The following is a 144,179-nucleotide window of genomic DNA, read 5'->3' on the forward strand; positions in this document are numbered from 1 at the left end:
TGTAACAAATGACTGCTCTGGTGGAGGACATAGATAACGGGGGAGGTTGCGGAGGGAGCAAGGAACATATGAAAAACTCCTGTACCTTCCTCTCAGTTTTACTGTGAACCTAAAACTACTAAAAAAAATAAAATCTCTTTTAAAAAAATACCTGTATCAATAAAAACGTCGTACAATGAAATACTCTGGAAATGACTGATTCTTAAACGCATGTACTACAAGCCAGACAAATGTAAAACAGTGAAGCAAGATGAGCTATTTTGCTGGTCATAAAATATTTATTAAGGTATACTTTAGGGAGCAGTGAATATAAAATTTAGGATCACAATATGAAGCAATTTCAGCCCTCTCAAAAGTCAGCCCAGTTCTCAATGCTCTGCAGATGTAAAACCACTGGTGAGACTCAATAAAAGCAGTTTGACTAGTACAGAAGACACTTTTCATAAACAGTTACAATCAGAGCATCCAAATATTTCTTTTAAGTGCAAAACCACACATTACAATGCAGCAACAATGCATTCATATTGTTCTCATTAGTCATTAGTAGTCAACTTGCATAAAACACCAGAGAAAAGCACAATGGAGCTCACAAAATGGGCTAAAAAATAAACCTGTTCTTGTAAAACACACATTGTAATGGAAGATATTAAAAATGTATTTCGCACACTACAGAAGCTGCGTTCATTCCAACGATCTTAAGTGTCATTTCCTTTTCTGTAAAATCAAATTACATGAACCAGGCACAACTAATATCTGGGAGGCAGTGTGTAGCTAAAATTTCATTTAACTAATTATTTAATGATTTAAAAATCCCCATAAATCTTTTCTGTCCTGAGGTAGTTGCAAAATAAATCATAACTTGGATATCAACTAGAGCTGAGGCTTCAACTTCTACTCATTACAACTAGTTGTTACTGACAGGAACTACCTTTTGATATTTAAAAGACAGTTGAGAAATGGACCTCTTACTACACACACAATATGATGGCTATGTAGGAAAAGAGGATTAGCTGCTTCAGAACATGAGAGATATGGTCCAACATTGCTTCCACCCCTACCCACCCCCAACCACTTTAGATTCTTTATTGTCCAAAAAAATCACCAGGAGCAACACAGTGGAAGTAGACAGATCATCGTCCTTTGCTGTAGCCAGGGAAGAAAAGGTCAAGTAGAGTCTGCAGAATCTCATTGGGAATCATGATGTAATTCTGGCCAAGATCATGCCGGCAAGCAGGGCAGGAGAAAACTTGAGCCTTAAAGGAACGCTGTAAACAATCCTAAGGTAAAACACAACAAAATAAAACCCCCCAAAATACATCCAATTTCATCTGGTAAGGCACGCAGAAAAGGACTCAACAATTTATGCTTTTAAATAAAAACTAGAAACTTACTGTTTAGCAACAAGAAAAACATAAAAGATGAAAAACGATTGAAGGCCTGAATCTATACTATGAACACTATTCTATAGATATGGCTTTAGTTCTACCTCTAGCACAGCAATTTTCAACTTCCTTTTTTATCTCATGGCACACATACCAAGAAATCTACTTTTTGCTGATATGACAAAAAAAAAAATAGGCATATTTTTTATTGATTTGTGGGGGTGGGGGAGGTAAGAGTTAAGTACCTACCCTTATTGCTCCAAAGAGACTTTTTAAAAAATCAGGTACCTATACTTGTCTATAAGGAATTCTGGTACCAAGAATTAACCAATCAGACACAACCTTATTATGCATGTGACCAATAAGATGCAAACTCTATTATAAGACCTATATATTATTTATGATTTGAGACAGGGAATTCACACTGGATGGCTATTGTTGTGTTGGCTGCTGTCATTTTTTTTATTTTGGCTATTGTCATTTTTTTTTTTTGACAATCTAAGAAAAAAAGAGGTCAGTGCCCCTGACCAAACAGTCAGGTATTGCACGTTTTAAAAATTCTTGCAGCACACCAATTGAAATCACTGTTCTAGAACATACTGTGAGAGTTCAGGTAAATGATTCAACTTTTGTATGCTTTAATTTCCTCATCCAGTAAAATGAGGGCGTTAAAGATTATGGTTCTCACTAGCCTCATCTTCTAGGTTGAATTTTAACCCTGTTCTTTTCTGATAGAGCACTAAAGAAAAAACCCCTCAAGATTCCCCTGCTTAGAACTAATCACTTAACTTATAATGTAATGTGTCTTCCACAAAGATTTTAAAAAGAAGTAAATCTATTACACAGTAAACCAGTTCAAGGTCAGGGACAAACTTATATGTGGGAGGTTTATTTCCATTTTACAAAAGAAATTCAAGTTTGGAACTTAGGTCAGGGCACACAACCACCAAGCAGTAGAGCAAGATTCCAACCTTGTTTTTACTATAGCTCAAATTTTCCTTTCACAACACAATATTCAACTCCTCTGGGCATGCTGCCAAATAGAATCTGTTTTAGATTTCCTTACGTACTTGCAACTATTTAAGTTTGCACTAAACTATACGAAACATATAAAAGGTGTAAGAAAAAAACGCAATGACACCTATTTCTCTTCTCCATTTCAACCCCTTCCTAACAATGCCAAACATGATAGAATAGCTCAACTACATATATTTGATTTACTATTACTATCTAATTAAAACGTGCACTTACCACTAAGATATAATTAAGTGCTTCTGAATTGGCAAGGTTCTATGACTGTTTTGTTTTATGGAAAAATGCTTCTTCACATGGTAAAAACAGTTTTGGAGGTCAGTGTGCCTTCTGGCCTAATAAGGGAAAATGGGAAAGAAATTCTACTTACTTTACAGACATTGTGGAGGCAATCTGTTGTTACAGGCTGGTAAACTAGCTCCTGGCAGCAGACACACATAAAGGATTGTTCCAATTTTTTCAGAAAATTCTAGATGGTATCCAAAAGGAAGAATAGGTTAGCATTTCATAACATATTAATAAAATTCAAAATGATTTTTTAAAGTGTCTTGGTTACATTTAATGGATTTAATTAAGAAAAAAATCAAGTAGTGATTGCAAAGCAATCATGTCATAGAAACGGGAAAAAACCCACTTCATAAGATACACACATTCGTTTTAAATCTCAGGATTGGGTTGGAAAGATTGCAAAGTTAAACATGTAACATTAAAATATAAATGCTGCCCACCCAAACCTCACGTTTCAGAGATTATTATTTTTCACTGTTAAAAAGTATTATGGCTCATGGACACAGACAACAGGGTGGTGATTGCGTGGATGGGAGGTTGGGGGTGGTGGAGGTAGAAGAGGGTATATGGGGGCTAAATGGCAATGTAAAAAAACAACAACACAACAAAATGAAATAAAGAAAAAAAATCATGAACAGCTTTTCTCAAGATCATTATATACATTTTCCAAAAAGCTATATGGTATTCCAGTATATAAAAATGCATTATTTATTCAATCTTTTGCTACAAAGCTTGAATATGTATTTAAGCTTAAAAAAAAAAAAAAGAGCATTGAGTAGTTATAATATCTAAGACCCCAAAGAATCAACATATTTTCCTAGGACTATTTTCTGTAATATTTTGCCTCAACCCTAAAATCCCATATTTCCCTCATGCTAATGTTTACTCAAATTGGGACTAAATTAATAAAAGTTAGAGCAAGAGAAAGCAAATGCAATCCAATGGGTGTTCTATACTCTTCAAATCATTACTTGTTCCATTCTGCTCAAACTTTTTGTTTCTTTTAAACTAGGATAAGCACTTTTTTGAATAGTCACAAGATAATTCTCCAGTTATTTTTAGTAGAAAGGGAGCATATTTTATGTTATTGTAATAGAAAAATAATAGTTATAAGAATTTTAAGTAAAAATAAAAAATCAAATATCCCAAAGTGTAAGAAAAATACAATATGATCTCACTTATAATTGGAATCTAAACAAACAAACAAACAAACCTAACCTCATAAATGTAGAGGACAAATTAGTGGCTGCCAGGGGTGAGGTTGGGGGTAAGTTAAGTGGGTGAAGAGAGTCAAAAGGTACAAACTTGGAGGAGAACCAAGATGGCGGCATAGGTAAACACCTAAACTGCTGCCTCGCACAACTATTTCAAAACTACAACCAAAAGACAAAACGTCTATCACCCAGAACCACGGGAAAGCTGGCGGAGTCGAAATTCTACAACTATAAGGAAAGAGAAAAGAGCATTGAGACGTGCATAAGGGCTGAAAAGCTGAGGTACAGAGGCGCGCGAATTGGGCTGGTGGTAGGCGACTGGGTGCGCTGCTTTTTTCAACCCGAAGCGTTGAGACAAGCTCCCGATTATTCTGAACTCCAGTTTCTGGGGAGATGCTGGGGACCCAAACTCCTATGGGGAGAAGCTGAACTGTCTGCCATTGGGTTGGAAAGTGAGGGTGGCTTTCTTGCAGAGGTGTGTGCAGCAATCATTGTTTACTGCGCTGGGGCACAGGACGTGGGGACTTGGAAATGCGGAGACGCAGAGACAGCTGACTGGCAGCCATCGCTCTTTGCCACGCCCTAGCCTAGTGACTCCCTGAGACCCTGCCCCGCACAATCTACAAACCCACCCGAGCTCCACGCAGCGGCTTTTGCATATAAATGGTATGCCCTATCGCAGCTTAACCTAACAAACTGCAGCTCTGGTCAGACAGCTCCAAAACCTCCAAACCCCAAGCAAAGAGGAGAAAACTGTAGTTCTCGCTGTACCTCCTGCTGGGTGGCCTCAGACAGTAGCTGACCTGCACCCCATTGGAGATCCAGAAGCTAGTGTATCTAGTGGTCAGTGTGAGACGACACCAGATTTCAACTAATCACATCCCTAAGTGACACATTTAAGAGGCAGAGTCAGTGAGCACCAAAGCCCCACTGAAGCAAGTCCTGCTCCATAAGCATGTCTCCAGCACAGCAGTTCTTCCATTACAGACAGAGCAGGTCCTCACAACCAATTGGCCTGGAGGTCAATTCCTCCCAGTGTACCAACAGCAATCAAGGTTTAACTACACCAAGACTTTGCACTCAGCCCACAAAGGGGTGAACCAAGAGTGTTCACCTCAGGTGATAGGCTGAACCACTGGTCACCTACCACAGAAAATCACTCCATCAACACAGGGAAGCAGCAAAATGCAGAGACAAAGAAACATGTCATGAATGAAAAAAATGGAGGAAAGCAAACTACTGGACATAGAGTTCAAAATCACATTTATAAGGTTACTCAAGAATCTTCTAAAAACCGCCGAGAAAGTCGATGAGACCTCCGAGGAGCTTAGTGAGACGTTCAAGGACCTTAATGAGAATGCCAAAAAAAAAAAATGGAAAAGGACCAGTCAGAAATTAAGCATACACTGTCTGAAATAAAGAATATACAGAAATTCAACTGTAGATCAAACGACCCCAAGAATCAAACCAAAGATCAGAAATATGAGGAAACAAAAAACACCCAACCAGAAAAACAAAAAGAAAAAAGAATCCAAAAATATGAAGATAGTGTAAGGAGCCTCTGGGACAACTTTAAGCGTACCAACATCCGAATTTATGGGGTGCCAGAAGAAGAGAGAGCAAAATATTGAAAACCTATTAGAAGAAATAATGACTGAAAACTTTCCCTACCTGGTGAAAGAAATAGACTTACAAGTCCAGGAAGCGCACAGAACCCCAAACAAGAGAAATCCAAAGAGGACCACACCAAGACACATCATAATTAAAATGCCAAGGGCGAAAGACAGAGAGAGAATCTTGAAAGCAGCAAGAGAAAAACAGTTACCTACAAGAGAGTACCCATACGACTGTCAGCCGATTTCTCAACAGAAACTATACAGGCCAGAAGGGAGTGGCAAGAAATATTCAAAGTGATGAACAGCAAGAACCTACAACCAAGATTACTCTACCCAGCAAAGCTATCATTCAGAATTGAAGGTAAGATAAAGAACTTCATAGACAAGAAAAAGCTAAAGGAGTTCAGCATCACCAAACTAGGATTATATGAAATGCTGAAGGGTATTCTTTAAGAAGAGGAAGAAGAAGAAAAAGGTAAAGAAAAATTATGAACAACAAAATGGCATCACATACATACCTACCAACAAGTGAATCTAAAAATCAAGTGAATAAAAAATCTGAAGAACAGAATGGACTGATGAATATAATAGAATCAGGGACATAGAAAGGGAGTGGACTGACAATTCTCAGGGATAAGGGGATGTGAGGGGTGTGGGAAGAGATTGGACAAAATCTTACACCTATGGATGAAGACAGTGGCGGGGGGTAAGGGCATGGGGTGGAGAATCAGGTGGAGGGGAGCTATGGGAGAAAAAAAGAGGAACACCTGTAATAATCTGAATAAAGATTTATTTTTTTTAAAAAAGGTACAAACTTCTAGTTATAAAACAAATAACTCTGGTGATATAATATGCAGCATAGTGACTATCTACACTAATAAAAGTGAAATATGCAAATTGACCATACCTCTGCGACACCCATAAGCCAATCAGGAGTACACAAATGTACCCAACAAAGATGGCAGGTTAATTTGCACACACAGGCATGGAGCTGCCGGGCGGGATAGGACACCTGCTATGAGGGGGAGGGTGGGCGGGTGGAGGGAGCTACAGGAGTGGCGCTCCGGGAGTGAAGACTTGCAGGCTCCCAGGCGGCCGGGAGCGAGGGATTATGGGCTCCCGGCTATAAATTAAGTACCAGGTACCCTCTCTCTCCCTCACAAATGCCTTTTTTTAAAGACTGATATTTCCCTGGTACCTCCAGGGTGCCTATAATATGTACTGGAGGTATTTTGAATTGACACAATGTTGCCCTAACCGGTTTGGCTCAGTGGATAGAGCGTCGGCCTGGGAACTGAAAGGTCCCAGGTTCGATTCTGGTCAAGGGCATGTACCTTGGTTGCAGGCACATCCCCAGTAGGAGGTGTGCAGGAGGCAGCTGATCAATGTTTCTCTCTCATTGATGTTCCTAACTCTCTATCCCTCTCCCTTCCTCTCTGTAAAAAATCAATAAAATATATTTTTAAAAAAATGAATTGACAATGTGCTAGGCACTCATTTACATAGCAGTGATAAAAAGGTCAATTCTCTATGCTCACAAAATTTTATATTCTTTTAGGAGAGCAAAATAAAATAAATAAATAAATAAATGAAATTTCAGATAGTAATATCTGAGAAAACAAAGCAAATTAAAGCAACAGAGTAAAGGGTGGCTACTTTAGAAAGGGTAGTCAGCGAAGGCCTCTCTGAGGAGTGTAATACTATTACAGAGAAAGGATATGAAGGAGTGAACCACAGGAAGATGTAGAGGAGAGAATTTCAGCATGTAAAGGTCTAGTAGCCCGAATGGGCTGAGTGTGTTAAATAACAGACATCAGTGTAGCCAAAGCAAGATGGGCCTGAGAGAGCAGCAAGAGGAGACTGCAGAGGTTGGTAGGGATGAAAGATCATGTAGGCCTCGGGAAGGTGTTTGGATATAAATGTATATATTATATGTATGTACATTTATTTAAAAGCCACCACGGCCAACACCTGATTTTTCCGGCTTAATAAATGTATTTTTGGATTATCAGAAGAAAATGGGCATGCAACCCACCCAGGGCAATCAATAACAGTACATAGATGTCCAAAGTAAGCACTAGAAGCTACATCGCAATCATCTGACCCACACAAGTAAGATCCTACCACAAGAAGGCAGAATTTTTTTTAGCGGGGGAAGGAGGTGGGGGAATCTTTTTATTGCTGTTTAAGAACTATCGATTGATGACTTGATTTCATATGAAAGTTACATTGAAAGATGGTCCAAGAGGTAGGATGGTCCCATTTAACTTAGTAATTAAATATATGGTAGCCATATATTTAATGGGACCCTGATGGTCCCATTTAACTTAGTAATTAAATATATGGTAGCCATACTCACTCTCTTCACCCATTTAACTTGGTAATTAAATATACAGGGCCTTTTCAACAGGTTTCTTGAGCTTGCCCCTATTTTGAATCAGAATGGAGCAGTTTAGAACATGGAAACAAGGGCTTGCAGCGAGGAGCCATGGTGGACTGTGCCTAAACATTTTTACCTTTCATTGGTATTTTACATGGAAGAGGAGCAGGAGGACCGCATCTTCGGCTGCCCTTGAGATGTACAGCCACAGGCCAGACACATGTCACTATAGTCAGACCACCCCAGGCCAGGCAGTGGCTGTTCCTTATGATCTGGAGCATGGAGACTGGGGACTCTGACCAATACGAGATGCTGCGGGGCGTCCAAAGACAACCGCTGATGGAGGATGACCTGACAGCAGCCCCCAACATTCAGCTGCACCCCATGGCCTTGACTTTGCTAGTCAGGATGGGCAGGCCTGACCATCCTATGCTTTCTCAGTTTTGCTTAGCTATTGGTGAGGAAGATGTTGACTAAAAAGTTTGAATTTGTAGCGTAATCCTGTCCCAGGCCTTCTAAGCATATATTTGAGACATGTCTCCTAAATGTAAGAAAGTGTTCTTTGGGCAAAGATATCCAATAAAATAAGAGACTCAATTTGCACAAGAGAGAAAAAAAAAAGAGGATGAAAAGTATATTTGATTTGTGCATCCTTGCCAAGTCTCATAGGATTCAACCACTTTGATAACTGTTGTTGGTAACAGGATATACACAGAGCTCAATCACTTTACTTCTGTTTTCCAAATACGTAAGCTGCATTCTACCAAGGATAACCCAACATACTGCATTTTTAGGGGCAAAGGAAATGATGACTCCAAAGGATATTGACTAAACCTTTCCCATTTCTAAAAGTTTAAAAATTATATTGGGAAGAGTCTTTCTTAGTATAATAATGATGACTATCTCTGAAACAAAAGCAACACAAAAACTCTTATGAGCGTTCCCTTTAAATATAGGTAGAAAGCACATACAGCCTGGCCGTGGTGGTTCAGTGGTTGAGTGTCGACTTGATGTCAGGAAATTCTTGGTCAGCGCACATGCCCGGATTGGGTCTCAATCCCCAATCATGCAGGAGGCAGCTGATCAATGATTCTCTCTCATCACTGATGTTGCTATCTCTCTCTCCCTCTCCCTTCCTCTCTGAAACCACCATATGTGTGTGTGTGTGTGTGTATGTGTGTGTGTGTGTGTGTGTGTGTACACTAAAAATGATACTTCATAGGGAAATATTCCATCATTTGTTAATGTTAGGACATTATTATTTTAAAAATCTTATAATGACTATGTATGGTGACAGATGATTATTAGACTTAATGTAGTGACCATTTCCATAAATATATATAAAAAGGCAGTGACTGTGATGACAGAAATGACGGTTTGACTGGTCACCATGCAGTGCTAGCATAAACGCATAGACACAGGTAAAGTCTATGAGTGAACTAAGAATGAACAAGACAAATGCTTGCCTTCACGGAGCTCGCACTGTAAGAAGGTTAGGTCAGGGATGAGAATTCAAAATTGCCACCAGTACAGACCTGAGGTGCCGCTTCTCAGATCAGCCAGAGACACACCCGGTAGCGGACTGGGGGCATGACTGAAGAGCTGGCGCTGACATGAAGGCGGGCCGTTCTGGATTTCCAAGAGGAGCGAATGTCTGCCTAGGAGGCGGAGCTTTTGATGCTGACTGGCACAGAAACTGACCAATCAGAACCAAATCTGGGTGAACTGTGAGGAGCCAATGGCTGCCTAGGAGGTGGAGCTTTTGATGCTGACTGGCACAGAAACTGACCAATCAGAACCAAATCTGGGTGAACAGTGAAGGCAGAACCTAAGGTGGGGGCTGAGGAAGGGTTTTAAGGGCAACAGCTGTTTGGTATAAGGTGTAAGAAAGCAGTTCAATTTTTTAATAACTGGTTTGGCAGTATAGTGCATATGGCTGGCTATCAGTCCAGATATAGGGGTTATGTATTTTTGTCTGCCAAGAGCATCTCCTCCTGCTGAAAAAGGCTCCCCCTCCCCCATTTAAGCAATCCTATCCTATATAATCTATCTATACTAATAAAAGGGTAATATGCTAATTAGACCAGGTCGACTGGCCATCTTCCAGACATCCAACTTCCTTCTGGACAAAGCCATGGTGGTGGCGCCGGGGCAGAGGCAGTTAGGGACAGGGGAGGGCAGTTGGGGGCATTAGGCAGGCAGGTGAATGGTTAGGAGCCAGTGGTCCTGGATTGCAAGAGGGATGTACGACTGCTGGTTTAGGCCCAATCCCACAGGGGTCCCGGACTGGAGAGGGTGCAGGCTGGACTGAGGGACACCCACCCACCCCCCACCGCCATGCACGAATTTTGTGCACCTGGCCTCTAGTAAAGTATATAAATGTCTAATCACTATGTCGTACACCTGACACTAATATAATATTGTATGTCAACTATACTTAAAAATAAAGTTGAAAAATAAATTAAAAGCATGTAATTATAATTTTTAAGGAATCTTTACATACTGGTCCTTCCACAAGATGTGCAAGCACTTCATCCCATAGCTTCTGGTTTTGATGATCTTCTCTGATTAGATGCTGTTGTTCAGGGGTTAGTTGGAAAGCCTCAACTGCTTCTGCTGAATCTGCTTTGAACACCTTGGAGGCACTTTCACAAGCATCTAGATTAATTTAAAAATATATCAGTAGGCTTACAAGTGGTTCTAAGCAGAACTATGAAACATTAGTTAACTGGCACCAGTAAAGTTTAGCCCGAAGATAACCTGCATAAAGCAGCATCTAACTTCCTCTGGAATGTAAAATACTGTATTTGCTGCTGTTTTGGTTGTGACACTACCAGAATACAATAAGTACAACCCCACCCCCACTGCCCTGCCACCACCCCTCTTCACTTTGCTTTTAATTTCTTACAAGTTTCTCAATTTAGTTTCTTAATGTTTCTCTTTATTAGAAATTATATTATTAGGATCTATTTTCTGTAATCATTACCTACCATCATCTGGAACTGGCCTTTTTGAGGTTTCCCCTGCCTTCTTTGACTGTCCTTTAGTCTTCTTCCCTTCCTTATCCGAAGGGTAACCTACTGGATACTGATGGGGGGGAAAAAGTACAATGTAGACTTAAGCTTTACAGAGAAGGGGAATTCTAGGTCCTGGTGAGAAATTTAAAAAGGGAGAGAGGAGTCTATACTTTCCCTAACTGAATGACTTTATATAAAGGAAACAGACATTTAAAAGAAACAAAATTAAAGAATAGAAGAATATTAAAATCCCATTCAGTGTAAAACCATGTAGTTTTGATTGTTAAGAAATTCCATTTGATAATACAGTGGTCTTAGTTTCAGATCCAAAACAGGAGAGAGTTTACAGGAGGTGTGACTAGGTGGCCTGAAAATTTTAAGGAAGAAAGGAAAGTGGAATCTTGATATGAAGATATGTGAAGATCAACCGCAGAGCACAATAGATGGTACTCACATAGATGGGATTACACTAAATTGTGGGGCCAATCTAAAAAACAAAACAAAACAAAAACCCACCAAAACATTAAGGGCCAAAATTCTTCTCTCTCAAAATTAGGGGAAGGGGGAATAAAAGCTTTTAGAAGAATTCATACCACTAAATCATTGAATTCTTTATCAGCCAAAGATCAAACTTTAAGCAATAAATTCTACCTATTATGCTTGTATTTTACTGGCTATGTTTTTTGTTTGTTTATGACATGCTTTGTGATAACACTCATTTTTAAAGCTCAATATGTTTCAAGTCTCATCAATGATACATTAACTCATCACAGTAGATAGGCTTATATGCTTCCACTCAGTTTCATGTCTAAAATATTTAGAACATTCTTTGATGAACAATGGATCTGAGAAAATCTTTTAAAAAATACACAAGATTTTAAAAAATATCAGTTACAAAAAGAATTAGAGTTGACCCTTGAACAGCCCAGGTTTGGTTTGTGTGGGGGCCCACTTATATGTAAATTCTTTTCAATAAATGTATTGGAAAATTTTTTGGAGATTTTATTACACGAATTGTTATATCTCTAAATAGATATAAATTTCTTTTTCACATTATCTTTTTATGTTTCATCTCTACTGTCAGTAACACATATTGTGTTGTATCATGTAAGACAATACTGATGTAGGTACTGACAGATAATTCATCTTATAAACAGATGATGTAAACTCATAGTATCATTAAATATAGTATTGTAAATGTGTTTTCTCTTCTTTAGATTTTTCTTAATAACGTTTTCTTTTTTCTAGTTTACTCTCTTGTATGAATATAGTATACTAGAGGCCCGATGCATGAAAGTCATGCAAGGGGCTCGGCCCTCGCAGCCCTGGCTTCATCCGGGCGGTCATTCGGCTGTTTGGCTGTCCGGTCTAATTAGCATGTTATGCTTTTATTATTATAGACAATACATATAACAAACAAAATATGTGCTAACAGTCTATGTTATCAGCAAGGCTTCCGGTCAGTAGTAGGTTATTAGTGCTAAGATTCTGTGGGATCAAATGTTATACCTGGCTTTCTGACTGCGCAGCGTTTGATGCCCCTAACCCTTATGTTGTTCGAGGGTCAACTGTATTTTGGCAATTATTTTAGCAGCTGATGAGTCTCATTTAAACTATCAATTCTATGATTTTAAAAAGAAAACAAAAACAGATACAGACTTGCACTAAAAGACACACACTCACCTGCCTGGGTGGTCAGACACTTGCCCCATAGTTCAGCCCCTACACATGCAGTGTGGGCAGAGCCAGGGAAAATGATAAAGCTGGTAGTCTTTACGGAAAGCACAACAATGGGGAATGATGGTGGATGAACTCAAACCATGCTCTGAAGTCAGTGTCAGGGACAAAGTCTAGGCAGTGCAGGGGGAATGTAGCCATATTATCCACTATGCACACAAAACCAACGAAGTCTTATATGAGTTAACAGCTGACATGGGCAAAGGGGAAAAAAAAGGCATAACACTAAAGGTGGTGACAGGGCAGGGAAGCAGCTTTGAGGGGGAAGAGAGAAAAGGGGTGAGGAAAAGTGAGAAGGGTAGGAAGCAGACCACTCTAACAAGCCACCTCCCCGTTTCCCTTACCAGACACACCCCCTGTGCCATCTAGGATACACATCCCTTCTCAAGGCTTCCTATACCTAAAGTTTATGTATCCCTTTCCCTCATACTTCAAAAGTCAATTCCATATTGAATTGGAAATACTTTACTTTTCAGTAACCAGCCCAACTTTTCCCCAGCACAGTTCTTGGTCTGAGGGCAGTTTGAATCTAGGATGCTACCTTTTACTGCTTTTCCTTCTGTATACTTGCATGATCTCATTCTTACACCTTACCATCCACTGATCAACTGCTGTGGGTTATATCCAGTGTTAAAGTATGTCGATAGTAGGGTTACATTTTTATGACTATACAAGTGGCCTAGACAAATGTAACCTAACCTGTAAACGTAGGCATAATCTCCTTGACCGTTCTATTCCTTCTGAGGTCCAAGGAGCAGGTTCATCATCATCTCTTCTTAAAAGATAACGCCAAACCAAGAATCCATGGCTTGTTGATTTCTCTGGCCAGTATTTCACCACCTAAATCATAATATTTCAGTACTAGTTTGAGATTTAAAGTGTAAACTTATTCATAATGTCATCCTATTAGTGGTTTAAATTAGCCAAAACTAAACGCAACTTCAAAAGGTACTTCTTTTGCTGTAGTAGCAAATAAATTAAGAATATTCAAATTATTATTTTGACCTTATTTCTTATTAAGATATTTCCTATATAAGTATAGATTGCTATAAATTTGAAATACTAACAAGATTATGCTCATTAATAGAGTTTTGCATAACAGTAAATAGAAATGGTGACAGTAAATGCCTCTATTTTTTAAACAAAGAATACAACCTATTTAGAAATTTTAATGTGCTGCTTGAAAATCGATTACAATTAAACTCATTCCAAAGGCTACATAAGAATCAAGATCTACAATGGCCAAGTTATTTAAATGGTTTTATCATAGAGAATATACTTATAAAAAGCTTAACCCCAAATATATCTTTGCCCTTATGGTCTTGAAATTAGTCTTAAAAGAAAAGTATCAAAATTGTGTATCTGCTATATATCCAGAAAAAGTAGAAGTATCAACTAAGATAGTCTACTGTTTCCTCCAGCCCACCCACAGTAGAGTAGTTCCCTGTGGTAACCCTGTCCTAAAAGCCCAGGAAGAATGACTAACAAGAGGTCATGCCAGATAGAGCACCTTATAAATGCCATCATATCTGTTGCCTTCTTCAGGAGCATATTTGCTGATCTTCCTCCCTTTAAAACTGCGTATCACTCTGACTGGCTTACCAGCTCTCCAATTCCGAGATTCTGCTCCAACTTTATCATCCAATGGAGCATCACAGTTTAGGGCCAATGCCCTAAAAAATAAAGCAAAGTCTTTATACCAAGTAATCTTTCTCCAAGTATATAATCACATCAGTAGCTCAATTAAAAGGTGAATTATGCCTTACCTGATGGTTAAGATTCTATGATTCTTTCCATATTATTCCAGATAATAGGATTATGCTTTCCCCCACCAGCAGAGAAGACAAATCAGTTTTCTGATGTCATCCCCAAGCCAGGGGATTGGTTCTCAGATAGCCTGTAGGGTTCTTCTGAAAGTAATAACATCTGTGCCACGTATAATAGAAAACAACTAGAAATACATGGAATTTTCTTTAAATAACGTTTGTTGAGGGAAGGGAAAAGTTGGAAAACTAAAGCAAGTGATTGTTGTAATAGTTATTTTTGATATGGGAGTGAAGTAAATCGCTGGAATAATGTAGAAAGAAACCCAGAAAAATACATTTGTCAGCAATGTACAAATGACCTCTCTAGGTCCACTTTCCAGATAACAAAGATTCCTTAAAGTTTAGAAAATATTAAGAACAAGTTCAATACGAGAATATCCTTTAAAAACCTCCAGTAAGAAGATAAGTTTAAATAAAACTGAAGCATTCAAATGTCTGTGGTAAGTCACGATAATAAAGACTTCTGGCGGCTCAAGATCAGTACATTTTACTGATGACAAATGAACAAGCAGGAACACTAAGCTGGAAGCAGCACCTGATTTAGCTTAAGCTTCCTAAGTATGCGTAGTACTCAGTAATAATTAATCAGTAAGGTTACTAGATGTTAGATCTTTCTTGGGAGAACTTAGTCCTGCCAAAAAAAGACGAAACTAGAATCTATGTAAAATTAGTATTTTTTTCTCTAAGACACCTACTTCCTAACTTAGGTGAAAAGAAACCAATGAGAACACATCAGGTCAAAAATACATACACATAGCCTGACTGACGTGGCTCAGTGGTTGAGCATCAATCTATAAACCAGGAAGTCACGCATGGTTCAATTCCCAGGCGAGGCACACGCCCAGGCTGTGGGTTCTCTCCCATTATTAATGTTTCTATATCTCTCTCCTTCCCCTTTCCTCTCTGAAATCAATATATTAAGTAAATAAATATATAAATATTTTTTAAAAAAACCATACACATACAGTCTGGTGATACAAAATACTTGTTCAGGGTATAATTCTCTTTACGCAGGCTCAAAAAATAGTAGACAATCTACTAAAATATCTTTTTTAAAAAAATGTATCTTTATTGTTGAAAGTATTACAGATGTCCCCTTTGTTTTTTTTCTACTAAAACATATCTTGATTTTTAAAAAAAACTAAAACAATATCTTCATCATAGTTATATTGTTAAAGTAAATGACCTTAAGAAAGTGTTTCTTAAACAAACAAAAACCACGTTTATAGATATGGCCAGAGTTAAAGCTTATTATCTTTTTTATCTCAAAGGGAGATACATTTCCTCTGGGAGGTAGAGGAAAACACAGCCAATGACTCTAGGGCTAGTATTACATCTTTATGGGCTATCCATCTCAATACATACTTCATCTTCTTAAAGAGCTAACATAAAAATAACTACTATCTTCATGTTAATGAGTGCAATGCTTTGGTCCTCACAGGTTCCTTCAGTCATAGTGACTGCCACCACTAGCTGGCATTAACTCACTTCTAGCTTCACATAAGTACCAGGCTGTACAAGTATGTGAAAAGAGTCCAAGACGATGAAACTAGCTAAAACAAGGCTCTTCCATTACTCTATCCACAGCTCAATTGGTTGTCTCTAACTGACCTGACAAAGGATGGCCTGGTTACCTTGCTATCCCTATCCTTTCAGTTTCATAAAGATCAGAAGTTTAGAATAGGAACAAACTTCTGAAAAGCAAAAAACAGGTATCAAACTACCTCTTAGCAGAGAAACAAAAATGAATTGGACTATATACTAGTCAGGAAAGAGTATACTGTAGGTCAGAGCTAAGGGCCTTTCACCTAGTTTTCATGCTCACAAATCATACAGATACCTTTGCCTAAGAGGTCTTTACAATGAATCAATCACAAGGCATACACAGAGCTTAATGTATAAATTAACTGAATGGATATTTGAGTCTCTATGATATATCAATCCTAAAGTGTTTTGAGTTAATATTTCATTTTCACTACCTTCCTTTTAAAACATTTTTACTACCTGTCAATAATTTTGTAACAAGATTATAAACATGGTAAAACAGGGTATATTTATTAGATTCTTCAAAAGCTTAAAAGAATCTACTGTGTACATTTCAAGTGCAGCTAGATATGAAAGAAGTCTCATTCAAACAAAATAATCTATTATTACAGGGAAAAATATAATTTTCAGATCTGACAACCTGGAATAGCCTTTTTCAAATTTGAGATACATTTTAATTGACAAAAACACATCAAAACTAACTACTTGTAAGATCACTCCCCCTAAAGAGCTGCTGTATTGCTAGAAGATGACTAGCTAGGGACTGGACTCCTGCCTCAGGAATGTTTCACCAGCAAATCTGGTCTGTCTCCTCTGCTGGTTCAGTAAAATAATCCTACTGCCAGAAATAATATAGAAGGAAGACATGAAAACAGAATCTATATAACTTGGTATGCAACAAAATCTTGAAATCATACTGGTATATTCTTTACTTCACACGGTAATCAAATTATGGGTACACTATATAAAACCGAGTGATTTAGACTCAAGAAAGCGAAAAATACTCACTTTTACTCAACAACCCACAAAATACCTTTATTAATATAAAAAATTTAAACTTTATGAAATGATGACAAATTATCAGCATGACAAGTTACAATGTAGCTGTTGCTGTATCATGGTTTGGGTTACTGAATTTATTATTACTGATATTAGCATGCACTAATGAAAGAAAACATTTTGAAGTTACTAAATTTTCTGTTCCCATGGAAGCTAGAATGTCATTAATATTTCTATAAAATCAAGGACAACACAAGGTGGCTTTTTTTGTAATGCCTTACAAGCATTTAGTTTAAAAAGATCGCTTTTGTCACTAAATAAACATTTTTCTAACATTTAAAGAATCTTATTATAAATCCTAAATAAACATTTTTCTAACATTTAAAGAATCTTATTATAAATCCTAAGGCCCAATTCAAATGCAATCATACCCTGAGTATGATTCTGATTAAACTATATGATGTGTTACTTAAGTGCATAAGTGTGGTTCCCTGTCCCACATTAGTGTCTCTTCTAAAAAGAACTTTGTCACTTCAAAAAAAAGCGTGTGTGGGAAAAAACGCACAAGATAAATCTGTGGCTCTGGCCAGTGTGGCTCAGTTGGTTGGGTGTTGTCTCTTGCACCAAAGGGTTGCGGGCTCGATCCCAGGTAGGGGCATGCAGAAGGCATCGATGTTTCTGTCTCTCCCTTTCCCCTCCTCTCTCTCTAAAAATCAACTTAAAAAGCTTAAAAAAAAAAAAAAAAGAAAAAGAAAAAAGAAAGATAAATCTGTGTTCAGTAGAACATAACTCTGACCTGTGGGGTAGTAGATAAGCCACCTTCTCCTCGATTTTACTTAAGTTATATAGGCTTCTTTCTTTCAAAGGATTCAACATGTTTTCAAATGCAAAGTACAGCTATTAAGATTGGGAAATATCTCATTTTAAAAATAATAATTTGAAGAAATAAGTTAGGATTTGAGAACAATTATATAATCAAGTAATGGGATTTTAATTTTAGATCTTTAACTTTCAATGTAAGATTCTCCTCTACAGTCTAAGTTACAAATTATAGTCCTATAATCAAACATTTATACAAAGCCCATATTCTAAATAGTCTTTACAAACTCTAACAATAAAGAGTACCTGTTCATGTTTGTTAATGTCTGATCAGCTGATGGTGAACCAATTCTTTTATTACCAGCCAGGTTTTTACCACCACTCCCAGTGTATGTGAATTCATCACCTCGGTCCTGTAGGAGAAGATTTCTTCATCATTAAGACACCTAAACCCAAGTATAATTTCATCAATTCTCGTTTCAAAGTCAGAACACTGGTTGGGATGTTGTAAACTGACATGGTCTCCCAAGGTATCTACCAAAATAAGGCCCAATTCAAATGCAATCTTATGTATAGTATACTTTTAAGTATATACTTAATCTAAAATTCTCTTTTTAAAGTTACACACCACCAAACAGGGCAATTCTCATAATACATATATAATCAAATAATCTATCGAAATATTACAAAATTAGCTCTTATGGGTTGGGAATATTATTTCATTTAACTTAGTGTTGTTAAAAAAAAACTTATCAATATTAGCTTGGAGTACCATTTAAAAAATTCTCCATAACGCATTTATTATGTATTTATTAGTTATTATACCAGAGGCCCAGTGCAGGAAACTTGTGCACTGGGTGTGTGTGTGTGTGTGTGTGTTTCTCAGCCTGGCCTGTGCCCCCTCGCAGTCCAGGAGCCCTGTGGGCCTAAGCCAGCCGTGGGCAAACTACGGCCCGCGGGCCGGATCCGGCTGTTCTATCCAGTTCTCTTGCTCTCCCCTCCGCTCCTTTACTTTGAATTTGTATTAGTTCACACAAACACTCCATCCATGCTTTTGTTCCGGCCCTCCGGTCCAGTTTAAGAACCCATTGTGGCCCTCAAGTCAAAAAGTTTGCCCACCCCTAGCCTGCCTGTCAGTTGGACATCCTTACGAGGTGGGAGAAGCTCCCACCAGTGGTGAGCCAGGCTTCTAGCTGAGCGGTGCTTTCCCTGTGGGAGCGCACTGACCACCAGGGGGCAGCTCCTGCATTGAGTGTCTACCACCTGGTGGTCAGGGCACATCATTGTGACAGGCAGTTTGGTCAATTTGCATATTAGCCTTCTATTATATAGGATATTTATGTATATATTATTTCTGTAGATATGATTTGCCTACAATAAAAGATCAAAAGATTGAAAATGCTTACAAAATATAACATCTCCAGATATATCTTAGTTGGCAATCTCTAAGCCTAAATAAATCATTCTTTGCATTATTTAATAAACTTAGAATCAATGGCATAGACACTTCATTAGCACTTTTTCTCCACAAATGTTTAATGTTTAACTAGTAAATATATTCAAAAGATGGGAAAAAAGGAAGTGATAACATCCATCTAATTTTAACTTGGTACTCATTTTTAGTTTTATAATTACAGGTTTATATGTTTCATATATTTAAGATAAGCTTATGATCCAGACCACAGAACTGCATGCATTCTTATTATATGCCCAGGACTACATAAATTACTTCATTTAAAAATCAATAACTTGGGGGGAGGGAGAAAAAAAAAATAAATAAATAACTCTCTGACATAAAATTATATTATTTTTTCTATTTTACACCTGGGGAAACTGAAGTTTAGTGGAGTTAAATAATTTGGCCAATGTCTCACACACAAAGGTCAGAGACCAGATCAAATCAACTTACTAATTGCTAAAAACATATGTTGAAGAGATTCCACTTTAGTTGGTTTTCTTAGAGTCTTTAAAAAAAAGAAAATCTAAGTGCTGACTTTAATAAGCTATATAACATTCTTTATATTTCTAAAAACTACAACTTCAAAATATGCATGTCAACTACCATACAACTCAGCAACTGTACTTCTGAGCATTTATCCCAGAGAATTGAAGACTAATATCAGCAAAACAACAACAAAAACCTGTACACAAATGTTAAGAGTTTTATTCATAATAAATAACCCAGATATTCTTCTAGAGGTGAATGGTTAAACTGTGGTACACCTACATCATGGACTACTACTCAGCAATAAAAAGGAATAAACTATTGATACATGCCATAGTTTGAGAATTATGCTGAGCAAAAAAAAAAGCCATTTCCAAAGGTTACATACTATATGATTCCACTTATAAAGATTTTTGAAGTGAAAAAATTTAGAAATGAAGAACAGATTGAGTGGATATCATGGGTTATGAAGGGGTTGGGGGAGCAGATATAGTATGTGTGGCTATAAAAGGGCAACAAGAGGGATACCTGTGGTAAGGAAAATAATGTTGCATTCTGAATATATCATGCCACTATCCTGGCTATGATACTGTTCTATAATTTTGTAAAATGTGCCATTGAGGGAAAGTGGGTAAAGAGCACAAATATATTTATACTATTTCTAATGCTACATATGTCAATCTATAGTTATCCCCAAATTACAAGTTTAATTTAAAAAATGAGATCTACAGGGAATGTATTTTCACTGCAACAACCAGTTAACTATATATGGTAACTGATTACACATACATATATATATGTATATATATATATGTATATATATATGTGTGTGTGTGTGTGTGTGTATATATATATATATCAAAATACAAAGATCAAATACTGTCAAATGATTTACCCTGTAACCTGTATAGAACCACTTCAACATAAATATTGCACTAAAGAGAAGTAGGATTTGATATACTCTAGATACCACTTCTGTATTTTACTGAATGATCAAAACATATTCTAAATAAAGTAAAAGGTTGTATCATGACTTACTACTTCATCTGCAAATCCACCAGCCAGGACAAGAGAATAAGCTCCATCATTACTTCGACCATGAATTCCACCAACATGGGGCCTATGTACACCTGCTTCACTCACCTAAAAAATAAACAAAGTCTCAAAATACCTTTGAACATTTAGTTAACTGTTACATTTACAAAATACTTTCACATATACCCTTTGACCCTAAAAGCCTCCAATTAAGACTGCACTGTCACCCAGAGTTCTACTTTTTGCTCAATGACTTTACATCTCCCAAATATATATCCCTTAGGTACCAAACTGATGATTCCTAAAAGTGCTCAAGCTTGGAATTCTGAGTTTCAAAATAATCATTAAGTAATCATTTTTTTGGTCTATTGCTAATAATAGCTCAATTCGGGTAAACAAGAACTTTCTATCAGTGCTACAGATCTCTTCCCTTCTTATTTTTCATTTTTGATTATGCCACTGTTCCCTATTCATGTCAGAAAGGCAAAGGTCATTTTAGCCTCAATCTTCTCCTTTATTGTTCAAAACCATTTACTTGGTCACAAATACTGCTGATTCGATCTCCCAAATCTATCTTTTTCTCCTTTCATGGTTATAATATTAGTTTGAGTCGTTAATACTTAAACTAGAGAGAAACCAAGATGGCGGCATAGGTAAGCACCTAAACTGCTACCTCGCACAACAATTTCAAAACTACAACTAAAAGACAGAACAGACACCATCCAGAACCACAGGAAAGCTCGCTGAGTGAAAATTCTACAACTAGAAGGAAAGAGAAAAGCTCACAGAGATTTGGAGGTACGGCAAATGGGCTTTGTACGCGCAGAGAGGAAGGGCGGCTGAGAGCCTGGCTGACTTTCTCTGGCGGAAGCGGGAAGGAAGCCCCCGACCGCACTGAACCCCAGTTCTGACTGCACTGAACCCCAGTCCTGGGCGAAACCCCGTGGACCCAGGCTCATACAGGGGGAGTCTGGACTGTCAGGTAGAGAGAAAGGCACCTGGAGACTCGGAGGAGACCCGGGGGAGCCCCTGCGGGCAGGGGTTTGGAGGCGCGCGCCAGTGTGCACAAAGGCTGTGGAGGTTGCCACAGGCTTTCCCTAGCAGAAGGGAGTCGGAAGCACCTGACTGCACTGAACCCTAGTTCTGACTGCACTGAACCCCAGTTCCAGGCGAGCCCCTGGGGACCCATGCTCTTACGGGAGGAATCTGGACTCTCGGGCGGAGACTCGGGAGCCGGGGAAGGCAGAGGTCTGGAGGCACGCGTGTGCCAGTGTGCACAAAGGCTGCGGAGGTTGCCACAGGCTTTCCCTAGTGGAAGGGAGTCAGAAGCTCCTGACTGCACTGAGCCCCAGTTCTGACTGCACTGAACCCCAGTTCCAGGCGAGCCCCTGGGGACCCATGCTCTTGTGGGGGGAAATCTGGACTCTCGGGCGGAGACTCGGGAGCTGGGGAAGGCAGAGATCTGGAGGTGCGCGCGTGCGCAAGGGCAAGGCTGACTGGAAGCCAAGACTGTCTGCTCCACCCTGAGACTCCACCCCATCCAAGCTGAGCACAGAGGCTATTGCAATTTGGCAAGTCTAATCCTATAAGGCTGTCTCCAGCACCGAACTTCTCCCAGCCCAGCGTAGACACAGCTGATCCTTACAGCCAACTAGCCTGGAGGTCAATTCCTCCCAGTGATACCAACAAGAATCAAGACTTAACTACAACCAGGCTGTACACACAGTCCACAAAGGGGTGCACCAAGAGTGTCCACCTCAGGTTAACTGGGGAGGCCGACCCACTGGGCCATACAGGAAACCTAGCACACAAATCTACCCTACCAACTCAGGGAAGCAGTGAAAATGTGGCGTCAAAGAAACAGATCACAAACAAAAGAAATGGAGGAAAACAAACGACTGGATATAGAATTCAAAACCACGGTTATAAGGCTTTTCAAGAATATCCTAGAAAAGACCGATAAATATAATGAGACCCTCGAAGATATGAAAAAGGACCAATTAGAAATTAAACATACACTGACTGAAATAAAAAATATTATACAGAGACCCAACAGACTAGAGGAACACAAGAATCAAGTCAAAGAATTGAAATACAAAGAAGCAAAAAACACTCAACCGAAAAAGCAAAAAAAAAAAAAAAATCCAAAAAGTTGAAGACAGAGTAAGAAGCCTCCGGGACAACTTTAAGTGTACCAACATCAGAATTATGGGGGTGCCAGAAGAAGAGAGAGAGCAAGATACTGAAAACCTATTTGAAGAAATAATGACTGAAAACTTCCCCCACCTGGTGAAAGAAATAGACTTACAAGTCCAGGAAGCGCACAGAACCCAAAACAAAAGGAATCCAAAGAGGACCACACCAAGACACATCATAATGAAAATGCCAAGAGCAAAAGACAAAGAGAGAATATTAAAAGCAGCAAGAGAAAAACAGTTAATTACCTACAAGGGAGCACCCATATGATTGTCAGCTGATTTCTCAACAGAAACTATGCAGGCCAGAAGGGAGTGGCAAGAAATATTCAAAGTGATGAATAGCAAGAACCTACAACCAAGATTACTCTACCCAGCAAAGCTATCATTCAGAATTGAAGGGCAGATAAAGAGCTTCACAGATAAGAAAAAGCTAAAGGAGTTCATCACCACCAAACCAGTATTATATGAAATGCTGAAAGGTATTCTTAAAGAAGAGGAAGAAGAAAAAAGTAAAGAAAAAAATTATGAATAACAAATACATATCTATCAACAAGTGAACCTAAAAATCAAGTGAATTAAAAACCTGAGGAACAGAATAATCTGGTGAATATACTAGAATCAGGGGCATAGAAAGGGAGTGGACTGATAATTCTCAGGGGGAAAGGGGTATGGGGGTGTTCAGGAAGAGACTGGACAAAAATCATACACCTATGGATGAGGACAGTGTGGGGGGAGGTAAGGGCAGAAGGTGGGGTGGGAACTGGGTGGAGGGGAGCTATGGGGGGAAAAAGGAGAAACAATTGTAATAATCTGAATAAAGATTTATTTAAAAAAAAATACTTAAAATAGACCGTTTCACGGCTTCCAGTTTTGTTCCTTCAAACTCAATCTACCCACCAGAAACAGAATGATCCTTTTAAGAAGCAATCTGCTTTTAATTTTCAACTGCTTAAAATATATTAAATGGTCTGATAGTCTATGGAGCCCAAGTTAAGTATTACACATTATCCTCTCTGAATCTGACTCCTCTCTCCTTATCTCCAGCTTTTCCTTTATGGAGCCTCTATGTTTGAACCAAAACTACTCAATGTTACTCAAACATGCTTTCCATTTTCTTAGTTTACTCATGCTATTCTACTTCTTCAATGCCCTATTTTTTTCCATTTACATTCACAACTGTCTCACTAAACCATGTCACATCTTTGTGTACTTCAACTTCCTCAGAGAAGCGCTGTAATTCATCTGCTTAACATACAATTGTTCTTAGCAGAGGAAAAGGAGCTAAAATCCATGCCTGAATAGTGGGCTGGGGAAAGAGGCACATGCCAGCCATGAGAAGCTGGTATGGGCAACAGAACCTGGAATTAGTCCTTGGAAACACCAGGTACTTCAGAAGACAGGACCACCTGCTTCCCAACCGCACCAACCCTGAAGAAAGTACATCTGTTCTGCGTCTTCCCCCAATTTCCTAAATGGCAAATTCACCCTTTTAGTTACTTTGACCAACAACCTCAAAATCATCTTAGACCTTATTAATGGGGCTTTTAGAATTCAGAAATGCATTAATGACCGGTATATACATATGTACGTACACACACACACACACACACACACACACACACACACACACACACACAAATCAAAGCAAAATAAAAGACAATTAAAAAGAGAGTGTTTTTATTGTATTTATATTTTATGATATTGTATTTATTTATAATATTTTTACTGTATTTACATATCCAAAGTCATAATAATATAAACCTTGAATACTGATTTAGCCAAAATTATTTTAACCATTGTAAGGATGGGAGGATAAAGTGTATTTTTCGTTTTCTATAGAAGTTAATAAAACTAGTAATATATGAAGACAAACACAGTTTAAACACATTATTTAGAAATAAGGTGGTAAATCCAGAAGAAAACAACTAAAATGTTAAAGTGGTTGCCTCTGACGAATAGAAAATAGGGACAAAGGGTGGGTTTTTAAAATATGCCATGTACTAGTATTTAACTTGTCAAGCTATGTATATCTATTACACTATTTTAATTTTAAAATGTTACCACTGTAGACCCTGGCCGGGTAGCTCAGTTGGCTAGAGCATCTTCTCAATATGCCAAAGTTGTGGGTTCAATCCCCAGTCAGGGTACAAACAAAAATCAACAAATGAATGTATAACAACAAATCTCAAATCTCTCTCAAATCAATCAATACATACATATATGTGTGTGTGTGTGTGTGTGTGTGTGTATAAAAGTTAAAAATCCTCTAATTGGAAACTTAAGTTTTCCGTAATGATAAAATTACATTTCTAAACAATAAATAAGAAATAAATACAACAGAGCCTTCTTCAAGGGGAAAAGGTAAGTAATTTTATCCTGAAATTATCTGGCAGTTCCTCTGACCAATACCTTAACAATCATTCAGGAGGATAAGCCCCAAAGAAAACACCTAAAGTGGGCCTTCTTGAAGTTCAATGACATTAGATGAGCACTTACCACATACATGACTTAAAGAAAATTTCTTTAGAAAGCTTACCAATAATGCTAACTAACTAACATCACATAACAGAGAGTAAAATTAAATGATGAAAACCCTGAAATTAGGCTGAAATGATGAAATTAGGCTAATTTCATGATGCATGTTTCTCTGTCAAACTTTGGGGAAGAGGCTACCCGTTATAACAGAAAATCTTGCATTGTAACAACTGAATGCCATGTGTTACTATGTAGGTTAGTTTAGTCTATTTATAATCAACAGGCAATGATAGTTTTTACAATTTGAACTATACACAATTTTACCCTTTCCATTAAGCCAATTTTAAAAATACCTGAACTCTAAATCTCCAAGTCGATCCAACTGGAACCCCAGGAATAGGTCCATAATGATTAGAAGGAACAATGGTACATTCTTTAGTTCGACCAACACAGGCCATTCCCTACAAGTCACATAACAGCAATTTGAGAAATCAGTTATGTTAAATCTTAAAGTCCTTAAATCCCATACTTGTGAATATAAACCCAACTATATGAGTAACAATATAAAACAATTCATATTAAGTTCAATAAACAATTATCCTATATAATAAAAGCCTAATATGCTAAGTGTCCGACTGTTCATTCGACCAGTCGCTATGACACTACTGACCACCAGGGGGCAGACACTCCAACCAGTAGGTTAGCTTGCTGCTGGGGTCCAGGCGAGATGGACCAGACACACCCTTCCTCGGTCCCTCCCCGGCCCCGATTGTGCACGGGGCCTCTAGTAATAATTATAAATTAACAATTAATATCATTCAACAACATAATTATTTGTTAACATTTCTGATACTGAGAGTACCATTTATACCATTACTACTATTGTTATTAAAACATTATAACTTGCATTATAATTATTATAAATATTATAATTAGGAAAAAAAGGGAGACTTTTTTCTTTACCCTGCCCCAGTCTCTCCGGCTTTCGGTACTAGCTGATGGCATCTTTGCTTTCTTTTTACTCATCTTAAGTTTTTCACCAGCCTTTACAACTTCACTGGAATCAGTTTTACAGGAAGGACAATACCTTAAAAAAAAAAGAAAGAATTCTGATAATACTGTATTAAAGCCAATCTATATATATAAAAGCCTAAGCGACCGTTACGACTGAATGACTGGTCGCTATGACGCACAATGACCACCAGGGGGCAGACGCTCAATTCAGGAGCTGCCCCCTGGTGGTCAGTGTGCTCCCACAGCAGGAGCACTGCTCAGCCAGAAGCCTCTTCCGTCTCCGTGGCAGCACTACCAGGTGGTGGTGGCAGTGAGGTCGGGATGAGCATCAGTGGAGCTGTGCCCGGCCCTGGCTGGGGCTCCTCCCCGGCCACCTGCCACTTCAGCACTGCTACATCCCTTGGGAGGATGTCGAACTGCTGGGTTTCAGCTCGATTCCCAGATTGCAAGAGGGTGCAGGCCAGGCTAAGGGACCCCACCCGTGCACAAATCCATGCACGAGGCCTCTAGTAACAAAATAATGGCTTTTGTGGGGTAGAATGAGTTTTAAGATGTTATAATCAGTGTATACTATAGAGCTTCAGCTGGCACTTAAGTATTAAAGTTTTCAAAATATTTCCATGGTTTAGGCTGGTCAAAACAGCAACAACACAACAAAACAAAAAAATTGTCACTCTCTTAGAGAACATAAAATATTTTAATATCATAAATTCTCAAATTTAGTTCAAAAGCCAACACAGCTGTCCAATTCAAATGGAATCATCTTATCACTAACCCTGAGAATGGAAATTATTCACATAATAGATGATTCTAGACTGAACATTGACCTATGTATGCAACTCATACATCTCCCATCTAAATTGTTTATTAGAATTCGCAAGAGAAAAATGTATAGTCTATTATAACAAGTATTTAAGGATGTTTATATTAGCCTTATCCCTCATTCAATTTTAATTCTTTGTACTTGTTTGTCCTTTAGCTTATTTGTAGTTGGTCATGCTGTTGTAACCTGTATAGGCATACCTTGGAGATATTGTGGGTCTGGTTCCAGACCACTGCAATAAAGTGAGTATTGCAATAAATCAAGTTATAATCTGTTTTCTGGCAGAGTGTCTTGCCTTCGATGTGTAAAAGACATCTGTGAAGCACAACAAAATAAAGTACAGGCAGTTCTCGGGTTACGTCAGATTCGACAGTCGTTTTGTGGTTATGTCGCCATCTCCCATTTATTTATAAAAAAAAAAGTTCAGTCATTTCAATGTATATACATATGTGCTTTATGTTTTTTATTATTTATTTACCACAAGTAAATGTCAGGAATTGTTATCTTTAATTTTTTTTTTTTACTGTTTTACTTCATTACTGCTGTGTATGTGCTCCATGAGTGACGTAGGTGCTTATGTAGGTGCGTTACGACTTACAGCGAAAATAGTGTTATGTCACACCATAGGAACCCGAGGACCTACTGTATGCCTATATATCATTATAAGCCGTCTTAAATCATTTCTAAAAAGCAAAGTATGTCTATAGCATGAAATGGGCTATTCTGTGTCACCAAGGAACGGAATCTTATATAATAAAAGGCTAATATGCAAATCGACTGAACGACAGAATGACTCATTGCTATGATGCGCACTGACCACCAGGGGGCAGACGCTCAACGCAGGAGCTGCCCCTGGTGGTCAGTGCGCTCCCACAGGGGGAGCACCGGCTGAGCAAGTGCATCTGTGGTGGTGGGACCCTCTCCCACCTCTGCTGCAGGTGGGTGGTAAGGAGCAAGGGGTCCCGGACTATGAGAGGGCCCAAGCTGGGCTGAGGGACCCCCCCCCCCCCGCGGCCTGCCCAGTGCACAAATATCATGCACTGCGCCTCTAATATCTTAATAAAGATCGTCTGACCACTCTCATTAATTTTAAATTTGTCTATACTTTCCATTTCATAATTATCTATAGAGCAAAGTTAGGCTGTGAGATACAGACACAAATTCAAGGTAAAATTATGTATAAGAAGGCAATAAATACTACCAAGTGAAATCCCTCCTAATTATGAAATCAAGAAAGCTTCCAAAAATCAGTTTGTTAAGAATGTATATTACCTGTTGTGCTAACCTTTATAATGATAATTTTATCAAAGATCTTATGGTTAAAGCAGGTATTATCTGTCTGATGAGATAGTAAGTTCAGAGATTAAATATCCAAACATGATTTAGAGAAGTAGGAAAGAAGTAAGGTTAAGGAGGTCCAGGTGAAGTGAAGGATCTCAATATGAATGTGGACATATTCCATAGTGTAATCTAAGACAGTTTTCTAATTATATGATCCTAAAGTCACCCCTGGAATCCATTCCTTCATCAGGTTTGTTCAGAACCTAATGCCAGGCACTATTTTGATGCTTAAGATCAATGTTTGTGATCAAAGTGTCTATACATAGTAGTTAAGGAAAACTAGTCCATACAATGAATCAATTTCAGAAAAGTGCTAAGTGCTATAAAGGAAATACATCAGTGTTGTATGTGTGCTAAGAGGATTAGAAATGCCACGTGTCTTTAGAACATAGACACTGTATTGGAGCAGAGACTGGAGGGATTAAATATGAAGCTAGAGACCAGTTCAGAAGCTGTTGTAATAACTGAATAAAAGTATTAAGACCCTAATACATTAAGTACTTAAATATACATTATATATCTTTGGAAATCTATGTTTGGCGGTTCAAATACCTATTTCACATTCAATTTTAAATACAGTAACAAAAAAAAACAACCCTGATAATCATACCATTCCTCTTCAGGGACCTTATCCAAAGGTGGGTTCAGGCAGTAAATATGATAGGCCAGGTTACATTCATCACAAAGAAGCTGCATGCTTGGGTCTCGTTTTTCACCACATTCACGACAGGAGCAATCACGGCAGTTTTTATCTGGGTCTCCGCGACAAAAGTTACATTCAGGTTCATTTCTCCCTAGTAAGAACACAATAAATACAGCAAGCCTAGTCTTAAAATCATTTTTATATCTATGAATCTTCTAAAGAAAAACCCATAAAAATACCACACAGCTTTTTTAATGACGAGAAAGGAACCATACGGAATAATCAGAGTATGGGACTTTAATAATAAGTGCCTGAGTCTCATTTTAGATTTATGAATCAAATTTTCAGGGACGGGGCCCAGGCATGTGTCAGTAATAAATCTAACTACACTCAATCATGAGGATAATGCCCTTTTGTCTTAAAAATTTATATTGACTAGACTCATGGTTTCCCAAATGTGCACAAATCCAGTGAACTCAATAGGGCACCATAAGATAACTTACAATTTCAAGGGAAATACAATACTTTGTTGAATAAGTGGCATTTCTAACTCATTTGATTTTTTTATACAACTTATCAATTGGTTCAAAACTCTGGCAAGTTAAGAAGTACCATTTATTGCCTGCCCCTCCTTATCTAAATCCAAACACCTTTTGACTAAGTATTCCCTTAGAATTTTAAAATATACATCGGTACACCCAAAAAGTCTTACAGTAATGTTCATAATACCAAAAGTTAATATTAAATGTCAATCAAAAGAGCAACAGTTGGATAGATTTTATGTCAACTTACAAGAACTACTAATATAGGGGAAGCCACATTTCAAAAAGGAAATAATTTTTAAAAAACACAAAATTATTTAAATATACAAAGATAAATTATATAGAGGAAAATGTCTAAAATGACATACGCTGTTAGCGTGATTACCTCCTGGGAGTTCTATATTACTTGAATTTATATAGTATGTACATTTGTAAGGAAATTTACCATATCAGATCTAGCAATATAAGGGAAATGGAGAAAAGTACCTGACAATGGGATGGAAGAAGGAAAAGAGAAAAGGCTACTGATTTTAGGGCTAACTTTTTGACTGACAGCTGCCTGTTCTTGTCAATAAAGATACTTTTGTTTCACTTCCACTAAGGTAGCTTAACACATAAGTAATGGAAATACAACAAACCCAAAAGGCATGTTTAGATTTTTGGTTGGGAGTGAGTGATATGATCAATGGAAATCTGGATGTGGCTCTGAAATGGTTTCTTTACACACAAGTGCAAAGTTGTAGCTATAAAGTGATTAGTATTAGAGAATAAAAAAATATATATACACAGACATACTGAGTGGGAGAAAACAGAAAGACATGAGAAAAACCTAGACAATCTTGGTTTTCCATTGTGTTTTAATGAGAAAGACTAAGTCACATTAAGTAGGTTTACTGATCAAGTTACCTTTTTTCTTAAGATATAACCATACAAATAGTCATACAGAGTATGCTTTAAGGTAGTGGTCGCCAACGGGTGGTATGCAGACCACTGGTGGTCCGTGAGGTCCGAAAGGTTGGCGACTGCTGCTTTAAGGTTCTTTGCATTGCAGCCTTAAAAAATTAGAAGGGCCACCCTAGTTGGTTTTGCTCAATGGATAGAGCACTGGCCCACAGACTGAGAAGGGTCCCGGTTTTGATTCCAGTCAAGGGCACGTACATTGGTTGCAAGCTCAATCCCCGGCCCTGCTCGGGACACATGCAGGGGGCAACCAACTGATGTTTCTCTGTCACATCGATGTTTCTCTCTCCCTCCTTTCCAGTATCTCTAAAACTCAATGGAAAAAAAATATCCTTGGGTGAGGATTAACAACAAAAAAATTAGAAAGGTCTAGATAGGTAACATGAAGGTCTGTTTATTGATCTGTTAAAGTTCTTATCTTATAATCTTGCACAATTGGGGTAAGAAGAGGTTAGACAGGATCTCTTTCATCTTGAACAGTCCTTTTCCAGAATATATTAGACACTGACAAGTGGCATAAAATCAATGGATTGCTCTTTACAAAAAATCCAGAATTAGAGTGTGAGACACTGTAATCTATTTGGAAAGACAGCAATTGAATCATAAATGAAAAGACCTAGAATCTAGTCATACCTCTGTTACCAACTAGATGCATGATATTAAGTAAAATATGTACAATGAAGAGGTAGGGATACATTTTAATGATTATATAAATCTCATTTATTACCTCCCAGAAATTCAAGGATCGGTCAGCACTATTATTCTTAGGCTCTACTGGTATAAAAATAGGTCTCATTAGTAAAAATTAATCTTGGGTGGCCATAAAATTACTGAAATAGAATTTTTATTTGAACAGAACCTATAGTAGAGAAAATGGCAATAAAATGCCAAGAAGAGAATATATTTCTCTGAAAACAAATTTTATCATGTGAGAAATCCATTAGACCAAAATGGATCTTAAAACTGCTATCTTGAAAATAAAATTGTATGGGCTAAGTTTTATACTTCCTTGAAAGTTATTCCCTGGCCAATTAAAATGCCAATCATGTACAATACATGTAGTCTAAGCCCAGAAAAAAATTCATACTTAAAAACTTTCCATCTGCCAATGATAGAGGATGGGCTCCAGGTTTCTCGATCTTGTAGATTTCATTTACAAATTTTATCTGGCAGTCATTTAATTTTCCTTCGGAACCCCTGTTTGAAAAAGGAAGAAAGGTTAACTTCTGCCAGCAAAATCTACTCATATGCAAACGATAATTAAAAGTCAGGTGTGAAAATTCACTGAACTTTGTCTATTTACTAATTGGGATTATAGTTATTCTAATTACTGAGTTATTGTTTCCAATAGAAAAAAAGTCCAATAGTAATCAGTTAATATTCAAAGTTAAGTGTAACTTTAATGTAATATTAGGAAAAAATTTAGAGACTTCCCTTAGATTATGTGGTAAGAAGATAGCTATCTCACAAATTTAATTTAAAGACTAGATAAATGATACTCTCAATTAAAAGATTGAAACGTATTTCCAATAAATACAGTGAGTTTCTAGGTAAAAAGATGACATAATTAAAAAGAAGTCTTTCAACCCTTGCCAATGTGGCTCAGTTGGTTGGAACATCGTCCTGTACACCATAAGGTTGTGGCTTTCATTCCTGGTCAGGGCACATACCTAGGTTATAGGTTTGATCCCTGGTAGGGACACGTACAGAAGGCAACCAATTGATGTTTCTCTTTCTTTCTCTCTCTCCCTTACCCTCTAAAAATCAATCATGCCTAAGCATGTCCGGTGAAGATTTTAAAAAGTCTTTCAAATACTAAGACATATTTTTCATAGAAAAAGTCTATGCCTGTTTGCATATATTTCTTCAAAGTTTCCTGCTATGACTTTGGATATATTTCTCCTTTTAATCTGTCAAGTTTTGCTTTATATTTTTGAAGCTATGTTACTGGGTATATACAGATTTAGAATTCTTAAAGCTTCTTATGAAATATCATGTCTCTACTAATACTTTTGGTACCAAAAGTGTACGTGTGTGTGTTTGGTTAGCATTTGCTAAATGGTATTTTCCATCCTTTCACCGTTTTAAAACTGTTAATATCAAATATACACAAATGCAGGAAAATTGCACAGACAAATGTATAGTTTTTGCTAGAGTTTTAAAGACTAAATTCCCACACCATCTCTTTCTTCCCTGCAATCTGCTAAAGAACTCCCATCATTTGTCCTATAGTTTCCCACAGTCTTGATTTTGATATTTGCATTCCCAGAGTGTAGTTTAGTTTTTTCTGTTGTTTATATTTCCAGTAAATTGATAGTTAGATCCAGAGCAGTGGACAAAAAACTTGGCCCATTGCCTGTTTTTGTAAGTAAAGTTTTACTGAAACAGAGCTGTGCCTACTCATTTAGTATTCCCAATGGCTGGTTTCCTGATACAATGGCAGAGTTGAGTAGTTTTGACAGAGACCATCTGGCCACCAAAGGTTAAACTATTTACTATCTGGACCTTTACAAAATATTTAATCAAATCCATGTTCATTTTTTTGGTAAAACTATTTATTAGGTCTATTTCCACCAGAAAGCACCTAATTATTTAGTTGTATGACAGTAATGACAGATGCTCAATGCCTAGATTAATTCACTGGGGGTTAGAAAATGTTGATATTCCAGTTCTATCATTCCCTGCTCATTTTTTGTTGGAATCCTATATAATAAAAGCCTAATAAGCAAATTGTCCCTTTGGGCAGTCGTTTGACCAGGAGACCGACTGCTCACTATGATGTGTGCACTGACCACCAGGGGGCAGTGCGGAACATGGTGGGTGCCAGTGACGCCGGCTACCTGGGGGTGGGGTGATGGGGATGGAGGTGTGGGGAGAATGTGGAGTGTCTGCCAAGCTTGATCTCACTCCCCCTGCTACCCTCTCTGGGACGCCAGGGCAGCCCCAACGCTCAGGTGCCAGGTGCCCACAAGGAACCTGCCCCGCAGCCACCAGGATTGCAGGGGCTGGTTGGGCTCCCCATGGGTTCGCGCAGGAGCTGGTCTGCAAAGCCAGCTGGGAGAGAGTGCGCTGTTCACCCAGCTTCCATGCAGTGCCGCTGGGTGGCCCAGAGGCCCACACTGTGCCCCAGCCTGCAGCGTCCGGCCCTGCTCACTGCCCAGCTCTGCTCACCGCATCTCCGCGAGGGGACTCGGGTGCCGTGACTCAGAGAGAGGGAGGAGCAGGGGCCTGGGGCCCCAAAGGTCAGCTGGGACCTGTCCTTCCATGCCAGACGCTCGTGCTTCAATTGCCGGCCAGGCCCAGGGACTGCACCCATACACAAATTTTGTGCACCAGTCCTCTAGTAATTCCATAAAGAGAAACTTCAAGAGAATTCAAAATGGTGGCGGAGGAAGTGGAAGCTACACTGACACACTCCCAGGACCAAACTGGAATTAATTACAACTAAAATACAGAAAAACCACCCTGAATAATCAACTGAAGACTAGTGGGAGAGAACCCTGATAACCAAGCATGGAAAATAGAGACCACATAGAGACTGGTAGGAAGTGAGGAGGCACAAGAGGGCTGGCTGGGCTCCCACAGACAACAGCTTGAGTTCCTGAGGGATATTTCAGCTGAGGGAAGTTCCCACTGAGAACTCTGAGGTCTAAACCTCAAGCTGTGTTCCCTAGCCCAGAGCACCAAAACTGAGAGCTGCCCGCAGAATATCTGGCTATGAAAAGCAGCAGGGTTGCTGTCTGCCAGGGAGCGACGGCTGGAAATGCAGGCATCCTCTTAAATTTTGTGTGCAGCCACTCACCTGGTACTCTGGTAGAGGAAGGGCAGAGTAGACTGGAGCTGTGTGGGTAGAGGCCAGGGTTGGGGCTCTGGGATTAGACCTTGGAAGGCAAACACCCCCATTTCCTGTGCTGAATCATTCCCTTGTACTATGGAATGACATCTTTCTCTTGTGGACTATCCAGGCAGGTTTTGCCTATGGGGTGGAGCAATTGCCCTACCCTACTGAAAAACCTCTCACTCCACCCTGTGGAGTTTCTGAGACCCATTAAAAGAATGAGAATAACAATCAGCCTACAGGCAGAAGCAACTACCCTTCCCTACTAGAAAACCTCACTTTACCATGGGGTTTATAGCCTGAGGCTAATCAAGACTGAATACAATCAGACTGCAGGCAGAGGTGGGTCTCTGGAGACTTTAAGTCTTTGCCTGATCTAAGTCAGGGGCCCTGGCTAGGAAAAGCAGAACTTGGTACACAACTAGGTCCTTTCCAAAGGTATCCAGCCCCAGCAGGAGACACAAGCTATGGATTGCTGATAGCTCCAAGCAAGGTACTCAGGATCAGTCAGATACAGTATCTGACATTGTCCTGCACCAGAGATTGGGAGTCATAGCAAATCTACCAAATAGACACAAACCCAAACAGGCAGCCAAAATGGGGAGACAAAAACATAAGCCCCAAATGAAAGAACAAAAGAATACTCCAGAATAAGAACTCAATGAAATGGAGATAAGAAATTTATCAGACATAGAGTGCAGAGTAATGATGAACAGGATGCTCAACAGGATGAGAAAAAATATAACTATGAAGATGACATAGCACTAATTAAAAAAAAAAAACAAAAACAACCCACAGTGGAAGGAATACACAGCAGATCAGGAGAAGCTGAGGATCAGATCAGTGGAAAAAAACCCCCATTCAGTCAGAACCAAAAAGAAAAAAATCAATGAAAAAACATGAGGACAGCTTAAGGGAGCTGTATGATAACATGAAAAGTAACAATATTTGAATATAGGTGTGCCAGAAGAGGCAGAAAGGGAGGAAGGGATGGAGAACATATTTGAAGAAATAATGGCAGAAAACTTCCCTAACCTGGTGAAGGAAAAGTCACTCAAGTTCAGGAAGCACAGAGAGCCCCAAGCAAGAAGATCCCAAACAGGCCCATGCCCAGGCAATCATAATTAAAATACCAAAAATTAAAGACAAAGAGAGAATCTTAAAGGCAGCAAGAGAAAAGCAATTTGTTGCCTAAAAAGAAATTCCCATAAGGCTGTCAGCTGACTTCTCATCAGAAACTATAGGCCAGAGGGAATGGCATGAAGTATTTAAGGTAATAAAAAGCAAGGCTATTATATCCAGCAAGGCTATCATTCAAAATAGATAATGAAGTAAAGAGCTTACAAGACGCCCCCCAAAAAGTAAAAGAGTTTATCACCACCAAACCAGCACTGCAAGAAATGCTAAAGGGATAGCTGTAATAAGAAGAAATTGAGCCAAAACCGGTTTGGCTCAGTGGCTAGAGCATCAGCCTGGGGACTGAAAGGTCCCAGGTTCGATTCCGGCCAAGGGCACGTAACTTGGTTGCCGGCACATCCCCAGTGGGGGGTGTGCAGGAGGCAGCTGATCGATGTTTCTCTCTCATCGATGTTTCTAACTCTCTATCCCTCTTCCTTCCTCTCTGTAAAAAAATCAATAAAATATATTTAAAAAAAAAAAAAGAAAGAAATTGAAAGAAACATAGGCATAAAGAATTAAATTGGCCATAAATAAGTACCTATCAATAATAACAACCTTAAATGTAAATTAATTAAATGCTCTATTCAAAACACATAGGGTAGCCCTAACCAGTTGGCTCAGTGGATAGAGCGTTGGCCTGTGGACTGAAGGGCCCCAGGTTCAATTCCAGTCAAGGGCATGTATCTTGGTTGCAGGCACATCCCCAGTAGAGGAAGTACAGGAGGCAGCTGATTGATGTTTCTAACTATCCCTCTCCCTTCCTCTTTGTAAAAAAAAAAATCAATAATATATATATATATATATATATATATATATATATATATATATATATATATATATATATATATATAAAGGCATAGGGTAGCTGAATGGATATGAAAACATGACCCAAATATATGCTGTCTACAAGACACCCACCTCAGAACAAAAGACACATAAGATGAGAGTGAATGGAAAAAATTTCCATGCAAATGGAAAAGAAAAAAATCTAGGGAGCAATACTCATAATATCTGACAAAATAGACTTCAAAATGAAGGCCATCACAAGAGACAACAAAGGTCACTACATAATACTAAGGAGATTAATCCAACAAGAGGATTTAACCATGGTAAATATAGTATATGCACCCAGTATAGGAGCACCTAAATATATAAAAAACTATTGGAGGACTTCAAGGGAGAGACTGACAGCAATACAGTCATAGTAGGTGACTTTTACACCCACTTGACTATACTTGATAGATCTTACAGACAAAAAATTAACAAGAAAACAGTGACTCTAAAAAACACACTGAATCAGATGGATTAACTGACATTTATAGAACATTTCACCCCAAAGCTGCAGAATATACATTTTCTCAAGTGCACATAGGTCATTCTCAAAGACAGACCACATGTTAGAATACAAAACAAGTCTCTACAAATCTAAAAAGATTAAAATCTTATCAAGCATTTTCTCAGATCACAATGGAATGGAATTAGAAATCAACTACAGTAAAAGCACTCAAAAACATTCAAACATGTGGAGGCTAAGCTAAATAGCATGTTATTAAATAATGAATGGGTTAACAATGAGATCAAGAAAGAAATAAAAAAATTCCCAGAAACAAATGAAAATGAACACATAACAACCCCAAATCTCTGGGACACAGCAAAAGCAGTCCTGAGAGGGAAGTTCAGAGTATAAGAAAATACTATGAGCAAATATATGCAAACAAGCTAGAAAATGTGGATGAAATGGACAAATTCCTAAAAAAATACAGTCTTCCAAAACTGAATCACGAAGAATCAGAAAAACCTTAATAGGCCAATAGTAACTGATGAAATAGAAGCAGGAATAAATAAAAAAAACAAAACCCAAAATTCCAAGCAATCAAAAGTCCTAGTCTGGATGGTTTCACAGAGGAATTTCACCAAACATTCAACGAACAAACAGCTATACTCAAAATATTCCAAAATACCCAAATGAAAGGAATAATTCCAACCCCTTTCTATAAGGCCAGCATTATCCTAATTCCAAAACTAGATAAAGACACTACAAAGAAAGATAATCACAGGCCTACATCCCTGATGAACATAGATGCTAAAACCCTCAACAAAACATTAGCAAATCAAATCCAGCAATATATTAAAAAGATCATACACCATGACCCAGTGGGATTTACTCCAGGGATGCAAGTTTGGTACAATATTTGCAAATCAATAAACGTGATACATCACATAAACAAACTGAAAGACAAAAATCAAATGATCATATCAACAGATACAGAAAAAGCACTAGACAAAATCCAACACCCAGTTTTGACAAAAACTCCTAGCAAAGTGGCAATAGAGGGATCATATCTCAACATAACAAAGGCCACATATGACAAGCCTAGAGCCAACATCATACCCAATGGGCAGAAACTAAAATCATTTCCCCTAAGAACAGGAACAAGACAGGAATGCCCACTTTCATCACTCTTATTCAACATAGTACTGTAAGTGCTAGCCACAGCAATCAGACAAGAAAACATAAAAGGCATCCAAATTGGAAAGGAAGAAATAAAACTGTCATTATTTGCAGATTACATGATATTGTAAATAGAAAACCCTAAAGACTCCACCAAAAAACTACAAGATTTAGTAAATGAATTCAGCAATGTAGCAGGATATAAAAATCAACACTCAGAAATCAATGGCATTTTTATACACCAATAATAAATTCTCAGAAAGAGAAACTAAACAAACAATCCCATTTACCATTGCAACAAAAACATTAAGATATCTAGAAATAAACTTAACCAAGGGGGTAAAAGACTTGTACTCGGAAAACTACAAGACATTGAAAAAAGAGATAGAGGAAGATATAAACAAGTGGGAGACTATACTGTGTTCATGGATTGGTAGAATTAACGTCATTAAAATGTCCCTACTATCCAAAGCAATCTATAGATTCAATACAATCCCTAGTAAATTACTAATGGCATATTTCACAGATCTAGAATAAATACTCCAAAACTTATATGGAACCAAAAAAGACCCTGAATAGCCACAGCAACCTTGAGAAAGAATAACAAATTTGGAGGGATCACAATACCAGATATCAAGTTATACTACAAAGCCCCTGTACTCAAAACAGGGCACTGGCACAAGAACATTCAGATCAATGAAACAGAACAGAGACTCCAGAAATCGGCCCAAGCCATTATGCTCAATTAATATTTGACAAAGGAGGTAAGCACATACAATGGTGTCAAGAGTCTCTTCAATAAGTGGCGGTGGGAAAATTGGACAGATACATGCAAAGATAAAAAAAAAAAAAAACTAGACCACCAACTTACACCATAGACAAGAATAAGCTCAAAAGGAATAAAAGACTTAAATTTGTCAGGAAACCATAAAAATCTTAGAAGAATCATAGGTAACAAAATCTTAGACATCTCTTTGAGCAGTATGTATACTGATACATCTCCTAAGGCAGTGGTCAGCAAACTGCGGCTCCCAAGCCGCGGTTTGCCGCTCTGTTGACTAATGAGTTTGCCAACCACTGTCCTAAGGCAAAGGAAACTAAGGAGAAAATAAACAAATGGGACTGCATCAAAATAAAAAGCTTCTGCACAGCAAAAGAAACAATCAACAAAATGAAAAGGGAGCCCACTTTATGGGAGAACATATTTGACAATGATACATCTGATAAAGGGTTAATATCCAAAATATGTAAGGAACTCATACAACCTAACAAAAGGAAGACAAACAATCCCAATTAAAAAATTGGTAAATGACCTAAACAGACACTTGTCTAAAGTGGACACACAGATGGCTAAGAGATATGAAAAAATGCTCAAAGTCACTGATCATCAGAGAGATGCAAATTAATATGAAAATGAGGTATCAGAATGGCTACCATCAACAAATCAACAAATGACAAGTGCTGGTGAGGATGTGGAGAAAAGAGAATCCTAGTACATTGCTGGTGGGAATGCAGATTGGTGCAGCCATTATGGAAAACAGTATGGTGTTTCCTGAAAAAAAAAAAAGAATTAAATATGAAACTGCATTTGACCCAGTGATCCCAATTCTAGGAATATATGTCCTAAGAAACCCAAAAGAACAACCAGAAAGAATGTATACAACACCCCTATGTTCATAGCAGCACCATTTACAATAGCTAAGATCTGGAAACAGCCCAAGTGCTCATCAGTAAGTAAGTGGGTAAAAAAGCTGTGGTACATTTACACCATGGAATACTATGCAGCAGTAAAAAAGGATCTCTTACCCTTTGAGACAGCATGGAGGAACATGGAGAGTATTATGCTAAGTGAAATAAGCCAGTCAGAGAAAGACACATACCATATGATCTCACTCATATGTGGAATCTCATGAACAAAATAAACTGAACAAAATAGGTCCAGATACATAGAAGCATGGAAGACAATGAAGTCTTGTGGAATCTCAGAGGGAAGGCGGAGGTAGATGGATGGATGGGAAGAGATTAACCAAAGAACATATATGCATAATCCACGGACACAGACAACAAGGTTATGAAGGCCTGGGGTGGGGCAGGCTATAAGTGGTCAATGGGAGAAAAAAGGGGACATGTGTAATACTTTCATCAATAAAGTTTAAAATAAATAAATAAAGTGGAAAAAAAAGAAGCTTGACCTCATAAACTATTTGTTGACTCAGTGGTATAGTTTATACAACAAATGTAGATTAAGTGCTTTCTTTAGCCATTTTTAAAAGAAACTAGGGGCCCAGTGCACGGATTAGGGCACCTTAAAAGGAACTGTGGGCTGAGAGGCTGTGGTGGGCACATGGATGGGTCTCGCCTATCATCCACACCCCCGTCCGGCCCCTACTGCTATGGCCCCAGTCTCCTGTCTGCCAGCAGCCCTGTTCCCGCTACAAACACTCCCATGCACTGACCACTCAGGCTGTGCTTGTACCTGGCTGATGGCACCAGCCCCAATTGCTCCACGCTGTCAGTGGGTGCAAGCAGCAGCTGTCAGCCCCGATTGCCCCTGAGGGCTTCTCTATTTCCCCCTACCCTGAGGGGTGATCGGGCCGGCAGCGGGTGCAAGTGGCGGCTCTGGCGCCGACAGCAGGTGCAAGCGCCGGGCAGGACCGTGGTGTGCGGGAACAAAGAATTTTCAGTAACCACCAGAGGCTCGCCCTGGTGACAGTGACCAGCACCCTGCCTTGATCTGGTGCCCCCGCTCATCTTCTCCACCATCCCGCCATGGCCGACGCCCGCCATGTTCCATGCTCTGCCGCTGATGCCCACAATGTTCCATGCACGCTCCCTGGTGGTCAGCGCAAATCACAGTGACTGGTTGTTCCGCCATTCAGTCTATTTGCATATTAGCCTTTTATTATACAGGATAGTTCCTCTAACATCCTATATAAGTGACCAATGAGTTTCTATATTACCGGGATTTCACATATTTAAAGTGCTTCAATACAGTATAGCTATTTTCCTTATTGTCTCATCTTTGTTCAATGGAATCTTCCAGTCAACCCCAAATTTTTCTGGCAAGAACTTTGTGGGCTTCCTTGTTATCTATAGCAGCGGTCACCAACCTTTCGGACCTCACGGACAACCAGTTGGCGACTGCTGATCCATAGGACAACATGTTTTCTGATCATTTATTTTAAATATATTTTATTGATTTTTTTTTACAGAAAGGAAGGGAGAGGGATACTGAGTTAGAAACATCGATCAGCTGCCTCCTGCACACCCCCTATTGGGGATGTGTCCGCAACTAAGGTACATGCCCTTGACCGGAATCGAACCTGGGACCCTTCAATCGGCAGGACAACACTCTATCCACTGAGCCAAACCGGTTAGGGCTTAAGCTGATCATTTTTTTTTCTCTAATAAATATAATTCAAGGCTGGTATTTAGTATCCTAACCATACAGTAGGACAATATGTTTTAAGTTCATCTTGTACATTTTCTCCCTGTAGCCTGCAGTCTTATCTCCAAGGAAGCTTGATTTCTTTTAGGTAGACATGATATTTCAAGACCATAATTTAGGCACTAGAAAAACTTACTCCAACTGAATTGATCACTGTTTCTAGGCTTTCTGAGTGGACAGAGCTATAGAGTTCAAACATAAACATTAACTCAAGTACAAAATACCTCATGAGTTCATACAAACTTGCTGTTCAAATTCAAGACTAAAGGGAGAATTTACTTTAAAATTACATGTTTCTCTTTTTTCCCTCAATCAGAAAAGATACCAGTGACACCTAAATTAGAATCCTACAAATAGTTCTTTGCTTTATCCCAAAGTACACACAAGAAATTTTCACCAGTTATCATTATGATTATTGAAAATGCTTTAAAATTTCCCTATTCATTTCTCCCATGTCTTAGTTATATTTACAGTGTCAGTTCATATAACCATTACATAAATATTATCCTTTTTCCTTTCTATATCTCCTTTAGCCCTACTTCTAAATGTAGCAATACTTTAATGTTTACATTCTTTCTCAAATTCTCTTCAGTCATCTCCATTGTCTGAAGCCAGTTCTCTAAAAGATTGCCCAGAAAGGATTCAGGAAGATGATGCCTCCCCTAATTCTTACATGGCAAATGAGATGTCTCCAGCCTTTATACCGAAGGCCAGTGTGGCTAGACTTAAAATCCTTGGCTCACATTTTCTTGACTCATGCATGTCTTTCTGGGATACTTTCCTTGTAAGGGTGTTATGCTAGTTCCTTATTTTTTCTTTCTTCTAATTTTGTATGGTATTTGACATCAATTCTTTTCTTTCTCTTATTTTTTATAAAATTGACTTCCTTGAAACTTTAGGTGGCATAATTTCACTTAGGTTTCCTAGTTTACAGCTAGAGTTCCACAGAGCTCACTATTTTTGGTATTTTTTTGAGAAGCATTATACACTATAGCAGCTAAAATCTAATTGGACAGAAATCAGGTCAGTAGTTGTCTGGGGCCAAAACTGTTGACTTTAATGGAGCTCACAGGAATTTTTGGGGTGTTCAAAATATTCTATATCTAAATTACAGTTGTGGCATGGGTATATACAAAGTTTCCCCCCCAAATGTATACAGAGTTTAACAACTGATAGCTCAGTTTTGAAAATGTAACGTATTTCAATAAACACTGCTTTTGTAATTCTTCAAAGTGTATGTATACATTTTTGGGGGACACCTTATATACTCGTTAATATTCATCTATATGTATAAAAGCGTAAGTGACTGGTCGACTGGTCACTATGATGTGCACTGACCAAAAGGGGGCAGATGCTCAACACAGGAGCTGCCCCCTGGTGGTCAGTGTGCTCCCACAGCGGGAGCACCACATGCCAGGCTTGGTGTGAGCCTCTCCCGTAGACACTTCCTCCTGCGTGCCCAGGCGGTGCCAGGTGCAGTGGGGTGGGGATGAGCAGGAGCAACGAGGTGCCCAGCATGTGCTTGGGCTCCTCCCCAGATGCCTGCCGCTTAACGCACTACTTTGTGCTGTGCGGGATCAATGTGGACAGCAGGCTGGAGCCCAACAAGCTGGCGGGTAAGGCTGGGCTGCAGCAGCGCAGAGGTCCACTGATCCCTGCAGTCCAGGCTGAGGGACCCCAACGGTGCACAAATCCGTGCACCAGGCCTCTAGTTTAATATATAATACACTAGAGGCACGATGCATGAAATCTGTGCAAGAGTAGGCCTTCCTTTCCCTGGCTGCTGGCATCAGCTTCCCTCTGGCACCCAGGACCTGGGCTTCCCTCCGGCTGCTGGCAACCCCAGCTTCGTCTGGAAGGATGTCCAGTCTAATTAGCATATTACGCTTTTATTATTATAGATATTAGTGCATAAAAATTATGCCTCAAAAATTATTTTTTAAAAAGGCATTAAGGAAGTTTACTTTCTGAAATCTCCTGGCACTATTCCCCTCCCCTATTTTTAACTAGATCCTATCTTCCTTTGTCTTTATTGTCTCTGTTCTATTCAATTTGAATTGTATTCACAGTAGTTTCTTCTCAATATGGCACTTTGTCCTGAAATAGAGTTTTGCTAGAAAATTCAAATTAAAGTATACAAAAGCTAAGAATCTGTTCTGTCATATTATGCAAGTATGAAACTGATATAAGGATATACAAAACAGACCAATGTTACAAAATAGTGACCTGAAGGCTGTATCAAATATAAATATACTGAAGATCAATGAGGGAAAAGTGGGCTTTTCGATAAATGGTAAATTATTATCCTATATAATAAAAGGCTAATATGCAAATCGACTAAATGGTGGAATGACCTGTCGCTGACGCACACTGACCACCAGACGCTCAACACAGGAGCAGCCCCTTGGTGGTCAGTGCGCTCAGCCAAAGCCGGGCTCACAGCTGGCAAGCGCAGCGGTGTGGTGGCAGGAGCCTCTCCCACCTCTGGCAGCACTAAGGATGTCCAACTGGCGGCTTAGGCCCACTCCCCACACAGGGAGTGGACCTAAGCCGTCAGTCCGACATCCCCTGAGGGCTCCTGGACTGCGAGGTGCAGGCCAGGCTCAGGGACCCCACCCCCCCGAGTGCACGAATTTCGAGCACTGGGCCTCTAGTCCATATATATATCGTGGTAAGTTAGTGTTCATTTCAGCAGCACATACACTAAAAAAAAATCAAGGTAAGTTAAACCCTTACCTCACACTGTACACAAAAACCTACTTCAAGTGAATGAAAGACCTAGAGAAAGGCACAACCACAAGTTTTTAAATGTAACAGTGGAGTGTCTTTAAGTTTCTCCCTCCCCTTCAATATTTTATTGAGATATAACTGACATAGCATTGTATAAGTTTAAGGTATATAACATAATAATCTAACATATATACTGACAAATGATTGCCACCAAAGTTTTAGTTAACATCCATGACCTCACATAGTTATGATTTTTTTTCTCGATGAGAATTTTTAAGATCTACTATCTTAGCAACTTTCAAATACACAATACACTAATGTTAACTATAGTCACCCTGGTGTTCACTATATTCCCGGAACTTATACATCTTATAACTGTAAGTTTGTACCTTTTGACTCTCTTCACCCATTTCATCCCCTCATCCATAGCCCCTCAACCCTGGAAAGTTTCTTAAGCAAGGGGGTTTCTTATAGAAAGTATAAGCCTAAGAAATTTTTTTAAATAAACTCAACTATTTAAAATTAAGAACACTATGCAAGCATTAAAGAGAAAAGATAAGCCATAGGATTGGAGAAGATATTTTCTCGATATATAACTGAAATGATCAAGTTTCCACAATTAGAACTCAGTAAGACAGACTCCTCAATTAACAAAACACCAATGTTTGGAACAGGGTCCTCACAAAAGATATCCAAATTGCCAATAAGCGTAAGGTTCTTAATTTCATTAGTAGTCAGGGAAATAAAAAGGGAATTTTCATATTGCTATGGAAGTATATATAATCCAGTACAACTACTTAAATATTTGGTTCTATCTACTAAAGTTGAAGACACACAGGTTTTACAACCCAGAAATTCTATCTCTGCACAAGATGTGCACTACAAAAATTAATGCAACGTAAGTACCAGGACACATATAATGTCATGGCAGCACTGTGTGGCTGTCAACAGCAGAATACATTTACTCCAATTATTTACCCACTATTTCCAGTAAGGGGAAAAGATTTCTAAGCATGAAAAAAAAAATTCCAATCCACAAGCCACACTGATCCTTTTTGGCTTCATGTCCCTAACACAGTGGTCGGCAACCTGCGGCTCGCGAGCCACATGCGGCTCATGAGCCGCGGTTTGCCGCTCTGTTGACTAATGAGTTTGCCGACTACTGGGATAGGGGCTTAATCACAAGGAACAACAACAGCCTGTAATTATTGGAATCGAGAGTCTAGGTCAGTGGTCGGCAAACTCAGTCAACAGAGCGGCAAACCACGGCTTGTGAGCCTCAGTTTGCCGACCACTGCCCTCACATGTCTAGTAAAAAATTAAATGACAAAGAATATAATGCTTTATAGGACAGTGTGTTTTACTGTTGGGATAACTATCACATAATTTTTCTCTCTAGTGAGCAAATATCTGCCCATCTATAATTTCTACTCAATCTTACTTGTAGTCCCCAAAATCACTTATTAACCATAAGTGATTTTTCTTTTTAAAGCAAGTTTTTTTCTTTTTTTTAGCTCAATGTGATGTACTGTTTCTTCTCCTATTGTGTATACATGCCTTTTTTGTACTTCCTGCACTTGAGTATCTTATAAGATTCCCTATATAACCAATTTATATAGGTGCTTTCTCCTTTTCTTCATGATTTGTATACATATCAGAATTTCAAGTGGCTTGTAAGTCTAAAATTGAGTTGCATCCTAATTCTGGCAATAAAATCACACTTGTGTTTGGATAAAGTTCTGCAAGTGTTTTCTAAAATATAAACTATTTTCAGTACATCACACAACATTCTTTTTCTTTATCTTAGGAGTCAGCAAACATTTTCCCATCAAGGGTAATAGAGTAAGTAGTTTAGGTTTTACAAGCCAGATAGTCTCAGTTGCAACGACCCAACAATTCTGTTGAGTACAAAAACAGCCATAGAGAATACATAAATGGATGGGCATTGCTGTGATCCATTAAAACTTTTCATAACAACAGGCAGTCAGTGGGCTGTAGTTTATAGACTGCTACTTTATTATTAACCATAAGCAGATGCTTGATCCCAGATTTGTTATCTCAATGTTATCATAAATATATCCATTATATATAATATATATTATAATAATCCATTTACCAGAACTTGATAAGAAGAGTTTAGCTCAGCGGTCGCCAACATCGCAGACCACCAGTTGGCGACCGCTGGTTTAGATGGTTCCTTTATGTAAAAGAAAACTGTCAGGGTTATTCTAAAATCCCTAGTGCTTAATACAGCAAATGTACTTCTAAGGACTCATTCTAAATAAAGAAATGCACAAATACGCATTTACAAGTTTGTTTACTTAAACATTATTTATAATAAAGAATTGAAAACAGTTTAACAAACTTTTTTTAAAGTAAATTAGTAACTGTTCATCCAATAAACTCTATTCAGAAGAAATGGACTAAGAAAGATGGTGGTAATATTTTCCTGAAGTGTAAAAAGGTAGCTGTGAAACAATGCAGGGTACTGTATCACTTGAGAGGAACATCTAAGAGTATTTCTTCAAGAATTTATGATGAAGCCGAAACCGGTTTGGCTCAGTGGATAGAGCGTCGGCCTGCGGACTGAAAGGTCCCGGGTTCGATTCCGGTCAAGGGCATGTACCTTGGTTGCGGGAACATCCCCAGTGGGAGGTGTGCAGGAGGCAGCTGGTCGATGTTTCTCTCTCATCGATGTTTCTAACTCTCTATCCCTCTCCCTTCCTCTCTGTAAAAAATCAATAAAATATATTTAAAAAAAAAAAAAAAAGAATTTATGATGAAAATACCTGAGAGTGATTTGGTATTTTGGTGACATTCTACCTTTTGAATTATCTTTGTTAAGCTTGTCAGATTCTGTAAGTTGGAAGAAATTACTACATAAAGAAAAATTTCAGATACTTTTACAAGTCCAGCAAACAGCTGATTAGGTAGACAGTCACAGCTATTATATCAACATAGATCCTCATAGTGACCAGGGCTATTGAAATGCTCTTGTATATTATTTGATTTACTCTAAAAAAAAAAAAATAAAAAAAAATCTGTGAGATGTGCAAGGACTTCTCTAATAAAACACTCAGTTATTTCTAAGATGTTTTAAAATAATATCTCCAACCATAAAGTAGCTATAGAGATTTAAGGGTCATTCTTAATAAAAAATTCTCAAGAATTTATTTTTAAAAGTATCCTTTCGTAAGTAAATTTCCATCTTTCATATATGCTCCCCATTTAAAAAAAAAACTTGTGCTTAATATCTAAAAATTACATTCCTAATTTTTAGATATTAAGCATAAGAAATCCATAAAGGAGGCAGGTCTTAATTTTACAGAAATCATGTGGAACCAAAGGCAGCAATGCTAGAACAGTGAAGAGTCTTACCCCAAGAAAACAGTTGCATGAAGTTCTTTTTTGGTCCTTGAAATTGTCTTCAATTCAGTAATTTCTGCATCAAACCAATGTCCTCTATTACTAGGAATTTCTGCATTGTAATTAACCATTACCACATCACCGATATTCAGTTCATTCCATTTCAAAATGGTTCTAGCGCGTGGTCGAAGATCCTTCAGATTTACTTTTACAATACCACTTTCCGGATATCTGAGAAGAAAAGAAGAAAAGAATCACAGAGCAGTGCTTATGATATCTGCCAAAGAAGACTAAAATAATATGCAACCTATAGAAAAACCTAATCATATTATTCTTAATGGTACTTAAAAGTAAATTATATTTATTCATGATATTAACTGCCAGAATAAATAAATCTTGCTAAAATCTTAGTGAGACATTCTTTGCTAACTTGGGGATGGGTAAAACAACAACAACACACAAGTTCTTCTTTCTCCACCTTTTCTTAACCCAAGTTTAAGAATTACTTTAATAGGAGTAGATGCTGACCTCTTCCTGAATTTGGAACCAGTTCCAGTTCTGCCATTTGTTTTAGATATAATAAGAACATGAACCCAGTTAATTTCTGCAGCAGTTGGACATCCCCCAAAGGCTCCCGGACTGCTAGAGGGCGCAGGCCTGGCTGAGGGATCCCCCCAAGTGCATGAATTTCGTGCAATGGGCCCCTAGTTCAAAATATAAATGGGTTTGAATTTGGAAGTAGCTCTAGCAGCTAGGCTTGGTTGCTCTGAATCAACAAGTACTATGCAGGCCTAGGACTCTCACACTATATCTAATTCATTTAGAATAAATTAATAAGCCTGGGAGGTTTCTTTAGCTAATTACCCAGTCTCTTCACATTTTAGTTAATTGGAGGAAAAAAAATCTCAAGGTTTGCAAGGGGCCCATTTTACCCTCTCAGTGCCTTAATTGCCTCCACCACAAGTCTTCCAAATAACCATGCAACCTTTGCTCAGACAGTAAGTGATGAGGTGTCAGTTTTAACCCTAAAAAGAGAAGATGCTTGATACTGAACCAAAGATAAGCTTTGGAACACATTCACTGTATGCCTAAGTTCCATAAAGAAATCTATACACTCTCTCCATGACAGACCTAATACTTTTCAAAAAGTCCCTGCAGCCCTCAATCTTTTCTCTTACATAAAAACATTTTAAATGAATTTACAACTTACATGGCAAGGTTTTGAAACCGTTATTGCTCAAAATGTTTTACTTTCAGCCTGTCTGTGTTTAAATTCCCACTTTAGCTTCTTGCTGCTATATATCCTTGGGACAGTTACTAAAACATCCCTGTGGCTGAATCTCATATGTAAAATGTACCTAATGGTAATAACTGTACTCATATGGTTATGAATATGGTTCCTGTCTTAATATTTTTAAGGCCATATAAGGTAGAAAACTCTTTTTTTTAGATCAGATTTTTTTCTCAGAGGTAACATGAAAATTATATTGACATCATATTATCATGTATTGCTGATGTTTAATACAATAAAAAAGCATACTTTAATGGCAAAACCCCCTCCATTTATTTGTCTTAAGTTTGCCAAAATTAGACACCAAGAACGGAAATATTTTGAACAAAGTAGAGAACTTGAACAAAGTTTTAAAATTGTATACAAAATGTTTATAGAAGATAAGGTAAATCATTCCATATTTTAAAGAATTTAAGCTACATTTGCCCTGGAACTAAACTACTATTTCAGAACAGAATTATATTGTACAATACACACACACACACACACACACACACACACACACACACACACACACATATATGTATGTACTCTATATATGTATATAGTAAGCCTGTAAATAACGTCATAAAAATGAAGTGTATTTTTCTAATTCTAGTAAAGATATGTTATGTCAATTGCTATGTAAAAAATAAACATGGAAGGGGAATATAAACTACTCCTAAGTCAACATGCAAGTGCTCAAATATTACTATTATTCTTTTCCTGGGTATCTTCATCTACACATATCTTTCTATATAAAGTGATGACTCAAAAGCTCTAGTCTATCCCAAAATTTCCTCTTCAAATTCATATATCCAACTATATCTCTAACACATGTCTCAGAAGCACCTGAAATCCAAGTTATCCAAGATAGAATTCCCATATCCCATAATCTACCAATGCTCAGTCTTCTCTAGAGGAAATCTTTCATTCTCCCAGAAACTTAGGAGTTATCCCCAATTTCTCCTAATGTTTCCATTTAGTTACTAGGTCCTTCTTATGCTATACCTTCAACACTTCTTTAATGAAACTATACTCACTTAGTGAAGACCTGCATTTCTCTAAATCTCTTAAGGCCCAACACAGCTCCGTTATTAGGAGGATCACACCTTATAGTCCATATCACACTTTTGCCAAAGATTCTAAAACACAGATCCACTTAAGTTATTTTGTTAAGTTTGATAACAATATGTTCATAGGCTATGGGAAAACAGGTATTCTCATACATTACTGATGGGAATACAGAGTAGTACTGTCCCATTGTAGAGGGGAATTTGGGCAAAGCCAGAAAAACTGTCTATATATTTAACTCTTAAACCAGGAATTCCATTTCTAGGAATCCATCCCAAATATAAACAGAAATCCTTATGAAAAGAAACATACACAAGGCTAATTTATAGCTGTACTATCTATAATGGAACTAGAAACACTCTAATGTCCACAATAGAAAAACCACTTAAAATAACATAATGGAGTATTAGCCTATCTAATAAAAGAGTAATATGCAAATTAACCATCACTCTGCTACACCCACCAGCCACGCCCACCAGCCAATCAGGAGCGAATATGCAAATAAACCCAACCAAGATGGCTACTGCCACAGAGAGCAGGAGGGAGGCTTGCGTTTCCCCGGCAATGGAGGAAGCCAAGCTTTCCGCCTGCCCTTGCCGGCCTAGGCCTCCATTCAAGGCTACAAAGTTTCAATGACAGAAGATACATAAACCCAAACAGAAATGGCGGCAGCCATGGAGCTGGAAAGAGCAGGAGGCTAGGGTTGCCCTGGGCAATGGAGGAAGCCAAGCTTCCCGCCTGCCCTGGCCAGCCCAGGCCTCCGCTTAAGGCTACAAAGTTTCAATTATAGAAGATACATAAATCCCAATAGAAATGGCTGCTGCCACGGAGCAAGCAGAAGGCTTGGCTCCGCTCCAGGCTACAAAGTTTCAATTGTAGAAGATAAATAAACCCCAGATCCCAGGGCCTCTGCTTGGGTCACCAGGGGGCGTGGTCGGCCTGCAAACTATCACAGGCCCCACGCCCAGGCCGCCCCATGCCCCAAGGGAACCCCCACCCTGATCTGGGACACCCTTCAGGGCAAACCAGCTGGCCCCCACCCGTGCACCAGGCCTCTATCCTATCTAATAAAAGGGTAATATGCAGATTGACCATCATTCCAACACACAAGATGGTTGCCCCCATGTGGTCAAAGATCCTGCCCCCACGTAAACACAAGATGGCCACCACAAGATGGCAAGCAGGGGAGGGCAGTTGGGAGGGACCAGGCCTGCAAGGGAGGGCAGTTGGGGGCAATCAAGCCTGCAGGGGAGGGCAGTTAGGGGTGACAAAGCCGGCAGAGGAGGGAAGTTGGGGGTGACCAGGCCTGCAGGGAGAGGCAGTTGGGAGGGACCTAGGCCTGCAGGGGTGGGCAGTTAGGGGTGACCAGGCCTGAAGGGGAGGGCAGTTAGGGGCAAACAGGCTGGCAGGGGAGCAGTTAGGCATCAATCAGGCTGGCAGGGGAGTGGTTAGGGGGTGACCAGGCTGACAGGCAGAAGCAGTTAGGGGCAATCAGGCGAGCAGTTGGAAGCCAGCAGTCCTGGATTGTGAGAGGGATGTCCGACTGCCCGTTTAGGCCCGATCCCGGTGGGCAGTCGGACATCCCTCGAGGGGTCCCAGATTGGAGAGGGTGCAGGCTGGGCTGAGGGACACCCCCCCACCAGTGCACGAATTTCGTGCACTGGGCCTCTAGTGCTCTTATAAAAAAGAATACCATACCTGCTATGGAATGATATATATGGAGAGCTATATTGACTCAAAAAAAGCAAGATGCAAACAGTGTTTGTAGTGTGCTACTTTCTCCCTAATGAATGTGAGGGGAAATACAAATAAATGTGAATATACATATATATATACACATATATACATATATGTACATATATATAAATAATTATAGGAAGAACCAGGAGGGACACAGTTTCTCCTAATGTATTTATTTTGATTTACAGGTTCAGTTATAGAACCATGTAATGTTTCACATAATTATAAAACAATCAACAAAATGTGAGAAATTCCTAAAAATCAAAAGCAAAATGAAACAAGCCCAGTGTCCATCAATAGTACATGAATGGATAAAAAAGCTGTGGTACATTTACACAATGGAATACTACTCAGATATAAAAAAGAACAAAATCTTACCCATTGTGACAGCATGGATGGGCCTGGAGAACATTATGCTAAATGAAATAAGCCAGTCAGAGAAAGACAAGTACCATACCACTTCATTCATGTGGAATCTAATGAACAAATAAAATAACAAAATAGAAATAGACTTGTAGATAGAGAACAGACTGACAACTGTCTTAGGGGAGGTGGGTTGTGGGATGGGATGAAAATCGTGAAGGGATTAAGATGTTTCTCTCTCGCAATGATGTTTCTCTCTCTCTTTCTCTCCCCTTCTTTTCCTCTCTCTCTCAAGTCAATAAAAACATTTTCTAAATAAACTATTATGTCAGGTTCAACATGAAGGAGCTCTCACAACCTAGAGATGGGACAATTTGGGCACACGCACACACACAACTGAGTTAGATTAAAACAAGTGTTAAAATCCATTAGTTCATGATACTTAGAAGTAAAAATCTCACTGGCCAACCTCTGGAGAGTGCTAGGAAACTTACTCATTCTGAACACTGAAAAAGTTCAAGAATCATTCATTTATCCTACTTTTCCTGTATGAACCAACTGGTTGAGGTAAGTTCTTTATGAAAGAATAACAGCTAATAAATGAAGGAAAGATAGAAGGAGGTATTACCATTTCTGTAACACTTATGGAAACAATGGATCTAGGTAAAGATTTATGACTGCTAAAACCATTAAAAGTTGGTAGCAAATTTCACAATGGATGGATCAGGCTGACACCGCCTAAAATTTTACCACAAAAGAGAAGAAAAGCAGGTATTATGTGCCTCCCAATGACATACAATAAACACCATCTGTCAAGTAACCTTATCAAATAATATAATTTAAACCCAACCAAACCTCTATAATTAAGTATAAGCTTTCGGGAAACTAACATTAATAGAGAAACATGTTAAACACCATTACAAAAATATAACCAGCAAAGTCCAGGCAATGGGAAAACTGAATTAAAAAGGGGGTAATCTATAGGATGAGACTTAACCACTCAACTAAATGAAATGGGCAGATCTTGTTTTGATCTTTATTTTAACTATGTAAGTATATTTTTTAAAAATACAATTAAGGAAGTCTGAACATTGACTGGTTATTTGATATTAAGAATTCAGAAATTTCTTTTAAGATTTATTTTTAATGTGTTAGGGTCACCAAGTCGATCCTCAGGCTCAGTGATTTGCTAGGGGAATTCACAGGACTCATTTTCACAAGATAGCATATAGTCTGTTCCCAGGTCTATGATTTACTACAGAGATAGGATAAAAAAGCAAAATCAGCAAAGGAAAAAGGCACATGGGGTGTTGTCCAGAGGAAATCAGGCACAAACTCAAAGACTTCTCTCCCAGTGGAGTCACACTAACATGCTTAATCCATCCAGGAACAAGTTATAAAAACCCATGTGAAATACTCTCTACCAGGGATGTACAGTAAAGCTGGTTTGGCTAAGTGGATAGAGCGTCAGCCTACAGCTTAATCCATCCAGGAACAAGTTATAAAAACCCATGTGAAATACTCTCTACCAGGGATGTACAGTAAAGCTGGTTTGGCTAAGTGGATAGAGCGTCAGCCTACAGATTGAAGGGTCCCAGGTTGGTTCTGTTCAAGGGCACATGCTCAGGTTGCGGGCTCGGTCCCTAGTAGGGGGGTGCAGGAGGCAGCCAATCAATGCTTCTCTCTCATCATTGATGTTTCTCTCTCTCTCTCCCTCCCTCCCTCCCTCTCTGAAATAAATTTTAAAATGTTTTTTTTTTTAAAAAGAGAGAAAAAAGAATTCCCAATATTTTTAAGGGGCTAGTCATGTAGGCCCAGCACATACCAAAATTCCAGACTCCCAGAAGCAGATGTTCAGCATAAACCATATTGTTCACACAAACAGTTTAAGTACAGTGAACCATTTTTATCAGGGATTTTTCAGAAAATCCTCCTAAAAGTCAAGTTCCCAAATACCAGCCAAAGGTCAACCACACACAGGCCTTTTAAAAAATAGCAGTCTCAGGTCTAATATGTTAGCTCTTTTCTACACACTTTAAAAAGAATGCTTTTAGCTATTTTGTCAGTTGAATGCTCTAAGAAGATGTCAAAATAAAGATGAACCTATGAAAATTAGCAAGAACAGGACTCGGTAGCAAAAGCCCTTATCATGATGGTCTGAAAGAAAGAGGTTGGGCTTTGAAAAGCATGAATGCCTGACAAACTCTTGGCTGGCCCAATGGTGAACTTTGGTCCAGAGACTGACCAAGCAGTTTCACACTGGGTAGAAACTGCCACGCCCTAGAACTGCTGCCATGCTTAGTTATTGGCTGGAGGATGTCCAGAAGAGTGTGGCCTTGATCAAACACTGTGGCTAAAAGTTGTGAGCTGACGGCATTCATTCCTTGCAGCTGGTCAGCAAGTTCTTTCTAGAAGGGAGTTTTGAGTAGTGCGCCCACCATAGGTACCAAAGCCATACATAAGGCCATGTGTGGTTGAAATGATGAAGGTTTAGGACTTGCTTCAAAATAATCCAGCGGTGCTTGGAAATGCTAGGATATAGATGGCCAGGAGTTCACAATGGTTGAAACTGAGTGATGGGTTCATTATACTGTTCTCTCAACCTCTACATAAGCATAAAAAATTCTACAATAAAAACAAAATGCTTTGAGGCTCAAGTTAAAATCCAAACAAAAGGCACTTTCTACTTTTTGCAGTTTCCCCCATTCGGAGTTAACACCCAAGGCTTAGAATAAGACAGGCAGCCTTTTGTCCCAGCCAATACACTCAATTCCTGTTCTCCAGATGCAACCATTTTCAATTCTTAAGCTATTTCTTTTATTTACCTCTGTATTTTTAAGTAACACACTTATACTTTGTTTTTGACTTTCAACTGTTATTCTACCCATCCCTCATGTACACTTCATTTACCTCCATCTTCCTCTTTCTCATAGTTACTAACACAAGACCCTGCTCTAAGTGTTCACATATGCTAACAATTCTTAGGATAGAGGTAGGTGCTATTCTATCCCTATTTTACACAAGAGGCACAGAAGTGAAATAAGTTTTTAGGCAAACCAGCTGGCCCCCACCCGTGCGCCAGGCCTCTATCCTATCTAATAAAAGAGTAATATGCAGATTGACCATCATTCCAACACACAAGATGGTTGCCCCCATGTGGTCAAAGATCCTGCCCCCATGTAAACACAAGATGGCCACAAGACGGCCAGCAAGGGAGGGCAGTTGGTAGGGACCAGGCCTGCAAGGGAGGGCAGTTGTGGGCGATCAGGCCAGCAGGGAAGGGCAGTTGGGAGGGACCAGGCCTGCAAGGGAGGGCAGTTGGGGGCCATCAAGCCTGCAGGGGAGGGCAGTTAGGGGTGACCAAGCCGGCAGAGGAGGGAAGTTGGGGGCGACCAGGCCTGCAGGGAAAGGCAGTTGGGAGGGACCCAGGCCTGTAGGGGAGAGCAGTTGGGGGGACCAGGCCTGCAGGGGTGGGCAGTTAGGGGTGACCAGGCCTGAAGGGGAGGGCAGTTAGGGGCAAACAGGCTGGCAGGGGAGCAGTTAGGCATCAATCAGGCTGGCAGGGGAGTGGTTAGGGGGTGATCAGGCTGGCAGGCAGAAGCAGTTAGGGGCAATCAGGAAGGCAGGCAGGCGAGCAGTTGGGAGCCAGAAGTCCTGGATTATGAGAGGGATGTCCGACTGCCCGTTTAGGCCCAATCCCACTGGGATCAGGCTTAAATGGGCAGTCGGACAACCCTCGAGGGGTCCCAGATTGGAGAGGGTGCAGGCTGGGCTGAGGGACACCCCCCTCCCTCGTGCACGAATTTCGTGCACCGGGCCTCTAATATTTTTAATAAAAGTTTTTACATGTTGACTAAATATTACTCACAACTAAATAATGAAATGTGCTTTACATGTCATTTCTTCCACAGCTTTGTTTTCTGTTGATGCTTAACTGTTCTTTTTAGTTCCAACTTGCTTAGTTTTCTGTGTACCCATCATTAATTTTTTTCCATTCTGCCAGTTGTAAAACTCCTATACATTCAGACATTTCTGATACTCTACTAATCTTTCGGGAACATTTTAAAGACCCTGTCCTATCATACTCTGGAAGCTTGCTATAGGACTAGACCTATTCCACAGATGTCATAGTAGGACCTCCTTTCAACATTTCCTGTATTGAATCCTACTTCCTGAATACATCTTCCTTTTGTTTTTCCCCCTCAACTTGAGTGGGGTGAAGAGTGGTTAAAATGCTCTTTCATATAAATTAACCAATCCTCTTGTTCTCAGCTTTATTTTGTATGCCTACCTCAAAGGTACCTGGTGAATCCAAGGCCTGAGCCTCCCAAAGATTCTTCAATGCCAATTTACTTGCTTGTTGTTGGCTTCACATCCTTAGGTTTCAGCTTTCTCTTGACCTGCTAAGTTAGGTATCATTTATCCATTAGCTTACCTTCCAAAATTCCTATTTGTTGTCCTTGGGGATTTACTCATTTATTCTTTTACTATCTTTTAGGATGGTTTAAGGAATGGAGACAAACACGCATCTTAATCTGTCAAGTTTACTGTTTACTAGTAACTGGAAGTTTTTATTCATCTTGAGTTTCACTGTTTCATTTACTACTCACCATATACCTCCTACACTCCAGTCATACTAATCATCCTTAGGTAACCCCATTATTTCCTACTTATCTATCTTTGGTATCATATTCTTCAGGAATACAGAAGTATCTCTTCTACCTGTATTCTGAGCTCTGGGTACTCTAAATGCTGGGTGTGCATATTTCTATCACAGTATTTATACTGTAAAACAGCAAGTTTTCATTAAGGAGCAGGTATGCTCAAACTTTAGCATTTGCAGGATACTATGGCCTACAAATATTTGGAAACACACAATTCATACACAGAAAAGTCTGCTTTTATATAACTAAAGCTCTTACATAGAATATAATAAACTATGACTACCGTATTTCAAAAAGATCTCCTTGATTATGCTGTGTCTCCTATTCTTCCTTGAGAAGCCTTGATCTAGACAGTTCCACATCTATGGAAACACAGAATTCTATGCAGAGCTAGTAACAAAGAGACTTTTTAAATATTATGTTTTGGTATTCTTAAAAATGAAAAACCTGTAATTAGCTCAACTGCTTCTTACAGTAGTAATCAAGTCTTTTTTCTTTTTTAAGTAGTATAGGCAGTTCCCAACACAGCATTACCATCACCCCCATGAGTTCTAACATATGGTTGAAGATAACCAGTTCAAACTAGTTTATGCAGCTGATTTCTTCCAGCATTTGCACTGAGAATAACTGTACAAGAGACTGTATGAAACATTTTGGGAAGTGTTGAAAGCTTTAACAACTTCTAAAACAGGGCTCAAGATATCCCAAAAGCCTGAAACACAGAGACAGGAATGTATCAAGGCCAACTTTACCTACACTGAGCTGAGGGCCAACCCTATACCTATGGAAGAATGAAAATAGGGTTCTTGCCCTGACCGGTTTGGCTCAGTGGATAGAGCATCGGCCTGCGAACTGAAGGGTCCCAGGTTCGATTCTAGTCAAGGGCATGTACTTTGGTTGCGAGCACATCCCCAGTGGGGTTGTGCATGAGGCAGCAGATAGATGTTTCTCTCTCATTGATGTTTCTAACTCTCTATCCCTCTCTCTTCCTCTCTGTAAAAAATCAATAAAATATATTTTTAAAAAAAGAAAATAGGGTTCTTTTTTTTTTTTAATATATTTTATTGATATTTCACAGAGAGGAAGGGAGAGGGATAGAGAGCTAGAAACATCGATCAGCTGCCTCCTGCACGCCTCCCACTGGAGATGTGCCCGCAACCAAGGCACATGCCCCTGACCGGAATCGAACCCGGGACCCTTCAGTCCGCAGGCCGACGCTCTATCCACTGAGCCAAACCGGTTTCGGCAGAAAATAGGGTTCTTTATTCTCTTGTACTACATGACCTCTTGTTCTCAGAGTCTGAAGTCAAGGCATTATTCTAATATAGGTATAAAATAAATTGATAAAATAATCATTGAGTGAAGTCTGGGGAATTATGTTTTAGGGCAACTGATTACGCACTATTTAAAAAATAGGTTTATTATAAAATGGTAAAACTACATTTCCTTAGGTGACTTTAAGGCAACAAATAATTTTAGAAAACTCAAACTGTACTAAGCAAAGTAGTATAACTGAAATTTTCTCTTAAAACATGGTTTTCTGATGTTAATATGCTATAAGGACACCATTCATCTGGAGGCATGTTCTAGTTTAGCAAATCTTTAATGTCATACCACATGCAAAAGAAAGCATTTCTCATTCTAATAGATAACATTACTAAATTTCATGCCTTAAATGTAAATCTTACAGATAATTAAGAGTAACTTACTTAAAACTGCTTACAGTAACACTTTATATATTACATAAAAATAAATCTCATTTGTAGAACACTAATGATGTTGGTAACTATAGTAATAATAATGGAAACAACATAATTAGGTTAAAAGATACCCATGCCAAAGATAAATCCATATTATTTAAAAATACTTACCAAAATATCCTGGCTTTATTAATAAATAAATGAAAATCAAAGAAAGAAATAAATGAAAACTATTATTACTGGGTACTTTTCAAGGTTATTAGGAAATAATGAACCTAAGTCACATATTTACAGATGAGAAAATTAAAGCTGAAAGAGTTCAACCTAAACCAAAAAATTACCAATAAACCAAAGACCTAGAATTAAAACCAAATTCAAATGCCTGAACTGCCTGTAAGAGAACCACTGCTCTGTGTATTTAACAGGCCCCTGAGGTACCTGTTTGAAAAGCAGGTTCCAGGAACCTACCTCAGACCACCCAATGCAGGGAGTGGGGATGTTTGGTGTCCCTCAGCAATCTGCACTTTAAATAACTTACCTGGGTGAATCTGCAGTGTTGATGACCATCTTTTTGAGAAAGACCAATGTAAAGCGATAATGTACATATTTGAAAAGGTAAAAATCAACTTGTATCTGTAAAGTCATTTTTCTAAGTACTATGTGATCTTTATAAAACAACAGAAGAGCAATGGGTAAGGTCACAGACCTGTCTAACTTCTTCCGTCCTCCTTTTGATTATCATCCTTTCAGAATTCTGCAAGTCATAGAAAGTTAGAGGAATATTCTCAGTTTGGGGTAAATATGTTAGTAGCAACCAAGAAGCAATGGGGCAGACTGGTCACTGCACCAGGGTTCTGGAACTAAACCTCTCCTTCTAGGTCCTCATACTGAAGATCAACAGGACACTTTGGCTTGGTCTTGATTTTCCCCCCACCAAAACCTAGAAATCATTTTGACATTGCTCACATTTTTTTGGGACTCTTGTTCTGATGTTTAAAGATGTCAGCTCTGCTTAGCTACAGACAATAATTATTCATACTTAAGATATGATAAATAAAAACTTTCACAAGCATTTTTCTTCTTTAAATATATACTTCCTTGTCAGACTATTAGATGTTTTCTCGTTTACTTCTCTTTACAGAAATAAGCTAAAATTTACATATCAAGATCTCTAAATTCAATAAAGCAATTAAAGAAAGCAAGTCATTAACAAGAGTAGTATTCTCAAATTCACCTTTTTTAACTGGACTGTAAGACCAAATAAAGGTACATGTTGAATCCTTAAAGCAAGAAAGTATCAGAGAAGATTTTGAGATCTTCAACAATATGTCAAATTCAGAAAGCTTATCCTAGAATGACTACTATATTTAAGAGCCTAATTTAATAGGAAAACCAGGACTAAGCTCAGAACAAATATGCATCTATTATGGAGTATTTTCCCCCAACCGAGAATATACCAATACACCATAATAGATAAATTCCCCATAAACACATTATGGACATTGCTTTCTATGCAAAGTTAGTAGAGATAAAGACATTGAGAAATGGTCCCTCATTTAAAGTTACACACACATCATTTAGCTTGAATGAAATATAATTTCTTTTAGAAATAGTCTTAATTCTAATATTTTTGTCTAAATGAGAAATGGAAAAATTAACAAGACAACTAGACATGTACTAAAATAAGGATGAACACTCATATTTATCAGGTATTACATATCATCTTCAGCCTTTAATAAAACATATTTACTATATTTAAACTGTCACTATCAATTCCTTTCCCCCATAACGCTCTTTAGTAGCAAATGCTTGATAAAACTAGGCTGAACATTTATTTCAATCAAGACAAATTTCTTTCATTAAAAAAAAAAAAAAAAAAGCCAAATAAACATTAAGGTACTGTGATTTGAACTAACATTATACCAAACTCAGGCCTATACCTTGGAATGTCTTACTCCATAGTTAAGAGACCCTGAAACTGTAAAAATTTGATAATGTAATGTTTAAAGCTTCTTACTCTATTTCTATGTTGTGCCATTCTGTACAATACTTCTTGCCAAACAATAATTTATTGACCAGAATCAGGTCCCAGATAGTTGTTTTCCTAGTTGTTTCTTCTATGCTTCAAGAACTAAAACTCAAAGCAAATCAAGAACTCTACTTGTTGACAGCAGATATACAGATAGCTAAAGGCCCCACTTCTATAGTTTCTTGCCTCTTTGCTATGGCATTCAGGAATCCAGGGACTGAGTACTAAGAACACAAATTATTCCAGCCTCGATTTACCAATATTGTCAGTCTTGGCCAATCTCAGATCTTAATATTATTCTGGTTGTTGGTTCTATTACCACCTATTATGGTAGAAAGCAGGATGATAGCTCATTTGAAATAAGCTATGTTTTCAAGTTAGACACAACCATGTCAGAAGTATTAGGAAGGTAAAGATTAAAGGGATCCCTTTTAACCCATCCTGAAAATCTGTGTCAACACCTAATTCTTTTAAAAGATTTTGTGGTAGGAAAAATCACAACCACTTTAGGATCTTGAACACTTACACTCGATAAGGATTTGGTAGCATAATATTAGGCATACATGTTATGTAAGTTCATTTAGTGTGTTGAATAAATATTAAATCCTTCACAACAGTAACTTTTATAGTAGGATTTTGAAAATAAGTAACAAAAATAATTTAGTGTTAGAAAAGTTAAGGTCTTAATATGTCTTCATATAAACATTTAAAAACATTGTGTTGGGGAGTTACTGCTGGGTATGGGGTTTGGGAAGGTGGAGGTGATAAATACATTCCAAAATTAGTTTGTGGCAATGCACAATCTTGTGAATACACTTAAAACCAACGAATTGCATTCTTTAAACGGTTAAATTGTATGTGCATTATCTCAATAGTAAGCTGTTTTAAAAAAATATATATCAAGCCCTAGCTGGTTTGGCTCAGTGGATAGAGCGTTGGCCTGCGGATTGAAGGGTCCTGGGTTCAATTCCAGTCAAGGGCATATGTCTAGGTTGCAGGTTCGATCCCCAGTGGGGGCGTGCAGGAGACAGCCAATCAGTGATTCTCTCTCATCATTGATGTTTCTATCTCTCTCTCCCTCTCCTTTCCTCTCTGAAATCAACAAAAATATATTTTAAAATACATATATATTTCAATCTCATTCTAACAGCTATTACATTATGTTATTATATACTATCTAAAATATTATTAAAATATATATCAAAAAAACCTTATAGAGGAAGAAACATACTAAATTAAGCCAGGTATTAGGCTACCAAAAACAACAAACCACTTAGGAGCCAGAGATAACTGAGTGTTAAGAAGCCCTTATTATAAACATTAAACAAACAAACAGTAATAGACTGAACAGAGCCCTAAATGATTTCTTCAAAAAGACTATTATTTGAAAACAATCTTAAAATGGAAGGCTTTGTTTCTATAAACACAACATTAATGAAGTCCTCAATAGCATGAGCACTTACTCATCATACTCGATATGATAAATAACATCTTCATCAGCAGCAACAGAGTCTGAATTAGACGTAGAGGGTACATTGTCCAATTTATTTGTGCTCTCTTTGGAATGATGATTTATATTTCCATTAGTCCTTTTACAAGAACTGCCATTCTTCAGGGGAGTTTTGCCACGTGAATATTCATCAGAAGCTCTAGTAACACTATGTATACGTGCTTCAAACCAGGAACCAAAGGTAACATCTCTGACATCCACCAATTCATTTACCTAAAAAAGTTTAAAATTAATTAATGAAGTGTAATTTCATTTACTGCTTTAAAAACCTTAATATAACTCAGGTTATTTTTATAGTTATCACAGTTAAGAATATTTGTAGCTACTCCATGCTTAAAGTAATTTCAAAGATTAGATCAAAACTATTCTTTTTGTATTATACTGTAAAAATCCATTATTTACTAGTATAAAAATTAACTTTCCTTCTAAAAAAATTTTATTATTGAAAGTATTACATATGTCCCCTTTTTCCTCCCATTGACCCCTTATAGCCTATCCTCACCCCTGCCACAGGCCTTCACTCCCCCTATTATCTATGTCCATGGGTTATGCCTATATGCATACAAGTTCTTTGTGGTTGATCTTTTCCGACCTACCCACCCACCCCTGACTTCCCTCTGAGATTTTAATCTGTTCCATGCTTCTGTGTCTCTGGATCTATTTTGTTCAACGGTTTATTTTGTTTAAATCCGTTATTTACTAGTATAAAAATTAACTTTCCTCCAATGAAATGAGTGATAAAATGGGTGTCTTCTTTGACTACTCTGATGTCTATATTTGACTTTTAAAAATATGGAAGTACTCAAGGGTGTTCTGGAAAGTCATTCAATAAGAATGTCACTAATGAGCCCCAGCTGGGTAGCTCAGTTAGTTGGAGCAATCTGTACACCAAAATGGTTGAGGGTTCAATCCCCAGTTGGGATGAAACCTATTGATGTCCCCCCCCTCCCTTCTCCTCTCTCTAAATCAATAAGCATATCCTCGGGTGAGGATTAAAAAAAATTTTTAATAAAAGAATGTTACTAACAAAAAGCCAAAAATTTAAAGTGTTATGATTGTGTTATTAATTTGCTCCATTAATTTCTTCAGAATCCTAAAGATAGCTTACACAGTCAGTCCAACCAGAAAACAGTAAAGTATTAAACTGAAAATAAAACTCAAAAATGAAGAAATTGTGCACATGTACAAAGGGAAGAATCTAGTGAACCCATCTATACAAAATAGGTAAGTTCTACCAGTTAGTAACTCTCTAGCAAATGCATTATTACCTCAAAAACTAGAGATAAAATGAACAGAGCTATATGATGCAAGACAGATATAGTCAAGTCTAGTGGGTGATCCAGAATTAAACTGTGCAGTGTGATAAAAGGAAAAACAGTATACCAGAAGTTAAGAATTACAATATGAAAGCTGGTTATTAAAAACAAACAAATAAAAAAACTCTCCTAAAAAAAATCTAAGGAAATTGGTCTAAAGGTCAAGACCCTTTCAGGAGCCAAAAACACAAAAGACATCCCTTTAAACTTGACCACTTAAAGTATCCAAAAGAATTCTGATAGCAGGGGAAGGAATAAGGGGGCAGTATATACTAAAAGTTAAATACCCATATGCCAGATATTACTCAAGCCTTCTTTATTTAGGCTTGTCTAACTCTAACAACCTTTATAATTAAGACTTCCCATTTTACAAGATAAGGAAACAAAGTTAACTTGCTCCACTGAAAGCTAATGAAATGTAAAGCTAGGATTTGAAAACATCTTGACCTTGAAGCTTATGTTTTTGCCATGAGATGACAAGATAGGTAAACAAGAACTTCAAAGGTTAACTGATGAACTAAGAAATAAGATATTAAAAATATAAAAAGGTTTCAAACCACCCAGCTAATATAGAAGGTAGAGAGAATACAGACAAAACAAAAAATTAACTATCACTATCAGAAGAAGTACCACATTTGATCAAAGACACTGTATTTAGTAACATGGCAGCAAACATAAGGTTCAATGTATCATAAGAATGAAGAGTTTAGGAGAAAAGGAAAAGACCTAAGGGCCAACCAGGCTAGATATAACAAAGATCAGGGATGGAGCATGGTATATATACACTGCATAAATTAACTCATTCATTAAATGAACACAAGGTCTTTTTCTTCCATAATATCCACTGACAAGTGTAAAGAATTTAATTTCTTTCTTTCTTTCTTTCTTTCTTTTTGATTAATCTTTACCTGAGGATATTTTTCCATTGATTTGTTAGAGAGAGTGGAAGGGACGGGGAGAAACAGAGAAACACACATCAATTGGTTGCCTCCAGCACGCAGGGGATCTCAAGGTACGTGCCCTTGACGGGAATCAAAACAGAGATCCTTCAGTTCAAGGGCCGAGGCTCTATCCACCTAGCCAAACTGGCTAGGGATAATTCAATTTCTTACAGGCAAAACAAAAAATAGATAAAAAAAAAAAATCAATGTTAAGGTCTATAATACTTGAGAGAATAAACTGAAGCTACTACTCTTTCAGAGCAAATCAAAATGTAAGAGGTTTCACATCACATTACACAATTATTATTCTAGAAGAGAATGGAGCATATATTTGATACAAAAACAGTCACAGCAAAAATGCACTTAGCAATATAAACCTTACTATGGAACAGTATGAGGTACAAATGAAATAATTTGCATATGAAAAATAAGAAACTAGCATGCAGATCTAGTGTCTGGATAACGTAGTATTTGGAAACACAATTAGAGTTAACAGAAACCTATGTCAAACTAAAAATACTGTCATTGCTTAAACATCACACATAAGAGAGAACTTAATAGCTCATAAAGGTAAGGCATTCTTTGAGTAACCCTAAATTTATAACTAGAAACAAGAACTACAAATTTTCCTATCCTATATAATAAAGAGGTAATATGCGAATTGACCCTCACACCATCACAAGATGGTGGCATGCACAATGGAGGCTGGGTTCCCATAACACAAGATCGCTGCGCTCACAGCAGAGGCTGGGTTTCCTTAATGAGCCATCAGCAGGGCCCTGAGGCTGCATGGTGCCGGGGCAGGGGACCTGAAGCTGAGCCCCCCACCCCCTGGTCTGGCAGGGCTTGACGGGGGACCTCAAGGCGTGCCCGCCCCCCCCCCCCCCGTCTGGTGGGGCTTGACGGGGACCTCAGGCCATGCATCCCGCCCTGGCGGGGCTTGACAGGGGCCCTGAGGCTGCGCCCCCCACCCAGCAGGGCTTGACAGGGGTAGGGTCTGGATCTCACCCAATGAGGGTGGGGCTGGCTGGGTCTGGGTCTCGTGCAATTTCGAGGCACGCAGATGGGCGGGAACTTGACTCTGGGTCCCGCAGCATGCCCCAGACTCTGACAGGAGGAAGATTTTCATGTACAGGGCAAATAGCAATCCTATATAATAAAAGCCTAACATGCAAATCAACCAAAGGGCGGAACGACTGGTGCAACGACTGGTCACTATGATACACACTGACCATCAGGGAGATGCTCAACAAAGGAGCTGCCCCCAGCCTGCAGGCCCCAGGCCAGCCAAGGTGGGTGCCAGTGGGGCCCCCCAATCGCCCCACCAAGGGAGGCGACCAGCCGCGGCGGTGGGGGACAGGGCCAGCAAGTGGGTGGCATCAGGCTGGCCAAGGCAGGTGCCAGTGGAGGGCCCCCTGATTGCCCCGCTGGTCACCCCACAGATCGGCCCTGATCGCCAATCAGGCCTAGGGACCCTACCCATGCACAAATTTTGTGCATCGGGCCTCTAGTAGTAAAATATTTCCTCTAATTCCCTTTTAATGTGCACAAATTTCGTGCACCGGGCCACTAGTTAAGTATAATTACCCACTCATGATATGCATATAAACTGTATGGAAAAAATGCTTTTAAGTTCAGAAGTAGTTTCTGAACATTACATTTGGGTAAAAATGCCTATAAGAAAAAGGTTAAAACTCTTTTGTAAAACCTATCTTTTGAAGACAGTTCAGAAGAGAATACTTAAGTTTTCTTGGCAGTATCCTCTGTTTTCATGTTAATCATAACTTTCTTAGTAATCCATTTGAAATCAAGAACTGAAAAAGTCCAAAGCTACCGCATGTACACCACCAAGAAGTCAACCCTAATGCAAACTATGGACTGTGGGTGATGGTGTGTCAACGTAGGTACATCAATTCTAGCAAATGTACCACTCAGGTAGGGGATGTTGGTAATGAGGAAGGCTATGCATGTGTTTTGGCAGGGGGTATATGAGAAATCTCTGTATTTCCCACTACATTTTGCTGTGAACCTAGAATCGTTCTAAAATGTTAAGTCTCTTGCCCTGGCCAGATAGCTGCGTTGGTTAGAACGTTGTCCCTATGTGCCAAACTTGTGGGTTTGATAAATGGTCAGGGCACATACAAGAATCAATCCATGAAAACTAAATAAGTGAAACAACAAATTGATGTTTCCCTTCCCTTTCCTTTCTATCTCTGAAATAAATAAAAATTTAAAAATAAAATGTAAAGTCTATTAAAAAAACTGAAAACTAAAAAGTAATTATAGCCAGAAGAGAGCAATGAAAAAGCAGACAAGATGACAAAGAGAAATATGTGAGGGTTGGGAATAGTGTCTCAAGTGTACCAATGGACTTTAATTTTAATGGAGGTAAATGATAACACAGAAAGACTAATACCACTAGAAGAATTAATGTATCTATCTCTCTCCCCCTCTCCCTTCCTCTCAGAAATCAATAAAAACATATTTTTAAAAAACCCAAACACTTTCTAATAATAAACTATTCCATTTCATGACAAAGTATACATGATCAAGGTACTATGTTCTTTTAATATATAGTCACAGTTTTATTTGCTAAATATAACTTAGGCTTTATATGAATATGTTAGTAATATAGGTATGCTTTTTGTCATGTTTTGCCCTGGCTGGTATGGTTCTGTGGTTAGAACTTCAGCCCTGGGACCAAAGGGTCATTGGTTCAATATCTCAGTTGTAGGGTTGCAGGTTTGAACCTGGGGCCCTGATCAGAGCTCCTGTGTGAGGCAACCACTCGATGACTCTCTCACATTGATGTTTCTCTTTCTCTCTCTCTCTCTCTGCCCCCCTCCTCCTCCTTACCCTCCACTCTCTCTTAAAAACAAAAACAAAAAAACAATGGAAAAAATATCCTCAGGTGAGGATTTAAAAAAAGGAAGTTATTACTATTTCTTTTTTATAAAAGCAAAACCCTCCCATTTCTTTTTTTTTTAAAGAATTTCTTGTCCAGTTTTTATACACACACACACACACACACACACACACACATATATATGTTTTATTGATTTTTTTACAGTGAGGAAGGGAGAGGGATAGAACGTTAGAAACATCAATGGGAGAGAAACATCGATCAGCTACCTCCTGCACACCTCCTACTGGGGATGTGCCAGCAACCAAGGTACATGCCCTTGACCGGAATCAAACCTGGGACCTTTCATGTTAATGAAAGGACCTTTCAGTCTGCAGGCCGATGCTCTATCCACTGAGCCAAACCCGTTAGGGCAAGACTCCCATTTCTTTATGTTGTGGGTCAATTTAGGTAATATTGTAAGTATCTATTCTTTATATGTTTAAAGCAATTCATAAATGTAGCCACCCTGGCCAGGTACTTTTAGATAATTCACTGCATCTACCAATTTTTAATTTAAATTTTTTAAAAATATATAACTTTACTGATTTCAGAGAGGAAGGGAGAGGGAGAGATATAGAAATATCAATGGTGAGAGAGAATCATTGATTGGCTGACTCCTGCACGCCCCCTCCTGGAATCGAACCCGGGACCCTTCAGTCCGCAGGCCGATGCTCTATCCACTGAGCCAAACCAGCTAGGGCCCAAATTTTAATTTTTAACCTTAGAAAATGCTCTGAAATAAACAAACAAACAAACAAACAAACAAATAAATAAATAATAAATGAGTCTCAGTCCCAATTTATCTCAACTGTTAAGAATTAAGAAAGGAGCCCTAACTGGTTTGGCTCAGTGGATAGAGTGCTGGCCTGCAGACTGAAGGGTCCCAGGTTCAATTCCAGTCAAGGGCATGTACCTTGGTTGCGGGCACATCCCCAGTGGGAGGTGTGCAGGAGGCAGCTGATCAGTGTTTTTCTCTCATCAATGTTTATAACTCTCTATTCCTCTCTGTAAAAAATCAATAAAATGTATTTTAAAAAAAAATTAAGAAAGGAGCCTAACCAGTTTGGCTCAGTGGGTAGAGCATCGGCCTGCAGACTGAAAGGTCCCAGGTTCAGTTCGGGTCAAGGGCATGTACCTTGGTTGCAGGCACAACCCCAGTAGGAGGTGTGCAGGAGGCAGTTGATTGATGTTTCTCTCTCATCGATGTTTCTAACTCTCTATCCCTCTCCCTTCCTCTCTGTAAAAAATCAATTAAAATAAAAGAATTAAGAAAGGAGCTATAAGGATAGGAAAGGATAAAACAAAACTGTCATTGAATTATTTCTACAAAACTTATTAGAATTTTAAAAAGTTGCTAATCGCAAAGGTCAATAAATAAATTGCATTTCTATACATCAACAAACAAATCACAATTTTAAAAGATAACCATTTATAATAGCATCAAGAAGAAAGCTACTAGAAATCAAAACAAGATATGTAAAGAGAAAACTAAGATGTCAATGATCTAGATTAATGGAGACATCTATCATGTTCATGAAAGAAGGACTAAATATTGAAAAGATGTCAATTCTAAGCTGATCTATATACAATCCCCATCAAAATCCCTCCAGATTTTTCTGTAGTTTTGACAAGCTAATTCTAAAATTTTTACATGCAAGTGTTAAAAGCCAAAAACCAAGACACCTTTGAAAAGAAATTAAATTTGGAGATGGAGAAAAGGAAGATATCGAAACAACATTATGGTACTTAGAACAGCATGGGCACAGGGATAGGCCAACAGACCAATGGAATATAGCAAAGAGCAGTTTGGCAGTATCCTGTGAGTGAACAACCAGCACCTTCTATTTCTAGATAAAAATTCCTAGAGAAATTCTTGAGCACTCACACCAAGATACAAATAGAAGGTTCACAGCAGAACTGTTTAAAACAACTGAAAGTGGAAACAGTTTAAATAGCTAATAATCATAAAATAGATACATATATTGTGACATATTAATAAAATGAAATAATATAAAAGTGAAAAATAAAGCTTTAGCCCTAGCTGGTTTGGCTCAGTGGATAGAGCGTCAGCCTGCAGACTGAAGGGTCCCAGTTTCATTTCTGGTCAAGGGCACATGCCCGGGTTGTGGGCTCCATCCCCAGTGGGGGGGCGTGCAGGAGGCAGTGGATCAATGATTGATTCTCTCTCTCATCATTGATATTTCTATCTCTCTCTCCCTTCTCTGAAATCAATAAAAATATTTAAGTGAATAAATAAAGCTTTATGCAGAATCTCTCAAAGTTGAGAAAAAGTAGAATTCCATTATATAAAATCCAAATACAGGCAAAAGAAAACATTTTGTTTAGAGATATATACATTAACAACACTATAGAAAAACAAAAAAATGATCATAAAAGTCAGAATAAGTAGTTTACCTTGTTTTGAGAGGGAAATGTGTTGTTGGTAGGGGCATATAAGAGGCTTTATAAAGGAACTGGCATCATTCTACTTCTTAAATTTGGTGGAATTACACAGGTATTTGCTTTATTATGCTTTAAATTCTACCTATATATTGTACATTTTAAAAAGACTTTAAAAAGTATTAACAGCCCAAGCTTTACTTTCCAATGGCAATCGATGTACTTATTCACAACATCCTGAAGAGAACAGACTAACAAGAATGTTTAAAACATTTTTATCTTATTTTATTAAAATTTTTTTTTAAAAACCCCACACTTTTTATTGATTTCAAGAGAGGAAGGGAGAGGGAGAAAGAGATAGAAACATCAATGATGAGAGAGAATAATTGATTGGCTGCCTCCTGCATGCCCCACATTGGAGATCGACCCAGCAAACTGGGCATGTGCCCTGACCAGGAATCCAACCATGACCTCCTAATTCATAGGTCAACACTCAACCACTGAGCCATGCTGGTCAGGCTAAAAAGTTTTTAAAATTGATTTTTAGAGAAACATCAATGTGAGAGTAAAACTTCGATCTGCTGCCTCCAACACCCCCGCATGGGAATTGAGCCTGAAATCTAGGCATATGCCCCGACCTGGAATCAAACGGGCAACCTCTGAGTCACACTGGCCAGGGCACAACTAACAAGAATTCTGAATACAACATACCTTATACAGTCCAATGTCAGGATCAATAAGAAAATCACGAGCTGATGTAGGTGGCTGACTGGAAGATCTCACTCTTGATGCTTTCTTCACTTTAGGTGGATTATCAGAACAGGGTTTGGCCTGCACATCACTCTGCTTAGATGTGCTAGGAAGATCAGAGTCTGGGCGAGCTAGTAGCTGAATTATATCATTCAGTCCAACATCATAGTCAAATAAAGTATATCCATCTTCCAACTAGAAACAAAAGATAGAAACAGATTAAAATGCTTCTCTCAAAACTTGATTTTTCTGTATCTTTAGGTACCCAAAGGTCCTAGCCAAATTATTAAAATAAAATGCATAGCATTGCAATTTAGAGATCCTGAAACTATTCCTATTACTTTATGGCCTCTGATGTCAGTATCTTCTCAGGACTTCAATAAAATAAGAATCATTCCATATTAGCTATGGGGTACACTGATAGCCACTGAAATAAAAAACAACACATCATTGCTGTTATGACCCCATCACCTAAGAAGAAAAAAAAATCTAGATTTCTCACCAAATTTTATTTCAATGAACAGTGCCTGAATACACTGCAAGAGAAAGGTTTTATGAAAGTGACTTTTTTTATGATCTTGTGTTCATAAAGACATTAACCATTTCAACTTTCTGAAGATTGTCATTAAATTTCTTTTTAAATCAAGCAGAAAAAAACAATTCAAGCAGGAATAATTACATGCTCATGCTATTTATTCCACTTGCCTAAAGTTCTCTAATTTCATCCATTTCTTTCTTTCTTTGAGAGAAAAACTGATTGGTTATGTCCCACATGCACACAAATGGACCACCACCACTTGGGTGTGTACTCTGACAGGGAACGGAAACTTTTAGCATAGGGGATGACACTCCGACTAAGTCACACTGGCCAGGGCCCATCCATTCCTCAAGCTTGTAAGTTACATCATGAAAAGTCTTCCAGGTTGAATAAATTATCCTGCAACTTACCCATATTTTGGCAAGGTCTCTATAATACACTGAATTGTGTCAATCCAAATATTTGATATCCTAATACCATCTATCTCAGAATGTGACACTTGGCAACACGGTCTTTACAGAAGTAATCAAGTTAAAACTAGGTCATATAGGTGGGTCCTAATCCATTGTGATTGGTATTCTTATAAAAAGTTGAAATTTGGCCCTGGCTGGTGTGGCTCAGTTGGTTGGAGCGTCATCCCATACATCAAAAGGTGGTGGGTTCCATTCCTAGGTCAGGACATATACCCATGTTTTAATTTGATCTCTGCTCGGGGCATGTTCAGGAGGCAACCGATCGATGTTTCTCACATTAATGTTTCTCTCTCACATTGATGTGTGTCTGTCTTCCTCTCTCTCTCAAATCAATAAAAACATATCCTCTTGGTGAGGATTTAAAAAAGTAAATACAAAGTTGAAACTTGGGATAGAAAGACACACAGAGGGAAGGTGCAAAGGCACACAGGGAGGAAACAACCATGTGACTGGAGTGATGCATTTACTACAAGCCAAAGAACATCAAAGATTGCTAGCAAACACTAATAGCTAAAGGAAGCAAGGAAGATTCTTCCCTAGAGCTGAGAGTGAAGGTTCCTACTGATAGGACACTTTGATTTCAAAGGGATAGTCTCCAGAACGCTGACACAAAAATTTCTGTGGTTTTAGACCACCCCTAGGTTTTGGTACTTTGTTAAGGAAGCCCTAGGAAACTAAGTCTCCATTTGTTTCTTTGTAAAATTTGCTGGCCATTTCACTATGATACAATAAAACTAAACTCCTTCAGATTAGAACTATCATTTCCCTAGGCACATCAACAATTTAATTGTTGTTCATTTCCCCCTCTTTTATGTAATTACCTATCACCATCTACAACTCCATCACTATAAGACCATGTTTAAGAAGTCAACCAAAGAACAAAAGTCTGCCCTTGAATAATAAACTTAGTAATGTACTAGATAAATCTTAATTCAAGTGGTCCAGAAACACACAATCCTGCACATTACAGGTGTTCACAATTCTTAAGTAGAACAAGGGATCAAGAAATTCATAAAATTCCCAGTGGGGAAATTAAATTAAGACACTATCTCACGCGTTAGTTAATATGCTTATTCCAAATAAGTGTAAGGAGTCTTCCAAAAGTCAGTAAACAGATATGCCCTTATAGGGATGGCAAAGTTAATATTGCTTACCTTATTAAAAGACAAACAAGAACTCCCTCTAATCCTGAACTCCTGGGTTAAAAACACCAAGGTAGGAAAAAACCATGCATTCACACCTTCATTTTGACACTTCTCCAAGATCCTCCCTCCCCCCCAAAGAAAACAGTAATTCTGGAACAGCTGAAAAAAACACAATTTGATTGAACATACAACTGTTGCATATTATGACAATTATAAAAAAAATGGAAGTGTTTAAAACAGAAAACAAAAACACCTCTCCAATAGCACGGAATGTGCAAGTTAACTGGTAGGGCATTCCCTAAAATGATGAGCTGTTAAGGTGATATAACTGGAAATCCAACGTGTTTCCATAAACATTTTCCCACTGAAATTTGAGGCACAAGAGTCAGAGGGACCTTGAGGGTATTCGTTTCTTATTATTATTTTATTGATTTTTTTACAGAGAGGGAGAGGAATGGAGAGTTAGAAACATCAATGAGAGCGAAACATCGATCAGCTGCCTCCTGCATACCCCCTACTGGGAATGTGCCTGCAACCAAGGTACATGCCCTTGACCGGAATCAAACATGGGATCCTTCAGTCTGCAGGCCGACGCTCTATCCACTGAGCCAAACCAGTTAGGGTGAGGGTATTCTTATATACTCAACCCCTTTTAGTAGTTTCTACCAAGTCAGTAAAATACAAGCTGCTTCAAAGGATACCTGGTTTGAAAGGAAAAGCAATGCCTGAGTGAATGTCAGAGTGAAGTACTAAGCCTATTCAAGGTATGAGGTCCTATAATAGAAGTTAAGCTAACATTAACATGTAACCATATTTCCAATTACTCATGCTTACTATGAGAGCCACTTTGACTCATATTATCCACTCCCTTCCCTAATTCATAGCTATCTTTCTAGTTTTCCTAAAACAGTTATCTATTTCACATCAAATTCCACATAGCTAAGCCACTGTGAAGAGTTGTAAAGAACGTTGGAATGATTTGTTACTGGAAAAGTACTAAATTTAATAGTTACCTGTCACTTAAATTATACTCTGAGTAGGAAGGGGGTTGGGTCACCTAGAAATTACAAACACCTATGAATTTCAGGCACGTAACTGTAAGTCCATCAATGTCTCATAGCAGAAAATGTTTGAGAACTGCCTTCCTAGAAGATGGAGGCCCAACATTTATAATGCTAGAGAGGCAGGAATGGTCCTAGAATTTTGTTTTGCCAGACTGCATTCTGGGTAACAAAGGATTGTTAACAGTGATACAAGGGAAAACTAGGAAGCAAACACCAAGTGGCAGTGATTGAGAAGGCAGCGGGGAAGTCATTCCCAAGAAGCTAATGATAAGCAGGCAGGACGGCCTTAATTTAACAACTTTCATGTACCTTTCACTTATCCTACATAATAAAGAGCTAATATGCTAATTAGACCGAAGCGGATGTCCTTCCCCATGACCTTCCTTTGAGTAGGAAGCTGGGGCTGCAAGGGCCGGTCGAGGCAGCTGGGGCCACGAGGTTCAACCCCTTGCACAAATTTCGTGCATCAGGCCTCTAGTAATATATACAATAGATAACACACAAACACAACCTTGAAATAGGCAAACATTTTTACTTTGTAGTCTATGTAAAAAGGAAGAGTCCATGGGCAAAAGGCAACTACTACTCAGTTTTGGTTCATACCTCATAGCTATCATCTACTCTAAGGTTACCTCTAAGTGGTACAGGGGAAAGAATGAAAGGAGAGAGGATTTTTTCAAAGTAGGAAAAGCTCTGAATTCTTACAAGATTTAGAGATGCACCAATGCAACTTCTTTTTTAAAAAATATATTTTTAGCCCTGACTGGTTTGGCTCAGTGGATAGAGCGTCGGCCTGTGGACTGAAGGGTCCCGGGTTCGATTCCAGTCAAGGGCATGTACCTTGGTTGCGGGCACATCCCCAGTGGGGGGTGTGCAAGAGGCAGCTGATCGATGTTTCTCTCTCATCGATGTTTCTAACTCTCTGTCCCTCTCCCTTCCTCTCTGTAAAAAAATCAATAAAATATATTAAAAAATATATATATATATATTTTTATTGATTTCAGAGAGGGAGAGGGAGAGATAGAAACATCAATGATGAGAGAATATCATTGGTCAGCTGCCTCCTACACGCCCCCTACTGGGGATAGAGCCTGCAACCCAAGCATGTGCCCTTGACCGGAATCAAACCTGGGACCTTGCAGTCCACAGTGCAGCACTCTATCCACTGAGCCAAACTAGCTAGGGCGCAACTTCTTTAAAACAACAACAACAAAACTCACCAATCCCCAGGGTGCTTCAAACTCAACCCCCACCCCTCATAAGAGAATCCCAAATGCGTTTACCCTACTTTAACCAGAACTTAACCCTGAATTGCTAATTCTCCATTTTGACCCTCAAAAGTGGAGTCAATTACATAACATCTCAATTTTAATTTGCATACCGATCACCTAGGGCAGTGGTCGGCAAACTCATTAGTCAACAGAGCCAAATATCAACAGTACAACGACTGAAATTTCTTTTCAGAGCCAAGTTTTTTAAACTTAAACTTCTTCTAACGCCACTTCTTCAAAATAGACTCACCCAGGCCGTGGTATTTTGTGGAAGAGCCACACTCAAGGGGCCAAAGAGCCGCATGTGGCTCGCGAGCCGCAGTTTGCCGGCCACGGACCTAGGGTCCTTGTTAAGACAGATTCTACTTCAGTAGGTCTGGTGTGAGGCTCCCAAGGTGAAGTTAATGCTGCTAGCCCTGCTGACCCAAGGACCATACTTTGAATAGTAAGAAACTAATAGGAGATTGACTCTCCTTCAACTTTCATTTTCAAACTCTGGTGTTCATCAGACTCTCCTGTGGGATCTTGTAAAACTCAACTACTTGCAATTCTGGTGTGAGCTGAACATCTATAATAAAATATCCACAAGTGATTCTGATACACACCAAAAAGTAAAAAAAAAACAAAGGGGAAAAGGTACCATTTACATCACAGACAGTGTAAAATTGTTTTTAACATTTTTCACTATGTGGCAGTAAAGCCTCTTGAAAAAGGGGTGCCTCTTTCTAATAAGTATGAAGGCATTTTACAAGATAAGGGCAGTCCTGTGACACCAATCCAGTAGTTGCCTGCTACAGACATACTACCCTATCTATGCACTCCAAAGAGGGAAGATGGAGATAATAATCACTGCCATGACAACTTTTAAGCCAGGGGTCCTCAAACTTTTTAAACAGGGGGCCAGTTCACTGTCCCTCAGACCGTTGGAGGGCCGGACTATAGTTTAAAAAAAAAAAACTATTAACAAATTCCTATGTGTACTGCGGGCCCGGGACCAGCCGGCTGCTAAGCAGGACAGGCAGCGGCACCTGGCGGGCGGGATAAATGTCCTCCGCGGGCCGCATGTGGCCCGCGGGCCGGTAGTTTGAGGACCCCTGTTAAGCTCATAAGGAAGCAAACACAGCTGTCTTCCTTCTCTGTCTCCTACTCAATGAACATCAAAGGTCCATTCCTTATCCTTATTGGTTTATCATTGAGCTGAAAAAAAAAAAATCAAAATTACTTTATCAACTATCCTGGGGAAAGAAGCACAAAAGGTTATTATCCCAAACAGTTCCCTGAACCTGGAACCAGCTTCCTGGTATACTGGAAATCTATTGTGTTAAAACTGAATTTAACCCAACCCCTACCTTTTCTCAAGGCAACATAGGTACATACTTTCTTTTAGCATGTTTGACTTGGGGGTTTTGCCCAGGAGTACAATCTCATGCTTCATTTCCATCACTGGTGCTGAAGTCACCAAAGCATCCCAGACATTCATGTACTATTGTCCCTAGTACAATTCACAAGACTTGATTACATGCTTTTCACCTTTGACCAAAATATTAAAAGGTACCAGCCACTGGCAGCACAGCAATATAAATCTACATAGTGTTTTATACAATTATTTCAAAAGCGAAGTTTAGAACTAAATTGAACACCCGTTTTTATTACAAGTCAAACAGTAAAGGATCAATATAAACTGGCTGCAAGAACAGAGCAAAGAAGCTATAACATTTAAAAACAAATTAAAATAATCTCATGGCTCACTCTTCTCTCAGAGTGTAATCTTGTTACTCTGAAATTTCTGGGCAGATTTAGAAGGGTAAGCATATCAAGGGTAGAAAAAGATTCCTTTCAAATCCTTTTGTGGTTGTAGGAAAACGGCTACCACCAAATCCAAGATAGCTACATTTATTTCAAACCACAGGATCAGAGCCAAACTGTGGTCTATCCACGGGTGAATGCCAACTTTTTCAGTGGGTTAACATAAAAAATAAAAAAACAAGAAAAATAGGATGTCTCTGGGTCTCTGGTATAGACCAAGAGAGACTTGTGGAACAGGAAAAATCTTCAATGGGCCAGTGCATGGCCATAACATACAAACTACCAGAGACGACCACAGATACTTTCACCGCCAAGAACACTTTCAGCCTTTAAATATGTACCGCTGGCTGTGCTCCAGTTGCCCTGTTAAAAACAGGTGAGGAGACTATTTAGAAGGTGACAAGAAGAGCAAAACAGTCTCTCATATTCCCCTCCTTTCTGGGAATAACCTTTTGGGCCTATACTGGGCAGTGGAATCCCGGTCCTGGGTTCCATCAATAGCTCCTTCAGCCCAGGTCTCTAATCTTCCCCATGAGAGATAGATTGCAACTCTAGAAGGTGAGGAAAGGGGATACAAAGTTCTGGAAACCTTGCAAATCTTCAGTGTTTACAAATCCCTTCCACACCGAGGAGGCAGAGCTAGGGTTCTTGTGCCCAGTATGTAAGTTTCCCCCTCTTACTTGGGAACCGGAGCGCGGAAAAGCCGTTAGCCGGCTCAGCGCCACCAGGAGCCCGAGCCGCCGGCCCTCCCCACCTGCACTGTGGCATGGCCGCCACGGCCCGCTGCTCTCCCCGCCCTCCAGGGGCCCCTGACCTCCTTGAGCGCGGGAAGTGCAGGAACCCACGCGCTCTGGGCGGCTGTGCCTGCGGCTGCTGCCCCACTAGAAAGGGCAGCGAGGTCTCAGGGCTCTAGGCGCCCTCGCTTCCGACTCCGCCGAGCGCACCTGCACTCGGGGCTGGCGGGGACCCGGCTGCACACCCTTAGCGGGCCCAGGCCCGCACTTTGACGCTCGCGGGCTGCCCACTCCAAGTGGAGCCAGGTGTGCTCTGCGCGCGTGGCGCACCAAGCCCTTCGACCCGCCCAGTCCACGCATCCTGGAGGCGCCCCGCTGCCCTCGCCTCGGGCTTCTCGAGGGCTGCGGTGGGCGCGCCTCACCTGCTTGCCCCGGAAAAAGAGGCGCTGGCATTCGGGCCGCACGTCGAACAGTGCCCAAACCCGCTCGCGCAGCTCCTCAATTGTGGCTTTGCGAGACACGTCCTCGATAGTGCGCGTCTGGGAGCCGTCGATGGTGCGGACCTGGATCCACATCTTGGCGCCAGGAAAGGGGACTGGCTCCGCTTTGTCTCCCCCTGCGCTTAGGGCGCCGCGCCCCGCCTGGCTTGCGCCGCTTCCCGGTGGCTCTGGCTTTCCGCGGGCGAGCGCGCGCACGAGCGAGGAACACCGACCAGACGCCGGGCCCGATAGGCGGCCGCGATCTTAGATCGCGCACCCACCGAGCGGAGCTGAGAACGAAAGGGAACCGGAACTACACTGAGGTGCCGCTGCTAGAGCCGCGCCTCACAAATAGGAAGAAACCTCGTCTGCGCCGCGCGGAGTGTTTACTTATAGAGCTTTAGCTCCCACATGGAGGTCACGGCGCCAACCCGGATCTCGCGAGATCCACAGCGGGCTCCGCCTTAAAGAGGAAGCGCCCGGGGAAGTGGCGAGGGAACTAAATGGGCGGGGGCGGAAAGGCGGGGCGGAGAGGCGGGGTTGCCCAGAGCCGTTACTTGCTCCTTTGCTTGCACCTAGGTTCTGGGCACGCCCTCAAGTCTTGGGATTTTGAGCGGTTACGAGGGCCTCCGCGATGGTTGCAGTTTTGGTCCTTGTTTCGGCACACTGGGGGCGAGCGACTCCTCAGTTGTAGCGGGTACGGTTCTGTGGTTTAAGAAAAACACCAAAAATAAGAAACTGGCGTGCACTTGTATAAGCAGCGGGCGGCCGCGGCCTACATTTCTGAGAAAGCACATAAGGAAATGAACCCGTTCAATTGAGCTCACTGGGGCGCCGCCCGCCACGCGGCCTGGCGGGGTTGGCTGCTCTGGGGACCCTTCTGCTTCGCCAACTCGTTTGCCGCCAGGCCCGAAAGCTACCTCAGCTCGGAAACCACTTCCGGCGGTTTCCCGCCGCTGAGCCGAGGCGGTGGGCCCCAGGCCCACAGGCCTCGGTCCTGCTGGGGTCGCCCTGCCTGGCCCGCGGGGCTCACCCCGGACCTCTGGCCACAGGAGTGCGGGTGTCGCCCCCCGGAGGGCCACTCCTCAGAACTGGACTTTCTGTTTGTGCACCCTCCGTTTAGTGCGCTTTTGGCCTACGGGTTGCAGGATCATGGAAAACAAAGGCTGCGAAACTACACACCTCAAGAAAGAACTATTAAGATCTTACTAGGAATAAATTCTCTTCAGAAATAGGCCCATCGCCGCGTTACCTAACCAGTGGGCTTTTTTAAAAAGTGAAAATAATGTCTTCAGAAGGAAGAGAGCATATGAAAGTAGAAAAAATATATTTATAACTGGGACTTTACATAACCTGAATGTTGAGACCGGTGCTAATTATTACCATAAAGGTAGAGCAACATTTTTCTAATGACCTATTAACTACAAGTACAGAGAAGACCGGTAGTGTTAAAAAAAAAAAAAAAAAAGCCCGACACAGGAGGGGCAGGAAAAAAAGGAATATATATATTCCTTTTAATAGACTATATATATATATAATAGTCTATTATATATATATATATAGTCTCTGTCCTTGCCGAAAAGTTTACCTTCATCTATATCCTCTAAATATAATTCATCTTGTCTGTTCCTGATTAAAGTAAATATTGAGTATTCATTGCATGTATAAATACGATGATCAAGATATGTAAAGCACACTTATCTCCTGCCCCAATAGGAGATAGTTATTTGCTATTAAAAGATACGCTATGCCCTTGTGGAGGCATATTAAGAATTTAATTCCCTGTTCACAATGAATTTACAATTCTAAGATTTAGAATAATGAAGATATTAAAGAATAATTTAGTACTAAACAGTATGCTTTGATGTGAACTTGGATGTGAACAGTAAAATAAAAAATTATTTATATGGATGCAGAGCAAATACTAAAGTGTGTGCCACCAGTTATGATCCAATATTTGTTCAGGTTAAAACAGCAATTAGAAGTGAGAGAAAGGGGACAAGAATGATCTGGGAGTTTTAAGGATAAGGGAACAACTGGAACTGAGAAAGGAAGCATTTACATGTTCAGTTCCTGGATTGAGATGGACCTGAATTGTAATTCCAGTTTTGCTGTTTAAAGTATGATCTTGGACAAATTATTTGCTTCAGTGTTCTCAATGTAAAATGGTGCTTATAACATATAATGAATGTCAAGTGTTCAGCATAGTGCCTGTCCCTTGGTAGTACACAAATTATTTTCATGTTGTTATTATGGAAAGGATTTATAATCTAAAGCATACTCAAAAAGGGAAGAGTGCTTCAGCAACGACAGAAGGTATGCATTTTTACAGGTTGGAAGAGGTTTCATATCCAAGAAAGGTTGACTAAATAGAAAAGGGCAGAGTGTGGAAATTAGCATTCAAAGCAGTATATTTTGTGAGCCCCAGGGAGAAACTAAGGTTTTTAAGGAGTCCACTGTTGTGATTAAATTTGCATTTGGAAAGACAGCAGAGGAATGTGGAAGGATGCCTTAGGGAATAACTAAGGGATGAGAAGCAGGGGGGTTGTTGTCAGAAAGCTTAGAGAAGAAGCAATTGTGTCAGTTTTGGTGAAATCTATGGCAGTAGGTAAAAGAAAGGATAGATTTCAGAGAATTCTAGAAAATCAAGCCTATTATACTTGTAGAATGTGTGGATATGAGGGATCAGGAAAACAGAATGCTGAGAATAATTCCCAAGTTTCTAATTTGGGAGACTTAATGGCTTGGGTAAATGGTGATACTCTTAACTGAAGAAGAAGCAAGTTGGGAAAATGCAGTGATTTCTATTTGAGCTGTGTTGCATTTGAAATGGAGATATCTTACAGATGGAAATATAAATCCAAAGTTTTGAAAGGAAGTAGAAAAGTTCCTTTTCTGAAAGAAGAACTGGTCAAGATGTAGTGTACTCACTTCCATGTGGTGATTTCTCCTTCCCAATGTGGTTGGACTTATTCATGAGGAAGCCTTTGGGTGGGGAGAGGAGGGACTACTGTCAAAATTAGGTATCTACTGGGACTGTATAGGATCTCTGTTATTCTAATCAAGATAGATCTCAAAGGATTGGCAGGCCAGAGCTTAGAGGTATGAGACTCGGAAAAGACATTATTTGTCATGTGCAGACCAAATTAATTACATCTGGAAACAAGCTCATATGTATAGTAAGTTACTTAAGATATAAATAAATAATTGCAAATAGTGATTCTATATGAAACAAAATACAGCTTTCTGTTTCTCCACACAGTACATACTGTAACGAAGGCTTTCTCTCCTTCCCTATGATAGTGTTGTGTCTGCTTAGTTCAAAGCTTCCCAGTTGTAAAAAGAAGATAGAAGTTCTCTGTCAAAAACCATAATAGCAGACAGTTTAAACATACCATGACTTCTTACTAGATGTATAGCTGAAACAACTTAGATGTGAACAGTAAAATAAAAAATAAATTATTTATATGGATGCAGAGCAGATACTAAAGTTTATGCCACCAGTTATGATCCAATGTGTGTTCAAGTCAAAATAGGCAAAACAAAAAGTAAAAGATTGACTGTAGAATTATTCTAGAGTCTTATCACACCTCAGAATATCTCATTTTCTTAGCTCATGTCCCAAAGTCAAGAACTTTTACTAGTATATATATCGAAATAGTGAATTTTAATATGCTCTCTGAAGGTCTGATTACTACCTTTTCAATGGTACCTCTATGCTGATTGTCTTCCTTTTGCTCCTCCAGGGCCACACTCAACCTGCTCTCTGTCCTGGGGTCCCAGGGCAAGAAGTACATCAATGGGGTCAGTGCTTTCAGGCTTCTGAGTTAGGCGAGGGGGAGGAAGCACAGACAGGAAATGCAGGATGAGAAGAGAATGAGGTCAGTATATTTATTTCCCTGGCTTTCTCCCTGAAAGGTTACCTCCAGTTGTCTGTTTCCTTTTTGGGAAAGCACTACTCACTCCTCTTAAAGTGGCCTGCTCTAGGTGACTCACTCGTTCATGTTGTGGAAACCTCTCCCTCCTCTTGTTGCTTTGGATCTAGGTGTAACAGCTTTATAGTCTTAGGTTCATGCATATTCCATTAGTTTTCTATAACTTTTTAGCCCACACCCTTTTAACTGGTCCCGGGGAGAGGGAAGGAGAAACATTAAAGTACCTTAACTGGAAGTTTTCTGTTATAATCTCTAATGCTATTTTTAAAAGAACTACATGTTTAAAGAAGCAAATTAGAATTTCCATAGATTAAAAAGCACTTCATATTGTGGCTCATTACTTAAACTAGTCATATTTTAAAGTGTGTCCTCTTTCTTTTTAATAGAATCACTGATTTTTACTGTGGACTTCTACTTTAGAGATCATTCTGTCTGACCTCTTTAAATGAGACAATGATTGAACAAAGGCATGCAATCAATGAGTGACAGTGTAAGAGCTTAAATCCTCAGTGTCCTTCCTCTTTAGCCAGTGTTTTTTACCCTTCAGTTGTCCCTCTTTTGTTTCTCTGGAGGCTTCTCCCTTCACCTGGTTCTGAGAATAATCCTTGTGAGTGCCCCTGGTTCTTTGGAATATTTGATGGCTCATATAGGATTGGGAATTTGGGATTCTCATTAAAGACTTACAATTTAATCCTGTTTTCAATCACATGCCTTCTTCTGCCTTCTCAGATTGGTCCTTCCTATTGCTGAACCTTTCTGAGGGTCTTTGGATCAATTCAGTTCCTATTTCCCGGAAGGCAGTTAGAATTCAACTTCTGATGATGGGGTCAATTTAGGGTTCAACTTCCAGTTACAACTTGCTCTGTAAAACAAATTTTAGAGGTTTAAAATAACAACAATCACTTTCCTATCACTCACAATGGGACAGGAATTCTGAAATAATTCAATTGGAAAGCCTGGGTTTAGCTCAGACTCTGTCAATCCATTGCAGTCATATACAACTAAAACTGGAAGAATCGGGACCAGGGCAGTTGAGAACTAGCTAGGCATCTCTTCCCTGAAAGTCTCAGGGCTAGATTCTCTACATGGTCTCTCTCTGTGGGCTACTTTGGGCTTCCTCACAGCAGGCCTGCCTCAGAGCAGTAAGGCTGCTTACACAGTGGTTGAAGACTTCAAAGATGAGACTTCCAGTGAACAAAGCGTAAGCTGTATCACTATTTATGGCCCAGTTTGAAAGTCACCTAGTGTCACTTGTACCATATTCTTTTGACCAAAACACACTCAGTTTCAGGGGGAGGAACACAGATCCCCACCTCTCGATGGAAGGTGTGTCAGCCAGATTGTAAGAAGAGAATGTGGGATGGAAGATACTGTAAGCATTTCTGGGAAATAGAATCTGCCCCATAACAACTCCATCTAATTTTTTCTATGTAATTTTTTGTATGACCAAAATTTTTTTAAATTATGAAATATATCAGTCATACAAAAAAATATAATGAACACTTTTTTATTTACCACCTTGCTTTAGAAACAAAACATTTCAAATAGTTAAAACCCCACTTTGTGTACATTCCTCTTTCCCTCCTTTTTCCAAAGAGATAAATATTGTCCTTAGTTGGGTATTTATTATTGGTATATCTGTCTTTTTACTTTTAATACTGTACATGTATCTCTAAACAATAGTAAATTGGGGTCTTTTAAAGCTTTATTTAACATGATTCTTTATAACATTGAAACATTTTTTAAACTCAATACTATGTTTCTGAGATTTATTCATGTTGATATATAGCTCTAAACTTACTTAAAGGCTCAAATGGTAAATATGTTAAGTTTTATGGGCAGACAGTCTCTGTTACAACTACTCATTCTGCAATTGAAGTACAAAAGTAGCTCTATTCAGTATGTAAATGAATGAATGTGCCTGTGTTCTGATAAAACTTTATTCACAAATGTAGGTGACAGAGTACAGAATTTGGCCTGTGGACATAGTTTACTGAGCCCAGCTTAAGTATCTATATAATAAAAGGCCTGTGGCTGTAACGCCGTGACACCATAACGACCAAAGACTGGTCACCAGGAGGTGCATGGAGCACCTCTTGGTCCCGTGGCCCACAGGCTCAGATCGCAGCAAGGCGGGCGGCAGGCAGGCAGGGGTGGGAAGCGCAGTGTGTGCAGGTCCCCAGGTGGCATGCGGAGGTGCTCCTGCCGTGGGGGGAGGGGCAGGGCACACGTGGCCCGCGGCAGGGAGGCAGCGCAGGGAGGAATTGAGGCAGAAAGTAAAAGCTGTTACTAAGGGAATGAGCCATAAGGTTTGGAGCAGCCAACAGCTCAGATACTCAACACTGGGTAGAGAGGAATGAGGACCAGCCAGGCACAAATGAGCTTGGGAGGCCTGCGATGGTGGCGGTGGTGGGGCCTGGGGTCCCGCCAGTGTGAATGGAAGAGTCTGGGGTCCCGCCCTCTCCCCACCCCCACCCCCCATTCCCCCGGGGCACTGGCAGCGTCTGCGGAGCGGAGCGTGTGAGGCATCACAGCACTGCGGACATGGACCTGATGGCAGGCTAGGCCTAGGGGATCCTACAAGCGCACGATTTAATCGTGCACTGGGCCTCTAGTAAAATTTATGACACTTCAGATGTATTGTGTTCTCTGAAAGTTACTTTAGGTTATAATCCATCCCTAACCCCATCCTTATCATGATCCTCTGCCTTAAGAAGAAATTTTGAGAAACACTGGTCTAGGAGAAAAATTGACAGATTTGCTGGATTTTGATTTGTGGAACACTTCATTGCATTCTAGTTTTATCTTGAGGGTAAGGGTCAGTAAACTCCTGCCTTTAGACCACTCTAGCCATCATCTTTTGAACTTGGCCTGTCTCTTTCTTACCATGCCTTCTCAGCCTAGAAAACTTAAACTCAAATGTCAAAATTTCCCTTAAATGCTACTTCCTGCAGGATGTTTTTTCTAATACCTCCCAGGTGAAGGAAATGCTTCCTTCTTATTTCCCTACTTAGTCCATATCTCTACTCAAACACTTAACTTAGAGCTGTAATTATTTGTTTGCATGACTGCCTTCCCCATTACATTCCCCCCTACCTTTTTATTGAATGTATTGGGATGACACTGGTTAACAAAATTATACAGATTTCAGGTGTACAATTCAGTGAACACAATCTGTTCACTGTATTGTGTGTTCACCACCCATTACATTTTCTATTCCCTAGAGGACAGGGACGTATTCTATTTATCTTTGTTTCCAACATAAAACTTAGAGCTTGGTACCTAGATATATTTAATAAGTGGTTGTTGAAGGATGGAAGAGAGGGAGGGAGGTCACAGTTCCATAAATGTGCATAATCTGCAGGCCTCTAAAAGCAGAGATGACTCTGTTCATCATTCTTACCTTAGAGCATTTCTTCATGCCCTCCCACTTCCTCTTTTCAGGGGGGCAGATAAATCATGTCTTCCTTTATACAGATAACCATAATTTTTGCATAGTAAACACTTTACTGTACATTTTCTTATAATCTGAATCTCTAGGTTCTAAGAGGTTGAACACATTCAAAGCTATCCCTATTTATGAAGAAAGATAAGAAAACTGAGGTAATTAAGAATAGATATTTTTCTAGACTTGTTTAGAGGGAAAAATGCAATGTTCAATCTGTTGACTTTAAACAAATAGCCAGATAGTTCTCCAACAAAATGGGTTTATTTGGGAACAATAAAGAATCACAATCAGGCCATGTAGTCTAATGGGGAACCATACACACATCCAAAGAACAAAGGAGAGGAGCATTCTTTTATAGAGGAAAGGGAAAGTTCAGAAGCTGTTGTAAACAGTCCATTGGAGGAATCAGATTTTGAAGTGTAGTGACTTTTCATTGGCTGAGTTATAACAGTCTTTATTAGTTGAAAGTTGTTGCAGGCAAAGAGAAGATACTCATTCTGCCTGTTGGAGTAGTAGAGTATAAAAACATCTTCCTATTGAAGTTGGAAAAGTCTCTCTTCCTGTTTAGAGTGATTGACAATGAGCGACAGGCCCTCCCAACTCCAATTTAAGTGAGGTTTCTGTTTAAGATTATTGCCTGTGAAGAGGAAAGGTTATTGATATTAAAATGCTTTCTATAGGATGGTATTTTCCTCTGGTTTTCCAGTTAAAAACACATGTTGACATTACTTTGTTGATTTGCATGAGCAAGAATCCTATATGACTTAATCTATATCCATTTAGTAATTCGTTTGTTTAATGAAGACTTAATGAAGATGTGTAGCGTGATAGGCCTGAATTTAAGTCGGATCTGCTCATTTCCAGCATTATGAAATTGAGCAATGTATTTAATTTCTCTGAGCCTTGATTTCTGTATCTGAAATGGGTATAATACATCTCATGAGACAAAATCTCATTGTATAGGCACTTAATAATACTTAATTTCCTCCATTTTTGTTACAATATCTTAGTGCATTCAATCAATAGAATTTATTTTGATTTTCTGTTGGTGATTTGAGACAATAAAAAATTTGAAATAGGAAGCATTGTTGTCATTTAAAAAACTATATTAGCCTGACCGGTTTGGGTCTGTGAACCAGGAGGTCACAGTTCAATTTCCCGTTATGGCACATGCCTGGATTTTGGGCTCGATCCCCAGTAGGGTGTATGCAGGAAGCAGGCGATCAATGATTCTCTCTCATCATTGATGTTTCTATTTGTCTCTTCCTCTCCCTTCTCTCTCTGAAACCAATAAAAATATTAAAAAATTTTTATAAGCATATTAGAGCTTTGGGTTTATTAGTTTGAGAAAACTCTTTCCTATAGTGTCCAGTCAGCTCAAGATGGACATAAATTATAAAGTGCTAACTTTTGCTTAGCAAATTTACATATCTTATTATCATTATTTTTAATCCTCACTCAAGGATATTTTCCTATTGATTTTTAGAGAGAGTGGAAGAGAGAGGGAAAGACAGAAACATCAATGTGAGAGAAACACATCGATCGGTTGCCTCCTGCAAGGCCCTGACCAGGACCTAGGCCAGGAGGAGCCTGCAATCAAGGTATGTGCCCTTGACTGGAATCAAACCCGGGACCCTTGGGTCCACAGGCCAACGCTTTATCCACTGAGCCAAATTGATGAGGGCAAATTTACATACCTAAATTATTTTGGTGTTTTGTTAATTCAACAGGCAAATCATAATGTTATTAAGGTACTTGAAGCAGCTTTCTATTCTCTTATGACATTTCAGAGGTTTTCCAAAACTCAAAAAGATCCATTGTCTTCTCTTTGCCCACTCCCAGATGCCAGATTTAAGACCTAAAACAACTTTGTAAGGCCCCCAAAATCACAATACATTGCAAAAAATATTTATAACAGCCTAACAGTCTCATTTTCTCCCTGGTACCTGAGATAGTATTTACATAATGCAAGTAAACCAAATACATCTAATGCATTCCTTCCAACTATACGTTAAAATTGCGTTTTGTAAGGTTTCCATACAGTGAGGAAATTTTGTTATATTTTCTAGGTTGTTGAAAGATAATTTTATAGGATATCTAGCCTAGATATTTTCTTTTACAAAATGCCATGGAGATTTTTATGATGAGCATTAATGTGATTTATATATTATAAAAAATTTTAGCAAAAGACTATGTTACACTGGGAATTACAAGGGACTGCTCTGGGCAAAATTATAGCTTTTCTTGGTTATCAACTGTCTATCTGTAAATTGAGATAAGCAGGAAAGGTAGGACAGGTATACCTTAGAGATATTACTAGTTCAATTCTAGATTACTGCAATAAAGTGAGTTGTAATATATTTAAAATTTTTTTATTTTAATAATTATTGTTGAAAGTATTACATATGCCCTCTTTTTTCCCCCATTGACCCCCTCCAGCCCACCCCTGCCCCCCGCCTCAGGCTTTCACCACCCTATTGTCTGTGTCCATGGATTATGCATATATGCATACAAGGTCTTTGATTCATTAACTCCCACCCACCCAACCTCCCCTGCCTTCCCTCTCAGATTCCGAACTCTTTTCCATGCTTCCATGTCTCTGGATCCACTCCGTTCATCGGTTTATTTTGTTACTTAGATTCCACATATGAGCGAGAGCATGTGGTTCTTGTCTTTCTCTGACTGACTTATTTCACTTAGCATGATACTCTCCAGGTCCCTCCATGCTGTCTCAAAGGGTAAGAGATTCTTCTTTTTTACTGCATAGTATTCCATGGTATAAATCTACCACAGCTTTTTTATCCACTCATCTACTGATGGGCACTTGGGCTGTTTCCAGATCTTAGCTATTGTAAATTGTGCTGCTATGAACTTAGGGGTGCATACATTCTTTCTGATTGATGTTTCTGGTTTCTTAGAATATATTCCTGGAAGTGGGATCACTGGGACAAATGGCAGTTCCATATTTAATTTTTTGAGGAAACTCAACACTGTTTTTCATAATGGCTGCTCCAGTCTGCATTCCCAACAGCAGTATACAAGGGTTCCTTTTTCTCCACATCCTCCCCAGCACTTGTCATTTGTTGATGATGGCCATTCTGACAGGTGTGAGGTGATATCTCATTGTCATTTTAAATTGCATCTCTCTGATGATTAGTGACTTTGAGCATTTTTTCATATGTCTCTGAGCCATCTATATGTCCACTTTGGAGAAGTGTCTATTTAGGTCCTTTGCCCATTTTGTAATTGGAATTGTTTGTCTTCCTTTTGTTAAGTTGTATGAGTTCCTTATATATTTTGTATATTAACCCTTTTTTAGATGTATCATTGCCAATTATGTTCTTCCATATAGTGGGCTCCCTTTTCATTTTGTTGATGGATGGTTTCTTTTGCTGTGCAGAAGCTTTTTATTTTGATGTAGTCCTATTTGTTTATTTTCTCCTTAGTTTCCTTTGCCCTAGGAGATGTATCCATAAACATACTGCTACGAGAGATGTCTGAGATTTTGCTGCCTATGATTTTTTTCTAGGATTGTTATGCTTTCCTGACTTACATTTAAGTCTTTTATCCATTTTGAGTTTATTCTTGTGTATGGTGTAAGTTGGTGGTCTGGTTTCTTTTTCTTTCTTTCTTTCTTTCTTTCTTTCTTTCTTTCTTTCTTTCTTTCTTCCTTTCTTTCTTTTTTTTGCATGTATCTGTCCAATTTTCCCAACACCATTTATTGAAGGAGTTGTAATCTTTTTGCTGGTGGAAGGTATTGCCTTCAATTTGTAATAAATAAATAAAAGCAACATCTGTGAAGCATAATACAGCAAAGCACAATAAAGCAAGGTGCAATTAAATGAGGAAGGCCTGTATTGGATTAGAATAAATCACTAGCTCTTAGCTAGTGATGCAGTGGTTCAGAGCTTAAGCTTTGGAGTTAGCTTTAAAGTCAGCTGTGTGAAGGAAACCTCAGTTTCCTCAATTGTAATCTATTAGATACCTAATAGCTTTGTTGTAATAATTAATAAGATATCATATGTAATTACTTATCATATCATTTAGTGAATGTTGACTGCCATTATCAGCAGCAGCTGTTGGTAGGACTCAGAAGCAATTGATATATGCTTCTCAAAATGATAGTTAAGAATTCCTTCTCCATCAAGTACTTGTGATATACTTCTTGCATTTGTTAGTTTTTGCTGCATAATAAGCCACCTCAAAACTTAGAGGGTTAAAATAATAACCATTTATTTAACTCATTATTTTATACTAGAGGCCCGGTGCATGAAAATTCATGCACTGAAGGGGGGGTCCCTCAGCCCAGCCTGCCCCCTCTCACAGTCCGGGAGCCCTCAGGGGTGTGAGGCGACCCGGTGATCAGGGGAAGGTGATGCCTCATCACCCCTCTGCTGCTGCCACTGCCGGCAGCGTAAGCCTCGGCCAGCCCTGGTTACCTGAGCCTTGGGCGGCCCTGGGCGGCTGGGCAGCCGCCACCCGAGGCTTGCCTGCGCCTCAGGCCAGTGCTGGGGGGCTGACGGGCTGAGGGGACTGGGGGACTCCGGAGGCAGGCGCGTGGAGTGGCTGGGACCTGCCTGGGGGTGGGCCCGGCCTTGCCACGCGCCTGCTGCCCTGGCGGGACTGAGGGGACTGGGCGCCGCCATCTTGTGGCTCTGGGCACCGCCATCTTTGAGGGCATGGCAGTCAATTAGCATATTCCCTCCTTATTGGCTGTGGGCGCTGCCATCTTTGAGGGCAGGGCAGTCAATTAGCATATTCCATCTTTATTAGATAGGATATCAACAGTTTGGTCTGGGCTCTACTGAGCAGTTCTGCAGGTCTCAAGTGATGACTGGATGGTCTAGAATAGTCTCACCTTAGATGATTTGTTTCTGTTCCATATGGGTCTAGCCTGGATTTGTTCACATGGTGGATGTGCAGGGTTCTAAGAGAGCCAGTGGCCTAGGTTCAGAATTGGCACCAGACTTTATTGACCAAAGAAAGTTTCAAGGCTAGCCCAAATTTAAGGAGAGAGAAAATCAGCTCCCCTTCTTAAGAGGAGGAGCTGCAAAAACTCATTGCAAAGAGGAAGGCAGGGAAATAATTATGGCCATTTTTTTAAAATATATTTTATTGATTTTTTACAGAGAGGAAGGGAGAGGGATAGAGAGCTAGAAACATCGATGAGAGAGAGACATCGATCAGCTGCCTCCTGCACACCTCCCACTGGAGATGTGCCCGCAACCAAGGTACATGCCCCCGACCGGAATCGAACCCAGGACCCTTCAGTCCACAGGCTGACGCTCTATCCACTGAGCCAAACCAGTTTCGGCAATTATGGCCATTTTTGTAATTAAAACACAATCTGCTACTAACCCTAGTTGTAATAGGTTGCCCAATGGTAAATTTTTAAGGCATTAGTAATCTTGTTATTGTATTTCTCTTGATCTTCTAGTCTCTTGGTCCCACCACATGTTATTTCTGTAAGTGTGCTTCATATATTTGCTGGTTCAGGCTGGATTTTTTGTCACATGACCAGTTGATGCTAGTAAACTCTGATTTACCTAAAATTCGTGACCCAGAATCATTTTATCTAATCCAAGCTAAGCCAAAACTAGATACTTTCTTGAGTGACCCCCTCAGAATATATCATGGTACTATCTGAAAGACAGTAGGAATTATTGTTTTGTTTGTTTTAAATCCATAGCGATAAAAATTACTTTTAGGAATATCACAGTAATATTTAGTTTCTTAAAACTTATCACAAGTTACAGTAGAATTAATAAAGATAAAAAGACTGACATTATCCCGTGTTAGCAAGAATATAGAGCAAGTGGGACTTTCGTATATCGCTGGTGGGAGTGCAAATTGATTCAATCAAATTGGAAATCTGGGCAGTTATTACATACCTACTACCCTAGGAGTAATTCCACTTATAGATATACTATATGCAATATAAATTAGTGCATATATCCAACAAAGTATGTACAAGAATGTTCATATTGACTTTAGTTATAATAGCTCTAAATTGGAAATCACCAAGATGTCTATAAATAGGAAAATGGATGAACAGTTTGCAGTATATTCATACAATGGAATACTACACAGTGATAAAAAAGAATGAATTACTAATATATGCCACAACATGAGTGAATCTCAAAAAATTATGCTGGCCGAAACCGGTTTGGCTCAGTGGATAGAGCGTCGGCCTGCGGACTGAAGGGTCCCGGGTTCGATTCCAGTCAAGGGCATGTACCTTGGTTGCGGGCACATCCCCAGTAGGGGGTGTGCAGGAGGCAGCTGATCGATGTTTCTCTCTCATCAATGTTTCTAGCTCTCTATCCCTCTCCCTTCCTCTCTGTAAAATATCAATAAAATATATTAAAAAAAAAATTATGCTGAGTAAATGAAACCAGGCACAAAAACTACATTTAGTATGATTCCCTTTATGTAAAGTTAAAGAAGATGCAAATTTAGTGTTAGAAGTCAAAACTTTGGGGAGTGGGGAAATTGGTGGTGCTGACTAGGGAAAGCAAAAAAGAAACTTTTGGGTGATAGTGATCCTATATAATAAAACCCTAATATGCAAATCGACCAAATGGCAGAACGACCAGTTTTCTATGATGCGCACTGACCACCAGGGGGCAGATGCTCAACACAAGAACTGCCCCCTGGTGGTCAGTGTGCTCCCACAGTGGGAGCACCGCTCATCCAGAAGCTGAGCTCATGGCTGGCGAGTGCAGTGGCAGTGGCAGGAGCCTCTCCCAACTCCGCTGCAGGTGGGAGGTAAGGAGCGAGGGGTCCCGGACTGTGAGAGGGCGCAGGCTGGGCTGAGGGACTCCCTCTCCCCCCTCAAGTGCACGAATTTCGTGCACTGGGCCTCTAGTATTCTATATTATGATCTGGATAGTGGCCACAGGAGAGTTTATATATGTAAAAATAGTGAACTATACACTTACGTAGATAATACATTTTACTGTGTGTATAACAAATGTGTATACTAGTATATGTCTATACTCACATAATTATATAGATGCACTTCTTAGAAAAAGTGATTTTTTAAAAATATATATCTTTATTGATTTCAGAGAGGAAGGGAAAGGGATAGAGAGATAGAACCATCAATGATGAGAGAGAATCATTGATCAGCTGACTCCTGCACGTCCTCTATTGGGGATCTAGCCCACAACCCGGGCATGTGCCCTTGGCCAGAATCAAACCTGTGACCCTTCAGTCCGCAGGCCGATGCTCTATCCACTGAGCCAAACCGGCTAGGGCAGAAAAAGTAATTTTTAATATCTATTAATTATATTAATGAAAATATAAATCCTACCCCTGGTCTCAGGGTTGATCTGTATAGAGAAATAAAAAGCTTTTTGTTCTTCCTCCTCCTCTTTCAGAGATTAATTAGGGATAAAGCCCAATAATTTGATCTGGTCAAAAGTAAGGAATTTAAAAGCTAAATTTAAAAGCTTCTGCAGGTTCTGTCATTAAAGATATTGATGAGAGGTTGGTTGTTTTATTTTTTTTGGAAAAGTATGGTAGTGTGTGTATGCATGTGTGTGAATATGTATGTATATGTGTGACCATGTATATGCATATGCTCTGTGAGCACATGTGGTGAATGTATATGAATGTACATGTGCATTTTCTGCTAGATTTCCATAGGAGGAGTGGGGAGGCATAGCTTTCCTCTAAAATAGCAAAGGTTTCATGAAAGGGTTTACTGCTTTGAGTCTCAAAATTTTGCTGAAGATCCTGAGTGCTATTATTGTAGATGTAAATGCAGATATGGGAAAATGTTCAGTTTCAGATTAATTGCTCTGGGTGGAGCACAGAGCCTAGGACTAGCATATTACTCCTATGCTAGGGAGTAGGATATTTCTAAAGTAGGGTTAGCATCTCACTGTGAATAAAAAAGGAAGGGCTCTCTGGGGCAAAGTAAACTTTGAAGGAGGGTGGTAGAAACAAGTCTAGGAACTGTGGTGCTCGCCCAAGGGAGTCCTTATTTCTGTTCCTTTGGACCTTTAACATCAATTTCTATGTCTTTTCCTACATTGTAATTCACTTTATGTCTCTCACAATTCTCCAGAAAAGCCTGGAAGCCATTCTGTAGCCTTATATTAGTGGTGTTGTGGAATCAGTGGGCACGGAAGTAAGCGAAAAGGCAGTAAATGGAAGAGCAGCTTTATCACCTCGCTTCTTCCTGAGGCCAATGTAACTAGAACCACAGGGTTTTAGTGAGGGGGAGGATGGTGATCCTAGAATTCTCAAGGCCATCAAGAGTGAAGTGAACCAAACCCCACTATTGTAGGGGTGGTTGTGGAGTTATGTGACAACAGAGAAGCTGCTGTAGCATGGACAAATGCAGAAGGGGATGGGATACCAATCCCTGAGGTGAGGCAGGGATTGGAAAGGTGGAGGCGGGGAGTGAGCCCACAATTGGCTCACAGTATTTTAATATCTTTGATGAAGAGACTGGAATGACATGTGAATGAGATGATAGGAAAGAATGAGACCTATTGGATTTTTTTTTCATTTGTTGAAATATACCTTGTGTATATTTTAAACAGTCAAAATAAAAAGCCAAAATGCATTTGCATTTAAGCTTCCTGATATAATGAAATTATGGGGACAAATTGAAGAAAGATATAAATTTTAAAAGTGAGGTTATACTCAAAAGGTATTACCCATGGACACAGACAATGGGATGGTGAGGGCTTGGGGTGTGGGGGAGGATGGGAGCAGGCTAGAAGAGGTTAATGGGAAAAGGAGGACCTATGTAATACTTTCAATAATAAAAATATATATATATGTGTATATATATATATGAATGAAATGATGACATAGAGGGAAAAAAAAGATATTCCTTGAGGATTTCAGCTATTCTGAATTATTCATAGATCAGTGTGTGTGTGTGTGTGTGTGTGTGTGTGTGTGTGTGTGTGTGTGTTGGGGGGAATTATGGATTAGAAATGAATGTGATTAAAATTGGTGCATATCTTCAGCAACTTTATCCAAAGTCAGCAAATATGCTAAATGAATTTTAATTGTCAAAAGGTCAAAAGGAACTCAAGGAGAGTGAATGTAATTGAGTCAGGGCCATGCCCTTGTCAGATTTTGTATTCAGTAACTTCAGTAAAACAACTCTCACAAATATTGCTAGAAGAGTTTTATATGTCCCACTAGAGGTCTGATGCACAAAATTCATGCAAGAGTAGGCCTTCCTTTCCCTGGCTACCGTCACTGGCTTCCCTCTGGCACCCGAGACCTGGGCTTCCCTCGCAGCCCTGGTTTTGTCTGAAAGGTCGTCTGGAAGGACATCCGGTCTAATTAGCATATTATGCTTTTATTATTATAGATAGTCTTTGAGTTTAAGTAGAAATAGAATAGATGCCCCTGAATGTCTCTTTTGAAGCAGAAAGCCCAATCGGGCCAATACTAGAGGTAGTGTGGTACACAGAGGAAGTATGATTTCCCTGTATCTTTTCTGGGCTTAATCCCAATCTATATATAGTGATTAGCATGATAACTCTGAATGTGGCCCAGTTTAGGACAGTCAATTCAACCATGGTGTAATCATTAAAGTATCACATGGTCATTCTATTTGCTACTGTGTATAGAATCAGTTTATCATTTTCTAGTAAATTATTTTCAGGATTCCTAAAGTGATTATTTTCTATTCTTATTGGTAGGCATTTATCTGTGGGTTAAAAATACTTGGTCATTTAAATACTTGTTGATGTATTATTAGTGTGCTAGGGTTGCCATTAAAAATACCACAAACTGGGTGGCTTTAACAAGATAAATTTATTTTCTCATTGTTTGGAGGCTGGAAATCTAAGATTAAGGTATTAGTCCTGGATGGCATGGATTAGTGGTTAGAGCACTGGCCCTCACATTAAAGGGTCTCGGATTCAATTCCTGGTCAAAGGCATGTACCTGGGTTGCAGGTTTGATCTCCAGCCAAATCGGAGTGTGTATGGGAAGCAATGAGTTGATGTGTCTCGCTCACATGGATGTTTCTTTCTCTTTCTCTCTCCCTTCCACTGTCTCCAAAAATCAGTGGGTGAGGATTAAAAAAATGTGTTGGCAAGTTTGGTTCCTCCTGATGCCTGTCTCCTGGGCTTGCAGATGTCTGCCTTCTCGCTCTGTCCTCACATGAGTTTTTTCTGTCTATATGTGTGCATCTCTGATGTCTCTCTCTCTTCTTATAAGGATACTAGAGGCCTGGTGCATGAAATTCGTGCACTGGGGGGTGTGTCCCTCAGCCCAACCTGAACACTCTCCAATCTGGGACCCCTCAGGGATCGGGCCTAAACAGGCAGTCGGACATCCCTTTCACAATTCAGGACTGCTGGCTCCCAACTGCTCGCCTGCCTGCCTGATTGCCCCTAACCGCTTCTGCCTGCCAGCCTGATCACCCCCTAACTACTCCCCTGCCAGCCTGATTGATGCCTAACTGCTCTCCCCTGACAATCCGGTCACCCCCAAATGCCCTCCCCTGCATATTCCCTTTTTATTAGATAGGGCTTTTTCTTTAACATATTGGACAGCCCTTGCCCTAACCGGTTTGACTCAGTGGATAGAACGTTGGCCTGCGGACTGAAGGGTCCCAGGTTCGATTCCGGTCAAGGGCACGTACCTTGGTTGCGGGCACATCCCCAGAAGGGGGTGTGCAGGAGGCAGCTGATCGATGTCTCTCTCTCATTGATGTTTCTAACTCTCTATCCCTCTCCCTTCCTCTCTGTAAAAAAAATCAATGAAATATATTAAAAAAACAAAAACAAACAAACAAACAAAAAATATATTGGACAGCCCTAACTGGTTTAGCTAGGTGGATGGAGCATCAGCCTGCAGACTCAAGGGTCCCAGGTTCGATTCCAGTCAAGGGCATGTACCTTGGTTGGGGGCACATACCCAGTGGGGAGCATGCAGGAGGCAGCTGATCGATGTTTCTCTCTCATAGATGTTTCTAACTCTCTATCCCTTTCCCTTCCTCTCTGTAAAAAAATCAATAAGATACATTTTTTTAAAAAAGAAACATTTAAGATTCCTCCATATCTGCCTGGCTGGTGTGACTCAGCGGTTGAGACCCCAGGCTGCTGCCACTGGGAGGGGATCAGGCCCGTGGGGAGTGAATTTGTTTTTGTTTTTTATAAAGGGTCAGGAGGGCCTCTGGGCAGCATTCCGCCAGGCCGCTTACTCTGCAGGCTCTCAGAAGCAGCCCTCCCTGAGACTGGGGGACTCCGGCGGGGCTGAGAGGACTGGGCGCTGCCATCTTGTGGCTATGGGTGCTGCCATTTTTGTTGCGGAGTGATGGTTAATTTGCATATTACTCTTTTATTAGCTAGGATTAGTCATATTGGATTAGGGTCTCAGCCATATGCCCTTTTAAACCTTAATTACCTGTTTAAAAGTCCCAAATACAGTCCCATTGCACGTTAGGAATTGTTGATCTGAAAAATTAAACACTATTCAGGAATGGCAAAGAACTTCAATTTGGGACATGTAAGCTATGGCAAAGAGAGGTACATTCTTTTATAGAGGAAAGGGAGGAGCTGTTATAAACAAAGAGTTCATTAGATAAAACTGGGAGTTTGAAGTGTAGTGGCTTTTCACTGGCTGGGCCATGGTTGCAGGGGAGGAAAAAAATCTTCCTACTGCTGGGGTAGCAGAGTAGAAAACAATCTTCCTGTTGGAAATGCAAGGAACCTCTCTTTATGTTTGGGACAGCCCACAATGAGTGGTAGAGCATGGGACCTTCCCCTTCTGGCTATCACAACTCCAGTGTTGGTTGAGTTCTTTTTTATTAATTTTCCCAGACTTCAACATAGGAATTTAGGGGAGAGGGAGACACAATTCAGTCCATGGGATATTGATGCACTCATGAGCTTGAAATTCTCTCTTTACCCCTTTTCCTTTTAAGATGACAACTTATTACTAATTATAAACAGCAAAATACCTTAGGTAACAGATAAACTACTATTAGAAAATTCCTTGGAAATAATTTAGAAATTTAAAATTTACTTCAGCCAGGTATAAACTCAGATTGCTAGGAGCTGAATAAATTATAACTACGTATCAAATATTAATCTTAAAAATTCAGTTATCTAAAATGTTAATCACTGGCAAGTAAACAACAACAAAAAACAACTGCATAGAAAAATGACACTGTGAGAAAGAATAAAATGATCTGATCTTTTTTTTAAGAACTAGTGATCTGATCTTTTTTACTTTGCAAATTCAAACAATCTCAAAACCCTTTTTTCCTTTTAACGATCATATTAGTTCTAAAATAGCCAAAGCAAATATTTTGTTTTCTAAACCTAGATAGTTAAAATGAAATGTTTTCCTTAAAAAAAACAAAGAACTCAATAATTCCAATTAGTAAGTTCTACAAATATGTAGTTAGAAAAGAAAGAGCTTTGCATATATAACCCAAAGAGGTAGAAGCTCTATGTACATTTTATCTTAATAGCTATTCAAACTTTAGGCAGTGCCAGGTGGGTACTTAAAATATCGGGGGACCACGTTTTAAAAAATATATATTTTTATTGATTTCAGAGAGGAAGGAAGAGGGAGAGAGAGAGAGGATCATTGATTGGCTGCCTCCTGCATACCACCCAGGTATGTGCCCTAATCGGGAATCAAACCAAGACCTCCTGCTTCATAGGTCGATACTCAACCACTAAGCCATGCCGGCCAGGCTCTGGAGGGGACCACTTTGTAAAGTATATGATTGTCTAATCACTATGTTGTATACCTGAAACTAATACAAAATAATATTCAATGTAAACCGTAATTGAAAAATAAAAAAATAATAGCTATTCATTTTAGAAAAAGAGGAAAGAGTGTACTGAGGTAAATAATTTTGAAAGATGATTATTCTGATTTGGCTCACCTACTTTTTAAATAATCATGGGATGGATGCAAGAGAAACAGCCTGTGGTTGCTTGATTGGTTTGTCTGCAAGTCTGGAGTGGCTCTTGAGTGCTGGCAAGGTTCAGTGTGCTTGTTCTCACAGAAATTATCCCCATTTTGAAAGTCCAAACCTTCATTGGGGCTTAAAATATGACATTACAGTCCCACAGTATAAATATGAAAGACGTTTAAGATTTATTCTTCAATATTTGAGATAGAAAAAATTTACAATCTGTTCTTTTTCTCCAATAACCATAACCACAGATTTCATCCACTGTAAATATCTTAATTTTACTTTTGTTGTTGTTGCTCAATGACATTTTCTGAGAGAAAAGAAATTTTTATATACATGTATGTTTCACTTTAATAGTTTCTAGAATGTCTTATGAACATTAAGAGAAAGTCTCTCCCCTTTCTCTCCCCCGCCCCCCGACACTGGTAAATAAATGCACTCCAAAAGCCTATAAAGCAATGATAAAAATCTATTACAATATCCACAAAAATGCCTTTATAATGAGAAGTTGCCTTCAAAAGCTTTTAGTACCTTACTTTATAGGGTAAAGTTTAGAGAACAATGTGGTAATTCACATTGAGTTCCACAAAGGTAAATATGGTTTAAAGTAGTCCAAAAATCAGAATTAATAAATTTTAAAACAACAAAAATGATTGTCTTTCTGAGCCCAAAACTTGTTTCATTTTATTATCTTTAATACCTAGGAAATACATATTTGTTTTAGAAAATAGAGACAAACATAATAGAAAAAAATCAGTTGAATTTCTACCTTCTTCTAGAGAAAACCACTGTGAATTTTAAAATATTAATACCTTTAGAACCCTAGCCATTTTGGCTCAGTGGATAGAGCATTGGCCTGTGGACTGACGGGTCCCAGGTCAATTCTGGTCAAGGACATCTACCTTGGTTGCAGACTCGATCCCCGGCACTGGTGTCTCTCTCATCTCTCTCTCTCTCTCTCTTTCTCTCTCTCTCTCCCTCTCTCTTCCTTTCTCCCCCCCTTTCCCTTCCACTCTTTCTAAAAATCAATGGAAAAATATCCTCAGGGGAGGATTAACAAAAAACAAACAAACAAACAAAAAAACAGCCCTAACCGGTTTGGCTCAGTGGATAGAGCTTCGGCCTGCAGACTGAGGGGTCCCAGGTTTGGTTTCAGTCAGGGGCATGTACCTTGGTTGCGGGCACATCCCCAGTGGGAGGTGTGCAGGAGGCTGCTGATTGATGTCTCTCTTTCATTGATGTTTCTGACTCTCTATCCGTCTCCCTTCCTCTCTGTAAAAAAATAAAAACAAAAACAAAAACAAAAAAAACACAAAAAACAAAACCTTTAGACATTTCTCTGTCTATTACTTTTACTTTGCACTCAATAGAATAACCTGAACAATGTTCCCTGCCACTATATAGACCTATTTTCATAGTTTTGATGGTTCTGCATAATATTTAATTGAATGAATAACATAATTAATAAACTCCCATTGATGGACATTTGGGAAGATTCAAGTTTTGCTACTCTAATGAATTCCAACATGAACACACACATACATCTATATCTATATATCTACATGCCTATATACCTATATATCTGTACCTATCTATCTTTATGCACATAAATGATTATTTCCTTAGATTAAGTTCCTGGATGTATAACTATTGGTTTAAAGAACATGCATATTTTCACACATAGCCCTCTTAACCAAATAGACAAAAACTGGTAAATAGCTTATTAATCAAAATAGCTGGTTAAAGAGGGAATAACATACAGTATTATATATATATATATATATATATATATATATATATATATATATATATAATCTCCTATCTAATAAAGAGGAAATATGCTAATTGACTGTCATACCCTCACAAAGACAGTGGCACCCACAGCCAATAAGGAGGGAATATGCTAATTGACTGCCACGCCCTCAAAGATGGTGGCGCTCACAGCCACAAGATGGCGGCGCCCACTCCCCTCAGCCCTGCCAGGGCAGCAGGCATGCAGCACAGCCAGGCCTGCCTCCAGGCAGGTCTGGCTGCTCTGCACGCCTGCCTCCAGAGTTCCCCAGTCCCCTCAGCTCCCCAGCTGCCCAGGGCCGGCCCGAGGTGCAGGTAAGCCTTGGATGGCGGCTGCCCAGATGCCCAGGACCAGCCCGAGGTGCAGGTAAGCCTTGGATGGCGGCTGCCCAACCGACGCCTGAGATGCAGGCAAGCCTTGGATGGCGGCTGCCCAGCCGCCCAGGGCCAGCCCGAGGCACAGGTAACCAGGGCCAAGGCTTGCGCTGCCGGCAGTGGCAGCAGCAGATGTGTGATAGAGCATCACCTTCCCCTGATCGCTGGGTCGCCTCCAGCCCCTGAAGGCTCCCGGACTGTGAGAGGGGGCAGGCCAGGCTGAGGGACCGCCCCTCCAGTGCATGAATTTTCATGCACCGGGCCTCTAGTGTGTGTGTGTATGTATGTGTGTGTATACATATATATATATCCTAATATGCAAATTGACTGAATGGCAGAATGACCAGTTGCAATGACCGGTCGCTATGATGTGCACTGACCAGCAGGGGGCAGATGCTTAACGCAGGAGCTGCTCCCTGGCGGTCAGTGCATTCCCACAGTGGGAGCGACGCTCAGCCAGAAGACGGGCTCATGGCTGGCGAGTGCAGCGGCAGTGGCTGAAGCTTCTCCAGCCTCTGTTGCAGGCAGGCAGTAAGGAGAACGGGGTTCCGGACTGCAAGAGCCTTGGACTGCGAGAGGGATGTCTGAAGCTGGCAGGTGGACATCCTCTGAGGGGTTCCAGACTGCGAGAGGGTGCAGGCTAGGCTGAGGAACCCCCCCCCCCCCCAGTGCACAAATTTCATGCACCGGGCCTCGGTGAATGATCTCTGAATGCATAATAATCTGGCCACTCAGTGTGTGTGTGGTGTATTAGAGGCCTGGTGCATGAATTTGTGCATGGGTGGGGTCCGGCCAACCTGGCAAGGGGGAGGGGACATGGGTGGTTGGCCGGCCTGCCTGCTGGTCGAAATCCTGGTCGAGGGGACATTTGCATATTAGCCTTTTATTATATAGGATATACAATGAGTGGCCAGATTATTATGTGTTCAGAGATCATAATAATCTGGCCACTCAGTGTGTGTGTGTGTATATATGTATGTGTGTTTATACTAGTATATACATATATGTGTGTGTGTATGTATGTATGTATGTATATAATTGACTTTAGAGAGAGAAAGGGAGAGATACACACACATCAATGTGAGAGAAAAACATCAATCCATTACCTCCTGCACATGCCCCGACCAGGAATTAAACCCACCACCTTTTTGGTATATGGGAACCAGCTGAGCCATATAGTCAGGACAAAAATGTTATATATATAACATGAATAAACACACATATATCGTAAGTATTTTATTTTGACTTGAAATATATATGCATATTAATTCATTAATTTAGATGACATTTTGAAATTTCTTTTTAGGACTAAGGATTTTGTTGTTGACAATGGGACTCGATTAAAATTCTGTGTAATTTTTCTTGGATAAATGAAATTCATGACTTGTTTAGTATTTCTAGTTTCCCTTTTTTTAAGGTGGAGCAAGAACTGAAAAAACTTACACTGCTCCTCCAATCTTTTGCTCCTAATTTGACAACATTTGTATGTGTGTGACGTGCCTTTAGAATCTAACAAAAGCATTCAAATTAGTTTTCCTTGGAACAACTCTTTTTCTTTTTTTTTAAAGATTTTTTTTTTAATATATTTTATTGATTTTTTTACAGAGAGGAAGGAAGAGGGATAGAGAGTTAGAAACATCGATGAGAGAGACACATCGATCAGCTGCCTCTTGCACACCTCCTACTGGGGATGTGCCCGCAACCAAGTTACATGCCCTTGACCGGAATCGAACCTGGGACCTTTCAGTCCGCAGGCCGACGCTCTATCCACTGAGCCAAACCGGTTTTGGCGGAACAACTCTTTTTCTTTTCTTTTACATAATATTGATTAAATAAAAATTATAAAACCAGTATAATCACATTAAAATTTTTTAAATATGTTTTAAAATTATAGTTGACATACAATATTATATTAATTTCAGGTGTACAACCCAGTGAATAGATATTTATATAACTTACAAAGTGATCACCCTAATAAATCTAGTACCCATCTGATACCATACATAGTTATTACAGTATTACTGCCTATATTTCATACACTATACTTTACATCCCTGTGACTATTTTATAACTAGCAATTTGTGCTTCTTTTTTTCTTCACATTTTCACCAGTTTCTCAACTCCCATCCCCACTGGCAATCATCAAACACACACATACAATGTTCTCTGTACCTATAAGACTGTTTCTGGTTTGTTTGTTCATTTTTGTTGTTCTTTAGATTCCACATATAAGTGAAACCATATGGTATTTGTCCTTGTCAGACTTATTTCACTTAGCATAATACCCTTTAGGTTCAATCAGGTTGTTGCAGATGGCAAGATTTCATTCTCTTTTAAGGATGAGTAATATTCCATCATATATATGTACCACATATTTTTATCCATTTGTTTATTGATGGACACTTAAGTTGCTTTCATATTTTGGCTTTGTAAATAATGCTTCAATAAACATATGGAGCCCAACCAGTGTGGCTCAGTGGTTGAGCATCAGCCCATGAACCAGGAGGTCTCCTTTTGATTCCCTGTCTGAGCACATGCCTGGGTTTCAGGCTTGGTCCCCAGTAGGGGGCATGTGAGAAGCAGCCGAGAGATGTTTCTCTCTCATTGACATTTCTATCTCTCTATCCCTCTCCCATTCTCTAAAATCAATAAAAATATATTCAAAACAAAACAAAACAACAACAACCCACACACATATGGATGAAATGTCTTTATAAATTAGTATTTTGGGTTTCTTTGGATAAATACTTAGAAATGGAATTGCTGGTTCCTTCTTTATTTCTTATTATAACATTTGTGGGTTTTTTTTGTTTGTTGGTTGGTTTTGTTGTTAATCTTCAGCTGAGGATATTTTTCCATTGATTTTTAGGGAGAGTGGAAGAGAGAAGGAAAGACAGAGAGAAACATCTATTGGTTGCCTCCTGCACATCCGGGCCGGAGAGGAGCCTGCAACCAAGGTATATGCCCTTGACCAGAATCAAACCTGGAACCCTTTGGTCTGCAGGCCGATGCTCTATCCACTGAGCCAAATTGACTAGGGCCCTTTGTTTTTTTTTAAAAAAATATTTTTTAAATTGATTTCAGAGAGGAAGGGAAAGGGAGAGAGTGATAGAAACATCAATGAGAGAGAATCATTGATTGGCTGTCTCCTATATGCCCCTTATTGGAGATCAAGCCCACAACCTGGGCATATGCCCTGAATTGAACCATGACTTCCCAGTTCATAGGTTGATGCTCAACCACTGAGCCATGCTGTCAGGCTATAGCCTTTGTTTTAAGTCTGTTTTGTTTGGTAAAGTATTGCTACCCCCAGGCCATAAAAGTTTGTGTGTGTGTGTGTGTGTGTGTGTGTGTGTGTGTGTGTGTGTGTGTGCACGTGCTTGCAGATAATTCAAAATGGCAAGAGCTGAGCAAAGACTAACCTACTGGTATCAAGGACTCGATGGGTCCTGGCCAGTATTGTGTTTTATAGAAGGACTATTATCAGTTTACCTATTAACTTACTTAATATAGGTTTGGTTGAGAAAGTTTCTATTAAACTGCCTTCCAATAAAGTACTATCAACTTGTCCTCTTATCAGTAGTGTATGAGAGTCCTCATCTCCTTCCACCCTAGTTTTTAAACTTCAGTGGCCATAGGAATCACTTGCAGAGCTGTTAAAAATGCAGATTCTTGATACACCATTCTAATGAAGCAGGTCTCCATCCTCATAACTTGAAGAGGATGTGAATCATTCCAGACATCTGTCTTCTAGCACCCCTCATATATACCAGGTCTTCAGCTGTGTTCTAGGAACCATATCATACACTATTGAGCTGCACATCTATGCTAAGCATATAAGACAATGTCCAAAGGAAGAGCAACAAAGGTCTACCCACAAGAATGGATAGACATTGTTCATCTTCCAGGAGGAAGGATTTACACTTCTACAGCTTTATGGGCTATCCTGGGGTGAATGAGAGTTAAGTGATCCAAATTTCCACCACAGTTTTTTAAATTATGTACTTAATCCATTTGGTATATTTCAAAAGGTGCAATACTTTCCTTCATTTAGTAGTGAAAGAAGTTAGATATTAACTTAAAAAAATATCAGCAAACAGCTACAAATTTCCTTGAAAGTCAGTCACGTATATAGTGCATCCTAGAAAAGAGGAGGGGGAAGACAGGTTCCACCCACTTTTATGAGTTTCATCAAATACTGAACCTACTCAAGGGTGGAGAGAAAAGGCAACTTTCAAAAGGGAGTATGTCATTAAATGAGGCATTTACTATACTCCTTCCTAAGAGCACCAGTAGGGAACATGTTTTCTAAACTAGATCTAGGAAGTAGAATGTGGAATCACTCCATCCTCCTCACCTAAAGGCCTGTCCAATGGTTAAGGAATTTTTAAAAAATCCTATCTAATAAAGAGGGAATATGCTAATTGACCATCACTCCATCACAAGGATGGCTGGACCCACAGCTGAGGCCAAGTTCCCATAAGGAGCCTTAACAAGCAATCAGCAGGGACCTGAGGCTATGGAAGGGCTTGACAGGGGACCTCAGGCCTTGCCCCCCACCCGGCAGGGCTTGACAAGGGACCTCAGGCCTTGCCCCCCGCCCGGTGGGGCTTGACAGGGGACCTCAAGGTGCGCTTCCCGTCCTGGTGCTGGGCTAGGGGACCTCAGGCTGCTCCCCTGCCCCAGCACTGGGCCAGGGGACCTGAGGCTGCACCCCCCTGCCTGGCTGGGTTGACAGGGGACCTCAGGCCGTGCCCCCCACCCAGTGGGGCTTGACGGGGGACTTCAAGGTGCACCCCCAGTGCTGGGTCGGGGGAACTCAGGCCACGCCCCCACCCAGCGGGGCTTGACGGGGGACCTGAGGCTGCACCCTCCCTGCCTGGCGGGGCTTGATGGGGGACCTCAGGCCATGCCCCCCACCTGGTGGGGCTTGACAAGGGATCTCAGGCCATGTCCCCCACCTGGCAGGGCTTGACAGGGGACCTCAAGGCATGCCCTCCACCCCAGTCTGGGCTGGGGGACCTCAGGCCATGCCCCCTGTCCTGACACTGGGCCAGGGGACCTGAGGCTATGTCCCCTGCCCGGCAGGGCTTGACAAGGGTGGGCCTGGACAGGTCTGGATCTAGCCCAATGGCCGGGGGGTGGAGGGTGGCCGGGTCTGGGTCTCACACGATTTTGAGGCGCATATGGATGGGCGGGGACTTGACTCTGGGTCCCGTGGTGCGCCCCAGACTCTGACAGGAGGAAGGTTTTCATATACATTTTATTAATTTTCTTTCATCTCTGACACTTCTATTATAGAGAAAGGGCATATAGCAATATTAAATTATTTCCTCTAATTAATCCCCTTTTAATGTGCACGAATTTCGTGCACCGGGCCACTAGTGACTAAATAAAAACAAACTCTACACACACACTCCTCCCCTCCCACTGCAAAAAAACACACACACACACACACACACAAAACTAGATGTCTCAGATCACTCTCTAGAGTGGAACCTGGGAGCAGCTTCAACAACCCAAATTAGTCTGTTATAGAGTCATCACAAGCATGCCTTGCCTTTAAACAAAACAAAAAACAAAACAAAAACTAGTACTGATCACTTTTCTGACAATACACAATTACTCAAAATTAACTACTATTGAGAGGGGGAAAGGGACCATATCTATGGGCCTTGTTTCACACGAATGCTTATGCGTAGGTGCAGGGCATTTGTCATTATTGCAAAAATGAATTTTAATTTTTAATCTTTAGCTTGATTTAAACATTTCTTTTAGTATGATGCCGAAACCAGCTGTGCAGAAAGGGCTCTGGAGAGATGTTTATAGCAGCACACACCTGCAGCTCTTCTTCGGTTCTGGAGGCTCCAGGGCAGCCAATATTGCTTCGTCAAATACATTCTTTAGGCCTTTCTGTGTGAGTGCAGAACACTCCACATTCTTGACAGCCTTCAGGTCACAGGCCAGCTTTTCAGCAGTCTCTGGAGTGATAGGTTTCTGTTTGTTCTTGGCAAGTTTCTCAATCATAGAAGGGTCATCTCTGAGATCAATTTGGGTCCCAACAAGCAAAAAAGGAGTCTTTGGACAGTGGTGAGTTATCTCAGGCACCCACTTTTCTTTCACATTTTCAAATGAGGATGGAGAAACCACTGAAAAACAAACTAGAAATACATCTGTTTGTGGATAACTCAGCGCTCGTAATCTGTCATAATCCTCTTGCCCTGCAGTATCAGAAAGTCCAAGAGTATATGGCTCTCCACCAATCATAACTGTGACTGCATAGTTGTCAAAAACAGTCGGTACATACTCAGATGGAAATTTCTTTGTTGTGTACGATATCAGAAGACATGTTTTACCAACAGCACCATCGCCCACAACAATGCACTTAATTGTCTGCATTGCTGAAACAGTTTCATATCCACTTTAAATATTTCAAATCAATGATGACCTCAGCCTCTCTGCAGGGGCGTTGGCAGCACTGCCTGAGCCCTCTTTTTGACTAGGCCTCAACCTTGACCTATAGAGATTGTAGACTCTCAGCATAAAGAATTTTATTACACTCCTGCTCACACCCTTCAACACCTGCCCACCCCAGAAGACTTGAATAAGCTCTAGCATGGTGTCTAACAGCTCAGGCCCACATATTTGGGATGACCAAGCACCCATTAACTTTCCGCCTGGGAAATCTCAAATCTGCCAAAACAATCTATTTGTTTCAGTTAACACCAGTCTCCTAGTCTCTATGCGAGGGCATGAGCCTAACTTTGATAAATACCTGTAGGAAAACTCAAATGGTCTAATTACATTGACCAAACTCCCTACGTGCTTTTTTTTTTTAAACATATTTTATTGATTTTTTACAGAGAGGAAGAGTGAGAAACATCATTGAGAGAGAAACATCAGTTGCTTCCTGTACATGTTCCACTGGGGATGTGCCCACAACAAAGATACATGCCCTTGACCGGAATCGAACCTGGGACCTTTCAGTCTGCAGGCCGACACCCTATCCACTGAGCCAAACCGGTTAGGGCTCCCTATGTGCTTTTTGTAATTTTTACTTTCTTAATTCTGTTGAACTCCTACTTATTCTCTCTTTCTAATCCCTTATTCTTCCTTTAGGACACCCATTCACCTCTACATGAATCAAAGTTGAGCTTGGTTTACACTGGACTCTCTTTCCTGCTGCAGTAGTTAGTGAGTAACTCTGTTTTTACTGACTTTAGTGTCTAGCTAGAATTTTAACTGGTGTCAAAGTTCTCTTTGACAGTTTTCATACTAAGTTTGCATGGCTCTAATTGTGAGATATCCCTAACCCCAACCCCACCCCATTTGTGCTATGGCTATACCAGACATAGCTTATGTGCTTTTTCTGATCCATTCAACCCCACAGGTTCCATGGTTCTTGGCTGTTTGTCACAGTATCTCTAGGGCCTTGTCTCTTCCATCTGGAACCAGTGGATGTCCAGAGGGAATGTGGAAGTACAGGGGTATCGATGCTGTATGGGGCAAACTTAAACAAAGAGAGATGGGAAACAAGAAGGAGTCAGCAGATAAATTGCCCACTCTTTTTCTCCCTAGCAGATGATTTCAAGACACAGTATCTCCATATGGCCTTTCTAGAGAGGTCCCATGACATTGGGCAATTAATTCATTATGTGCCTTATAAAACTATGGTCAGCTTAGTATTTGCCTTCTCTCCTTTCCTGACTGACTTCTCCTTTTCCCTCATTCTTGCTTCCTTGGGATTGCATTCTCCATTAAAATATTAGCACAAAAGCTTTACCTCAGGCTCTGTCTTTTTTTAGGAAACTGAGGCTATGAAAGTGGATTTCAGGACTAGCCCTAAAAAGCAAACTCTCAAGGTAGAATTTTGGAGTTGGATTGTCTACTTGACTATAGGCAATAGAGACCACATTGCTGGTGGTAAGTGGAACAATAATAACCCGTAAGAGTAGGGTCATATTAATGAAGTCTTGCCTGTGGTTAGGTGGGAGGAGTTACAAAGCATTATGTGGGAAATGATAATGATAAGATTTGTTGCTGCTTTTGTTGGCAGCAGAAGTCTTAGAAAAAGAAAATGATTGTCGCAGGGCAGCTAATTGCTAATTTAAGGGATTCTCTGGAAACTGGAGGTGTCGATGGCAGCCTGGAAATGTAAAGGAAATTCAATGTGTGGCTTTCATGAATATACTATATTAAAGCCAGAACCCAGATGGGAAGAGGGCACAGACTTATGATGCAGATACTTGAGTGGATCAACCTAAGAACTCTGACTTGAAAAATTCCCTGGAATGTTCCTGGGCCAGTAGAATTTACCTGCTTCCTTTGCCAAAGGAAATTAGCCCCCTTTTTCCTAGAGGGCTGTGCAATGGCCTCACCTGAAGCAGGTGTCTAACAAGATGATGTTTATTCTCCAAAAATTGCCTCCACCATACCTCAGTGCCTCCAAGCCAGTAACCAGGATCATATTCCAGCACATTCTGAGAGGAAAGAAACAGTCCCTGCTTAGGAAGGAAATAGACTACTTAGCACACAAATGGCAGAATCTGGCTATTATATACTTAGCAGGTAACAGAATATGTGTAGGAGTGGATTTTGAAGATATCAGATCAGAGGAATATAAGGCTGGAAAAATTTACTGGTATGGGGTATTCTCCCATGACTCAGGATTCAATGTTTTAGGACCTAGAGCTGATCTAAACACACTGTCAGGTTGGCTCCTTGAAACATAATTCATGGCAATGACCTAGAAGATGTGAAGTTGGCAGTCATTTGGCATTATTGAGCAAAGAGACCATACAGATCAGGGATGCAGGAATGTTAGAGTGGATTTACTAAGTACAAGCTGAGAACCTGTCACTAATTGTGTTCCCTGGAAAGACCCAGTGTTCACTCCCATTTCTGAGGCAATAGAAAATATACTAGCACTGGGTCCATCAGTTTCTTTAGGAAGCTCCGTGATGCCTGTTCTCTACAGGCCATGCCTGCAGATGTGATATGGAAATTAGGCTGCCTGATATCAATGAGGATGATGGGATTTCAGAATGAGAGGCCATGGCAGGTTTTAATTCTCAGAGACAATTTGGACATAATTATTGCACATGGCATCAAAATCAGAATAGAAATTAAAGTGCCTTGGCCTACATGGATCTATGGTGATTTTAGGGGCAAAATAGATGGAGATCTGATCAGGGCATTGTTGCATTTGTATAATAAAAAATTGAGAGCTAGCTGACATAAGTACTGCAATGAAAAAAATCACCCAGTTTCTAGAACTAAAGTGGGATATAGACCGAGAGTTCATTGACTAAAGGGGAGACCAGGACCCCTTGAGGAAAAACCTGGAAATGTTACTATAGTGTATATGTCACTGAGTCATATGATATGCAACACAGAGTCTAGAGACGTACATACCAGTGGGAATGGTCCTCTCAGGAGGATAGACCTGATAAGAGGTCCTGCAGGCTCCAGGATCAGGTTTGAGGCTGTGTGCACAGAGCCCTTTGTGGTCCCAGGAATTCCAACTGTGGTCTAGAAGGGTAGGAGGTACTGGGTGTTTGTCCTATGGTTTGTCGACCTCAACTTATAGGGAGGGGCATGGATGAAGGAAAGCTAGATGGGACATAAAATGCAGGACTCAGAGCAGGGCCTGGGTCTAGGAGTGGTATGGGAGTTTGGCATAGTTAAGGACCAAAATGACTAGTGAAGCTGGAATGAGGTAAGCATGGGAGGCTGTGGTAATAAGATAAATTGATGAGGTAAGTCTTAAAGACCCTGACAAGGCATTGGATTTTTGTTCTTTTGGTACGCTTTTTTTGTTTGCCAGACTGCGCTTAGGCCTGCAGAGCCTTAAATGGTAGCTGATTGGGACCTTGTCTGAGGCTTACCTGAAAGCTTTGGAACAGGAGACCTTCTGAAAGAAGGGGCTTGAGATTTCACCTAATCTGTGGTCAAGCAGTGGTCAAAGTAGACAAAAGTCACTAGACTGGAGCCAAGGTAATACCACAGCTCTGACAAAGGAGCTTTTCTATAATATGATTCACTGATGTACACCCATGGGCCTGGAACTGAATGGAGACAGGACTGTTCCAACTCACCCCCAAACTGTCAGGAGGGAGAGGGCTGCATACTTTGCTCTGAAGCTAACAAATCTACCCATGTATCCTTTTATATTTCATGGTGTCTTGGTTTCACTTATGAACACTCTGAGGTTCTTTACAGCAGTGCTCTTGGACACCTTTCTTTGTTCCTTACCTTCTTGTAAACTGAATGAACCCCAGTCTGCCCAATTCTCAAGTCCTATTTCTACCCCAACCTCAACCTTTGGGTTACATATTAACACTTTGTCTTGCCAGCTCAATGTAAGCTGATTTAGCTGGCTCATCTGACCTTCTGATGCCACATGGCAAACACTGTTCCAGTTCTGACCACTTGGAATGTAACTTCTACCCTAGCTAGAACAACCTTTGCCTCCCAGCAAGGAGAAATTGAGTGTTTTGTTATGAACCACTGGATTCAGAGCACCTGCTTGGTTGCCCTAGCAACAAGGCAATGGCTCTGCTTTTCTTTAGTCCTTGGACCTGGGGAATATGACACTACAGAAGGAAAATTCAGAGCCCTGAGAAGAAGTTCCTGCTGGGCCCACCCAGTCAGTGGAGGATGCGATGCAGATACAAACCCTGCTTTCACAGATAGTGGGACTAGCAGTTGCCGTGGGCAGCTAAACGCACCCCTATTCACCATCCAGAGAAATTTAGAGGCAAATCAGCAGACATCTCTGAAATTAAACAGTCATAATGATTCATGAATATCCAGAGCTTTGGTTGGAAATTGGGATGGAGTAGGTTCTGTTGGGTACAAACTGATTGCATTTCTAACATACTGAATTTTAGGAGATATGGAGGGTTATAGCTCTGCTCCTGATGCTCAACAGCCATGTCCAAAGGAAGAGCAACAAAGGTCTACCCACAAGAATGGGTAGACATTGCTCATCTTCCAGGAGGAAGGATTTATACCTCTATAGCTTTATGGGCTATCCTGGGGTGATTGAGAGTAAGTGATCTAAACTTCCACCACAGTTTAGCCATAGCCTCAAGAGAGCTAGCTCAGGTCACCAGGCTTGAGCCTCCCAATATTAACAAGCCTCTAAATAAGGATAGAGATGGGACTAGCACACACATGCCTTGCCGCTCTCTTTTGTGTGGTAGCAAGGCCAATCCACAAGGTGCATGCATGTGTGTGCACACATGTCTATATGTGCATGCTTGTTCCCCTATGTCTGCCAGTTTCCCCAAGCAGGGCACCTATATCCCCTATAAGCCATTATGCCTGTTTTTATGCAGATTGCATTATTCATATTCTACTTCTAAAAGATACTTGCTTAAAGACCATCTATTGCATAAAAGTATAGATTAACTTTAAGGACTTGATATTGGCAATAATATTCAAGATCACCTTCCTTTTGCAAGTGCCCTCTTTCCTACAGAGAAAACCCTTGGGAGGATTTTACATGTGATGCTTACACTACAAAGATGCCCCTGGGCAATCCTTGGCCATAGTGGCTAATGTTTAATAGTGGCAGCAGGACTTTTGCCATTTTGGAAGCAACAGTTTAGCTGAGTGCTTGGCTCTGAGTCAGAAGCAACTGGATTCAAATGTCCACTCTGCTATTTGCAAGCTGCAAAGACTTGGGCAAATTCCTTAATCTTTCTGCCTTAATTTCCTCATTTATAAAATAGGAGTGTTAATTTCTTTCCCCAAGGGCTTTAGTGAGGATTATAGAAAATAATAGATGTAATGTATTTAGCACATAGCATGTGCTCAAATGCATGATATCAAGGTTTACTGAACTTTGTCACTATCCTCACACAGTTTAGCCATAGCCTCAAAAGAGAGTTATTTGAATGTTCTTTAAATAGTTGCAGGACATTTTTTTTTGTATGTAAAAATGTTACTTACCAATGCCTCATATGAAAAATTGTGTTTCATCTCTTGCTGTTTTCAAATCATGTCTTTTTCCCCTCAGAAAAAACTTGCAGTGTAGAAACATTTCCATGTATTAGAAGTTAATTGCATTGTTTTGCTAAGTGTCCCCAAAAAGGATAAATATGATTTGTTGGCTAGCTTGCATATAAACAATGAAGCTACAGCTCACTTAGTAATGGCATCTTTTCAGAGTTAACTAGACTTCAGCTTCACTGAGAAGACTGCATGAGTCAACACCATCCCCCAAACACATATACAAATATACTAAAGTGGCTAAAGTACAGTTTAATAATCTGAATTTAGATAAACTCAAAATCTCTGAGCTTTGGTAAAGAAGTGCACTTTTATCAGACATGCTTTAGTAGTTTTCATGATCAAAGTGCCCAAAAGAAGCTAAAATTAGACTTCCTTCTGACTTTTACTTGTTCTCTTACATTTCTAAGCAAGTGAGACACAACACCTTTGCTTTGACTCTACAGGAAATAATGGATATTTTGGTCAGTGCCTCACATTCCTTTGAGACCCAGCAAAAAAGGAAGAGAACATGTTTCTTTATCTCTAGAATGATCAAAAGGCAATGTAAGAAAGCTCTCAAGCAAAAAGAACACACAATCTTTCCTTATCCTATGAACCTGTCAGTCCTGAAATACATCAATACATCTTCCTCTCATTTGAGAGTTGCACAGGCAGTCCCTATATCAGAATGGCAGAATTCCAGTGGCTCATTTGTAGAAGTGAGTTATGTGGAAATCAGAATGCATTCTCCATAGAAACCATTTTATGCATGGTGATTAGCTGTAACCTGCAATGCTCTAAAGTAGAGTTCCAACAGAACTACTGTGCTTGGCCACTTGATAAACAGTATTTTTGCAGGGAGGTGTGATCAGGGGTTCAACTAATGATGCCAGGAATGGGGGACTCTTCCCTTTTCCACTATCCCCTACTTGTAAACCTCTGTCAGATTAGGGCAGGGAATCCCCTTATGAGGTAATTGGGAGGAGGGAAATGAGGTGTGGAGCTGGAGGCTTTCAGAATTTGGGGCCCACGGGATGGCGTGTTGTGAGAACTTGAGAATTTTTTCTTGCTCAGCTTCAGAGCAGCTCCTGGTACATTTCCTTTCTTTTCATCCACTGACCCAAATAATTTATCTTCTTTCTTCTTTAATAATGGGAATGCCACAAATAATCTCTTCCTTCAGAGAAGGATTTTTCTTTCCTCGTTTCAATCAGAACAAGAAGTTCACTCTACTTGCCTGGTCCTGAAGGAAATACATGGACTTTGTTAGATACTCAATGGAGTTAACAACAACAACAAATCCCCTGACTTCCTTCTCAGTATTTCAAGTAGGTGCTATAGATTAAGGTCAAAATCCTAGTTAATGATAAGTCTTTTTCTGCTTAAGGAACTGGTGCAAGATTTACCCATATTTCAGGAGAAATCATAGATTTAGGCTTTAATGATAAACATTTCATCAAGAGATGTGGCTGATGGAGGTTTAGGGGTGAAGAGCAAAGCAGTGGGGTTTGTGTGGCACAAAACAGGATAAAATGACTGTGTGAGTAGCACCCCCTAGTGTTGAGGAGAAGTTGTGAGTGGGGGGAGATGGCTGTGAGAAATGTTATGTTCCAGTTTCTCTCTATTCCTTTGCTCTAAACCACTCCTGTAGGAGTAGGATCCCCAGATGCTGGGTTTAGCTGCTCAGAGACTTTTGAGTAAAGTGCTGAAGGTAATTAAAGAGACAGCATCCAGAAATTAAATCACAATTCTGATGCCACAAAAGGATCCAGGGAGAGAAGTGAAATCCAAGTGGCAGGCAATGAGATAGACAATGGGGGCCAAAGCAAGAGATTCCCAGGGGGAGCCTGGAGAGTCTACTAGGTGCTACCTGCGTGAGTGCTATCACCATTTCCTTTTTTAGGACTCTCAAGCTCTAGGGGGGAAGGAAACTTTGGAAGGCATGGAGTAGACATGCATATCATTCCTAAAATCACCAATCCTGCCTGGGCCAAGGACAAGAGTGCCACAATAGGAGTGAGAAGTCTTTAAAGCCTTCTGGAGACAAATATATAACCAGGTGAACCAAGCAGAAGTAAAAGCCACAAGGCTTAACAACTAGGTATGTGGCAGAATTAGTTGTTGGCTGCCTAAATGCCCTTAATTTTTTAGTCACTTAAGATGCCTGCTTGGTTTGGACCTAGTTTGCCTTTCTGGCTCTGACTATTCTGATCTTTTGTTGAAGATGATATTTGTCATCATGCTGACTCATTTTAAGTACAAACCAGATTTTACTTACTGGCCCAGTTCTGCCTCCTTCCTGTCCTGTGGAGTTTGATGAAATATAAGGAGGACCCAGTCAGTTCGTGGATTTACTTCCCTCATGTCATTTATTTTATTTTTTTTAAAAATTTTTAAAATAAATCTTTATTGTTCAGATTATGATGATTGTTCCTCTTTTTTCCCCCCATAGCTCCCCTCCACCTCGTTCACACCCCACCCTCTGCCCTTACCCCCCCCCCACTCACTGTCCTCATCTATAGGTGTACGATTTTTGTCCAGTCTCTTCCCTTACCCCCCACACCCCTTTCCCCCTGATAATTGTCAGTCCACTCCCTTTCTATGCCCCTGATTCTATTATATTCACCAGTTTATTTTGTTCATCAGATTTTTTATTCACATGATTTTTAGATTCACTTGTTAATAGATATGTATTTGTTGTTCATAATTTTTATCTTTACCTTTTTCTTCTTCCTCTTCTTAAAGAATACCTTTCAGCATTTCATATAATACTGGTTTGGCGGTGATGAACTCCTTTAGCTTTTTCTTATCTGTGAAGCTCTTTATCTGCCCTTCAATTCTGAATGATAGCTTTGCTGGGTAGAGTAATCTTGGTTGTAGGTTCTTGCTGTTCATCACTTTGAATATTTCTTGCCACTCCCTTCTGCCCTGCATAGTTTCTGTTGAGAAATCAGCTGACAGTCGTAGGGGTGCTCCCTTGTAGGTAACTAACTGTTTTTCTCTTGCTGCTTTTAATATTCTCTCTTTGTCTTTTGCTCTTGGCATTTTAATTATGATGTGTCTTGGTGTGGTCCTCTTTGGATTCCTTTTGTTTGGGGTTCTGTGCGTTTCCTGGACTTGTAAGTATATTTCTTTCACCAGGTGGGGGAAGTTTTCGGTCATTATTTCTTCTAATAGGTTTTCAGTATCTTGCTCTCTCTCTTCTTCTGGCACCCCCATAATTTGGATGTTGGTGCGCTTGAAGTTGTCCCAGAGGCTCCTTACACTATCTTCATATTTTTGGATTCTTTTTTCTTTTCTGGTTGGGTGTTTTTTGCTTCTTTGTATTTCAAATCTTTGACTTGATTCTTGTGATCCTCTAGTCTGCTGTTGGATCTCTGTATAATATTTTTTATTTCAGTCAGTGTATCCTTAATTTCTAGTGGGTCCTTTTTCATATCCTTGAGGGTCTCACTAAATTTATCAGCCTTTTCTAGAAAATTCTTGAAAAACCTTATAATCGTGGTTTTGAACTCTATATTCAGTTGTTTGCTTTCCTCCATTTCTGTCATTTGTGACCTGTTTCTTTGTCTCTGCATTTTGGCTCCTTCCCTGAGTTGATAGAGTGGCTTTGTGTGCTGGGTGCCCTATAGGGCCCAGTGGCTCAGCCTCCCCATTTACCTGAGGTGGACACTCTTGGTGCACCCCTTTGTGGGTTGTGTGCACAGTCTTGTTGTAGTTAAGCCTTGATTGTTGTTGGTAACACTGGGAGAAATTGACCTCCAGTCCAATTGGCTGTGAGGACCAGCTGTTTTTATGATGGGAGAATGTCTGTGCTGGAGACACCCTTATGATGCAAGACTTGCTTCAGTGGGGCTTTGGTGCTCACTGAGTCTGCCCCCTGAGTGTGTCCCTTATGTATCTGAGAAGTTGTAATCTGGATGGTCCTACTCTGACCCCTGGGTACACTGGCTCTTGGATCTCCAATGAGGTGCTAATTTAGCCTCTGCCTGAGGCCACCCAGCAGGAGCTACGGAGAGATCTGCAGATTCCTATTCTTTGTTTGGATTTTGGAGGTGCCCAGATGAGGCCCAGCTGTGAAGCAATGCAAGCTATTGTGGGACCTTGGGCCTTCTTTTGGATGTTCTGGGTCTCACTGACTCAGCTGCAGTTTGTTAGGTAAGTTTAGATTTCAAAGGACCAGGCCATTCATATGCAAAAGCCTCTGTGCACAGCTTGGATGGGGCGGAGTCTCAGGGCGGAGTATACGGCAATGGCTTCCCATCAGCCCTGCCCGGGTCTCAATATCCCTTGAGCATTCCTGGTGCTAGGCTGGATTTAGATATCAAAAATCCACTTCCCCACACCATGGGTACAAGACAACTCAAACAAATCTTGTTGCAGTGAGAGGGCAGCTGCTGTCGGCCAAGTCTCTGTCTGTTACCTGGGTCCCGATTTGAGCTGGGCATGGGAAGCGAAGCAGCCATGGGGGCAGGAGACCTCCCTCAGAAGGGGTGAGGGTTCAGGCCCCTGCAAAGTTGGGGGGGTGAGGGTCTGTGCTCCACCTCTGTTGACTCCCAAGTTCTCTCCTGATGGCCCCTCTGCGACTGTGTCTGTCTTAGGTTGTTCCTTCCCTGAGGAATCTTACCTGTCTGGCTAGCCAGCCATCCTCCGGGGCCAAGCAGGGTGATGTGAGGTTCAGTTCTGTCTCCTTGGTGGCCTATGCCCCCGTGGCCTCCACACCCAGCACCTGCCTTGGGATCCCCTCACCTGCTGGCGGGGCCACCGGGCACTGATCACATATCTTGGGGAACCCAGGTTTCTTTTCCGGGGAGAGCCCAGCTCACCCCACTGCTCGAGAGACAGATCCATGGTACCAGCCACCATGAGGCTTCAACCTCAGGATGAACAGAAAGCTCGGGCAACAGCTGTGGGCAATTGGATTGTGAAAAGAGGGTCCCTCTTGGCCAAAGGGGCAAGAGGGGCCAATATAGAATGCTCTGGTGCCTTCCCAGGGGACCCTCTATACAGTGGAAGGGATTAAATCTCTTTGTGTCCTTTTTAAATTGCTGCCAGACATTCAAAGAATTAGTTTGTAAGTTTGTTTGGGATAATTGCACATTATGCTATTGTAATTCTAAAATATCAAGAGATGTGTTACTTTTGTCTCCAAGCACCAAAATGATGATTTTTTATTGATTCCCAAGGGTGCAAGGTACTATTATAGGTAATGGGGGTAATACAAATCTGGGAAAAATTATAATGAGATTGTAGAATAATGTCATGTAAGGATATTCTTTGCTCTAGGCCATGGCAATTCCATTTCAAACTGGCTGTCAATTTCTTTTTGTATAGACAAGGTCTTAGTTAACATTTTCTGCACCTCTCCCAGGAGCAAGTACCGTGTTTCCCCGAAAATAAAACATCCTCTGAAAATGAGACCTACTTACAGGTTTCCTTCTGAGTAAAATATAAGGCATCCCCCGAAAATAAGGCCCCCAGGCTCTGTCTCAGAATGAAAATTAATTTACCGTAAACTGGTCGCTAGGGCCGCCCCGACTGGCGTCTAGCAACCAGTGACGTTACGCGGAGTCCTGACGTCACTGCTGTGTGGAGGCGGAGCGGAGGTTGGAGTGAGCGGTGAGTGCGGGGCGGGAGAGAGGAGGAGACTTTCGCAGATGCGTGTAGAAGAACAGGAAGATTAGAGCGGACGGGACGCGGCGAAGGTGGTAAGTGCTGGTCTGTCTCTGGTGACACTACCTGATGCTCGCGGCCGCCTTCATGATGACTGAAGGTTCTCAGTCAGTGGCAGACCCTGCTCCAGCCCAGATCCAGGCCCCAGCAAGCCCAGTGACAGTCCCCAGGCAGGCCCCAGGGTGTAAAGTCTGATAAAGGGGTAGGGGGGATGTCTGGTGAAGGTGTTCAGTGGCACAGGGGTGGGGGGAGGGGGATCACTTAAAATGACACAGGAGGATCAGAGGGGGCAATCAAAATGACACAGGAGGATCAGAGGGGACAATCAAAATGACACAGGAGGATCAGAGGGGACAATCAAAATGACACAAGTGGATCAAAAGGGGTTACTAAAATGGTAATCCCCCCTCTGATTCTCCTGTGCCATTTTGATTCCCCCCTCTGATCCCCCCTGTGTCATTTTGAGTGATCCCCCTCCCCCCACCTTGATACCCCAATTCCTTTTTTTTTACCCCTAGAAATGAGCGCAAAAAGAAAAAGCTACTCCATGGAGTACAAGAAAGGAATCGTGGAAGACTCTTGGGGCCAAAATCTTACTGTTTTCTGCAAAGAGAAGATGTTGAGGATCCAATTGGTCCGAAAATGGCAAGCAGAGTATGGTAACCTCATTGAACAAGTGGACAAGGGAAATGCTAAAAAGCGCAAGTGTGGATCAGGTCGGCAACCATTATTTTCCGAGCTGGAAGACCTGATCTGTGAATGGGTTGTTGACAGGAGAGCAAAGGCTTTGGTTGTGAATAGGGCTCAGATTCAAGAATTTGCCCTTGCAATGGCACCACAGTTTGACATAGCCCCTGAAGACTTCAAAGCATCACAACACTGGCTGGAAAATTTCCTTCAGCGAAGTGAACTGTCTTTAAGAAGATCTACAACATTGTTTAGGTTGGAAGATACTCAAGTTATTAAGCAAGCACTTGCATTCAAGTCCTTTATTGATGATGCTGACTTCTCTAAATATAATCTTTCCAACATGATTGATATGGATGAAACTGCAGTGTTTATGGGCCAATCATCTCAAACAACAATTGAATGGCGGGGTGCCTCCTTAGCGTACATTCCCTCCACTGCTTACGAAAGTGCATGTGTTTACTGTATTTTGGCAATTCGTCTGGATGGCACTAAAATCCCACCTTTAATCATTTCTAAGGGCAAGAAGGAAAAGATTGAACGTGTTTTGGGCGTTTTTATTCCTGAAACTGAAAAAGCCTGGGCCACACAAGCAGTTATAAGGAAGTGGGTCGATTCAATGCTGCCACTTGTTATGCGAGGGAGCCAAAGAGGTCTGCTAGTCTGGGAGGCAGCCAGCACTCACCGCGCTAAAGACATGAAGACATTTCTTCACGAAAGAAAAATAGATCAGATAATGATTCCCGCAGGAATGACGGCCTATCTCCAGACTCTTGATATTGCAATAAACAAGCCATTCAAAGACAGTTTGCGCATGGAAATTAATGACTACATTGAAAATAGAATGGAGAGAAATCAGCGTGGAAACTTTGTGAAACCTAAACTGCAAGAAGTTGTGACTTGGGTGAAGAATTCATGGGAGAAAATCACTGACAGTTGCATTGCAAATGCACTGCGAGCAGGCTACCTTGACAAGAAGTACTCATTTAAAGACAGTGCTATTGCTAAACATGAGAGATTTGGTCCACTGATTCTGAAAGAAATGGAGTCACAAGAAATTCACCAGGAAATTCAGGAATTGGATTGTTATGATGATGTTCCAGAATATGATGACATGGTTGTTATTGAATAAATGAGTAAATTCTTGATACTGTAGGATTCACAGTTTGTCTGGTTTGTATTGACAACTACCGTACTACCGTACCGTATACAGGTAATAAATTTCCTTTATTTTCATTTAACAATAAATGTGTACCGTATTCTTCTTCATGGAAGTTTTCTGTCATTATTTATTCTAGCAGGTTTTCTATTCCTTGCTCAGTTTCCTCTCCTTCTGGCAGCTCTGTTATGTGGATATTGTTTCATTTTGTGTTGTCCCAAAGTTCCCTTAGGCTCTCCTCCTGTTTTTTGTTTTTTTACTAGATGCTGCTCTGCTTGGGTATTTTTTTCTACCTTTTCTTCCAGCTCACTGATGTGGTCCTCCACTTCTTCTAGTCTACTGTTGATGCTTTCTGTTAAGTTTTTTATTGCAGTGATGTCATTTTTCATTTATTCTTGGTTCTTCTTCATTTCCTCTTGGTTCTTACACATATTTTTGAATTTGTCTTCCACCTTTTTCAGCGACCTTATGACCATTTCTCTGAATTCTTTCTCTGACATATTGCTTCCTTCATTTTGTTTACTTCCTTTTCTGGTGATGCCTCTTTTTCTTTCATGTGTGGGCTGTTTCTTTGTCTCCCCATGATCTCTCTTCTCCAGGTATCTGGTTATGTAGCTCTCTCTCTCTCCTGCATTGATTTAAAAGCATGAAATACAACACAACAAGGCACAATGCATGAGGCACTGAACACCAATGTATTCATGATACTAATAACCCTCAATAAAGGTGGCCACCAGAGAAAAGATAATTAGGGAATAAGAAAAAAAAGGAGTGGAAAAATGATATTGAGAAAAGGAATAAAAAAAGTAAGAGAGAAAAGAAAGAGAATAACAGAGGCGGGGGGAAATTATTTATATGGGAAGAAAACTCCAATAGAACAACCACTAATCTCAAAAAATGCGAACAACAAACACCCAAAGATGAATGCAAACTGCAAACAACAAGTAATAACAGGCGAGGAGAACAAAAACAGAAGCAAAAAACAAAAACAAAAAAAAGAGTAACAATCTCACAAATAAGCACAACAATAACCAATCTAATCAGCAATTAAGCAAACAACAACAATAGGACAGAGAGAAAGCAAGACAAAATAAAACAAAGAAACCTAGAACAAAAAAACAAAACAGAACAAAAAAACAATAACAACAACAACAACAACAACAAAAACCCAGACAAACAAAAAAATGGCAGAGAGGAAAAAAAGTTGGATAGTGAAGAAAGAGAAGAGAGAGGTGTGTATGGACTTAGAGCAGGGGATCGGGAATTAGATATATAAATAGGGTGAATTTTTAACAGGGGGTAAAAAGAAGGAATAGGGAAAATCTAAAGCAGGAATAGGGTAAGAGAAACAGGACAACAAAAGGGGATAAGTGAGGAAGAAAGTATTGGCATAAAGGTAAAGTTGAGATAGAATAAAATGATGCTAAAGGAAAAATTAAAATAAAATGTAGAACACTAATCCCAAAATAAAATAAAATAAAGAGAAAATAAAATGACACTTCTTTTTTTTTTTTAAAAAAAAAGTTAAATAGTAGTAGTAATAATCCTGATTAAAAATAAGAATATAATAATTAAAAAGGTAAAATCAAGTGAGGAAAAACGATAAAAAATTTAGTTTCTTAATAAAAGATGATAAAGTAAAAATGTACAGTAGTGAAGGTCATTCACTTGCTCTACTGTTCTGTTTGGTATGCCTGTTTCCTGTCCAGTAGTCAGGACAGTATTGAAGTTCCCTGTGTTCCACTGCTTCTCTGTGTTGTAAACCATAGTCCTGATTTTCGAGCAGGAAGTATTTCTTTGTTTCTTATACTCCTTTATTTGTATTTACACAAGAGTCAATTTGTGATTCAACCCCTGGGTGGCAGTGCTTCTGGATTGACCTCTGGAGCTATAAGTCCTCTCTAGCCAGTATTTCGATTTTGTTTTCCCTGTCGCACTTAATACTGGTTTGGGAGTATGGACTGCCCCAGAGCAGATTCTCTGAGCATTACTCCCCGCTCTGATCCCCAGGTTCCACAAAAACAACTTTCCCTGCAGTCTCTGAGGGTGTCCCCAATTGGGTGATCCTATGTACTGGGCTTAGTAATCAAAAGCAAGGATTTAAAGAGAAAAAAAAAAAGAGCCAGAGTAAGTGCGCGAACTCACGACTTTTACCCTCTGGCACTGTGCGCACCTCTTTTAAAGTCTCTGTGTGCATCTTTTTTTCCCCCCTGGCACTAAACAGCCAGCACACTGTTAAAATTTCAGGCTGCCTTTTTGCACCCAGTTCAGCTATGGGTTGCTTTTAAGAGTTCCCTTCTGCCAGCAGCCCTGTGGATCCCCTCCCACATTCGTGGATCACGCTAGCCCAAACGGCCGTGGATTTTGTGGGGTGCAGACATCTCCAGAACCTTTAGCTCCCTGTTGTGCGCATTTCTCTCTCCTGCCTGAATCGTAGACCTCACCTTTTCCTAGCTTGGATCCAGTGTTTCTGGGTTCGCAGCTGTTCCCTGGGTGTTGTTGTTGTAGATTCCCGGGATGTATAGGCTTCCGATAACAGCCACTCTCCCCTTCAAGATGGCGTGGTCTCTGCGCCAGAGCTGGTTGCTCTGGGAGAGATTTCAGCAGCAGTGGAGGCTGCCTGGTCAGGGGAACCCAGTCCGGCAATCCCCAACAGCCCCTTGGATTATAGCTGTCCCTCACCCCCAAATATACACTCCCCATGTGACCACACACACTCCTTTCATTCTCTCACACACTATCTTGCAGTCTGCCTTCCTGTCAGCAGCTATCTTCCTAAAACTCCTGAGTTAAAATTTGAAGGAAATTTTATTATTCTGGTAGGACTATCATAAAAAGATATCACAGACTGAGTGGCTCAAATAGCAGACATTTATTTTCTCACAGTTCTGGAGGCTGGAATCCAAGATCAAGGTGCTGGTAGTGTTAGTTTCTGGTGAGACCTCTCTTCCTGGCTTGTAAATGGCTCTGACACTAGTTGTGTATTTTGGGGCAAGTTATGTTACCTCTTTGAATCTTGGTTTCCTAATATGTAAAACTGGAATAATAAAGAACCTACATTGAAGAGCTATAGTGAGGATTAAATGATTTAAAACATAAAATGCATTAGACTAGTTTCTGGTCCATAGTAAGTGACATCTAATGTTAGCTCTTATTATTACACACTAGTGGCCCGGTGCACGAATTTGTGCACATTGAAAGGAAATTAATTAGAAGATATATTTTAATACCGCTATTCGCCCTTTCTCTATAACAGTGTCAACCAAATTCATGATCGACAGTGACAGATGGAAACACATGTGTGTGATTGGCACCAGCAAGAGCTTTATATGTATTGCTCATGCACGAGTCAACTTAGCCTTTTATATATATATATAGAATAAACTTGCTTAATTAGACCTTCTTTCTGACATAGCTAAACTTTTTCCAGCCCAGGGAAGCACCCCAACTTCTCTTTCAGGTAATTGTCAGCAACACAGCAATAAATATCAACACGAAGCAGATTATTTATGTAGATCATGCAGGGAGAACAAAGGGAAAAATATTTAACTGCAGCAGTGTTGTTTTTTTAAAATATATATTTTATTGATTTTTTTTACAGAGAGAAAGGGAGAGGGAGAGCCAGAAACATTGATGAGAGAGAAACATCAACCAGCTGCCTCCTGCACACCCCCTACTGGGGATGTGCCCGCAACCAAGGTTCATGCCCTTGACTGGAATCGAACCTGGGACCCTTGAGTCCACAGTCCGACGCTCTATCCACTGAGCCAAACTGGTCAGGGCACTGCAGCAGTGTTTGACTATATTCTGCACAGTGAGAAAACCTGAAGTCATTTTCAAGGTCCACCATTTCTTCTTTTCAGTCTGGTCAAGTTTCTAAACTTTCTAAATCTCCATTTTCTGGCTAATGAAAAGAAAATAGGACTCCACTGAGTCTCCTATCTACCTACACCAGGACTTCTGTGAGGATCTGTAGGGAGCGGTTATAGGGTTAAGCCTTGGACTGACCTGCTGACAAAGCTGCAAACAAGTGCCAGCTTAGAGGGCAGAGCCCTCTTAGCATAATTATGCAGAGCCCTCTTAGCATAATTAAGCTTGATCTTATGACGCTCCCTAGATCCTTCCTGGGTAGCTAATGGGCTGTGGAAGGTGCAGCAAGTGCTGCCAAAACAAGTGAAACTCACAAGAACATTGTAACTATGGTGACCACTACCTTGTTTACCTCTGACTATAAAATAAAGCATCAGCTTGCAGTCTGGATCTGTTCCGTGGCCTCAGCCAGGCACAGAAGATCCACCTAGACCAGCCGTGGGCAAACTATGGCCCCCGGGCCGGATCCGGCCCACAGAGCTGAAAGAGCGGAGGGTTCTCTTGCTCTCCCCTCCGCTCCTTCACCAGCAGCAGTGTTAACATGGCAACGTCAGGAAACACGGCCGCAGCTCCTCCTTCTGAGTGGGCGGATTTATATCCGCCCATTCAGTAGAAGGAACAACCTCTCAATCTTCCAGAGGCTCCTTGTAATGCCCGCGGACGCATAACCCCCGACTTCACCCTGGGAATGCGTAGACATGTTATTGTGGGGGTGTAGGGAGACACGCCCCTGGAGAGCACAGTATCAGAGCATTAGCTAAAAAGGAGACCAACAACACTGTTCCCACTGAAGTTGATGTTTTAAAGACCAAAAACCTTTCAACCCAGTCTACATTGCCATCTACATCTACGTCCCGGGCATAATTTGGAAGTTGCACTAAAGAAAATGTTTAATTTACTGTTTACACATTTTGTTCTTTTCTATTTGTTTTAGTTTTAAATTATTTTATTATATTTAAGTTTAATTTGAAAGGCTTTTGTACCTTTCCTTTGTTAGGCAATTTTATTTTGCCTTTGCCATCTTCAATATAAGGTATGTTATTGTGCTATGATTCCTCCATTTTTTGAAGTTTCAAATTATAATAATTAATGTTTACATTCTTCTTGTTAAAATGTTTGAAATGAATAAAACTATTGAAATAAAAAAAAAAAAGACCATACCCTTTTATGTAATGATGTTTACTTTGAATTTATATTAGTTCACACAAACACTCCATCCATGCTTTTGTTCCGGCCCTCCGGTCCAGTTTAAGAACCCATTGTGGCCCTCGAGTCAAAAAGTTTGCCCACCCCTGACCTAGACCCAGCTTATTCTCTTTGTCTGTCTTTTCTTCATCCTTCGCTGGCCCTCCCTCAGGCTCGCTGAGCCCTTGGCTGTGCTGGCGTGGCACAAGGATCAAATGAGATGAGGTATGGGGAAATGCTTCACAGACTTTTGGTTAAAGTGTGAAATGTTTCCACCAGGCTATAAAGCAAGTTGTGTTCCTGGGCTGAAGAAACTGCAAGGAGGCTAGTCATCGCTAGGGAGAGGAAGCCAGGCATTGCTACATGATGTCATTACCCGGACGGACACTTAGTATATTAGCCATATATATATATATATATATATATATATATATATATATATATATGTATATATATATATATTTTTTTTCCTTTTTGCAACTATACACATTGTAAACTAGCCAATCTTTGGTAACTCCAAATGTGTAGGGTGCCCATCTCCTCTCCTATAAGGTTCAGATGGGTTTGTCAAGCTTTCATAGATAGTATCACAGAGTCAGAGATCAAAAGGCAAACTGCCAAAACTGGTTTGGCTCAGTGGATAGAGCGTCAGCCTGCGGACTGAAAGGTCCCAGGTTCGATTCCGGTCAAGGGCATGTAACTTGGTTGCGGGCACATCCCCAGTAGGAGGTGTGCAAGAGGCTGCTGATTGATGTTTCTAACTCTCTATCCCTCTTCCTTCCTCTCTGTAAAAAATCAATAAAATATATTAAAAAAAAAAAAGGCAAACTAAATATTTATTTATTTATTTATTTGGGGGAAAAGAAAGGGGAGGGAGCCAGCCTTCGGCCCCCCTGGGGGCAAACTAAATTTTTAAAAGTGCATTATGAAAAGATAAGAGCCATTTGATGGGACCACTTGGTTTGAATACCAGATCCACAGGCCAGATATAGATTCAAAATTTCGGCTAAGGAGAGCCAAAGGTTTGGAGTGAGATAGAGGCTAGTGGGAGGCTGGTTCCCACCACCATTTTCCTGGCTTCATAACTTCTTCACAGTATCCTATATAATAAAAACCTAGGTGGCATAACGCCCTCGTGCAACGCCCTCGTTCTATGTCATCACAAGATGGCTGCCACAAGATGGCTGCCACAAAGATGACCACCACAAGATGGCTGCCTGCATAGTGGAGGTGGGGCCTGGTGGCCACTCTGTGCAGTAAGGCCTGGGGGTCCTGCAGCTCTGTGCGGCATGGAGGAGGCTGGTCCTAGTGTCCCCACCACCTCATGCGGAGGAGGTGGGTCCTGGTGGAGGAGGCGGGTCATGGCAGGGGAGGGCAATCAGGCTGGCAGGGAGGGCAGTTGGGGGCCATCAGGCTGGTAGGGGAGCAGTTGGGCGGCAATCAGACTGGCAGGGGAGTGGTTAGAAGGCGATCAGGCTGGTAGGCAGAAGCGGTTAGGGGTAATCAGGCAGGCAGGCAGGCAAGTGGTTAGGAGCCAGCAGTCCCAGATTGTGAGAGGGATGTCTGGCTGCCTAAACCAGGAGTCGGACATCCCCTGAGGGGTTCCAGGTGGAGAGGGTGCAAGCCAGGTTGAGGGACAACTTCCCTCTGTGCACGAATTTTGTGCACTAGGCCTCTAGTTAAGTATAAAGGCAGCTAAGGCATCAACCAGCAGGTGTTTAATAGTTCTATGTGCTCTGGCTTCTGAGCCCAGGTTTTTGGGTATGGGAGATAATACATGAAGTTGGATAAAGTCTAGATGGACCAGGATCCACAAGGAAAGTCTTCCTGGAGATGTGGCAGCATGTTGGATGCATCAGTTTTGATGCTATGGTGTGAAGCCAGGTAGGCATGACTGGGGTTGAGGTGACCAAAACCTTCATCTTCCAGAAGAATCTACTTCCTTTCTTGAGGTGGTCAATTATTTGAGTGGTAGTATAGATAAACTGAAAATGAACTTTAAAACTACCTGGTGAACTCCCAGGAATTGTCAGACATTTTTAACTTAAGGATCTGCTTAGTAATTTCTGACAGATGACCAAGTGACAAGATAATGTGTTCATACTACCTGTCCAAGGTACATCACCTAGAAGGCATTCTTTCACTTGTCATTTTCCTTATGGGAACAATGCTAGGCACTGGAAGTTGTGGCATTACTGAGCATCCCATCAATAGATCTGGTCAGCAGGAGTGGGACATGGTCTCAAATGATGATTGCATTGAGGCCTCAGTAGTTTTTTTTTTGTTGTTGTTTTTTTTATATACATACTAGAGGCCCGGTACACAAATTTGTGCATGGGTGGGGTGCAGCCGGCCTGCCCCGATCATGGCTAATTGGGTCAGGCCAGCCAGGGGTGAGGCGCCGCAGGCAGTTGGCAGGCCAGCCCCCCCACCTGGTTGAACTCGCGGTCGAACTCCCAGTTGAGGGGACAATTTGCATATTAGCCTTTTATTATATAGGATATATATGTATTTTTTTTTGTTTTTAATCCTCACCCAAGGATATCTTTCCATTGATTTTTTTTGAGAGAGAGTGGAAGGGAGGGGGTGAGTCAGAGAGAGAGAAACATTGATGTGAGAGAGACACATCAGTTGGTTGCCTCCCACACATGTCCTGACTGGGCTGGGGATCGAGGCTGCAACTGAGGTAAATGCTCTTGTCCAGAATCGAACCTTGGACCCTTCAGTCTGCGGGTCAATGCTCTATCCATTGAGCCAAACGGCTAGGGCTAAAATGTGTTTTTATTCATTTTTAGAGAGGGAGGAAGGGAGAGGGAGAGAGAGATAGAAGCATCAATGATGAGAGAAAATCATTAATCAGCTGCCTCCTGTATAACCACACTAGGGATCAAGCACGCAACCCAGGCATATGTCCTGACCAGGAATCGAACAGGTGACCTCTTGGTGCATGGGTTGACACTCAACCACTGAGCCACATTGGCTGGGCAAGGCCCCAGTAATTTTGATAGAGTAACACTCATCCTTTTTTCTTACAGTGGAGTTAATGGGCAAAAACTGAAAATCCATGGCCCAGATCCAACTGACCTTTTCCCCTAACAGTATCAACAAATGGCATCATTGTTCTCTTGTTTGGAGGGCTATCAAGTACCCTACCACTGTGAGAAGACCTACATAGTTCTAGATCACTGATGATTGCTTACCTCATTTCAGTCCATGAAGGAAGGTATGTAATATCGTTTCTCTCAAATCTGGAGCTAAGAAGTAAAGTAGTCTCCAGAAGTTCCTGGTGAATTTCTCTGAGGGTGATGATAGCAGTATGCCAGGGTATGCTATCATGCTAATAAACAAGGGCTTGGTACTCTGTTCCCTCTCTTGCCAGCTGCATAGGGAGTGTAATATGGAGGGAATTAGAACTTTCAACCCTTGTCTCTACTTTTCCACCCCTACTCCTTCACTCATCTGGGTGAGGGAAGACCAAGAAAATTGGGAGCCTCAGAGAATTTTGTTCCAATATTCCTCTTAACTAGTGGTTCTCAGGGGTAGAGCCAGATTCAGATAAGGAGCATTTTTGGAGATTCACATACTCCAAGAACTATTGGAAATTGTATCCTTATTGGATGTGACCAGGTTACAGTTAAATAGACTGAAGCTAGGCTCCAACATGCAAATAGGGCTAGATGAGCAAAGGTTATCAAATTATGAAGGTAGGCTAGAAAATGAGGGTAAGCAATACATAGGAAAGGTAGAAGCAAGTAGAAGAAAGGAGATCTGGAGGAAGCCTTTAATTAAGAGTCCATATGCATATGGAGGCATGTGTTTGGTGTCCATGGCTATTGGTGGAGGTATGCTGGAATCCAATAAAAGAGCCAAAGCAAAATAAATGTGCAGCTCCAGCATTGTTAGTATCAAGTCTTTTAAATTCTTCATCCTTATCAACTCAAATCTATCCATCCTTCTTGCCCATTCAGTTGTTTCCTAAGTCTTGGAGATTCTACCTCTTAAATACATCTGAATCTATTTCTATGGTGACCAGAGTGATCTATCAGAAACACAAATTTGATTTAAGTACCTTCCTCCTCCTTTCCTACAGGATTAATACTAATGTCTGATTTAGCATATAAGACTATTTATGATCTTTCCCCTGTTTTATTTCTCCATCCTTATCTCTCACCACTTATCCTTTCTCTCTAGCCACAATGGCTTATTGGTATTATTTGAAACATGACATTCTATTATATTCCTTCCTGACTTAGTTCCTCTGGCTATTGTCTGCAATGTTCTACTTTTATATGTCTGGCAAATTCCTACTATGTCATTTAAGACTTTGTCTTTATGATTTTTTCTGACCTATCAAGGCAGAGCTGAATACTCTTTTTTTCACAGGCTTTTTCTATTTTAGCACCCATTGAAGTGAATTATAACAATTAGAAAATCTATTTCTAGAGAGCATTCACCATATCTAGTTAATTTGTGTGCCTTCAGACATGTAAGTAGAGTCTTAAAGTTTCTTTTTTTAAAAAAAAAATATTTTTATTGATTTCAGAGAGGAAGGAAGAGGGAGAGAGAGATAGAAACATCAATGATGAGAGAGAATCATTGATTGGCTGCGTCCTGCACACCACCACTGGGGATCAAGCCCACTACCGGGGCATGTGCCCTTGACCAGAATTGAACCTGGGACCCTTGAGTCCACAGGCCGAGGATCTATCCACTGAGCCAAACCAGCTAGGGCTAGTTTTCTTTTCTTTCTTTTTTTTTTTTTTTCTTGTTTTCATTTTATTTATTTTTTTAATAAATCTTTATTCAGATTATTACAATTGTTTCTCCTTTTCCCCCCCATAGCTCCCCTCCACCTGATTCCCACCCCACCTTCTGCCCTTACCTCCCCCACCACTGTCCTCATTCATAGGTGTATTATTTTTGTCCAGTCTCTTCCTGAACCCCCCCATACGCCTTTCCCCCTGAGAATTATCAGTCTACTCCCTTTCTATGCCCCTGATTCTATTATATTCACCAGATTATTCTGTTCCTCAGGTTTTTAATTCACTTGAGTTTTAGGTTCACTTGTTGATAGATATGTATTTGTTGTTCATAATTTTTATCTTTCCTTTTTTCTTCTTCCTCTTCTTTAAGAATACCTTTCAGCATTTCATGTAATCCTGGTTTGGTGGTGATGAACTCCTTTAGCTTTTTCTTATCTGTGAAGCTCTTTATCTGTCCTTCAATTCTGAACGATAGCTTTGCTGGGTAGAGTAATCTTGGTTGTAGGTTCTTGCTATTCATCACTTTGAATATTTCTTGCCACTCCCGTCTGGCCTGCATATTTTCTGTTGAGAAATCAGCTGACAATCGTATGGGTGCTCCCTTGTAGGTAACTAACTGCTTTTCTCTTGCTGCTTTTAATATTCTCTCTTTGTCTTTTGCTCTTGGCATTTTCATTATGATGTGTCTTGGTGTGGTCCTCTTTGGATTCCTTTTGTTTTGGGTTCTGTGCGTTTCCTGGACTTGTAAGTCTATTTCTTTCACCAGGTGGGGGAAGTTTTCAGTCATTATTTCTTCAAATAGGTTTTCAGTATCTTGCTCTCTCTCTTCTTCTGGCACCCCCATAATTCTGATGTTGGTATGCTTGAAGTTGTCCCAGAGTCTTCTTACACTATCTACAACTTTTTGATTTTTTTTTTTTTTGCTTTTTCGGTTGAGTGTTTTTTGCTTCTTTGTATTTCAATTCTTTGACTTGATTCTTGTGTTCCTCTAGTCTGTTGTTGGGTCTCTGTATAATATTTTTTATTCCAGTCAGTGTATATTAAATTTCTAGTGGGTCCTTTTTCATATCTTCGAGGGTCTCGTTATATTTATCGGCCTTTTCTAGGATATTCTTGAAAAGCCTTATAACCATGGTTTTGAATTCTATATCCAGTCGTTTGTTTTCCTCCATTTCTTTCGTTTGTGATCTGTTTCTTTGACGCCGCATTTTCACTGCTTCCCTGAGTTGGTAGGGTAGCTTTGTGTGCTAGGTTTCCTATATGGCCCAGTGGGTCGGCCTCCCCAGTTAACCTGAGGTGGATACTCTTGGTGCACCCCTTTGTGGACTGTGTGTACAGCCTTGTTGTAGTTAAGTCTTGATTGTTGTTGGTATCACTGGGAGGAATTGACCTCCAGGCCAGTTGTCTGTGAGGATCAGCTGTGTCTACGCTGGGAGAAGTTCGGTGCTGGAGACAGCCTTATAGGATTAGACTTGCCAAATTGCAATAGCCTCTGTGCTCAGCTTGGATGGGGTGGAGTCTCAGGGTGGAGCAGATAGTCTTGGCTTCCAGTCAGCCTTACCCTTGCGCGCGTGCGCGCCTTCAGACCTCTGCCTTCCCCGGCTCCCAAGTCTCCGCCCAAGAGTCCAGATTCCCCCTGCAAGAGCGTGGGTCCCCAGGGGCTCGCCTGGAACTGGGGTTCAGTGCAGTCAGAACTGGGGCTCAGTGTAGTCAGGAGCTTCCGACTCCCTTCCACTAGGGAAAGCCTGTGGCAACCTCCGCAGCCTTTGTGTGCACTGGCACGCGCGCCTGCAGACCTCTGCCTTCCCCGGCTCCCGAGCCTCCGCCCGAGAGTCCAGATCCCCCCCGTAAGAGCACGGGTCCCCAAGGGCTCACCTGGAACTGGGGTTCAGTGCAGTCAGAACTGGGGCTCAGTGTAGTCAGGAGCTTTGGACTCCCTTCTGCTAGGGAAAGCCTGTGGCAACCTCCGCAGTCTTTGTGCACAATGGCGCACGCGCCTCCAGACCCCTGCCCGCCAGGGCTCCCCCGGGTCTTCCCCGGGTCTCCGAGTCTCCGGGTGCCTTTCTCTCTACCTGACAGTCCAGACTCCCCCTGTATGAGCCTGGGTCCACAGGGTTTCGCCCGGAACTGGGGTTCAGTGCAGTCAGAACTGGGGTTCAATGCGGTCGGGGGCTTCCTTCCCCCTTCCACCAGAGAAAGTCAGCCATGCTCTCAGCCACCCTTCCTCTCTGTGCGCACAAAGACCCTTTGCCGTACCTCCAATTCTCTGTGAGCTTTTCTCTTTCCTTCTAGTTGTAGAATTTTCACTCAGCCAGCTTTCTTGTGGTTCTGGATGGTGTCGGTTCTGTCTTTTAGTTGTAGTTTTGAAATTGTTGTGCGAGGCAGCAGTTTAGGTGCTTACCTATGCCGCCATCTTGGTTTCTCTCTAGGGCTAGTTTTCTTTGAATAGGGAACTTGTCAACCAGGTCATGTTGTTGATAATCTCTTTGGTCAAAGATTTTATGTCTGAAGTATGTGATATTAATTCATTAACTCAGCAAGGTATTTATTGAATGTCTACCCTGAGCCAGGCATGGGAATACAATGGTGAACAAAGATAGATATGTTCTTAATGCTCTCAGTGAGTTGAGGATTTCTTTGGAGAAACTGTTACTACATGTGTTTGATTTATTAAATAAAATAGAACATATTCTGGTTTGGCCTGTGATGTCAGTCTGAGATTTTTCTCAAACACAAAGCTGTCTGCAGTGGGGTCAAAGCCTTTGCCTATTGGAATTTTTTGGCTTTATGCATGCTCCAAGTTTGTCTCCAGTTCTTTAGCATAGAAAATCATTTTAGTTGATAAACACAACAGATTAAAAAGCAAACAGATTAAAAAATAGTTGAATATCTTATTTTAATCCAAGCAAAACTTTGTCTTCAGAAATTTGTGGAGGGTTGGGATACATTACTGACTTTACAGTTTACCAAGTACTTTATAGTGGTATTTGGTTTTGCTTATAGGAATATAGGGGGAGCATTCAATAATAAATAAAACAGGATAATCTTCTTAGGCTGGAGGGGCTACCTTCAGGCAGTGAGATGTTATCGTGTATACCCACTGCAAATAAGTGTCCTAGTCCCCCTGCTGAAAGCCATTAAGACATAAACTTGTACCTCAGGCAGTGTGAATTGGAGGAATGAAGAAGCTGCCAAGTCCTGGCATTTTGAAAACGGGAGAGGAAAAAACATCATAGCTCCTGTAAAAATCAGATATGAGAAAGTTCAAACAAACTCACAGGATTCTGTTTCCTTTCAGTTGGGGTTAGCTATAAATACAGACCTGGAGTCAAGGTGACCAGTGATGTATAATCAGTTAGTTATCCCATTCAAAGGGATAACAGTCAGCATTACAGGGGAGGGGCTTTCTGTTTTAAATGTTGCTTAAGAGAGGGTTTTTTTCTGGAATGTGGCTATGCTGTTTTCCCTCCAGCCCCTCAACTGGTAACTAGGAATTACTGCAGAACTGAGGAGCAATTTTCTCCCTTTTAGGTGGCATGCTGCTATGGCAGAGATGCTGCCACAGGTTTAAACTTTAAAACCCTCATTTTGTTATACAAGAAGATAACTAGCACAGCATAAGGAAAGTAAAGTTGCAATTTTGGCTTGAATCCAAAGTAGTTAACTAAACTGAAGCTAAAGTTACTTTGCTTAATTAGGAACTTTTAAAAAGTCAAGTCTTATAAAAGTTATAGTATTATGTAACAAATAGTCTACTAATATTCTTTCCCTTTCTGAGGGTCTCAGAGAAAAAGAACATGTTTTCTTTTTTAAAAAAAATATGTTTTCTTGAACATCTTTTTAAAATAAAAATCGTAGACTAGTTGAAGCTTTCAAGTTTTCTTCTGAGATTTAGTGAAGGAGATGGAGAGTAGATAGATTTATAGCCTACTTTATACATTTTCCCAGTTTTAAACAGAAACCTACGTTGCCTTCTGATGAGACTAGTTTTCAAAAAAAGTGTTTGGACTTTGGCCTTAGACCCCTCTGGAGCCATTGTCTTGTCCATTTAAATGCAACCCCAGGAAGGCTAGTATAGTGATGCATTTGATCTACACACTTTAGTGTAAAATAACCAGGTACAAAATGTTAGATTTTCTATCTCAACAGCAGCAAATACCTGTGTAAAATGGACATTATTTTTCTCAAAATCGGACTCTGTCCATTTCCTGAATTAACGTTACCACTGTGGTTAGGTTGCTTGTTTTTGATGGGCAGAGTTGCAGTTGTGATGAGGGAAAGGAGTTCTTGCATTGGTTAGGTGGCCAGGCAAGTTATAAAGGGCTCATTCCTGCTCCAGAAAGGGAAGCAGGTCATCCCCAGTTCCTGTAACCAGATCATCTCCACTCCCTGGAACTGGATCATTCTCGCTCCCTGTAACTGGGGGTGAATCATCTCTATTCCCTGAAACTGGGGGCCAATCATCCCCACACCCCGCTGAAGGAAGGAAGTCACTGTCAAGCTCTCTGCCACCTGCAACTCTAGACTTGATTGTCCCCACCAGACCTTCAAAGGATCTGAATGTGGCTGACTTCTTCATGTCTCCAAGCTTTTTGCAGATGGCCGAGCCCATGGTGGACAGTGCAGCTGACGTCTTTTGTTTCATGTAGGCGTTGGAGACCTGAATCTCGTGCCAGCTCTTGGACAGATTCTGCTTCAGCCCCACCAAGGCTGTGAGGCCCAGCTTCCTCTGGAGCTCCACGCAGTGTCTTTCTTTGGCTGCCAGCGCATGGCGTAGGGTTACAATTTCAGCTTCCAATTTAGCAAGCTCGGACTTGAGCTTTTTTTGCTCAGCCTCTCTGAGATCCTCTGGTTTGGTAGGTGGATGGGGTTCATACGCGCCTGCAGAGGTCTCTGTCATGGCGTCTGTCATGGGCTGACAAAGATCTTCGTTAACAGAGTCCAAGTCCAATTCTAGGTAGAGAGAGTCGAACTCATGGCTAGTGGAGAAATAATCTTGGCCAGGAGAGTAGAAATCTAGGTCTGCGCGGTCAGACTCTCGGGGGGTAGGGTGGGACTTTAGGCTGGAGGGATCCATATCTTGGTGGGTGGAATGGACGTCTCCACCCGCGCATGGAAGACCTAGAGCGCAGAGTGGACGGCCAGACCCGCGGGGTCCACTTCCGGGTGACAGGTGAGGGGTGAGGGGGGCGGGGCTGAGGAGGCTCATGGAGACGGGACTTCCGGCTGGAGAAAACTGCAGTAGAACCCAGGCTCAGCCCTTTACGCCTCCCACACTCGTAGTGGTGTTTCGACATCGGGGCAAGCCTGTGACGTAGCAGTGCGGAGATTATTATTGGAGAGGATAGGTGCTTTCCCTCCTGCTACAGTAAGTGGCAGGTTCTGGCCTTCTAACCAAGTCTAAGTCCCCTTGTGTACCACACCAGCCATTTTCAAACCATTGAAAATCAATTGTACTGACAGAAATTTATGAAAAAGCCCAATACATAAATAAAAACTGCCCCCAAGTGGGGCAGGGAGTCACTCCTGGCCTCATATCCTACCTATTTTCCCCTACTAGGTTCCCCAAGTGACCCCGAGAAACTCCTAGCACCACTTATAAAGTGGATCTGAAGTCTCCTCAGAACTCTTAAGCCCAGTAGTGACTAACATGCTCCCATGGCATGAAGTATCAACAGTGTCAGAGGCTTGGGATAGCAGAATTCAGAAAGTGAGTCTGACCAGTCACAATTGTCTGTTGTTTTGGAGGGGAGAAGGAGTAAATCTATAATAGTTGAGCCAAACTTAAGCTTAATAAATAACCACATACTATTGTACAGTGAGAATTTAGGAGAGAAGAAATAAGACATATGCAAATGGATAGTGCGTGGGTTTTTAATACTGCAGTTGCATCTTCTTTCTTTTTGAAGCGTTCACTCACATTTCTTAAAGTGTCTGCCCACAGACATGGTTATCAGTTGAGGAAGGTGGTCTGCACAGTAAAGTAGAAATAGTTGGATAAGGTCTGTCAGGATGTCAACCCACCATATTCCCCTATTTCTAATTTCAGAGCTAATTTATACAGAGGAAAAATCAGTACTTCAATCCAGTGAGGGCAGGTGGTCAAGTATCCCATAGCTGGCTATTGATTCCCAAGGAATGGCTTTGAGTAAGTCTTAGATTCTAGTGATTTTGTTGGATACTGTGGTAGTTCTTGCAAACATTAACTTGTGGAACATGATATGATTCTCAGCAAATTGCAGCAATTTGCCATACTCATGCCTATGTATCTATAATAAAGCATCTAACCAACTTCAACCCTTCTTTGGGTTTATATTTAACAATTCTTTCACATAATTGAATAGTATTTAGTGTCTTGTCCTGATTGTTCCTCCCTAGATTAAAAAGTGCGAATTGTTCTTGGAACAATGAAAACATTGGAATTGGAAACATGAAGGGATTTGACTATGTGAATAGAGGCCTGAAAAGGGCAGCCAGGACTGCCTAAAAACTATTTTGTTCCAGAGAGTGGACTCTTCCTCCATTGCTTGCAGAAACATGAGTGGTTTTAGGAATGCTCTGACTTCTGAACCAGAACTCCTCTTTCATGAGGATGAAGGGTAAAGAACCTCCTGGATTAAGCTAAATTACATGGAACATACATTATCTATTCAAAGTTGAGATTCTAAATCTAGATTTGAACTTGCACTTGACTATCCTTCTCTGAATTATTTTAGCCATCAACTCCACTGTCTAATTTCTTGTTTCTATGCTTCCTCATCTTTCAATTCAGAGTATGAAATCTTTTGTTAAACTTTGATTCTTGTAGGTAATGATTTCCCTCGTAGCAAAATTAACCTGACCTCTCTCAGCAACTTTGCTTCCAGATGCCAAATCAAAACATAGCCTCTGGAAGGGTGCTTCCCATCTAGCAATGTTCTGAGTAGACCTGGAAAAATAAGTAACACAATGGAGCAATCCATTTTATTAGGCTTATATATCCTATCTAATGAAGAGGGAATATGCTAATTGACCATCACTCCATCACAAAGATGGCTGCACCCACAGCTGAGGCCAAGTTCCCTTAAGGAGCCTTAACGAGCAACCAGCAGGGACCTGAGGCTACACTCTCCCCTGCCCCCATGGGGCTTGACAGGGGACCTCAGGCTGTGCCCCCCACCCAGCAGGGCTTGACAGGGGACCTCGGGCTGTGCCTCCCACTCTGGCGTCAGGCTGGGGACCTCAGGCCGCACCCCCCACCCCGGCACCAGGTCGCACGCCCCAGCACCGGGCCAGGGGACCTGAGGCTGCGCCCCCATGCCTGGCGGGGCTTGACAGGGGATCTCAAGGTGCACCCCCAGTGCTGGGTCAGGGGAACTCAGGCTGTGCCCCCCGTTTTGGCACCGGGTCAGGGGACCTGAGGCTACGCCCCCTGCCCGGTGGGGCTTGACAAGGGTGGAGCTGGCCGGGTCTGGATCTAGCCCAATTGCAGGGGGTGGGGGCAGCCGGGTCTGGGTCTCACACAATTTTGAGGCGCATGTGGGTGGGCGGGGACTTGACTCTGGGTCCCCCTTTTATTTATTTTTAAATTTTTTAATATATATTTTATTGATTTTTTACAGAGAGGGAGAGGGATAGAGAGTTAGAAACATCGATGAGAGAGAAACATCGATCAGCTGCCTCATGCACACCTCCTACTGGGGGATGTGCCCACAACCAAGGTATGTGCCGTTGACTGGAATCAAACCTGGGACCTTTCAGTCCACAGGCTGACGCTCTATCCACTGAGCCAAACCGGTTTCGGCTGGGTCCCCCTTTTAATGTGGATGAATTTCGTGCACCGGGCCACTAGTAACTGCATAAAAAAGAACAGTATTTTAAAATATAGACCTATCAAATGAAATTTCATTTAATTTATAGTGATTTTAACCAATTACTTGAATAAATTATTTTTTTAATTTTTGTCAAAACAAGGCCACCGAAAATTAGGTTGCTTCTCTCCTCCCAAAAATGGGAGAGAGGATGAATAAACTACTTTTTTAGTTTATTAAATAGTAAATTATCAAACCATTGCCCCATGGTTTTAGAATTTCACATCTCTAGAGTAGATAATGAAATAATCTATATTACATAGAAAGGCTCATAAAATTAGTCATCTGAAATGGGAAGCTTTTTGCTGCTATTTTGGCACTAAAAACAGCCAAGAAAATTGACTCAGCAACCTATGAAGAAAGAGCTTGAGAATTGTTTTTAATTCTACAATGGTTTGCTATCTTTTGTTTCCAAGGAAAATATTATTGACCCATTTTTAGTAAAAAGTGAATTTTGAATTATTTCTCTAGTAAGGTTGATGGATTCAATACCAATCCTTTTCAAACATAAAGGTAAATGGTACAACAAAATGGTTTTTTTAATCTTAATTTTTAGAAGCCTGTATGATATGTTTTATAAATAAGTTATTGAAACTTGAATTAAAAGAACAAAGCCATACCCTTTATTAGGTCTGGGTTGTTTGGGGAAGAAAGAAGTGAGATTGTAGTAATTGATATTAGATCTAGAAATGAATAGGGATTTGTATCAGTGCCAACAGGTTTAAACATTGACATCTTTTGTTATAAAAGATCAATATGGTGCTTCCTGATTACATTGATTTATAAAATAACCCACATTAGTGGTTCCAGCTGCTTCTAAAGAACTGACAGCCCTGGCCAGGTAGCTCAGTTGGTTAGACTAGTGTTAACCTGATATGCCAAGGTTGTGGTTTTGATCCCCAATCGGGACACATTCAAGAATCAACCGATGAATGGAAAACAAATCCATGTTTTTTTCTCTTTTTCTTCCTCTCTCTCCTCCCCCCCCTTTCTCCCCACCCCTTTCTTCCTCTCCCCATTCCTTTCTCTCTCTAAAATGAGTTAAAAAAAGAAAAAGAATTGACAATTTACCCTGCAGTCCAGTCATTTGCACTGCTAGATTTAACTACAGTGAGTTCTCTAGGGCTTTATCTCTGTTATTACAGAACTATTACCATAAACATTTTGTTCATTTTAGCTGAATACTAGGAAAAATGTTTAAATATTTAATTGAGCCTGAAAACAAGTAATATAGTTGAAACTCTAATCCAGTCAGAATGTTTTAAGAGTAGGAGGAGAAAATTGGTAGTTGGGCTTTTCTTGTGGAAAGTCAGAATATTATATTTGATTTTTATTTTCACTACAATCTCATATCATAGCCCAGCTCCATCAAAAATATATGCAGTGAGTCACCTCCCATAGATATCCTTCAATATGAACTGGAATATTTGTAGCAGTTTACAGCTACTAATAGAAAATTCATGTTTTTTTTGAAGATTATGACCATTTTGATAGGTTTGCAAGTGTTATTGCTAGCAAACCTCATATTTTAGTAATTAAGTTGATCTTCGTTTAGTACCAGGATGACATTTTCTTGCAGCATTCCTCTTACATGGATCAATTAGCGTGTGTTTTTTTTAAAATGATTAGGTATATTATAGAATAGGATTTTTCTCTCTGAAGCCCAAACATACTATCAGGATATTAAATTGGAGCTTAATACTGTTATTCACTCTCTTTGGTGGTGTATATAATTGTGGTAGGAGTCCCCATGGGAATCAATTTAAATTCAAAATCCAGTTGAATCTGAAGAATTAGTGTCCCCCCTGCCCCCAAGTGTTCATTTACATGAGTTGATACGTACAGGATGAAGGGGTTTGTAATTTTGTGTGTACAGATCCTCAGAGGTAGAAGAAGAGGAATGACAGGGAGATGAAGACATGGAGAGGGGGGAAAGGAAAATTATCAAAAGATGTACAACTTCTCTAGATTAAAAATGAAGATTCTTCTTATTGGAAACATGATGGGCTGTATATATAAATGCCTGCAAAGGGTTGTAAGGGCTCCTTAAACACTGTGTTTTGTTCTAGAAGAATGGACTTTTCCTTTGATGCTTGCAAAAAAGCTAGTGGTTCCAGAAATTCTCTCAGACTGAATCAGAAACTGCTCTTAAAACTGAAGATGAAGTACAAGGAAGCCCATGAACTACATATTAAAGCCCCTGGGCTCTATTTAGGACAATATGGACAAACTTTAGGGGAAATTTCACAATGGAAGTTGTTCTTATTCCCTTTTTTCATTTGGATGAGGAAAGTGGGGGAGAACTTCCTAGAAGTCTTGATCTTTTTACATTTTGGAGGATAGCATGTTGGAAGATAAGTCCTAGTGGCAATAGTGGAGAATCACCTAAGAGAAGAAAGTAGACAAAGCTGGTACATGAGCCAGAAAAGACTTGATCAGTTATGTGCTGATGGATGTAGGTCATCTGTGTTCTGTCAAGGAACGTAGGGCTTAGCTTGTTTCTCTAGTCAGGATCTAGAAATTCAGAGGGTGCCTTAAAAGGGAGCAGTGGATTGCAAAAAGACAAGATTGAAACTTGCTTTTCACTATCACGCTCCTCTCTGACACTTCCTGAATTACATGCAATTTCAACAAAGACTAGACTGTTGCTAACATGTCTGCAGGGGACCCAGATTACTTGACCTTTAACCAAGCAGAAAAATTTAGCAGGAAAATTTATCTGGAGAATGTTTAGATTTTGAGTAGTGGTAGATACACCCTTTCTCAAGTGACTGGGCACAAAGTGGAGACATCTACAGAGAGTTGTAGAGCAGAAGCACATGGAAGGGCTGGCCTGAGCATAGAGGACTCCCAGAAGTAACTGGGGAGACTTGAAGGTGGAGTATTAAATCCTGAAGCTTGACACTGAAGATTTAGAACCAGCAAAATGTGGGGGCCAAAGCAATTTAACTCTGCAGAGGTCTGGGGAAAATCATACTATAATAGAAAATTCATGTTTTTTTCAAGGTTACGACCATTGTGGTATTTTGCTGTAACACAAAAAACCTGAGGCCTGAACTGGTTGCATAGCTATTCTTGTTTAAAACTGTCATGCCTGCTATAGCGACAGCACAATTAGTTTATTTCCTCAATTCTGAGACATAATCAATTGTAAGACATCTTTTTAATAAAAGGTTTCTAGGAGGAAAACCTATACCAAATTGTACATTGATTTTAAGATGTAATCCTAATTTTAAAAGCATTAAAATTTCACATAATAAGCATTTAAGAATTGAAGAAACACTGTAGTAATGCAGAAAACTACAAACAGTAATGACTGCTTGATTCTTCTACTGGAATTCAGAATGGACTGTAGAGTTTCCTCTTTCCTTTCTGAATGAAAAGACAGAAGGAAATTAGCATTTATTAAATATCTTCTATAATAAAAATAATGGAAATGTCTAATGTTTATTGACTGCTTATCATGTGCCATGAATTGGTCTAAGTGCTTTCACATTTTATTTTATTTAACCCTCATAATATTCCTGAAAGGTAGGTATTAGAAATACTGTTACCCTCTGTGAGACTCAATTTCCCTATTTTTGAAGATTAGGAAACCAAGATGCATAAAGAATAACTTGTCTGAGGTCACATAGTTGTTAAGTAAAAAACTTAGGAGATTAATCTATAAACTCAGGGCTACTTAGGTTGTTTTTTATAAAACACATGTTTAGCTCTTTCTTAAAACTGAAATAAATCATGTGTACAAAAGTATATATGTACCTTTAAAAATTATAAATGTAAATAACTAGGAACTCACCACTCAAGTTAGAAATAATTCCCATGTTTTTGAAATTCGCTGCATGTCCTTCTCTTTCTATACCCCCAGTTAACCTCTACTCCAAATTTTGGGGAGATCATTTCTTCTCTTCTTTGTAAGTTTTTAACACCTACCGTGTTTCCCTGAAAATAAGACATCCTCCGAAAATAAGACCTACTTACAGGTTTCCTTCTGAGTAAAATATAAGGCATCCCCCGAAAATAAGGCCCCCAGGCTCTGTCTCAGAATGAAAATTAATTTACCGTAAACTGGTCGCTAGGGCCGCCCCGACTGGCGTCTAGCAACCAGTGACATTATGCGGAGTCCTGACGTCACTGCTGTGTGGAGCGGAGTGGAGGTCGGAGTGAGCGGTGAGCGCAGGGCGGGAGAGAGGAGGAGACTTTCGCAGATGCGTGTAGAAGAACAGGAGGATTAGAGCGGACGGGATGCGGCGAAGGTGGTGAGTGCTGGTCTGTCTCTGGTGACACTACCTGATGCTCGCGGCCGCCTTCATGATGACTGAAGGTTCTCAGTCAGTGGCAGACCCTGCTCCAGCCCAGATCCAGGCCCCAGCAAGCCCAGTGACAGTCCCCAGGCAGGCCCCAGGGGGTAAATGTCTGATAAAGGGGTAGGGGGGATGTCTGGTGAAGGTGTTCAGTGGCACAGGGGTGGGGGGAGGGGGATCACTTAAAATGACACAGGAGGATCAGAGGGGGCAATCAAAATGACACAGGAGGATCAAAAGGGGTTACTAAAATGGTAATCCCCCCTCTGATTCTCCTGTGCCATTTTGATTCCCCCCTCTGATCCCCCCTGTGTCATTTTGAGTGATCCCCCTCCCCCCACCTTGATACCCCAATTCCTTTTTTTTTACCCCTAGAAATGAGCGCAAAAAGAAAAAGCTACTCCATGGAGTACAAGAAAGGAATCGTGGAAGACTCTTGGGGCCAAAATCTTACTGCTTTCTGCAAAGAGAAGATGTTGAGGATCCGATTGGTCCAAAAATGGCGAGCAGAGTATGGTAACCTCATTGAACAAGTGGACAAGGGAAATGCTAAAAAGCGCAAGTGTGGATCAGGTCGGCAACCATTATTTTCCGAGCTGGAAGACCTGATCTGTGAATGGGTTGTTGACAGGAGAGCAAAGGCTTTGGTTGTGAATAGGGCTCAGATTCAAGAATTTGCCCTTGCAATGGCACCACAGTTTGACATAGCCCCCGAAAACTTCAAAGCATCACAACACTGGCTGGAAAATTTCCTTCAGCGAAGTGAACTGTCTTTAAGAAGATCTACAACATTGTTTAGGTTGGAAGATACTCAAGTTATTAAGTGAGCACTTGCATTCAAGTCCTTTATTGATGATGCTGACTTCTCTAAATACAATCTTTCCAACATGATTGCTATGGATGAAACTGCAGTGTTTATGGGCCAATCATCTCAAACAACAATTGAATGGCGGGGTGCCTCCTTAGCGTACATTCCCTCCACTGCTTACGAAAGTGCACGTGTTTCCTGTATTTTGGCAATTCGTCTGGATGGCACTAAAATCCCACCTTTAATCATTTCTAAGGGCAAGAAGGAAAAGATTGAACGTGTTTTGGGCGATTTTATTCTTGAAACTGAAAAAGCCTGGGCCACACAAGCAGTTATAAGGAAGTGGGTCGATTTAATGCTGCCGCTTGTTATGCGAGGGAGCCAAAGAGGTCTGCTAGTCTGGGATGCAGCCAGCACTCACCGCGCTAAAGACATGAAGACATTTCTTCACGAAAGAAAAATAGATCAGATAATGATTCCTGCAGGAATGACGGCCTATCTCCAGACTCTTGATATTGCAATAAACAAGCCATTCAAAGACAGTTTGCGCATGGAAATTAATGACTACATTGAAAATAGAATGGAGAGAAATCAGCGTGGAAACTTTGTGAAACCTAAACTGCAAGAAGTTGTGACTTGGGTGAAGAATTCATGGGAGAAAATCACTGACAGTTGCATTGCAAATGCACTGCGAGCAGGCTACCTTGACAAGAAGTACTCATTTAAAGACAGTGCTATTGCTAAACATGAGAGATTTGGTCCACTGATTCTGAAAGAAATGGAGTCACAAGAAATTCACCAGGAAATTCAGGAATTGGATTGTTATGATGATGTTCCAGAATATGATGACATGATTGTCATTGAATAAATGAGTAAATTCTTGATACTATAGGATTCACAGTTTGTCTGGTTTGTATTGACAACTACCGTACTACCGTACCGTATACAGGTAATAAATTTCCTTTATTTTCATTTAACAATAAATGTGTACCGTATTCTTCTTCATGGAAAAATAAGACATCTCCTGAAAATAAGACCTAGCGTGTCTTTGGGGCAAAAATTAATATAAGACACTGTCTTATTTTCAAGGAAACATGGTATGTATGTATCTATAAATAATGCATTGTTTAGTTTTGCCTGTTTTGGGACTTATTTATTTATTCATTTTAATTTAGGTATAATTGACATATAACATGTTAATTTCAGGTGAAATAATTCAATATATTTGTATAATTATGAAATGATCACCATAATAAGTCTAGTTAACATCTATCGCCGTTTTAAAAAATATATTTTTATTGATTTGAAGAGGAAGGGAGACGGAGAGAAAGATAGAAACATCAATGATGAGAGAGAATCATTGATTGGCTGCCTCCTGCATGTCTCCTACTGGGGA

General features: G+C 40.4%; 3 protein-coding genes across 3 annotated transcripts; all 3 read right to left on the reverse strand.

Moving 5' to 3' along the window:
• Positions 1-251: 251 nt before the first annotated feature.
• UHRF2 (ubiquitin like with PHD and ring finger domains 2) lies at positions 252-78,456 on the reverse strand. The gene is made up of 16 exons (XM_080669559.1): positions 77,960-78,456; positions 70,468-70,701; positions 62,148-62,407; positions 47,857-48,075; positions 31,919-32,028; positions 29,297-29,480; positions 26,472-26,595; positions 25,862-25,969; positions 20,839-20,943; positions 18,162-18,268; positions 14,177-14,339; positions 13,366-13,506; positions 10,903-10,999; positions 10,416-10,570; positions 2,785-2,883; positions 252-1,277 (listed from the first exon to the last, which is right to left on the reverse strand). The coding sequence occupies exons 1-16, from the start codon at positions 78,110-78,112 to the stop codon at positions 1,131-1,133; spliced, it is 2,406 nt and encodes an 801-aa protein (XP_080525685.1). The 5' UTR covers positions 78,113-78,456; the 3' UTR covers positions 252-1,130.
• Positions 78,457-106,262: 27,806 nt separating this feature from the next.
• Positions 106,263-106,917, reverse strand: LOC308248781 (cell division control protein 42 homolog). The gene has a single exon (XM_080669080.1). The coding sequence runs from the start codon at positions 106,881-106,883 to the stop codon at positions 106,308-106,310; it is 576 nt and encodes a 191-aa protein (XP_080525206.1). The 5' UTR covers positions 106,884-106,917; the 3' UTR covers positions 106,263-106,307.
• Positions 106,918-134,145: 27,228 nt separating this feature from the next.
• Positions 134,146-134,898, reverse strand: TPD52L3 (TPD52 like 3; the record flags this gene model as incomplete). Its single annotated transcript, XM_080668296.1, has 1 exon — positions 134,146-134,898. The coding sequence occupies one exon, from the start codon at positions 134,896-134,898 to the stop codon at positions 134,146-134,148; it is 753 nt and encodes a 250-aa protein (XP_080524422.1).
• Between the last annotated feature and the right edge of the window lie 9,281 nt (positions 134,899-144,179).

Source organism: Plecotus auritus (genome assembly GCF_963455305.1).
Source record: "Plecotus auritus genome assembly, chromosome: 5".
Lineage (NCBI taxonomy): Eukaryota > Metazoa > Chordata > Mammalia > Chiroptera > Vespertilionidae > Plecotus > Plecotus auritus.

What these genes read in the sequence shown, in the direction of transcription:
- UHRF2 (XM_080669559.1), bottom strand. Translation starts at nt 78,112, where the DNA reads ATGTGGATCCAGGTCCGCACCATCGACGGCTCCCAGACGCGCACTATC. An exon ending in GGCAGATGGAAAGTTTTTAA is followed by an intron (nt 29,481 to 31,918) that starts GTATGAATTTTT and finishes TGTTCTTACTAG; the next exon opens with GGAGAAATGAACCTGAATGT. An exon ending in AAGGTCCCTGAAGAGGAATG is followed by an intron (nt 26,596 to 29,296) that starts GTATGATTATCA and finishes TTTTTTTTTAAG; the next exon opens with GTATTGTCCTTCCTGTAAAA.
- LOC308248781 (XM_080669080.1), bottom strand. Translation starts at nt 106,883, where the DNA reads ATGCAGACAATTAAGTGCATTGTTGTGGGCGATGGTGCTGTTGGTAAA.